General features: G+C 43.0%; 3 protein-coding genes across 6 annotated transcripts in view; all 3 read right to left on the reverse strand.

Moving 5' to 3' along the window:
- Positions 1-18,227, reverse strand: part of CAPN5 (calpain 5) — a 50,311-nt gene extending 32,084 nt beyond the window's left edge. The window contains exons 1-2 of the mRNA XM_041461938.1: positions 18,156-18,227; positions 2,056-2,232 (exon numbers count right to left, since the gene is read on the reverse strand). Coding sequence (XP_041317872.1) covers positions 2,056-2,217 — 162 coding nt within the window. The 5' untranslated portion in view covers positions 2,218-2,232; positions 18,156-18,227. The remainder of the gene's footprint in view (positions 1-2,055; positions 2,233-18,155) is intronic.
- A 14,024-nt stretch (positions 18,228-32,251) lies between these two features.
- On the reverse strand, positions 32,252-88,648 carry ACER3 (alkaline ceramidase 3). The gene is made up of 11 exons (XM_041461913.1): positions 88,448-88,648; positions 69,199-69,309; positions 62,022-62,074; positions 57,818-57,870; positions 55,597-55,678; positions 54,431-54,466; positions 46,431-46,489; positions 43,006-43,107; positions 40,507-40,611; positions 38,936-38,981; positions 32,252-38,437 (listed from the first exon to the last, which is right to left on the reverse strand). The coding sequence occupies exons 1-11, from the start codon at positions 88,548-88,550 to the stop codon at positions 38,384-38,386; spliced, it is 804 nt and encodes a 267-aa protein (XP_041317847.1). The 5' UTR covers positions 88,551-88,648; the 3' UTR covers positions 32,252-38,383.
- A 42,191-nt stretch (positions 88,649-130,839) lies between these two features.
- The window catches only part of TSKU (tsukushi, small leucine rich proteoglycan), a 17,057-nt gene continuing 3,717 nt past the window's right edge, over positions 130,840-144,179 (reverse strand). For all 4 annotated transcript variants that reach the window (XM_041461929.1, XM_041461931.1, XM_041461930.1 and 1 more), the window contains one exon: positions 130,840-133,137. In XM_041461929.1, coding sequence (XP_041317863.1) covers positions 132,072-133,130 — 1,059 coding nt within the window. In that variant the 5' untranslated portion in view covers positions 133,131-133,137 and the 3' untranslated portion in view covers positions 130,840-132,071. The remainder of the gene's footprint in view (positions 133,138-144,179) is intronic.

The following is a 144,179-nucleotide window of genomic DNA, read 5'->3' on the forward strand; positions in this document are numbered from 1 at the left end:
AGACAGGGGCATCATGAGTCTGCCACTGCTCAGCATGCATTCCTTCTGGCATCCAAGCTGCTGGCAAAATTCCCTTTATCTGGTGCAGAGGCAGCAAAACAAGGACCACCTCTGTGTCTTGCTAAGCCACAGGACCTTGCTGGCAAATGGGACCCACTTCCAGCCTCCATTCCCACTGACAGCCCATGCCAGAAAGAGCCCTGGTTCAACATTCTATGCTAATTGCTTTAAGGGTCTCCTCCTACCCAAACAGTTCTATGATCCTAAGAAACTGCAGAGCTGGGTGGCTGGGAAAAGTTTGAATTCACTCTGAGTTTCAGCAAGGATGGGTTTGAACTAGGTGAGCATGACACCTTGCAGATGAGGTTCAGAAAGCTTTCTTAGAAAGACCTCATGCTCTACAGAGCAAGGCAGCAAGAGGATAATACCTGCCTGAACACCAAGGGCTGCAAGTGAGATGAAAGGCAGAAAAGCAGATGGAGAAAAGCTCTGAGATGCTCAGCACAACACTTTGTCCCTCAGCAGTAGCAATCTTTGTCCCTCTACAAAGGGATCCAACCCTCTGTCCTTAGACATGGGGCTGAAGTAATGTGTGTGACCCGACTGCAAATCAGCAAGGGGGTCTCAAATACATCCCCACCTTTTAGTCCCAGAGAAAGCCGTTTAGAAAGCCTCAGCTATCACCTGTGTGCTGTATAAATGGGATGTGCACGGTGTGTTCATGTTGGCCCCCACTGTGAGACCAAACCATGGTCAGCCCTGTCTTCAGAAGGCAGCTGTGCACAAAGCTTCCTTCCCTTTCCACAGACAAGGGGAATAAACTAAAACACACACAGGGCTTTGCACAAATCCAGTGTCCAGGCAGAGCTGGAGTGGAAGACACAAAGGCAGAGCAGAGGGAAGTGAGGTCTCCTCCCACAAGGAGCCCAGTGGGATGCTGGGGGGCCCAGTCACACAACAAGAGTCAGTTCAGCTCCATCCCTCCCTTCACACAAAGCCTTTTGTGCACCCTCTCCAGACTGCCCTCACCCAGACAGACACAGCACTGTTTTGTGGAAGGCCAGCTGATTTCCTGGGCTGTCAGCAGGGGTGAAGACAATGCTGGCAGCTCAGGCAAGCCTACAACACTCAAATGCCACCAAGTCACGTGTGGAAAAGCACAGGCTGGGCAGAGAGGGCTGCTGCTCCCCACAAGGAAGGAAGGAAACCCAGGTGTGTGAGATGCTGGCATACTGCCACTCCCCAACCACAATGATCACTGCTACCTGAGACTCCCTGTGCTTCATGGCAGTCAGAGAGCTGCTCTCACGGGCAACTCCAAGCAGACAGCCATAACAAGACATACACATTCCCCACAGTGCCCTCAGGTCCTCATGTGTATCCTTTGAGCTGGCACTGAGGACAGCAGAAGAGGGACTGGCAATGCTGGGGACAGCCAATGTCATCTCCAGCCTCCTACAACCTGCCTTCATGACAGACACGGCAGCGTGGAGAAGAGGCAGAGGACATGGTTTTTGCACAGAAGAGGAAGGATGGGTATGACCACCCTCTTCCCCAAAGATGCCAAAACCACCTCACTGACCCAAAGCTTACCTTCTTGTCCCTTTCCAAATGGACCACCAAGAGTATTCCAGTGGAAGGTATCCCTGCCCCTGGCAGGAGGGCTGGAACTAGATCTTTAAGGTCCCTTCCAACTCAAACCATTCAGAGATAACACTGCCTTGCTGGACCCACCAGCTTTACAGAAGTACACAACACCAACCCAGCTGCAAACCATCTCCCTGGTTTATGCATGGGGAAACTGAGTCACAGAAAGAAGCTCCTTTGCTCCTGGACCTCACTGGATGCAGAAAAGCTTGGACCTCAGTGGAGCAGGTCTTTCTGGCACCCTAGATGCTCACAATATCAGGTCTGGGTAAATAAATGCTGTTGGGCAGAGGAAATGTCGACTGGGGCTTGGCAGCCTTGGTGAAGGGTGCACTGTGCGTTTTTAGCAACACCTGAGAGCAGATGGTGGAAAGCAGTGCTGAGGGGCAAGGGGATGGGTGCACTTACTTTGGGTCGCTTCCACTGGATGCCCTGAATCCTTGACTTGTAGAAGAGCGAGTCGTCGTTGGCGGGGAAAAGCGGGTCCTCGAAGAGCTGCTTCCGCCGCTGGCACTCCTTCTTCAGAGAGGCGTAGCGCTGGTTCTCGTACGGCTTCACCGAGGAAAACATCCTTCCCCACCGCCTCTGGAGGACAGGCAGAGCAGCAATGAGACGGGGCACAGTCTGCCCAGGGACACTCAATCCTCCTCTGCCACTCTTGGGTGGCAGCACCAAGACATCGTGGCTGAAAACAACCACCTCTGAGTCCAAGCGTACCTTGTTGATCCCCTGGGATTGGGACTCCCAGTTATCCCCCAAGCCAGTCAAAAGACACCAAACCAAGCACAGTAGTAAATAATAACTGGTGCCCAGCTTCTCAACAAATTTGTAACTCATCTGTGGAAAACACAGCCCTCAGAGGCAAAGGAGGAAAGTACACCACCTGTAAGATGGGTGTGCACAGCTGTGGGGGCTGAGCCCTACCCGGAGCACCGCCATCACGGAGCCTCAACTCACAAAACTGTGCATTTCATGATTTTGTCAGTGACACCAATTTCTCAGCAGACTTTATCAGACCGGGTTTTAATTAAAAAAAAAGGTCTCCTGGCAGAGCACTGCATGTTTCTGTATTAATTATTCTTTCCTGACAAGCGTCTTGCTTCCAGGGCAGAGATGTGAATTTAGCAATCCAGACAACAGCAGGAAACCACTGCTCAAATGCCCCCCAGAAAGAGATCAGCACCTCTCCATCACTGCTCCACCACCCCTGCCTTTTGGTCACTGGGTGCCAACCCCTTTGCTCAGGCACAAGGACAAGGGGTGCTCTGCATAGCTCCCCACTGCCTAATCACAGACTTCTTCCAGAACTCCTTCCATAACGTTTCTCTCTATTTATTTATAACAGCCATGTACAATCCTTATCTCTCCCCAAAATGGGATGTCCTTTTTCAAAAGCTGGCCATTAGTGACCTCAGTCTGGAAATATCTAGTGTGGTTTCCTAAAGAAATGGGAGTGCATGTGCTACATAACCATGGAAACATGGAATCATTCAGGTTGGAAAGGACCTCTAAGGTCACCTCTGCCAATTGTTAACCCAGCAGTGCCAAGCCCACCACTAAAGCATGCTCCTAAGTGACATAATCCCAGCTTTAGTCTCCAACATGGTAAAACTAAGGGTGCCCCATCCAGTGGTGGATGCATCCAGCAAGCTGACCTCTCATCCCTCCTAGTGAGACATACAGAAACCGTATGCTTGCTGTGGAATCACAACACATGGTGGGATAATGAAGTTGCGATAATGGCTAATCAGAAGCAGCTAATTTGTAAACACCCCAAATCCCAAGGATCATATGATCACTTATGGTTGACACCAATTTAAGCAGCAGTGTGACATCCCTTGTTAATGAACCACTAGGATTAGCAGAAGGAAAGTAGGTGTCTGAAAGCTGAACTAATGCCCATTCTGATGTTCCAGGAGCACTGCCCACCCAGCCAGCCTTCTCTCCTCTGGGAGAGACAAAAACACTTCACTTATGGAAAGCTGAAGAGCAAAGCACAGGTTTTAATTGACAACATTTATCAGCTTGATTAGCAGCACAAGTGCTCATCACTCAGAGCTCAAGTGAACCCAAAATAATCCCCTTGCTGGCTGCTCCACAGGTCTGTGCTACTGAGGAGGAATTGCAAAAGCAGCTTGTGGGGATTTTCTCCCTCCCATCAGTACCAGATGCTTTGTAGCATCCCAGATGATACAGAGGCCCAAGTGCATCACCTGCCCTCAGAAAAGCCTTAAAAATAAATGGCCTGATATAAACCCCCAAGTAATACACCAAATTTACTCCTTGTGGAAAGGCTGACAGCCTCACTGAGCAGTCAGGGAATACACCCAGTAGCCCAATCCACCCTGCTAAGAGGGCCAGGGAAGGCACTGGCCTTCAGATCTCCAGGAGAGGAAGAGGTGAAAAATAAGGGAGATTTACCCAGCGAGGTCATGGGGACATCCTGGAACTGAACAAGCTGATTTTGGGTGACAATGAGGCCAAGACTTTCACAGTGATAGCACTCATTGCTACAGAGAGATGGGGGAAAGCAGCAGTGCTGGGAAAGGACGGCTGGCAACTGCCTTCTGCAGGAATACAACAGGCTGAGAGAGGAGGAAGATGGTGTTAGCTGACATGCAAGATGAATTCTTGGACTGGTGCATGAACTGGACTGAGATGATATTTCCATGGGAGGTTGTGCAGAAAGAACCAGCGAGGTTAGGAAGGGAGCCTGGAAGGGAGGGGAGGAGGGAGGTCTGGTGCCTTTCTAAAAGCCATGCTCAAGTTAAAGGCAGGAGTTTTGGGTTTGATGTAGGAGATGCTGGATGCTTCTCTGCAGCCTGTACCATGGCCAAGGGCTGGCACTTGGCTGCTCATTCATAAAATTACTGCTACACACCCTGCAGCTTGGAGCTGTGCTTTCCAGTGATCCTTGCAACACTGACTTTCACAAGACACCCTGTGCAATGTCCATCCCTATGGGAACAGGATGGTAGTCATCTCAGCCAAGGAGTTCCAGCCTTTCTGATGCCCAGATTTGCCTGAAATTTGCCCTGCTATGCCACCCTACAGTGACTGTCACCTTGCCAGCCATCTGTCCTCGCTGCAGGGCTACTCTCACATGACAGCCTGTAGATGGATTTGAGTTGCAAAGAAAATGCCAAGCAGAAGGGGAAGGGACACTGTTCAGGTTCATTTAGAAAAACAAACAAATAATTAAAAAAACACCTTGCAAAATAATTAAAAGGAAGGGGCAGAGGGAATGTTCTTAGGGCAGTGTTAAAATTCATTACTCTTTCTAATTTGCAGCATTTCATGCTTACCAGGCTGAACTTCACCTCTGCCACATTAAAATGCCCAAAGGCTGTCTAATTACTCTTTGCCTTCTTGGACCAAGCTCAGATGCTCCAGGAGCATAAGAACTGGGTGTTTTCATGCCTGATTTGAATTAACAACTCTACACTTGCATATGCATGTGTTTGCCTGTGAGCAGGGAGGGGAATCTGTACTCACCCCTCTTAGCACGAATTTTTATAAACAGTGGTCTGATCCCAACCTCAGTCCTGCCATGAAGGAGTTAAACAAAAAAACACTTTGTTGGAAGACTGAGCCAGACTTATGACTCAGGGGTGTTGTGGATTCCCCTTTTCACCTCCAGCATCATCCAGGTGCTCCAGCTCCTGCCAGCTGGTAACAGTCATGGCTCTAAGAACTGCAACAGGGAGAAGGACTGAAAGCATTTTGCACTGGCCAGGACCAAATTCCTGCTGAAAGGCTCTTACCTCCTCCCCTCCAAACATCTCCCTCTCCTTGCCTTCCAGCTCAGAGGCTTCTCGGGTGGCTGGCATGGGCTCACCAAGCTTGTGTTATGCAAGGCTGCAGCCTGGCCAGGAGCAAAGCCTCCTTCTTGTAGATCCTACAGCTGCCTGCCTCCAGGTCAGACAAAACACTTTGTTCCAAAGGACAGGATTTGCTGCCCTTCAGCTCCATTCCCACTGAACAGGAGAGGGCTTCGATATCACATTGCAAAAGCACAGGATCAGCCAAGGAGAAGATGAAGCAGGAACCAGGCATGTGGCTGCACAACCCTCAACCAGGTACAATGTTATGGGGCTCAGTAGTGGGGTGTTCAGAGGAGCAGGCAGGCTTTTTATAAATACGTTATTTAAATAACTTTTTACAGCCTCCTTGGGTGTTTCTATTGACAGACATGTGGCAACACCAGGGTTATCCTGTCACCTACCAACACAAAAGTCCAGCTCAGCAGAGGAAACCCTGTTGATGCAAGGAGAGCTTTACACACTGTTTCTCCAGGGCCCAGGGAAGAAGAAGAAGCAGTTGAATTGCCACTCACTGTTTACACTGAACATAAGATAAGCACTCCACACCTCTTGGCCAACAACTCTATGCCAACCATGAACAAAAAAGCCTCAAGTCCTCTTAGAATCATAGAATGGTTTGGGCTGGAAGAGACCTTCAATATCCTCTAGTTCCAACCCTCCTCACATAGCTCCTCTGGGCAACCTGTGCCAGTGCCTGTGCCATTCCCAAAGCCCTTTCCCACTCCCAGCTGTGCATGCACCCTAGTTTTGCTTTGGACCCCAAATGGCACGGCCCAGAGCCAGCAGCACAGCGCAGCATCCTGCATTAGCAATGGCCACAAGCAGGGGAAGCTGAAACCGCACTGATGGAAATTAGAAAACAAGACATCATTTCTTCTCAAATTGACTGTGGTTAACCAGGGAAGCTAATTCCCATGGGAAGTTACAGGTAGCTCGTGTCCAGATGTTTTTGAGCACAGTTGGACATCTTTACAGAGCAGCTGTTTTAGCCAAAATGCAAATTACTGAACATTTACAGTGGTTACTTGCTGAAACAAAACTGTTGAAGAACAGAGCACTCAATGTCCCCTCCTGGCCTTTATATCTATTCTTCATCAGGTCATATCTCTGTTCTCATTTAAAGGCTAAAGGTGAAATTATAATTTTCACTCTTAATTAGGTTTATATCAAGCTCTGATTTTAATCAGTGATTTGCTACAGCACAGGTGGCATCCAAATCAGGACACCTTAGCACAGCACCTTTCAGCCTGAGGGTTAATTTTGCATGAGCAACCACAGGGACTAGCTGCTCCCCCTCAGAAATTCAGAGCAGTGGATTTAGACCTAAAAAACATCCTGATGGGGCCAAGGGCTGTTTCTTCTAAGTGAGTAAACCCTCTGGCTTTTTGCAAGCATATAAGTAGAGCAAATGCTCCCTGATGAATCCTCCTCCTCCCGGCAGCAGGAAAAAGCATCCCTCTGCAGAGATCCTGGTCCCTTCTGTAAAGTACTCCAAGACCTGCAAAGGAAGTTGCTGTCTAACAGCTGGCTATTACTGAAAATAAACTCAAAAAAAAACCATCCTTTTGACAAGGGCATGTAGTGATAGGACAATCTGGAATGGCTTTAAACTGAAAGGGAGTAGGTTTAGGTTTGATATCAGGAAGAAAGTCTTCCATGTGAAGATGGTGAGGCACTGGCTCACGTTGCCCAGAGAAGCTGTGGCTGCCCAATCCCTGGAAGTGTTCAAGGCCAGGCTGGGAGGGGCTCTGAGCACTCTGGTCTGGTGGAAGGTGTCCCTGCCCATGGCAGAGGGTTGGAACTGGAAGGTCTTTAAGGTACTTCCAACCCAAACCATTCTATGGTTGTATGAATCAAGAGCAAGCCTTCATTAAAAACTGCATTTGCACCCAGGCCAGGGAAAGGGCAGGGTCACACATCCTGGCAGAAAGCTGCTGCAAGTGACTCCATATCACCAAAATATGCCTGGCTGTCAGCATCTGCACAAAATCCACTTGAGATAAGATGTCACATGTGGAGGCTGTTTCCGGCAATGCACAGTGATCTTTAGCATACTTGCTTTATTTCCTCTGGATTTTTTTTCCACCAGAACAGCACTCCTCTATTGCTTAACAGCAAGATGACAGCACAGGGAGAGACATAGCCAGTCAGCAGGTCTGCATGCATGTGCAAGATTGGGATATTTTCTTCCTGGGAAGGCCAGGGTTAAGGGGGGGGTCTGGGCATCCTTGAATACCCATCTCCTTTAGGAGCCAGCGGGTGTGCTGACCAGGAGCTCCCTTTCTGCTTGGGTGACTCACACTGGGACTGAGGCCTTTGGCTGGGGAGTTCCTCATTCCTTGAAGCTGTGAGTCACCGTTTGCAAACAGTCAGATGTTGGATGCAGGAGAAAAGGCAGCCCCACACTGGGAACACTCTCATAACCCTGTGCTGGCTCCAGCTCTGCCTGGCCAGGGCTCTGCACACAAATGGGGCTTGTGGCACCAGCCAGACTGGCCCTTCCCTCAGCACGGGCTCTAAGATCAGACGGGACCAGGACACGTGTCTGAAAGCATCCTGACACAGGAATGAGTAACAAGCTCAAAGCAAAGCTGATGCCAGCCTCTCCTACTGGATCAGAAAATGCAGGAGGCTGGAGGGGTGCAGGAATAGCAGGGAGAAGAACGAAACAACAGCAAAAGGTGGTGGCAGAGAGACAGACCCAAAAGCAGCAGAAAGAGCAAGGCAGTAACATGTTTGGGGAGAATACAGAAGATAAGTTTTGGGTTCCTTGCACGTGCTGTTTGGTTCCTTACCCAGCATTACTGATTGTGTGGTGTCAGGCATGTTTCCCAGGCCACAGCAGGGTTAAAAACCCTTGGAGATCACCAGGAGTTGCAAGACAAGTAACAAAAGGTGAATTAATAGGCATTGCCAATGCCAAGTCCCTGGAGACAGCCATGACTCCACTGACCCCTCACGCCTCAGCACACCCTGACCCTGGTTAATAATTGTAAGGAGCAGCACCGGGCCAGCAACACCAAAGCACTCCCAAGCTCACTCAGCAGCCCATGCAGCTTCCAAAAAACCACCTTTGTGCGGGAGAAGGCAGGAACCTTCTCCAGTACATGACACTGCTCACGCAGAGCAGGTTTTCAGGCACTGGAAAAATACAACCTAGGAAGAGCAGACTCACACATACAGAATTGAGCCACCTGCACCGATGGTCATCCAGACACATGGTTCCTGCTCAGCCCAGGAGTGCTGTCACTCCACATGAGGATCATGTTGAACACAAACCACACACCCCACGAGGTTACAGAGATGCTGTGCCCTTCTCAGCATCCATTTTTATCACCAGAAGGGGAGGGGCGAGGATGCTATCTTTGCAGGTTTGGAGTGAGAACGTGTTTGTATTATTTATTCAGCATTTCTAATTGAACAGCTAGAGCTGCTCCTTTTAAATCCAGTCACACTGACTCCACTGGGAATCTTGCACCACATTAATACAATCACACTGGTTTTCTGGCCAGCTGGGCAAAAAATTGTGGTCTAAAGGCAGGCTGTACCTTTGTGAGGTGGAAAGAGGGAAGGACTAGGACGGAAGAGTAAGAGGGCATTGCTTGATGTAGCCATGTGAGCCTTTTTCTTGGGCATTATGGGTGACAGAGGTGTTTATTTAAGAGGCTGAGGAACTGGAAAATCCATTCAGAAAACTCATCATTAGTGCAGCTAAAATGCAGCATGTCCTCCATGCAAATGCTCTGCCTCCAATAGCTTCTGCAGCCTCTGGGATGATTAAAGCAATTGAACTTCAAACTGCGCATTTGGGAGGAGCAGAAGAGATAACGGGGCTGCAGCTACTCTGTAGGAGAGTGAGGAGAGGCAGCTGGATCCTTCAAGATCATCCTTCCCAGGCTAGCTGTGATGTTTGTCCTTCTGGCTGATCCAGGGCATCCTTCCTGCAGCTTCAGCCCCGACCATTCATGGCATGCCCTATCTCCCTCTGGGAGCGTTCAAGGAGAGGATGGATGAGGTGTGTGGGACGTGTCCTTGCTCATGGCAGAGTACTGGAATGAGATGGTCTTCAAGGACCCTTCCAACCCAAACCATTCTGTGACTCCATAATAACACCATCCCCAAGGCAATGGATTTCTTCCCTCCCCATCACCTTCACACCTTGCTGCAGGCAGAGCCCAAAATTCCATCCCCACAGAGGCCCAGAGGTACAACCAAGTCCTTTAGGTCTCCTCTTGAGAGCTCCTGGCCATTCCCAGAAATGTATCCCTTGACCTGCTCCACTTCAAGCAGGATTGGAACATCTCCTGCAATTCCAGATGATAGGGGCACCCCAAATGCTTCTGACAACAGGTTCCACACCACAGGTTTCACCCTAATCCTACAGCTGCTGGCCTCAAGTCAGGTCTCAAACCTCTGCCAAGACTCCCAGCTTTTACTAGTAAACCATTTTAGGATTGTCTCTTTGCCTGACCCAATCCTGAATAAAAGCACCAAGGCACTCTGTGAAAAAGTCCAAGAAGGCACAAAGTCACTTCAGACTTGGTCCTCCCTGCTCAGTTTTCCCTTTGATAGGCCCTCAAGCCCCTTGCCAGTCACTTCCCAAAACCCACATCCTATAAATTCCAAAGTCACAACATCATGGCAGAGTACTGGAATGAGATGGTCTTCAAGGACCCTTCCAACCCAAACCATTCTGTGACTCCATAATAACACCATCCCCAAGGCAATGGATTTCTTCTCTCCCCATCACCTTCACACCTTGCTACAGGCAGAGCCCAAAATTCCATCCCCACAGAGGCCCAGAGGTACAACCAAGTCCTTTAGGTCTCCTCTTGAGAGCTCCTAGCCATTCCCAGAAATGTATCCCTTGATCCGCTTCACTTCAAGCAGGATAGGAACATCTGCAATTCCAGATGATGGGGGCACCCCAAATGCTTCTGACAAGAGGCTCCACACCACAGGTTTCACCCCAATCCTACAGCTGCTGGCCTCAAGTCAGGTCTCAAACCTCTGCCTAGACTCCCAGCTTTTGCTAGTAAACCATTTTAGGATTTTCTCTTTGCCTGACCCAACCCTGAATAAAAGCACCAAGGCACTCTGTGAAAAAGTCCAAGAAGGCACAAAGTCACTTCAGACTTGGTCCTCCCTGCTCAGTTTTCCCTTTGATAGGCCCTCAAGCCCCTTGCCAGTCACTTCCCAAAACCCACATCCTATAAATTCCAAAGTCACAACAGCAAATATCAGACCCCACCTCGGTACTGACTGATAAGAACATTCTCCTTGTCTGTAAAATTTTCAGGATCGCCCAGCAAAATCTGCTGGTTTTAAATTTAATTTTGCCTCCTTTTCCTTCTCTGTCTTAACTGAATTTTTCTTTCTGTGACTATTCTAAAGCATCATGAGCACAAAAGTAATATTTAAAGTCTTGCAGCAGCTGAGAGTGCTACTGCTTTTGAACAGGTCTCTCTTAGGCAGATTGGACCACTTCAAATAAGTGAGATTTATTAGAAATCCTTGTTACTGGATCCACTCAGTTTTTACAAGCTGAAAGGTCTGAATGTAAGTTCCCCCTGTCTTAATTTGAGCTCTTCAAACTGTTTCTGCCTTGGATGCTGCAACCAACCTCCAGCCAGCTTTTCCCCCCATTATTCCTTCACTTCAGCAGTGCTGCCCTTCTCTAAACACAGAGGTAAGAGTTTGCCATACAACCCTTGGAGCGGAAAGGCTGCTGCTTTCTCCTGGCAAGGACTGGACATAAGTTTTCCCCCTCCTTCAGGGAAATGGATACAGGTCAGGATGCTGGGCACTGCATCCACTCTGTGTTCCAGATCACAGAGTAATGGAATGGTTTGGGTGGGAAGGGATCTTAAATGTCATGAAGTCCAACACCTTTTGCCACGGACAGGTACACCTCTCACTTTCCAGATGAGGATTCCTCCTCTTAGGAAGACCTATTGCTTTGCTGCAGGCCAGCAAGGCTGGTGCTTGCTCCTGCTACCATGGCTGGCAGCCAGATCCATCACCCTGCTCTCACCCAAACAAAGATGCCCACCAGTGCTCTGAGCTCTGTCTGGATTCTCTGCACGGCCTGCTTGTCTTCAGGAGGAGGCTCAGAGCATGTTCCTAACCCACGCTGAGCAGCAAGCAGGCAAGTGTGGGCTGAGCACAGTGCTCTGGGATCAGGACTAAGTGCCCTCCTCCTCTCCCAGACACTACCCTGCCACAAGCCCTTGCTCTGCATCTCTTTAGACACTCTGATGTTGCAGCAGCTCCAAGCTGGAGCAGTGAGTCTTGGGGAAAAGAGACTTCTAACACACCTCGGGATCATCCTGACCAGAGGAGATCCCAAGAGAGATGTACCCTGTGACAGAGGGAGGAGTTTCACTCCCCTGCATGGGACAGGACCCTGACACAGCCCCGTGTTAGATGCAATAAATCACCACTCTCCTGCTCCTGCATGAAGACCTGCCAGGATCCAAAAGCAACACTTGCTGGGCAGGCAGCCAGCAGCCACCATCCCCATCCTGCACTCATGCAGCAGTCTGGCTCTGAAAAGGTAGAGTTTGCAGCTGCAGCTTTTATCAAATCAAAGCTTCCCTTTGCTCAGCAGAGAAATCACCTCCCTTAATCACCCCTAAGCAATTCTCACAGTATTTACACATGCTCAGACAACTGGTAGGACCAGCTCTTCAAGGATTTGGGAGCAACAAGCCTGCAAACATTTCATAGGAAGCTTTTGATTACCAGGGTGTGCCTCAGTAAAAATAAAACAAATGAACCCCAAACCCAGAGAGACAAACAGACATGCATCCTTCGTCTCTGTATAGGATGGAAGAAATGGTGGAACAGCCCAGGAGGGGCTGTGAAGGGATGGAGTCAACCAAAGCCACCTGCATCCTGCACCCTGGAGTCAGGGGAGCTCAAACCATTGGAAATGTGATGAAAACTAGGATGGAGGGTGCTTGCTGCAAGGGAGGGATGCCTTTTGTCACCTAGAGAAATCACTCTATGGATTATTTGGAGATGTAACAAAAACACTCCAGCAACAAGCACAAAAACACAGTGCATCATGGTTTAAGGGAATGCAATGCAGGAGCAGAGCTGGAGCTTTGCCCTTTTCACCAGGAGCTCAGAGAGACCTGCTGCTGCCTGTCATGCTGAGCTACATAGGGAGCAATATTCTGGGTACCTTTCCTGATGGTAAAAGCATGGCCCTGCCCTGGTCTGCCACAGCCTTGTTTGATAGCTACGTCTAGGTCACAGGATAAACCTCGAAGGAATCAGCCAGGGCTGCAATCTCCCTCACGTAAGGATGAGCTGCAGCCAGGCAAGGAGAACATTTCATAGAATCATGGAACCACAGAATGGTTTGGGTTGGAAAAGACCTTACAGATGATCTAGTTCCACCCTCTCTGCCATGAGACATCTTTCACTAGACCAGGTTGCTCAAAGCCCCATCAAACCCAGCCTTGAACACTGCCAAGGATGGGGCATGTACAGCTTCACTGGGCGACCTGTGCCAGTGCCTCAACATTCCCACAGGAAAGAATTTCTTCCTACCATCTAATCTAAACCTGCCCTCTCTCAGTTTGAAGCCATTCCCCCTTGTCCTATCCCCCCATGCCCTTGTAAAAAGCCTCAGCTCTCTTGCAGCCCCTTTATGTTCCAGAATGTACTCTAAGGTCTCATTGAGCCCTTCTCTTCTCCAGGCTGAAGAATTCCAACTCCCTCAGCTTCTTTTCATAGTGGAGGTGCTCCAGCCCTCTGACTGTCCTCATGGCCTCTTCTGGTGTCTTTCCAACACATCTGTCTTCTGCTGGGGGCTGTGATAAGCTGGGAAAGTCCCTGCATGGTATGGAGAAGGAGCCCTCTCCCACAAATCGTTTCAGAGCTCCACATTAAGGTTTCCAGCCCCCCAGAACGGGGCAGACTTAAGGTGATTGGGATGCTTTATAGTCCCCTCTTCCTTTAACCTTCGTTCCCAATGGCTGGAAGTCACAGGACAGGAAGGAACATCTGATGTTCAGATGGATGGTGGAATGACTAAAACTGGTCATTTCTGCACAAGGGCAAACCAAGGGGCGGGGAGAGCTTTTCTCTGCCAGAAGAGTATTTTAAGGCAAATGCATCAAAGTGTTATTGAACTGGGACACAAAAGCTGCAGGCAGGGGCTTAGGAGCTCAGTCCAGCCCCTCTGAAGGGCTGGACCAGGCCCAAAGGAGCCAGGCTCTGACCTAGATGCTGCAAACCCCGCGGGCTCCCAGCACGGCTTTGCAGGGGTATCATCTGTCACATCTCCAGTTCAGAAAGATCCCCAAAGCATGAGAATCTGCAATATTGGCTGAAAAACCAATGCATCACGCAGAAAAGCAAAAATTGTGAAGTCTCCTTGGCCACAGAGTGGAGCAGAAAGGACTTTCTCCCAGAGAGGGTGAAAACTCAATGACAACCATTCCTATTTCCCTTCACGACCTCAAGAAGTCACCCCTATGTTGAAGAGGTGCTTCCTACACTGTAATCAAATTTAGTAGGAATAAGCTATGGATGAAAATTCTCCATGGCGTGAAAGGGAGAGCTCAGAGCAGGTAAAGGGTTAATGAGGCCAGACAAATGCTCGACTGGTGAAAAACGTAGCTTCCATGAAGCCACTGGATCTGTGTCCATTTTCTGCAGAGCCCAGAGCCTGGCCCTTTCTCCCTGGGTAATCAACTGGAAGCGAGCAGAGCGGAGCAATCACCGCCCCCATTCCCCACCCGTGACACTGCCCGCAGGGCTGGGAGATGCAGGAGCACCATCCGCCTGGAGCAGGTCAGCACAAGCCACTGCCACGGCTTTGTGCCCCACAGGCCCTCAGAAGAGCAGGTGAAGGTGAAGGCATGAAGACACAAGCAAGTAAACGGTGCCCAAGTGTGCCCTGCACCACCACGGCACGAGCAGAGGACAAAAAAACACCTCTGGGTGGGCTGAGGAGGCTTCTCTGTGGACAGGGTTTCACCTCTGGACATCTGCAGAGAAAGGACAACTCTGGAGATTAGTGAGGAGGAAGAGAGAGAGAGCGCCTGATCCCAGCCTTCAAGCACAGCTGCATCCTTCTCCTTCTCTCTGCATTAACCTGATGCTGCCCTGCTTGGAGAAAGCATTAGGAGAAGAATCTTGGCATCTCTGGACAGCCAAAAATATCCAATAATTAATGCACAAGCGTGAGCAGATTTAGAGGATGCACCCGTTCTTCGTATCGTCACACCCCAGCACGAATACTGTCTAAATTCCTCTTGGGATCAGAGCCAAAGCCTTTCTTAAAGCATGGATGCTTTGTTATTAATCCGCGCAGCAACCAGGAAAGGGAGAGATGGATTCATTTTTTTGAGGCATAATCGAAGACAAAAAATTATCTCAGCTGAGCGTCATCTGCTTCATAGCTGGTCTGGTCCCACATCAGGAAGATGGTGAGACCTGCTTGGCTAACACAGCCCTTCCCAAAGGAGACACCAGGACAGGGTGTCTGGACCACAGAGTCCTGGCCTCCCACACTGGCAGATGCTAAGACTTCCTTATATCGCAGCCAAGCACCTTGCAAGAGAGGCGATGTGCTCTAATTCACACTCTCCTACTCTCCTCTGATGTGACACAGTTGCAGAGCCTCTAGACAAACCTCTTAAGTGAAACTGAATGAATTCACACCCCAGCACCAACACTGCCCTCAGTTTAAATCGCTTTTCTGCCTGCCTGGAGTTCACCCCTTGGATATATTTGGAGTCAGCAAGCACATCCTCTCCCTGCCTTTGTTTCGCAGGGCTTGGCTTTTATAGCCTCGTATAATAGCTCTCCATCCCTCTGAGCAGCTTCAGAGCCCTTTTCCCTGCACCTGCTCCAGGCTGAGTTAATCCCTCTCAAGCACCAGATCGAAGAGCCTGGTCCTTCCACATTAACTCTTCCCTACCCATGTCCCACAAACACCCTTTGCCTATTTCCCTTCACCTTTTTGCAATGCTCCTGGGGGCATCCGGGACCAAAGCAGCCCTGAACCCCCAGTTTCAGCTATCCCAATATGATTCAATCTCTAAACATAGCACAAAGTCCAGACACAGCGCTCCCCACTGTCCAGGCTGGTATACAACTTAGGGGACAGCCCCATAGCCTGAAACCCCTCCTCGAGGTCAGCTGTTGCCCTCTGGCTGAGCACCTCATCCACCTCTCAGCTTGGTTTCACAGGCAAATCCCAGCATGAAAAATGAGAATGAGCTCAGATCCTCCCTTAAAGGCTTTAAGCAGATTTAAGCTCTGCTGCATGGGCTTAATCTGTCCAGCAGTGCCCTTTGTCACCTCCCCCAGCCCTCCCCGGCAGAAATCTTCTCCACTGACATACTCCCACGTGCACCATGTAAACTGCCAGCACACCCAGGTAAAGGAGCATCTCCTTCCCCTAAAAACGAGAGCACAACTACAAGTCAGTCCCCTTCAGTAATAGTTCTGGGTTTCCATCTCCCCCCACCTCAGAGGCTTGAGATTACCCACAGCAGTTGTCCATCACCAGCTGAAAGCTCCCTTGAACAGAAAATGCCATGGTGGACACAGCAGCTGGGCAGGGATTTTCCCGGGCTTGTGGCCATGCCAAAGCCACACCTAAGTAATTTCATACAGGGACTGGGGTGCTGATGACAGGGAGCAGGGTAGGCTTGAGTCTGCCACAAACCTGAGTGCCTTGGTCACATCACTTTGCCCCTATTTCATGTGCCACTGCTTTGCAGATGGCATTACGCCTTCTGCATGTCATCATGGTGTCCCTCACAACACGACAAAGGGACTTGATTTCTACTCTGAGCAGGGCCTGCTAGAGCAAGCCCTGCTGGCTTCCTCAAAACCTGCTTTTCCTTTCGCTCATGACTTGATCCTTAATTCTGGTGCCAACAAGAAAGTTATTCCCAACCAGTTCCAGCACATGGCTGCTGGCAAGCACCAGCCACCGAGCGAGCCAGCCCCCATGCACGCAGCAGCACCTGTACACATGCACCCATTGCAGGAGGGGTTCAGACCTCACATCCCACTCCTAAGGGTAGAGAAAGGGCTTCTGAAACAGCATCTCTCACCCCCTCTTGGGTTTTATAACCTCACTGCCTGGGTCATGGGTTGGAGCTGAGCCCCAGGTGATTCACATGAAAGAATTGCTTAAATAAGCAGGAGGCAGCTGATGTTCCTGGGAAGAGCAGGGGAAACAGAACCTACTGGGACAGATGTGCCTGTAGCAATATGTTGCACCAAGCAGGAGTAAGTGGTAAGCACTTGCATCAGGCTCTGCACCTCCATCCATTCCTGACTCTGCTGCTTTTCCCTGCCCTAGTTCTTGCTGCCCCAATGATGCTGCCAACAGGTGATACCTGCTCTCACCTGTATCCCGAAATTTGTTCCTCCTCAATTCACTGCTACCCTGAGCAGCAGGGCCAGCCAGGCTCCCTGCACCTTGGGCTACCCACTTTCCATGTGCAGAGCAAAGGGTGAGACACGCAGCTCCAGGGACCCTGTGTTGCCTTCCCTCCTGTATAACAGCATGCTTGGAACCCAGGCTGACCCTGGCAGGCAGATCCCCCGAAGATACGAGATGGGATGGAGATAAAAGGTGCCCTGGGGAAAGCCTGCAGCATGGTCCTTGATGGATGCAGAAGATAAGCAGCTGAGGATTTAAGAGCATTCTCCACCACACACTGAGCTCCCTGCTCTGCTTCCATTTGCCGTGGCTGCACTCCCCACCAGGCTCAGAGCTAACACGGCATCCAGGCAGAAATGGTAACTGGAGATAAATAACTGGTAATATAGCCAAGCATGACACAGGCTGGATCTGCAGAGCCAGGCGTGCAGCCCACGCTCACCTGCAGCTAGCACAGTGGGAGGTGAGGGATAGAAGACCGGAGCCACATCCAGTGGGACACCCTCTGCTAGAAAGCACCAAGCTGGTGTCTCAAGCTCAAAATAACATTTTTCAGGGAAGGGAGGAAAGATTGGGATTTGGGAAATCCAGACTCATATCACTGCTTGGAAACGCCAAAAGCCGTCAGTCTCCTGCACCCTAGCAGCAAGTTTGCTTTTCTTGAGAACAGGAGCTCGCTCTTGCCTTAACTTTCCAGGAGACTTTCTAAAAGCCCCTGCGTTCGTCCCAAAAAAATGGAACAAAGAACAATACCGAAACCTCAGGATTTTTTCTCAGCGCAGAAATCCTGCTGCTCTCCAGCCAGCGCCCAGGCCTCGGTGCTCAAAGTTTCAGTCCAGCCTGGCTCCACAAGCTGAAGTGGGGGGAAGCTGAACTGGGGGGAAGCTGTGGGCATGCAACTTTCCTATGCACCACGCCGAGTACCCCGACTTCAGCACCCCCAAAGGCCAGCGCTCACAGCAGCGCTTGTTGAAGGCAAGGGCTGCAGCGCGCTCCGCGCAGGGGAGGAGCAGGGTGCCTGCTTCGGGCTTGTTTTCCCCAAAAACCCTTTACGCACATACACGCTGACATACAAACACACAGTGCCCCCCAGCCCGGAATGCAGCTGCTACCCGGTTCCCAAAGCCACAGGTGCCCCCGAGCATCCCCCGAGGACGCGGCGGGACCCCCGGGCGGGGCGCGGAGCCGTCCCCCCGCGGAGAGAGCAGCGGCGGGGGCTGCAGGGACGAGCCACCCCCTCCCGGGCCCGGGGGTCGCCTTACCTGCCCGGGGCTGGCGCGGGTCCCGCTGCCGGTGCCGCCGCTCCGGGCGCGCCGCCGCCCGCAGCGCTTCGCCTCCCGCAAGCACCGCCCCGACGGGCGGGCCCCGACCGCGCCTGCGCCCGGCACCGCGCCGGGGAACCGGCACCGGGACAGCGGCACCGGGACACGCCACGGAACCGGCACCGGGACTGCGAATGGCACCCGGGATGAGGAGCGGCACCCGGAATGGGAACCGGCGCTGCGATCGGGAATGGGAACCGGGAACGGGATCGGGACAGCGAACCGGCACCGGGAACTCTCACTGGGAGTGGGAAGAGGCACCGGAAACCGGCACTTCCCACTGCTGGGAACTGTGGTCACTACTAGGAGTGGGGACTGGCACTACCCGTTAGTGGGAAATGGGAACGGCGCCAGCTGGCGCCGGTCCAGGAGTTGGGGACCAGTGTGGTGGACTGGGATCGGGGATCCAGGTCCAACATTGCCCGGGCACCAGGACCTGGGATCATCCAGGAAATGGGCCCATCATTGGGAACAGGAGCTGGCACCGTTCTGGGGAGGGAATAGGAATGGGGAGCTGGGGCTACCAGCAGCACCAGCTGGAAGCTGGAACTGGGACCAGCACCTGCATACCTGGACACTGGCACTAGCCACTGGGACCTTCCAGGCACTGGCACTTGGCCCAGCATTGCCCTGGCACTGGATAGCAGGACAAGGTCCCACTGGCACTGCCTGGGACCTTGCCCTGACACTGGGAACTGGACAAGCTGAAGCACCATGCACCACCACCAGCTGGGCACTGGGACACCAGGGAGCTGGGAGGCATTGGGACATAACCCATGGAGGGTGCAGGGGAGAGTCATCAGAGGGTGCAGGATTTGGGTGCAAAGGGCACATCCCCTGTAAGGCATGATTACAGAGATGTGTTTTCAGCCCAATATCAAAGTTAATCCCCTTTTCTCTTTTGTAAGAGGGAAGATGAGGCACTGGGAGGGGAGGAATCAAAGGCTGGGCATGCACTTGGCCCACCTGCACATCCATGGAGGTTGGTGTGCAACGGGCATCATGGGGCTGGTGATGGGCCAAGGTGTCCAGACTGGTGGAAAGCTTTCTCAGCTCACAAAAAGACATTCAAGAGGGGAAAACCAAACAAGAGCCACGCAAAAGCGCATCCCCCTGGGTGGGAAGGAGCCAGTGAGGTTTTACAGACCCTCTGTCAGGGGCAGCTCTGATCTGCTGCGCTGACTTGACACACAAGCCTTATTGGTAGTGTTCATGGTTGATCATAATTTAAGCCAAAATAGATGGCAAGGAAAGAGCAATTAAAGAAAACATTTGGAAGTGACAAGAATAAACTTCTCACGTTTAAAGTCATGGGTGGCCAGACTCTTCTAGACAACAAAAAAAACAGGGTTAGCTGCTGCCTGCCAGTGGCAGTGTGAATGCTTAAGGACATCTGCTTGCCATATTAGCGGTAATGCAGTGAAATTTTGGTGATAAAATCAGAAAGGAGGCCGTGCCCAGAGCAGCACTGGCTGGCACAGGCTTCTGTTCCCATCGAGGTGTCACCAGCAGCTGTATGTGATCACCACAAATCACATGAGTGATTCACCTCTAGGACCAGCCATTTCCTCCAATTTCGTATTATCTGAAACCCTCCTGAACTTTTTATATTAAAGTATTTTCCTGTTAGTTTTGTAATTTCATTACTTATTCAGTTCGTGCAATATTTGTACTACAATTATTTCAATTCATTTATTGGTTAAATGAATAGGAAAGCCAAAACTCTGTAGTTCCACAAAGGCTTTGTTTGGCAGCAAAAGCTGTTTTCTAACGTTTTCCTTCTCTTTGCTTATTTTCCCCTCTCCCCCACAGATCTCAGGGCTGCTCAAAACCAGGTGTTTCATACACCTCTGCTCTGTCCCCTCATTAAAATCACCCAAGAAAATAACCCTAACCCCTGCTGTATTTAGGTCTCAAGTCTGTCCATGTGCAGTGCTGAACCATTATCCTTCCATGGTGGGAACCTCCTGCAGCAAAAGGCAAAGACCAAAATAAAAGACAAACCCTCAGTTTACAAAGATTTTTAAGGGGTTAGAGTAGACCCTAAACAGGTCTCCAACCCCAGAATCCCCTTAATAGCCTTAAAACCAGCTGCGAGGCAGACTAGGGCACGGATGGAAGGTGCTGCTGCTGCCCGCTGGGAGGGCAAGGAGAGCATAGAGCCTCTTTTGATTTGTGTTTTAATCGAGAGACGCTCCATCAGGTGTAAATTAATTAATATGGTCATCCACCCTTCCTCTCACCAGTAGAGGTACTTCTTGCCCAGTTAGCGAGTGTGGGCTTGCTTTAATAGAAAGTAATTTCCTACTGAGCTGTTTCACCAATTTGACCCCAAAGCTGCTAAAGGGGAGGATCTCACTGCGGGGATCACGGGGATAGAGGGGCACAGGGTGGAGTTTGTCACCCACAGGGGTGATGCGTGTTGCTGTGCAGAGCTGGATGAAAGGATTAAAAAGAGGAAAAAGGAAAAGAGAAAAAGGACTCACCCTTGAGACAAATCAACAGCAGGAGCCTGGCTTTTATTTTGTTAGCAGGCTGGAAAGCACTAGGGAAAAGCTGGAAAACATTAGGGAGAAGCTCTTCCACTGCATTTAAGCAGCAAGTGGGTCCCCTGACATTCCTCTTGCCCCACAGGGAAGTGGAGCCCCAGCCTGCACTCGTGGCAAGCCCAGATCTTTCTGATTAACTTAGTTGCGTTTTCGATTTCAGCCTCAGCGGGGGAAGAAGAATTATGTAAATACAATTTATAACGACACTTCACGTGTCCTCAGGGTCACGCAAATGAAGCCACAGTGACAGGGCTGACATGGAGGCTGTGCAGGGGAAAGGAAGAAATAATGATGCTTTAAAACCAGACCCCAAAAATAAGTAGGAATAAAGTAAAAGGCAAAGTGGATGAGGAAAGCTGCAGTCAGTGATTCCTCCAACAAAAAGAATATCATAATTCACTCTGGGATTTCAAAGCAGATGACTTAGTGAGGTTTTCCTTCCTCCCAGGAATATTTGTTGTTCCTTCTCATTCAGGGAACCCCCAAGGTGAGATTTAATCCCAGGATGGTTCGAAGTGAGTGTCTGCCTGCCCAAAACAGTGGGACTTGAAGAGCTGCTCAGTCCTGCCATCCCTGCTCCTGCAAGGCCAGCTTTCCCCTCCCAGGGGCATGTTTGGGTGAGAAAAGTGAGAGAACTGCAGGTGGGTGGTTGGTGCCTGTATCCTGACTTTTATGCAATGGAGATACAGGGAGCAACCTCCAACAGCCCCATCCCCAAGGCAGGAGCTGCCTGGTGAGAGTTCTAAGCACTGGTGATCCCATCAGGTTGCAATCTGCTGCTCCTTTTTGAAGACATCACAAAGTGAGCCTCTGGTTGTCCATCTGCACTTGAATTAAACCTCATTGTTCCGAATTCTGCAAAGTTTTTCACCCCTGAATTGCAGCCTCTGGAATACCAGTAATGTATTCTCTCCTTTCCCTCTCCACATGATTGCAGCATAATCTCCTACTCACTTGATTTATTTAAGCAGGCCTTCAGATGCTCCAGTAATGGGAGTCATTTAGGTCCCTCTGCAGATATGTATTTATTTATTGCTGTTCATTTAAACTGCAGAGCCAGTTGGCAGGAGAGACACAAGACTGGGGTCACAAGGATGTTAAATTATTCGCTGTCAAAAATAGCTGGTTGAGAAAGTTAAATTAAGCAAGGTCACTCAAGGTCATAGTCAATCACCAGTAGGAGGAGATGGGCATTAATTAGCTCTTTTATTTATGGGGGTCATCGTGACCAAAGGACCAGCAGTTGTAACAAAAAGGCAAACTGTAGCAACTCCTCATATTTTTGGCAGAAGCAGCTTTTGGATGAGAAGCCGAATTGCTGCCCTTGACCACACTGGAGAAGCTGAGGCTATTGAAAGGCAAGGTTGTGATGTTCAGCAAGACCCTGTGGAGCCCTACAACGCATAAGTGGGGGACTTTCCCCTTTCAAAGCCTGTCTCAGGGCTGACCTCAGCAATGCTCCTTCCACAAAAAACCTCTGCCAGAGGCTGGGGAGGTGCTTAGCAGGGGCGAGGTCTCAGAAGGCACCTGAGATACTTGGGGATATCTTTGGTCACTCATGCAGACAGGCTCTTGCCTGAGATTTTGCCACCTCTCCTGGCAGACAGTTGTGCAGATATGCAGAAGCTGCATATCCATTCTGCTAATACTTGTATTTCATTTCCCATGTGAACTTCATCAGCACCTTCTTGCTGTTGTGGGACCTTGTAATACCCTTTTCCTCCTAGTTTAAAACTCCCTAGGGTCAGGCCTCTCCTCCCTTTCCATTCTCCTCTACCATGCACGCCAGGGACACGATTTAGTGGTGGAATGGCTGGGCTCAATGGCCTTAGAGCGCTTGCCCAACTCAAGTCTAACACCAGTTAAAGCAGGAAATTCAGCTCATAAACTAGGTAGGAATAACCTGGGGTCACTGGCAGCCAGAAGATCCTCACTATGTAGGATAGTGAGGACGACCATGCCGAGGAGAGCAGCACGAACACTACAGCCAAGTATTTAATGGCAGCAATGACATCTCTACCCAAAGATCCGTATTGTAACCATTCATCATGAAAAGACCCCCTTTTTCCCAGCTTCTGCACACAATGCAAGGTGGAAACCATAAGGCCTGATGAAAGCCACCCTCTGCCCCACTGAAGTCATCAGCCACGGTTCGGGGTGCGCACGCACTGTGATCTGCACCACGGCCAGCTGGCAAACAGCTCACACTAATTGAGAACTCTGCTGGGAAATCCATACCATTAATTAATTGTCTTTATCAGCACTCACTTCTGCACAGTCACAAATCAAGCAGCTCTCTAATGGGCTGCCTGCTAGTAAAGCAACGTGGAAGGCAAACAGAAAGGAGCTCCTTGATTAGAGGAATGAAATCATGGCATCGGGGTTTGTACTGCAGGAGAGAGTTGATGCTGCACCTGAGATCAGGGTGGGAGCTGTGGCCCTGAGAGATGCTGAGAGTGGGCTCTGAAAATCTAGTGAGGTAAATCAGCAGAGAAAATGTTATCTGGGATTGTATCTAAAGAAGGTAACTCAGGCATCACAAACCAAGCTCTAGCAGCACCCGGCTGCTTAAGCATTTAGTCTTCTCCTCTATCCTGAATCCTCCTTGAATTCTTCTTGTTAGAGGTGACATCAGGTGACACAAGCATGGGAAATGGGGCTGAGGTCCCCAGTCTCATGGCCATGTGAACAGCCCTTTGCTCAGCCGTGCATCATCAGAAGAAAGCTGGACTTACTCTAACACCTTTCCTACTCTGCACTGCTCTGGCCTCCTGCATTAGTGCTTCACAGAACCACAGACTGGTTTGGGTTGGAAGGGACCTTTAAGATCACCTAACAACTGCCCCCCTGCCATGGACAGGAGCATCTTTTGCTAGGCCAGATTGCTCCAAGCCCCATCCAACCTGCCCTTGAGCACACCCAGGGATGGGTAGGACTGCTATTACAGAGACAGGCTGAGAGTTAGTGTTGTTCAGCCTGGAGAAGAAAAGGCTCCAGGGAGACCTTAGAGCATATTCCAGTGCCTAAAGGGAGCTACAAGAGACCTGCAGAGGGACTTTTATCAAGGGCATGGAGTGATAGGACAAGGGTGAATGGCTTCAAAGTGACAGGGAAGGTTTAGATTATATATTAGCAAGAAATTCATTCATGTGAGGATGCTGAGGCATAGATAGTCCAGAGAAGCTGTGGCTGCTCCATCCCTGGAAGTGTTCAAGGCCAGGCTGGATGAGGGCCTGGAGCAACCTGGTCTAGTGAAAAGTGTTCTGTCCATGGCAGGGGGTTTGGAACTAAATGGCCATTTAGTTCCCTGCCAACACAAACCACTCTACAATTCCTGGCCACAAATCCTCCAGGACTTTGGTCATCATTCAGGCATGACCACTCTCCTGGAGGGGGCCAGGGCTCAGCTGTTTTGGCAGGAGTGCACCTCTGCCTGAGACCAGACAGTGTTATAGAAGTTCAGTCAACTACCTTGATTTTTACACAGGACTTTCCAGAGTGAGAAGCAAGAATGTTTGGAAAACAAGCAGGTTGCCAGCAATCCTACATTCCCTAGAGTGGAGAGGAATGAAAGGAGCAAATGGCACTGCTGTCCTCTCAACTGCTCTTTGTTTATGACAGGTCAGAAGCCACCCTAACAAATGCTGACTCCAAACAGTCCTGACAAGCATTTTTCAGGCAATTTGCCTGCCCTTCCTATTCTTCACCATAAAAAGGGAAGTTTGTTTCCCCTTCTGCCACATTCTCTGCCTTCACCTCCCAGAAGAGAGACATGCAAACTCCTGATTGCAGCAGCTCCTGAGCGGGGCAAGGCAGAGCTGCATGTCAAGGCTCTTCCACAAAACTCATCTTGCAGATAAGTAGCTTGTTTTGATAGAAGATCAAATCAGATATTGGATTGACAAGCCTAAATCATCCCTGGGATCACTTGAATTACTTTGGATTTACACTGGTACAACAGAGACCTAGTTTTGCTTGATAAAAGCTTCCCTCTCCTACCAGACATGCTCTCTGTGCAAAAGCAGTGGCTTGTTCCTGAAGGATTCACAGAAAGGCAGAATTTACTTTTCCTAAGGAAATTTTGGAAAACCCTGCTGGTCTTTTGAGTTTCTCCTTGTTTCCCAGTTGCCTAGCAATATTGCCCATTTATAAGGTGTAGATACATAAAAGTACTGCCTGGTTCCTGTGGCAGAAGACTTTGTCCTTCCAGGCAGTGATCCTCAGATGGTACTTTTGAACTGCCCTCCTTGGCTTTTGGAGTGGCCATACCTGGGCAGGAGGAGCAGGCAAATGTTGGACCTCATGGGAACACCTTGACCACGTCCTTGCTACCACTAATGTAGAGCAAAGCTCCCAGAAGAAGACAAATGTGACTCAGATGATTTCCTGCAAGACAAGACAGTAAGATGAGTCCAGCAGATCTGAAAGGACAAATTTCCCCTGGAATTTATTAATTTTGTGCAATACATTTCTTACTGAGCTACCTCCAACATACTCCAGGACCCATGGAGGATTGGCCACTCACATCCACTGCACTTCAAGGAAATGGATGTTTTGGAGTGGCTGAGGATACTTTGTCATGGTGGCCATGTGTTCCAACAGTCCCTTTTCCCCCTGCACCAGCAACCATGCTCTCTTTTCATCACTGTCACCCTATGGGAACTTGACCCCTGTGAATTTCCCCACCACTTCCAAGGCAGATATTTTCATTCTGCAACCTTCTCTTCTTCAGCAAGGAACATCTGTAGGACATGTCCTGGAGGCTTGTAGGGTGTTTCCTTCTATGTATTGTTTATCAGCCCAACCTTGACCTAACATCAGCGTGCAGCCAACTCCAGCACTTGTGCTGACTCCTGCAGTTGGTGAGGAAACCAACTCCAAAATCTGCTCCCAGGTGTCTCTGATTACAGAGCTCAGGGGAAATTGCTTGGGTATTAATTGGAGAGGTCACCTCCACACCTCAGTTTCATCTAGGCTGAGCTTCAAACACAAGGCAAGCATAAAACCCTCAGTTCAGTCAAGATTTATTTGCTGCAGTACAGACAGGCTGGAAAGATAGGCTGTGGGGGAAAAACAATAGTGATGTAATTCTTTGTGAAAACCCCAGGAGCAAGACACTTCTTAACATCCTCATCTAAGCTCTGAACCGTAACTGAGATGCTGTGCTTGGGAGTTCACAAGAGCCTTGACTTGGGTACTCAACGTTTGCTCAGAAATCATCCTTGCTTCTTGCAGTGTCTGGTGATTGACTTCTGCCATGTCCTCCCCTCCAAGCGCTATGTTTTAGGGGAAAAATACTGTACTGTAGCCAAAAAGACTATGTAGGAGAAGGAGATGTTCCCAAATGTACTTTTTTCAGAGATCTTTGACACCAATAGTCTTTCATTGCTGCCAGTCTGAGAAATGAACTCAAGCATAATTTTAAAAGCTCCGGATATGCTTTTTCAAAATGCACTGGGGAAAGCAGCAATTATCCAGCACAGCTGATGAGACTGGTGCTTACCAGCAGACAGTCCCCTCACACATAATAATCTGGATGCTAATTAAACCAATGACATCTTATATATCTCCATTTCCTTCTTTTACAAAGTTTTAGAGAACGGGAATGTTTCAGCCTTGAGGAGAATATGACAATAATATTTACCCAGAGAAGCTGTGGCTGCCCCATTCCTGGAAGTGTTCAAGGCCAGGTTGGATGTGGTTCTGAGCAACCTGCTCTAGTGGGAGGTGCCCCTACCCAGGGCAGCAGGGTTGGAACTAGATGATCCTGAAGGTTCCTTACACCCAAACCATTCTGTGATTCTAATTTTAGATGCTCTGTATCACCAGTGCAGCCTCAGGCATTGCAGACATGGTGACAAGGCCCCCTAAGTTTTCAGAGGGTTCCCAGAAATGCTTCTCCACAACCCCCAAAACTATGATGTGTCCAAGGCCTGCCTAAACTTCAGCAAACCCTGCTGGTTTAGCTATGGGGTTATTTTTCAAACTTTATTTACTTGGACCTCCAAATAGGTTTCTCCCACTTTTTTGCACAACGCAACTTCATTAGTCAAGTAAATGAATAACAATGCCGTTTCTGAGGAGAGCTGTGGTGCTGTCAAGAAGCAGTTGCGTCATTAAATCTGTGTTATATCTACTTTCACTCACACAAGGAGGCACATCTTGGCTGCTGGACAGTGGTCAGGAGGTGGGAATTCGGGCGTTTTTTTGTTTCGGACTCTCAGTGGTTTTTTAAAGGTGTTGGTGTTGCACAGTCTGTCGGATGCAATGGCAAAGAAATCAGGAATCCTCTGATCCTCCAAAAAAGTAAATATCAATCCATCTTCTGGAGAAAATTAGATGCAGCTCACAGTTAGCATTTTCCTTGCAATGTGGAAGAAGCGGAGTTACTCCATTTCTCTCCTGACTCTGCAACTGTACGGCTCGTGCTGCAATTACTGATCTCATTAACAAAGCTCTGCCAGACCTGGCTGGGATTTGGAGAGGAGATCTAGGGAAATGATAGGTATTGCAAGAAGAGGTAGGGCTGATTCACAGCTTGGCTATCTTCCTTCTGAATCAGCAGGAAAATAATTAGCTAGCAACTGGAGACAGCAGCCAGCAGTCCTCCTTATTTTTCAGTAACTCAGGTAATTTTACTTACTTTCAAGTTGTGTTAATTAGCAAACATTTGTGTGAACCATTTGGTGAGGAAAAGCAAAGACAAAATTTTTAGCTTTCCTTTTAGTTCTCAGTGGAGCCTCTTGTTTCACCTGTGCAAGTGTTTACAACCTAAATGCCCAGTGCTTATAGTGGACCTCAAGTAGTCTGGGCTGTGGAAGGAGATAATTTCTGCTGCATGGGGCTTGTGGAAGGGATTTGGGATGCCTGACCCAGGTATTGCGTCCTTTGAGAGCCCCGATCTCGCTTAAAGATTTCCCTGGGGGACGGCACTGTCTCACATGTACATCTCTGTATTTTGAAAGAGAAAAAGAGAGGAAAAGCAGACCCAGCAGTAGCCATATAGCACATAAAGACCAATCACCATGTATGAGGCTGGGAAATCTTACTGCCCAGGATATAAATCCATCTCAAAGTATCCAGATTACTTCATCTTTGCATATGGTGTTTTAATGCTGATGATACACACAGCCAGTGGAATGTCTTGTCATTGTTAGATGTCTTTGCCAAAAAGAAAGCATTAAAGCCAAAAAGAGACAGGAAAGAGTGTTTCAAAAGTTTCTATTTCAACTCTGAAGACTGGAAAAAAATTCTAAAAAAACCAACAAAACAACAAGTTTAGTGACATGAATAACTTAGAGAAAAAAGGAAGACAAAATTCCCCTTCACATTCAGCTTCTCACAAGGTAAAAAGCCCAAAGGAGGGACAAGGCTGGTATCTAATTGAGCTATTGGGGAATACTTTCCAAGTCTAGCTTCGGAGTGGCCAGGCAGGGGATACTGTAGGATCCCTGTCACCAGAGGGTTCAAAGAGGCTGAGCTGTGCTAGGGCATGGCAGCTGTAGGGATGGAGCATCCTGCCAGCCCTCACTGGCTCATCTCATTCCCCCAAGGTGAAACAGGGCAAGTCCCAGGCACAAACACCTTGGTGCTTTTGGTACAGCTCCCACTGCCATAGCATGGCTGTATGCCAGTTTTGATCTGGGAGTGAGTTAACCAGTGAGAAGTTTCAGCCAGGGACACAGGGCCCTTCCTCTGGGCGCCTCAATTGAAGAGGTATTGCTCCAGTCATACCCACAGATTAATGCTGTCAGCCTGAGGTCTCTGTCAGCAGAGGTCCCACAGCCTCACATCTGGATGAGTGCAAGTGATTGCAGGAATCACATCAGTCACTTCTCATTAACCAAGCCAAGGGAAAAAAAAATTACTTTAATGCAAGAGCAGTAGAGTTTTAGTCTTCATATTGACATGAACCATACCTTCACAGCTCATAGAGATATATGTTCTTTTCCAGGACCCATGTATGAGACTTAAAACTACTGTCACACCTTAATTAATAAAATGAGGCTCCTTCTGCCCTCTCTAATTTGCTGACTTCCAACTTCAAGCTTCAGGAGCTTGAAGCTTCAAGCTGCCATCTCTGGTATTATTAGACAGTATATATACACAATTAAACTATGACTGTCTAAGAAGAGACAGCCAAGCTGGGCATGGATTCAGGCTGAATAACACTAGGGTTTCATTTTAAACCAGGGGTTGTAAAGAGACGTTCTTTACCTCCAGCCTTCCAATGTGACGATGTTTCCACTCCAGATACAAATCATCACCCTTGCTGGCGGTAATTGCCTCCAGTACTGTGTTTAGCACTGTTGAACCTAATTAAGGGAAGAATGGCCAGGTTTTTATTTTGATTTAGGGTTCTGCCCTTCATATGTTTAAACAATGATTTCCCCTAAAGCCTGATCATCATGAGTTTGACCTGGGGTTGTTGCTCTCGTGGTTGTACAAACCTGACAAGGGGTTGCTGGTGTGCCGTGATGCTTATTGGAGAGGAAGGGATCTGCTGGGATGTAACACAGCTCATGGCATGGGAAAAAGGCTTTTTACTCCACCCTGAACATGAACACTACATGATGTGAGCATATGGACAAAGCCACTTAGTATCAGATGTCCTGGGCGTTACTGAAGAGCCACAGCCACTCTGGAGGGATGTGCATGAGTGCCTCAGTTGCAAAGCAAATTGATAGTGAACTGTCAAATCCAGGGGGATGTGGCAGAAAGATTTTCAGCAGAAACAAGTCCACAGCGTTAATCAGCCCTCCTGCTTTAATTAATGTCAGCAGTAAGAAAACAGCTGGAGTTTGTTTGCTTTTCAAATAACCTGTATAAAAATATCCCTTCAGTAGCAGCTCTGTTTTCATGCTGTGGCTTGCAGGCTCATTGTTGTTTTTCATTTTGTAACTAACACTTAATCTTGCTTTCATTTCAGCTGAGGTGGGATGTTAAAAATGAGATGATTAAAGAAAAAATCCCAAACAAATAGAAGAAAAAAACCCCAAAACAAATGAATGCTCAGAGGACTCTAAATGAACAAAACCCTATTAAGCAATAAAACCCTGTGAAGCAATGACTCACAAGTGCCTGGACAGGTTTGCCTGGCTGCAGAGGGGATCCGGTTGTTCTGTTCATCACTTCTCCTACCTGAGAAGTTGGATTTGTCCCCAGGCTTCTACAATACTGCAATATTTTAACAAATGTACTCCGTTCCACTGTTTGGCACTGAGTCAACACAGCAGCTATGAGGAAAAAGCAGTGCTAAGGTTAGACATCCACATAAATCACTGCAGCTCTGATACCTGGCCAGCCTATAAATATTAGGGGTTTGACATCAGTTTACATCAGCAGAGTAACTTGCTTAATTCCATTGCTGTGGGATCATGTGAGCTGCTGTTGATTAGCATTCACCTACCTGATCTCCAGGATGAGAGACCACAATCAGCACCCTTGAGGTTCCAAGGTCTTGCTGGGTGCTGTGCCGTGGGCATGAGGTCCACAGGACCTGCACACACTCCAGCTGGTCCCTGTGTTCGCTCTACGTGTGTGTCAGGGCAACTAATTACTGCTAATTTCATTAAGTTGGTGTGTGCCTCTTGCATGCATTATAAAGTCAGTCTGAGCAAAGGTGATTAATGAGGTTGGATGTTTTTAGTAGCTATTTGTATTGCTGTAGCAGCTGGAAGGTGTCATGCACTGAGAGCCTTGGGTGTTGCATGTGAGCAAGGTGAGATATCCAGCTTGGGGGTGACTCACCTTGGAAAAGAGTTTAGGAGCCAGGATGCTAAATTAACTATAGTGACTGCAAAATAGGTCTAAAGTAAATCCACAAAGTTTCTGCTTGTAGGTTGGATGTTTTATCCATCGCACACAGTGCTTCACGCAACATTAGTTCTGTCTTAGCAATGACAAATACAGAGTTGTATGTGTCCCTCACATACAAAAGGTGAATGAGGACATCATCTCAGCTCTGTTCCTGCTGAGGGTGCAAAGGACCTCTTCTTGAGCTCATCACATTATCTCCTCTTGCAGGAGCGAGTTTGAATCCAGGCATTTGTCCGTGTCCTCCTTCTGCTGATCTTCTCCCATGCCAGCACAACCATGCTCCATGTCCCCATGGGGACCCATCAGAGAACTCTTCAAAAATAACCCACAGAAGAGACAGACCCACCACACCTTCATCAGTGACTCCATTGTCTTGTCCATCTCCATGAACTCAGGAACAAATATTCAGGCCGGATAGTCAGCTCCTCTGCTAACTGGCAGCAACTCTCTCCATACAGCACCATGAACAGCCAAATCTATGACTAGAGCCACTGGGATTTAAGTGGTGCAAGTACAGACCTTCACTTTTAGCCTTTGAACAGGCTGAATTTAAAAAAAAACAAAAAAAACAAAAAAAACAAAAACAACCCAAAATGCCCAGTAACAACAATGAAAAAAAACCCCACCAAAAAACAAAAATCAAGGGGGGGGAGGAGAGAAATTAATAAAGCTGCAAGTAAATTGGCAGCCTTGAAAGGGAATTGTCAAGCTCAAAATTCAATTTTCTCTTTGGGAGGAGGGCTTTGACAGAACCACAAGGTTTTTATCCCCAGGGAAATTTCAAAGTATTACTCAGCTCTAGACCAGCCACAAGCTCAATATGCAAAGCTGGATTTCACCCAGCCTCAGAGTTCTGGCAATGCTTGTCTGCAGAGTCTGGATGTGCCTCTGTATGCAGCACCACTGAGGGGAGATGGCACAGCTTGCCCCAGCCATTTACACCACTGGCTCTGAGGTTTGCTGTCCTGTGTCTTTGCCCCTGAATAGTTAACTCCAGGTTGTCCCTGCAGACACACAGCTTCGACAGAGATAAGCGGGAGAAAATGGGGTCTCTGAGCACCTGGGAGAACAGCCAGAAGTGGGGAATTACTGGACTCTGGCTCTGGACTCTGACTCTTATGGTCATTACTGGACTCTGGCTGCTGGGGTGTGATGAGACTTGCTGGATTAGTGCTAGTTGTCCACAATTCCTGCCTGGAAAGGTTGTGCCCTGCAGTGATTATTCTGCTCTCTCACTGAAAGGAACAGGAAAAGGCTGAAGCAAAGGCTGTGCAAATTGCACACTCTGGGCTGCTCGGATGTTCACCGGACTCCTGCTTTCTCCTCTCCCACCCATGTCACCTACCTGCAGTCCCTTCCAACTGCTGCGTGCTGGGGAAGGCCTTTGAAGGGAAGATGGTCCTGCAGTGTTTACAGCCAACACTACACTCTGAGCAAGGCCCAGTGCTCAGAGGGCCCCAGCACAAGGCAGAAAGACTGGGGAACTCTACTGCCATGGAGGCTCTTGGCTGCAGGCAGGCAGCTTCCCCATCCATGCAGGACACACGAATCCTGCTGTCCCACTTGCACACCACCAGCCAAGATAGACAACCACCCATCTACTGAACAGCATCCAGGTGAACCAACCAGCCCTGTGCAACACAGACGCCAAGAACCACCTGGGAAATGTTGTATTTAAAAGAAAATTCTTTAATAGTTTGTACTATAAAGACACAATTTAGTGCTTGACTGCAGCATGAATAACAAATGAAACATATTAAATATTTCAAAGCTACTGTGCTTTGGAAAACAAGATATGCTGATACATATAAGCCTAATGTTGGTTACCAGCTGGTTTGGTAGGAAGAGTCAGTTCGGTGTATCAAAATTGTCAATAAGCATTTCTCAGTGTAGCTGTGTTCTACAAGCTACTCATCTGTCACAGTGTTATTACCTATCTGCAACAATGTACTGAATTTCAGGAAGAGAAACCCACCTGTTAGAACCCATAGTGTCAATGTTAGAAGTTTGGTCAGGTAATGAACAGGAGATTTCATGTCCACTCCAGGTGGACAGATGGTGTTTGATCAGACTGCAACGTCATCCATGCATTACGCTGAGATAAACAATCAACATGACACAGTCAACATCAATTTGGAAAATCAAGAGAAAAATTAGTTTTTGTTCAGTCTAAGGAGTAAATACTGCTTATGCTGCTTGAAACCCTCTCTTCCAAAATCCAGGGAACAATAGGATACACAAACAAAGTTCTCCCACACCTTTAATGTGGAAAACATTTTGGTACGTAACTTGCTATTTTATTCAGCACTGTCTTTGGAGAAACATATATATGTTCCAGAACTTTGGGAACAGAAGAAGGAATCTAAGATTGTGCTTATAGCTATTCCTGTGGACAAATAAGCAAAAGACCCTTTATCTTTGCATTTTTAAAAATCTTAACAATCTGCTCTTTTCAATTTGCGTGATATATGTGCAAAAAAACCAAAATTGCAGGCACTGTTTTAGGGTCTCACATGAACTCTGAACTTGGTTCTTCTTAAATCTACAATTAAATACTTAGTCAAACCTAAAAAATTTCAAGAAGTAAAGTGGGAGAGTTCTGCAGTAAAGTAAGAGGTTCAGGCATTAAACCTGCCTCTCAAACTGCACATACAAATCCCCCTGTCCCCAGTTCTGTTTAGAGCATCTGGCTGAGAGCTCCAATAAGAGGGCTCCACATAAAGTGCTTGCTTGACTGCCGTGCCCTCACACTGCCTGTCACTGAACTACACAACCTGAAATAAACACCTCCTGTACAGCTAAAAAACACCCCCCGCAGCTTTCAAAGCCTGGAAAGATGGAACAGCATCAGGAAGGTGGGTAGCCAGGCTCAAGTTTGAGTCAGAGGCAGACAGGTATTGGATAACTAACAGGAAAGCCAATAAAAATAGTGCTGGGATTTCTGCAGGAGGAGGATTTTAAAAAAATATTGACCTCCACCTACCAAAGACTTTGTCTTAGAAACCTCAGAAGGAAATACAGCCCCAGCTCTCATAAAAGCCTTGTAACAATAAGATCAGGCACTTGGCAGCTGTAGGCAGTTGTGCGTGAGAAATGAACAAAGAAACCCAAAACCAATTTTAACAGTTCCATAGAATGTTCTCTGTCTTTAGGTTACAGACTCTCAAACAAAGCTGGCAAAAGACATTCCAGATAGGTCAGAAATGCATTCATTCATGTACAAAACATTTCAAAACATGTGTCATGTTCCATCCTCATCAAACAGCCTCTAAGTCATCTACAATGAACTGAATGTAACAGAAACTACATCACTTCTGTGGTGAAGAGAGAAGTAGTCAACATGGAAAGTTAAATGTATAAATAGCAAAATATTCAACTATCTAAAGTGCAGATACCAGGAGGGTGGTTGATGTAATACTATGGGATTCTGTGCTTAATCTTTTGTTATTCTCTTTTCACGTAAGATTTCTTAATCTCCTTCTGGCTTTGCTCTGCCGATGTGTAATAAAGACTCCATCATTTATCCCTCTTCATGGTAAAGTCTCACAGTCAAACAGCATTTCGCAGTTAAAGCCTCCCACTGCCTACTTATAAAGTGCAGAGGGGGTTTAAAGTAAACTGAAAGTTTTACCTGAATATGTTAATCTAAATTACCAGGCACACATTCCCCCAAAATGGATGTGTGTTCCTGCATTCTGATGTCTACTAAAGAAAACAGTATTGCTGCTCTGTTACAGCTCCTCGGTACTGAACTGTTTCACTACTTGCTATGAAAATGCTGTAATATATCCACAGAGAGAAACAGGTTTTAAAAAATGGTGTTACTGAAATTCTTGAATGCAGATTAAACAAGGTGATAGTGACTGCAAGAAATGCTGGCAGTATTGGGAGGATTTTCTGTTGCTGAGATTCACGTGGAAGTGTTTGATGAAAAAGACATTCAGCTGCTTGAAATGAGGTGTTAGAAGCAAATCCACGATTGGCCAAAAGAATCAATTGCATTTCAAATCACACAATTCAGCTTTAGCCAAGCAAGACAGCACAGAACAGGATTAAAAGAGAATTAAAACTAATTATAGAGCAATATTTTCCACTATATCCCTCCCAAAAGATTTCACTACACCTGAATTGAAGTCCTCCTACTTGAATCTCCCTCTAAAGCAGCCAGACTTACACAAAGATGAGTGGCAGACTGAGCACAGGCTGTAAGTGACAGACACCAAACAAGTGAGGATATTTACAGGCAGTGAGGAGAGTCAGCCAGCAATCAATACAACACTGCTGCCACTCCCAGGGGCTGCAGGGTCTAAGGCTGCTCTGATGTGCACACATTCAGGCAAATGGAATTAAGGGCACAGGTATGGTACAATGCATGACAGAGGTAGGCTGGCAAGTGGTAACACTGCATATTCCAACTCTGACTGGGGGGAGTTTTTAAACACTCATGGGCAGCACAGCAGCCCTATGCTAACAGAAAAATCATTAAGATGAAGTCTGGAGATGACTAAAACTGCTAGCCAACAGCACTGCCTTCGAAACATGGATGAGATTCCTCCTCTCTAGAGAATGCATATCTTGAGCTGTATCTAAAAAATCTAAATTCCTAGAATAAGGTATCGGTTTGCTCTGTACTGTGAGAGTAATTTTGAAGTTTTTCCTCTTATTTCCAAGAAAGAAACTTTCAGCTCACAGACTGCAGAGCTACTTACTGCTCATTTGTGTCAAATTGATGGTCGTATGGTGGCAGATTTCCTGGTTCTTCATAGGTGTTAAGGAATAGAAGAATTCATTGTTATCAAGTCTGTCCAACACCACTTGTAGAATTCATATCAAATGACACCTGCTACTTCCATAATTCTCTTTAAAGCAGTTGCTGTCTGAATCCTACTCAAAAAATAGGACCACACATGACTTGTTAAGATGTAGTGCAGGAAAAGTTTGTGATATACTGCTCTAAGGTCTGTAGAAAAAAAAAATCAACATTGTCATACAAGTGATATAAATAAAAAGCAATTAACAGACTCATTTAACAATTACCAGAGTAAGAATGTATAGCTTTCCAGGCACTAAAAAAGGCAGTCTGAATTTCAGTGACATGTAGTTAAAACTGGCTTGTCATTTTCAATATCACTCACAAGATCAGTAAGGCAGTCAAACTAAAGCACCCATGATTTTAGATTATTTATGATAAGGAGGATACACAGGTAAATTACATTCCTCAGGGTCTAATATAACCTGTTGAAAGAAAGGCTGCTGGCAGGGTGGTAGAGGTGTGCATGTTTTTGCTCATTTAGAATGCAGGAAGAAGCCAATTTACTTTTTTTTAAGGAAAAAACATCAACAACAAACAATACATAAATGAAAAACTAACAGCACTATAAAATTAAAATATGAGATTTTCAATTTTTTTTAAAATCTTGACAATTCAATTCAAGATCTGAAACCCCCATCACAGATTTCCTAGTTGCAAATGTGTAAAAGAATCAACAAATATCTTTAAAATATACCATTGTAGAGATGCCTGATCAATAAGAAAGTGGCTTTTCAAGACACTCTGGTTCTTGCAATTAATTAACTAAACAAAGCCCCCATATCCTTCAGTAACAAAATTAAGGCCACTAAATAAAGATTTTTTTCAATTTCCATAAAAATAGTATCACATCTAGCAGATTTCACAAGTGACTGTTGATGTGTCTTGCTGCTGCACTGCTTCTCTTATGAGTCTCCTTCCCTAACTTATGAACACATGTAAACATACTAAATAAGAAAATGGGATACAGTGTGCGGAAAAATGCTCGAGAAAGCCTGGAGGTCAACAGGCAGGCACTTATTTTCAAGCTACATTTTTGAAACAATTCTCAAATCTCTTTTAAAAAAATATGCCTTCTGGATAATTAAAGACACCTGATGCATAACAGCTTTTTCCTACCTCTGTGCTAGTTCTGCTAACTTCTTTCAGTCTGAAGAGCACTCAAATTTCCCAGCACAAATGCTGACCTTGTCTATGGAACTGGAGCCTACTGATATCAAAGCTGTTCTAAAATTACCCTTCAGGTGTCTTTATAGCGTGTACAGGCTGAAATACACTGCTATCAGCATGTGCTTAAACCTCACTGAACTCACTCAAGGTTAGGGATCTTTTTCCAATGCAGTTTGGGATTATTTGATCTCAAGGGTCCAGGGCTGTCACATAACAGAAGCTACATTTTAATTTGGTTCGTTCACATCAGTAGAAGAGTTACTGACGGATGTGAAAGATGCAGAGAAAAGGGAGGAGACCATTTTAGCCAGCACTGATTGTTCAATAGTCAGGACTCTGAGACTTGGGAGACAGCTTTACAGCTGTATAACCATGCTTTGCTGCTGTGAGCACGTTGTAAATCAATACAAAATGGGATTTTGGATCAGTCTGAGTGTTTCCCTTTTTTTCTTCATGGCAAGGATAAATCCCTCAATGCATCAAAAGCAGACAAAAGTTGCATAGAATGGCAGCAAGTAGGCACAGAGATAGACTCTGTTTGTTGCCCCAAAATTAAGAGCATCAAAATCACAGCCTTCATATGAGGTATATTTTGAAAAACTGTGTTAGTTTAATGTTTTCTTTAAATTTACTTATTAACTTGCATCAGCTGGGTAAATAAAAATTGCAGAAAACAGGGTTTATATCCCTCATTAATCCCCTAAGTCTGGTTTCAAAAGGTCGTCAGCTTTCTCACAGACTAAGCATGTGATAGATTAAAAGCAAGCAAAGCAATGCCCCTTGTATTTGGGAATATCCTCAGCCTCAGTCTTGTTCTTTACTCCTCCTTCAAAGTTTCAGAGTAAGAAGATACTTCTGAAAGTCACACCAATATTTAAGACTTGTAAAGTAAGAGGAAGATGAATTCAAAGCTGAACTAGAGCACATCTAAGGTGTTTGTCAATCTGTTGTATGAATGGGAAATGGGAAGTTAAAGAAAAGGATAGAAAAGTTAGGTATGTAAATAAAAGTACAAACATATAAAAAGGAGTGTTTCTTATGTTTCTACAGTGACTCCACAGTTTTGCAATGAATCACTGGTCAAAAAAATTAGGAATTGAGCTCCCAGACACAAACAGGAACACCTATAAAGCTTCACTATTTCAGTGTCTTCCGCTGGTCACACTTTGGAACATCCTCCACGATGAACCTCTCAGCTGGACTAAAGAGAAGACGGAAGCTTGGTACAAAATGAACTAAATGGCACAGGTATCCCAATCATTTTGCTTAAAATATCAGTTGCAAAGGAGGCTGTGGAAAAGCAAGGTAGAATAAAGGCCTAAATCAACCATTACGTACTTCATTAATTGTATAAAAGTGCAAGGTTAAAGTAGTTTGGGTTAAGCATTCAGTTCACTATAGGCCACACAGATGCTTAGCTTGGCCATCAATGGCCTAGTTTTGTCATTCAATTACTAATATTAGTTTAGACCACAGAAAGAACAAAATCCGAATGAAAAACCGTATGCAGTCCACTTCAAAAATGGTTAGTTTTCTGTGACCAGCACGAAATATTACCTCAATATCATCAGCTGTACAATATATACATAAAACCCTTGTGTCTTAATCTTTGTTTTAACAACTTAGAATAAAGCTGTACTAAGTACTACTTCCCTAGTGTGCCAGCTCTGTTCCAGCTGCCTGGCCTCATAGCACAGAGAAGTCCTTTAACAGCAATGGTACTTGGATTGATCCATAATTTTGACACTTCAGCCAGAGTAGCTGTTGAAATGCTTTATTCAGCCAGGCCAGGTGATCGTGTGCGGCTGCCCAGGGCTCAGTCAAAGGTTCTTGGGTGGCTCCACAAGAAGAACAGGCCATATTCCAAAAACAAACTGTCAAAAGAAAAATAGGAATAGGGGAAAGATTCCTTGGAACATTGTGCTTCTTGGAACAGAAACCAAACACTATTAAACATAATCTAATGATAGGATGAAAGGGGAATGGCTTTAAAATGAAAGAGTGTAAGCTCAGATTAGATATTAAGAATTTGAGGGTGGTGAAACACTGGCACAGGTTGCCCAGAGAAGCTGTGGATGTTCCAGCCCTGGAAATGTTCAAGGCCAGGTTGAGGGAACATGGGGGTTCTGAGTAACCGGGTCTAGTGCAAGGTGTCCCTTCCCATGGCAGGGGGACTGAAACTAGATAATCATTGAGGTCCCTTCCAACCCAAACCATTCTGTGATTCTACAAAAATTTCAACTGCATTTCTTGGGATGTAAGTAGAAGTCAAAGACAGTACCCTAACAGGCATAATTATTGAGCCCCACCAACAGTTCAAAGTACAAGATACCCAAATGTACATTAATAAATACAAAATACTGCTTGCTTACCTTCACCTTTGGCCTGTGTTTCAGGAAAAGTGTCCTTGTATATAAACTGAGGAGAAGGAAAAAAGCATGCTTAGAATTTCAAGTATAAGACAGCATATAAAATAAAGATATCCTGATCCCAGTTTTATTTTCCAACTAGAAAAGAACTGTTTCTGTGATTGCAGAGCTACCCATTCTACGTAGATTAGTCAATACAGAAGACATTAACCTCCAGTAAATCCCCTTGTAGCAGACTAATCAGCAAAATAATTTATCCTATCACCTATGTGGGGAGAAAGAAAGAAACCCTGAGAGGTAAAAAAGAAAATCCAAAAAAAACCCCAGGGACTGGAGTCTGTCATTTTAGAAGGATGAAATTAAATCAGTGTACCACAAAATATAGCAGATGTTAAAGGGGGGAAAAAAAGCAGCATAGCTTGATTCTTTATCTTATTTTTGTTCTTAGATGCTTTCTCCTCTCAGTAGATCTTTTCCTGGGAATGACCTCACATTTTTTTAAGTGGCAATGCCACTTTGTGGCATGTTGGAAAAACCTTGCCTATGCTTGATTGCTGGAAGGAATTTTCTTTAAAATACTACCTCAAGCTCTTTAGGGTAGCAGACAACCTGTAAACCAAAATGGAGCAACTGTTTTCCATACACCTTGACATATTTCTATGTATAAATACATTTACATATATGTAGGCCAATATGTTTGCATATATATACACATAAATGTAATGATGAGCTATCAGATCATCTAATGGAAATGTACTTATTTTCCTTGCATTTTCCTTTTATTATGTATTTTAACATCTGACAAAAAAGGTGAATACCATGTTAGATGTAGAAAAATTGATATATAATCAAGTTCTCAACTACATAGGATGTAAACATAAGACAGACATTCTCTTTGTTATAGGTTAAGTGGTAAAATTTTATTTCATTAGATGACAAACAAACTGCAGAAATTCTTCAGATTTCAATTTACATTCTATCCTTGCCCCTGGTTCCACTAGATGGTGGTATGGAGCAAAAATGAGACAAAAATCTGCTGGCTCCAGACTTGCTAACTTACATTCTTGTTTAAGTCTCTTCCTCAAACTAATACCCTGCCCTTTTGGGAACAGCTCCTCTACAACTACTTCAGCCATCACCCTTCTGCACTACAGCAGGATGCCTGCTGGTTTTCAGGAGTGACAGTGCCTATCAAAAGATTTGTTAAGCTCCTAAATTTAAACATGTTTAAGTACTTCAGGATTGCTGCTCAAGAACAGACAAGTATTAATGGCTTACATTCTGAAATTAATATACTCTCAAATGGTTTTGGTTTAACTGCCACAGGGTTCCCATTTCTGAATTAAATTTTCCAGAAGAACCACGACTATTTAAAGACTAGTGATTACATTTTGAAAAATATAGATTAATTTTAGAGAGTTTTTAGATCAGTTACAAAGAGGAAAGAAAATCACACGCCCGTTTAATAAGTAATTTTCCTGCTCTTCTGGATGGTACAACATTCCGAAGTACACCTGAACCTGAGAGAACTCATAAAATCTCTGTGAACAGCCAGTTTAGAAAACATTTCCTACCTTAGCAGGATATGAAGGTAAGAACCCAGGCCTGTGAGAATATGCCACCATGCATGAAACTGTGTCACAGCTCCCACCACTGGAGGCATCTTCTCTCGTAATGCTCTGAAAGAAAGAAATACCATGCAATGGAATATTTTTTCCAAGCTAAGCAATCTCAAATCACAATGCTGGATTATCAGATCACACATTATTGTTTCCATATCTCAGGCATGTGCTGGACAGGTGAGGCTTCATGGAGTCAGGCTTTCAGCAGGTGAGGAGCAGCAGTTATAGTTTACACTGCCAGTACAAAGAAAGATCAGCGAACTGACTTTCTTATACATTTAAAGGAAACAGACATTTCTTCATATGATGAGTGACCAATTACTTCTGGACTCAAATTTCAGGGAATATATTTATGGCATCCCACAGTCCCAAATGAATTCTACCATTCTCCTCCACAAAACCCTTTGAACTACTGTTGACAGGATGAAATGCTGAGTTTAAGGTCGAAGAGAGGAAATGATATTTATCAGACATCATCACTTTAAATTTGGCAATCACACCACCTATTGTGCAGGTCCATGGAAGCTTAACTTTCCTTTCTTGTTGGACTCTAAAACAGGGACAAAATGGATGTTTATTGAGGAAGCAATTAAAGTAGAGGGTCTGAAACACTCCACCAACATGCTTTGTATTTTGTAGTTATGGGGTGTGAGCAACTTGGGAAGGGGCTAAGGGATGGAGATAAAGAAATAAAGAGAAGGAACTCCATTGCTCTTATTTCTCCTGCTCATTAGGCTTCTACAGATAATGCCTATTTTGGTTGACGGTGGAGGAATTGTTTGCATCTGCTGGGGTTTTTTTCCACTTTAATTTCACTTATCAAAGTAAAAAATAAAAAACAACGATTGCACGTGTTAAGGAAGAAAAATCTGCAGCTCATGGAATACATCCTTACTGTTTGATATTACAGTGCTTGGTCCAAAGCTGCTCAGTCACAAATATTAGCACAAAGCTTCAGTTGTGTGAGTCCAGCAATGACACAGTGGAACATGCAGCCCAGCATAACCTTTGAGCCTTTGGATGGTAGGAAATTTCAAAGCTCAAATTCAGAAGTGTGTTGTTCCAACCAGAAAAAGTGAGTACTACAGATTTTTTGTTATTTTGATTTCTTTTTTTTTAATAAGCTGCAGATTTACTGAAATATGGAACAAAAAACCCTGAATCAAACTGCAGTTTTGAACTTTAAAACCAAACAGAGCAGGTAGGTGGATGATTCACAAGCTAGACATTCAGAAAATAAAGAATTTCAAGGGATTTAAATGTATTTTCTCTAAAGGTTCAAATTATAACACCTCCTGGAGAAATCCAAGGCTCTGTAGATGTCTGATTAAAGCTAGTAAACAAGCATATTTTTTTTTTCTAGCACCATAACCACACAAGTATTACAGGAAAGACACTAACATTTTTCCCCTTATGAAATGAGGATGGGAAAAAAGTGCCTCAGCAGCTGGTGTCATTTTTGGGCCTAGGAACCAGTTCAAAAGCCCCATGGACCCACAGCAGCTCAGCAGGTTTGGTGAATTGGGGGTTATGATCTCACCAGTGATGTGAGGCAGCTGCAAAAATCAACCCTGATGCCAATATTGGCAAAGTAACTGTAAACCCAGGCCACTTGTGCTGCCAAATAACTACTCTATCCTATCTGTATCAAGTGCTCCTAGGGCTGAGGATCATGTATTATATTCATGTATTATATTTAAAAAGTTTCAAGAATACTCTCTTGGAATTAACTTTCAGTTGGCTTAACCTAGCACAGGGATTGAAGAGCCAGAAGGGATAGAAAACTTTAGACTTCTTTACAACACACGGTTATTTGGATCTGACAAACCAGCCTACTAGGACAATTCTGTACAACACAGACTCTGTGGCATAACAGTGTTTCAGATTGTCAAAAATGGATGGGTATGGATGCTGGAATTAACCTTTCCATCTCCTCCAGCTTGCTGAACAACACATGAATTGCAACTAAGAGCTGTTTATTAATAGCACGCATATTGAAATACATATTTCTTGAACAGTAGTAGCAGTAGTAGTAGCAGTAGTTCTGCATTTAACAGAATGTCTTCTTTAACACACAGAATTAATGGAAGAGCAGAAAAAAAACCCCAAATGAGCAGAATAAAAACACATTCAAATGAAATCAAGTCTGAATAGCAGGCTTTAGTCAGTCATAGATCTTCAAAATTACTTCAGTGACATTATTTCTCTCAATTTAATTTGAAGTTAAAGAGAAATAACAAAAAATAAATCTATAAATGGTTAAAAATTTTTTAAAAACCCCTGTTGAGTGCTGACTCTAGTCATGAGCAATCTGCATAAAATCCTCATGGATGTTTTGTAGGCAGCATACCATACATACAATGAGATGGACTTGAATATACACCTCAGAAATAATCCAATCTTTATAATTAAAGGCTATTAAGAGCTATCCAGACAAGTGAAAAGACTCACCTCAATTTATCACAGAAAATGTTGTCCACATTCCAGAGAAAAAATCCCATTAAAAATACAGTTAAAGATGTATAGCCTAAACCTCTAAGCCATGGGTATACCCTAGAGAGAGAAATAATACAAAGTTTAGTACAGAATGCTTTAAGATAAAGAAATATACGAATCTATACTACACTAAATATCTGTAAATACAGAAATGCTGTTATATGTAAATAAAATTCTTTATCAGTTTGGTTTTTCTCTCAAAAGAAAAAAATACCAAATTCACATTTCATTTGTTTAAATATTGTATTTTACTTCTCCTCTCTCCTGATCTCATATTCTCTGAGTCTGTTCATTTGCTTCTATAATTATAATTGTTTTCCTAAATACTGAACTGAGTAAAACCAAAAAGTGGGAAAATTAAAGTTGGCTAAAAGGTACTAATTCTTCAGTCCCATGTATATTCTTTCATTAAAAAAGAAAAAAGAAAAAAAAAGCCCTATTACCAAGTTGGACTCTCCCAAAAGAAGAGAGTCTTTATCAAGAAATGATATCTCTATACTAGGGAATTTGTATAAATATGTCTTTCAAAATTACTCTTTTGTGAGCATAGACTACCATGACCAACAACTAGCCAAATGAATGGTATTAAACCCCAGTACTTTTATGTTCATCTTTGAGTTGAATGCTACTGGGAATACAAAAATGTCAATTTAATTCTGGCAGAAAAAAAAATCTTCTTAAGATATTGAAAACACACTGAAGAATCAGATGCAAGAAAGTGCATCATTAATAAATGTACTTTCCCTATCTACATTCGGGTTGGACCATGAAATTGTAAACTTCCTACATGGAAGGCTCCTTTCCCACTAATAAGACAAGTCCAAAAGCAAAATCAAATCCAACCCTGAAAGGCTGCCATGAAATACTATTCAAGTTGTTTTTAAGCATTGTGAATGCACAGTTGAGATTCTGGGTTAAAACATTCTTGAGCTGCCTTTCCTCCACTGTGTGTATTACAGCACATTTCAGAGCTGAGAGCACTGGAAACCAAAATGTGCTCTGTTTGCAAAACAAACAGGTAGCTTGCTCTGTGGAGGAAGCTCTTGTCTAACAGAGACAAGCTGTACATATTCACAAATTGACGGCCAATATAAAATAGCAAAATTATTGTTTAGTCTAATAAATGTGTGGTGCACCATGCAGTACCTGGCAAAGACTACACTGTAATATTACCCCCTCAGTGCTCCAGAGACGTAAGTAACATGACATGGCATGACCGAGCACTAAATGATACATTAAACATGCTGGTAATTAGGTAATCATAGCTGGAATTATTGAGGAATAAACAGTGGTGTTTTGTGAAGGAATCAACTGGCATCACTTGTTAACAGGGAACATGCTTTGTGAACAGAGAATAACATTTGCCCAGTTGTAATCTTGGGAGGAAACAGAGCTATGAAAGAGATGAAAAGTGTGGGGGGAAGAGGCAGGAAGAGGAACAACTGGTGAGGATAGGATGAGGTAGTAGCCTGGAAGGAATAACATGCTGTTCTTTGGGATTTTCACTCTAATCTCAGAGTGACTTCAAGGCTCACACTAAGAAATATGAGTGATAGGAAGTGAAGCAACAAAAAAACAAGCAGAAATCAGGGTCAGTATGTAAGCTGGAAAAGGCTTGGCCAAGTGCTAGCACTACTGATGGAATACAGGAATATATTCTAGCCGTGCAGAGAAAGTAAACCCAAAAGTGTGCTTGGGGACAAATTTTAGAGAAAAGAAAGGGTACCTTCAGGTTGGCAGAGCTTCTCTAGCAGAACTAATTTAAAATTAGTAGTAGTTTAGTTAAAATTTAGAAGTAGTTTAAACCTACTTCTCTTCCCATCCCAACTTTCTACTCAGTTTGCATAATAACACCAACGGGGGAAATAAGTCTTTGTAGGGTGCTGATGCAATGAAGTGATCAAGCTAATTAAGAATATACACTCCAAGCCCATAAAACTGAAGTGAAAAGTAGGTGGAACTTCAGAGAGAGACTTTGCTGGAGCAAAACAATTAATGATTGCAATTGGCAAAACAATTAACTCTGGGAGGGAAGGGGGTGATGTCATTGATAAAGACAGAAGACTATGAAATGCTCCAGAAATAATGAGAATGCATAACTGTGTGGAATTTGCAGAAAAATAGCAGGCCCAAGAGTTTGTCTACACAGATAGAAAGAAATTTAATCTAAAAGACTAGAACTGTGTTAAATCCTTGAATAGGAACAAAATTAAAATGACTTCAATTTGATTCAATTTAGTTCCCCTTGGAGGTGAATTAACGTGGTATCACTTAAGATCTCCAGGCAAGGATTAAAATTTCCAGTCCATAGGTTTAAAAAGTGCCATTAAATTGATGATTGTTTCTGAAGCTGCAACACACTATCAGTTTTAAGTTCTTCTTGCTTAATAAAAAAGTCTGTGAACATTTGCACTTGGTCTGTGTGAATTTCTTGGGGAAAGCCAAACCACGTGAACTGAAATGGCAATTGGAAAGTGAGTCAATGAATGTACTTGATTCTTGTGGGTCTCTTCCAACTCGGAATATTTGAGGATTCAATAATAATTCAAATTCACATTTTGTTAAATTCCTCCTTGTGTTCCTGAACAGACACATGTGGAACTTGAAACAAAGTTTAACACAAAGCATTTAAAATGATGACAGAAATAAGTAATTTTCACAAGCCATCCCCAAATGCATGAGAACACCAAATATTCGCAGGAGATAGACAGAAATGGGCAATCAACTGAGCCTCTGAGAGCTAAAGGTATATGTTTACTCCAATACTGATTAAATTCCATTTTTCTCCCTTTTACCTACCAAGTCTGTGCTCTAATGATTCTAATGCTTCTCAATGTCTCCTAGCACTTTTAATACCTTTTGTTTGTTACAATTTTAATTTCCATTTCCATAGCATTATGCCTAACTTTATCCAATCAAAACTGTAAGAAAAACAATGATTTGTTATTATTTTTTAAATACTTGAGCAGGGAAGAGGAAAGGAAATTACTAAGTGATGGTTCCACTCTGCAATCTTGCTCTTAGCACTCTCCCAGAGTTTGGACACTAGCAACAGATTTCACACTACCAAGCAATAAGAAGACCAACCCAATTTCTGTGTAAATCCCAGTCTAACAGCTGAAGCCACCAGCAGAACACCTGACAGTAAACACTGCTCATAAGTGTAGAAATCTCAGTTTAGTTTAATGTTATCCCAGTGGCTTCAAAAAAGTGCAAGGTGATGAGTCAATCCCTTTCAACCCAGGGGAGCCCAGGAGCTAACATTATGTACCTAGTTAAAGAAATTCTCCCATTGCCAATTTCTCACGTTAATCTGACCAAAAAAAAAAGCTGCAAATGCTATGTTGTAACTTACAATGCTGAATTAAATGGTTACTTACCATAATACTATATAAACAGATCTTAGAACTATGATGGATACTAGTGTTCCATACATGATCTGAAAAAAATAAAAAAGAGATAAAATTCAGCAGTTGGGTCCAGGAGACCTTATAAAATACTACAGGAGTAAAAATCTTTTGAAGTCTCTGTTTTTGGTTTTTTTTTTAAATTTTTATGTCTCAGAAAAATAGCATTCCTTCTAACTTCATCTCCAGAAAGCCTTCTGTTAAAGTTTCAAATAAAAGTATGATTATAAAGCATGCCCTTTATACAATTACAGGAAAAGTCAGTTGTGTAAAACCAATGTTCCACTGTTCTGAATAGGAAAGCAAACACTAGATGGCACTCGGAAAGCACCCTGAAATCAAAAATGGTAACTAACCCCTATTATCTCTTCTCTCTCTCTGCATTTTAGCCCAGGACTGTACAAGCATCAGCTAAAGCTGTTTTATAAAGCTGTACTTCATTGATACTTGATTAATATGTTTTCCTGAAAGCTAACACCTGAATAGACTATGTGCTATTCCCACACTGAGCATCATTATGGGGAAAAACTTTCCAGGAAGCATTTCAAACAATTATTACAGATTGTTTGGATTCCATCTAATTATATAGTGGGAAGGCTGCACAGTCTGAAAAGATCCATGAGCAAAATCTGACTCACTGTAGGCTTGATGAATTTGAATGCAATCACCTGACTTATAAAAAGTCAAAGTAATCATTTATTTTTTGCCTCGTGATCTTTAAATCACTCCCTTTTTTTTTTTATTCACAAACTTGAAATCCATGTAACACCACCTCCAAGACATACAGATTGTAGAAGAGAAAAAATGTGGCCAGTCATGCCTGAAAGTGATGCAGAAGTCACTGCAGCATGGAGGATTTTTAGACACTGGTGACATTCAATAACTTTCTATATCTTTTATTCTGAACACTGGCTTCCTCCTGCCAAAAGGCAGTTTGTTCCAAGCAGCTGTGCCTTACTCTTTTTGCCTCTCTCCAGTGGCCCACAGGCCTCCCAGTATTTTTTTCTTCCTTGTTCACTGACTTAACTTTCTCATCTTGCTTCTAGTTAGCTACTATCTAATTATGCCTGTAACGTAAAACAGAAAAATTATAAACCTTTGCTGTCTTTTTTTAAAAGCCACTAAACCTCACAGAAAGAAGTGTGCATACAAACTGGTGTCCTTACCATGTTCTAGTGACCTCCTCATACCCCTCCTTCTTTTCCACCGTCTTTGAGACAGGGACTGCCTCTCACTCTGCTGTAACTGGGGCATTCAGACCCTACTATCCTGAAAGCATGTCTAGTCATCTCACATAAAACAGGTTACTGTAACAATGCAAAGTGAAACCTTCCTTCCAAAAGTGTATAAAGGCAAATTTGCAAACTCCCTTTAGATTTAAGGATAAGGTTAGTAGTGCACTGTATTATCAGTGCACGTATACAGAGCAAGAGAGACAACAGAGCCCTTATGTTTGACAACAGGTAAAGTAAGCCCCAATGCTGACTATTCAAAGTCAGTCAGCACAGCAGCTCTTCATTTGCATTCAGCACAAGATTAAAGAATTTCAGTAAATAAACTACTACTACTATGTGTTCTGCTCTGTAGAGCTAAACAAAGCAAAACTATTTGAAAGGCTAATTGGTTCTGGCTTGTAATTTATACAAAGCTGTTAGTTAATTCCAGTCCCCTTGTTGGGGTACAGCACGTAAACCAGGAAAAAAAGAAAACCAACACAACCTGCTAGACACAGCCTGAGTATCAAGTGCTCATCAGTCCCAAGCTAAGGGTAGGAAGGAGAGTGCTCAGGTGTGCTAGGTGCTGCCTGCTGGTACAATTCTTCACTGCTGACATTTTACCTAAAAAGATCCCACCACATAAATACATTATCAGGCTCATTTAAAACAGTCGTCTTCATTTTACCTAATCAAATCCAGAAATTTATTCTAAGAGAGGGATGGCACAGAGGAAGATACCCTTAAAAAGGCTCCTCCAAGATCCAAATTACAGTTTGATTTGCTGATCTTCTCCTTCTTAAAATTTCCATCACAAAAATACTCCTTTGCAGTAGAGATATGGGAAAAACTTATCCATTAAGAGCAATTTCTGTCATACACATTAGGGGTTGTGACCACCCTTATGCTTGTACCCAAATTGCTTTTGAATTCTTTGTACAGGGAGTTCAATAGTGTCAGACTACGCCTAGAGAAACAGATCTTACAGGCAGCCCAAAGCCCAGGTAAAATGTTACCTTCTTCAGCAGTTGCTAAAAGCAGGAAGGAGCAGAAGCTAAGAAAAGCTTTCTTTGCAGGGTTTCTGGCTTGATATTTCCTAGTGAGTTAATGGTTTGCAGAAGAAGACAGTATTAATGGAGGAAGGAAGGGGGAAAAAAGAACCTTGCAGCGACTGAAGAAATATATGCCCATCGTTGACACTGCAATTTCTTGCCTTTTCCGCTTCCCCACCCAAACAGGTTGTTAGCAGTAAAACACATTTGTGTTCAAAAGCCTGTGAAAGACTGGAACAACAAACTGTTCTGCTCTGCATGCTCCCATCCTGCTCGATGAAGGTGAGCACCCAGGAGGTGCTGCTGTGATATACAGGGACTGTAGCTGCTCGCCTTCCCCAGCTGTTTCTTACTAGAGGGCTGCACACCAAACTGCACAACTTAGTTCAGATGTCAGGCAGAAGTGCTTACTTTATCTCTTTTACCATCCCTGGCTTTACTGTTTTTATCATGGTAAAACTTTGTTAGGTATTACCCATCCACCCAGAGAAGGACAAAGTACTGTATTATAAAAAAGAAAAATCTGCCTTATTCAAGTTAGCTCAAATTTTTCCATTCCTTTAGCTTCTTTTGTCCTTCTTTTCTTAAACTAACGTATCATTTAAGTGACAGATGACAAGCCAAGCAAGTTTTCTGCTATTTTGTCTCCCACTGCCAAAGAACATCATTTTACTGCAATTGAAACAAAAGGAAAGATCAGAATCTCAATCTTCTGTTACCACTAGACAGTTCCCCCTTTGCTGTTTCAGATGCAAATAAAGCTCTGCATATTTCAGCTTTGAAGGTATCTTTGCAATTTAGGGAAAAACCCAAAGTCTGATGAAGACACAGTGGATTACCTCATAAGAAGGTGAAACACAAAGAAGTTCCTAATTCACAAATGGGAAGTAAGCACTTCAGGGCCCAATGTCTGGCAGCATTTTTAATGTGGAGGCAATTAAGGAAATCATATATAAATTCACTTATGTAAGTCAGAATCAACGTTGATACTCCACACTGAGAGGGGGAGCATACAAAATTGGTTCTTCCTCTACTCTTCTAGTACAGAATACAGTAATAGCCTGCTATTTCTACTTCTTTGTTTCCCCTGCTCCTGGCTTTCTATCCATCTTTGGTTAATAAAGTCAATTTATCATCCTCAAATACTAGTATATATATTGGGCACTGTACTGAGAGATTTTGGGTTCTTGGCAACCAGCTTATCTAATACTCCAACCAGGTAACGAAAGACAGTTACTTAAATACTTGAATGTGGAAGCTCTATTTGCAATTTGCAACAAAGAAAACTGAGTTCTACATAGGTTTGGATTTCTGGAGAAGAAATCTGAGCTGAGAGAAAAAGGAAGGACAACCCCAAGATGACACTGAAACACCAAGTGACTCAACACAGTTACAGCTCTGTAGTACCACAGGCTGCCTTGACAGCTCCCGAATGAACTAACACAGATTCACTGGGTTTGGTCCTGTTTAGGTGCAGGTATGTGATAGCAAAATGACACACAAGTCACTGCTGCTGTAGAGCTTCTGGGACACTGTCTGCCACAGAAAGTCAAGCTTCCCCTCTGATGACTTGTAGAGTTGAACCTTTGAAGAGCTGGAACATCCTTCCTTATTCCCTAAGCTACTGTGCAGGTAGAAGCACCATCCGGAATGAAAGCTGTACTTGCTTGGGAAGACATCCCCAAATGAGCTGTGTAAGAGTGAAATGTCACTCAAGTTAGTTTTATACGTGCTCATCAGCAGGACAATGACAGAACAGAAAAAGCTCTGTGGTGAAGACATGCCTGAAAAGGTAATTTTGGACAGAATACTGGGGAACCTGAATGTACAGAAAGTAAGAACACATTCAACCAAAAGGCACAACATATTCACCACAAGCCTACAATTAACTATTGTCTTTGCAGCAGGAAGGACTCTGGAGAGCTGTAAGACATCCAGTGGGTCCACACAGATTCCCCAAAATGGTGAATCCTGCAAGTCTGAACACGTTGTGCCCAGACACAATATATTCTTCATGCAGTTTCAGACTCCCTTACATACTTCCATACTTCTACATGTTTCACCTTGATTTCACCTTCTTCTTTGCACTTGTATATTTAAAACACCCCTAAAGAAAAAAATCTATTAATTTTTTTAATTAAGGCAAATGAAATGCCTTTTCCTGCCATGCTTACTTTATTCCTCTTACTCAAAGTCACCTGAAGAAGTAAATCCAATACTTGTATTTTATGTCTATCACAAGTGAAAAAAAATAAATCCCTGGTCAGGCTGTTATGCTGTAAACAGTGAACACATCCAGGCACTCCCTCCCCTCCTTTGGTGATCTGTAAGCAGTTTAGAACAAGAATAGTTTGTATTTGTCCATCAGCACATCTCTTCCTTTTTTTTTTTTTTGAATCAGTCCTCATCCTCCAGGTATCCCAGTTATCTCTTCATTTCCCCGAGTACTCAGTGGTAACTCTGAACTTTGTATCATCACAAATACCAGCAGTATACTCTTCTTTTTTCAGCTAGGTTGTTAAAAAAGAAACCAACCAAACAAGTCAGTCCCTATATTGACTCCAAGAAAATTCAGGCTTTCTCATAATCTCCTTTAGTCATTTTTCACTAGTCACTACCTTACCTATTTGCAACTTTCCCACTGATCTGTTCCTCCAGCTGGCTTGGTTTCCCATGGGATGCCACAAGAACATTCTAGAATGCCTATTTTTTACATCACATTTCCTAATGTAGAAGAAACAGCTATTTAATCTAATTTTCCATTAACCTTTTAATTATTTGTTTGCTAAAATTTGCCTCAAACTGTCACAGCAGATGACTAAACAAATAAAACAGGTTTTTAGAACTATTTCCCTGTTCACATAACTTGGCCCACTAACTGAACGAGGTTGTTGATCACTCCAAGTGATCAGATATGGTATGCAGCAAGCAGGCAAATCAGGATGGAACACGTTGCTTTGTATGTGACAGCTTCCCAGGCCTCATCATATTAGGAAGAAGGCTACCTGTAAGACTTGAGTTGAGAGTTTAACTTCCAGAGTAACTACTTCTACTTCCAGGGCTGTCTCTGTATGCCTACGGATCACTTCACACGAGCAGCCACTCTTCCCCTGCCCCTTTCCTTGTATACATGTGGTAAACACAGATGAAAAACTAATCTGATTTAAAATTAATTCCGAGGAGAGTTTCAGCCTGTTGAGTTCCCCAATCAAATTCACATCAGAAAATAAATTTGTGTGCCAGATGGAGAAGAGGGGAGAGGCACAGCTGTTTTCTGTGACAATGATACTGGCTTAAAAACAACCAGGCAGCTGGGATGTAGGGTTTAGCACCTTGAAAATTAGGACTAATAGTGCTCTAGCCTGAGAGATTTGAACATAAACAAGACAATATATGCCTCTAAAGGCCATTAATATATTTCATTTAATTGATGAGGTGGCAAAAAAATACTAGATCAGCTGTCAAACAGGAATTGTGTTTTCCTTTCTAATGATGTGCTGCCTCCACCTGCCCAAAACATGCATCTCATTCCTCCTACAGTTGAAGCACTAAAATCCTTAAAGATCTCCCTTAATATGTGGATGCAGAAAAAGAAGTTGGTCTGTATTGCTACTGTGCTGTGGATAACTAACTGAAATCACCTTTGTGCCCTGCTGGCAGCTGGCAATTTATGAGCCTAAATTGGAAAGACAAGTAAAAAGTAATCTGGGGAAAAATGAGGCTTGGATACTGGTTGCTAAGTATAATAGGATCCTTTTTCCATTCTTACTGGCCTCCTTCCAGAGGGAAAAAAAAAAACAAAAAAACACAATCCATACTAAAACAATGAACAATAAAAAGTTATCCTTGCAGTCCTTCCTCTTTTTGCAAGGCTGACAACTTAAAATGATCACAAACACCTAGAGGAACCAAATGCTGCTTTATCTCCTGATGCTACTTTCTAGCCAGTTAGAAAGATTGTGATTTAAACTATGACTGCATGAACATATTTAATTTTACTTCAAGCCTAAGTGACTTGAAAAGCAGTTTGAAAATGCTTCCAGAAATTATTTCACTTTTTTTTTAAATGCACTCTAAAATAATGTACAAGTATTAAGAAAATAACCTTGTTTAGCTGTGCAGTCAGGGAAATATTTCCTCAGGATTTACTACATATTTGGCAAAGACTGTGAAAAAATAAGTACAGTACTTGAACATTTGGAATTTGGCCATAAATATATGTTCTCCATAAAAATCAATCTGCAAAGAATTGTTGTAAAAAGTCCAACACTTTTATGGGATCCAAGTATTTTCTACATTGATTCCTCATGTATAAATTATAACAGGGAATTCATATTCTGAGCCTAAGAGAAACCAAATGCAGAAAATTAAAGGTCTGGGACAACAGTTTAAACTTTCTCTATTTCCCTCTTTCCCAAAAAGTTGTTAATATCTATTGTTTTAATTTTTGTGACATGGGACAACAGCTATGTCAATGTATCAAACTGGACTATAGTGAAGCTGTGATGTATTTATTCCAAAAAATGCAGCTTGGGCAAATAATTGATTAAAGAGATAAAAGTTTCATTATAAATAGTAAATTTTGCCACTGTTATTTAACAAAACTACTCTAAGTCACTTCATTCAAAACCGGTTATGACCAGATCAGTAAAAGCACGAATAATTGTCACCTTCATCCCAGCCAGTATCTTTCTGCTGGAATTGTAAATAGGGGGAAAAAAAAGAAAAAGATTTAATTAATATCATAAAAAAAAAGCCACACTGCAATTTTCTGTTTTATCTACAGGTAGGGTAACAATTCATGTTTCTAGGGGAGATTGTTTGGAGAAGCTGAAAATTTATTCTCTTGATCAGCACTTCACTAATCCACCAACAGGAGCCAGTTATCATTTTTACAACTGCTGATGCAGCAGGCATATTTTGACAAGCAGTGGCACTACCAATTTCAAAAATTAAGGCTTTAAAGCTCTGTCCTGCAAAGAGCTCTGTGCTTTTTGCTTGGCAATTTTTCAGCTGTTATCCCTAATCAAAAAAATCATAAATGAGGGAAAACTACCCATGGCATACAGAAATGAGCATCATTTCTAACCTCTGTGAAGAGGTAAGCGATGCAAGTCCTACCCCCACAGGCAGGGGATGCATATTAATACTCCTGGGCTGCTACAAAAGGAGCCTGTACCAAATATTCCATTAAGCCTGTACAAAGCGTCTGCTACATAACCCTAGAAGGCATTCTGTGCTTAAACTCACCTTGAATTTCCACAAACTAAAACTGAGTAGTTAAAAAACCCAGTTAACTAATGCGTTAAAGCAGAGAGAAGAATGTGGTGCTAAGTCAATCAAGAGATCTTATGATGTAAGGTCATAGTTTCAAAGCAGCTGCTAATGGAAGGCAGTACAAAGACTCATTTAGCTGTTCCTCTCTCACACACCTTAGGGTCACCTCATTACACTTGGCTCTGATGAAAACCGTGGGAAATATTGGGTCACAAGCTAAAACACAACACACATTGAAGCATTCTAGTTTTTCAGGTCACTATGTAAGAGGATGGTGACACAACAGGCAGCAATTCTGGTTAAAGAAAAAGAAAACGTCAAATTGTGCTTCCCTTCCACCTTTCTTCTAGCAGTAGAACACTGTAACATATTCCACTAAAACAGCATAGTTGAAAACCAAAATTAGCTGCTCCAACAAAACAAGATTTACCTGATGGAATACAGGTTCTTTCAAATCTAGGTAAACCTGGAAAGATTAAAAAAGAGAAATAATTTGTAACAGAACCATCGTAATATTATTCACCTAAATATTGCCAAGGCATCTCCTGTTAGAATCAAGCCATGAGTGCCTATCCATGCACCATTAAAGTTAATCAAATATTCAAAGTTTCCTCTGGCAGAACCTGAGGTTTTAACTGTGGAATTATTTCAAACTAAGAAGCACAAATATCAATATTAACAACTAACATAAGCCTTCTAATTTAGTAGAGTTGACTACATACAAAGCCAATTAAGATGCTGAAGTTACCAGATGTTCTTGATATGCACTGCAAGAAAAACACATACTCAACTCTAATTGCTTTTCTTGTTTTTGACAATAATTTAATGTTTCAATTAATTTTACAAAAAGCTAGTACCTCTTCCGATTTGTAATACAGTTAATTTAATTTATCTTCCTGAAGAGGGAAAGGCACTAGACCTCAGGCATAATGTGCCACAAGTGTAAAAAATTTTAGGAGAAGTAGAAGAGGCAAGTATTTTGGCAGCTGAAGATGACTTATAATAACACTTTAATTTTAAAAGAAATGTTTATCAATAAGAATTACATAGGAATTTCCATATTTGGTTGACAGTCAGCATGAAACTGAATTTATTCATAAAGGAAGAACACTCCACTGACAAAGGGAGTCAAGTTAGCTGTGACACAAAAAAATTAGAAGCATTTTAACTAACAGCTAAGTTCTTCTCTTATTCTGCCTGTTTTAGAACACCAGTCTGCATCCTGGACTGGATATACAAGTTCAGTTTTCTGCAGTCAAACAGAACGATTCTTTATTTCTACAGATGAATTAAAGTGAGAGAAGCAGGAACACAGCTTATCCAAGGTCTCATACCAAGCCAATAGCAACTGTTTTTCTCACATTCCTGTTCTAGCACAGGATTATTGCTTTGCTTCCTTATTTATTCTATATAGTGGTTCAGACAGAAAGGTTTTAGGTTTCTCTGGCCAGCAACATAATTTTCCCAACAAAAGAATAATTTGTCTTTCTTGACTGGAAGTGACAGAGATTTAGTATTGCCTCTATAACATTTCTCCACTGTCAGAAAAACTGCCAACCTAAGGGTGAAAATGCCGTATTAGAAAAAGTTACTTACTATGCTGACTACGACGCTGTATGTTATTAACAAGAAAAGCAGTGCATAATTGACTGTATTCTTGTACTTGAAACATTCATACCTGGAAGACAGGATAAAGGAGAGAGAACACATTCATCACTTACCATATAATGGATGCAATTTCCAAGGTATAATATTAAAAATTTTCCGAGAAAATTGATCCAAATTAGTCTTAGGCCTCTCAAGAAATCCTAACTTCTTAAATAAAGACACATTATTTTAAGAAAAAAATTCATGCTCTTAGCAGTAAATGTTTTTTTAAAAATCTAAGGCAAAAAAACCCTAACGACAATAAGCTCAAGCACATGCCAAGAAGTAACCCACTCTAAGAAAAGAGTTTGTGAAGCAGAAGTGTTTTCAGAAGGTGCTTACAGGGCGATAATGGATGGCAAATTAGAAATTAGTTTAAAATGCAACACAGCTGTCAAAAACATTACTGAGCAAGCAGCAGTGTAGGAAAAGGACTGCCTTACAAAACACTGAACTCAGACTTGTTAAAATGTGGATTGTTTATGGCTTCAGTACAGTTGCAGTGCAGTACATTTGCTAGATTGGGTACTGGTAAAAGTGGAAGGTAAAAGCACCTGGCTGCTCCCAGTATGTAAAACAAACAATTAAAATTAACTTCACAATCTCTACACTACACCTCAGTCTCAGCTGTGATGGGAATACACACACATCCCAGACTGTACCTACACCAGAAAAAAGGTCTAAAAAACCCCAACAAAAATGAATTTTGAGAAGCCCACTATCATCAGGGCTGGAGGAAGCTGTCTATATAATTTCAAATTACATCTGTCTAGCTCCTTTGTTTATAAACTTGGAGAAATCAACACCATCATAAATTGTTATAAGGAAATAAAAACACATCTGGGAAACAAATAGTCTAAAGGCAGCATGATGTGCTACACTGCAAAATGGCTTGCTGAAGTAATTACACAGTTTGAGAATCAGCAGAACTGAATGACATATAAGGGAAAGTCCTGTGCACAACTCCTGCAACCTACCTTCAAGCAAACCAAAACAATTATTGAAGGCCTCTTAAACTATACATTAGCTCATTTTTTGGAGCATTTTAATTGCTACCAGACATAAATACACATAATCTTATTTGAGTTATAAATGCAGTAACAGACTTCAGTGCTTTTGAAGATAACAAAGTAACCACTGCACTAAAAAAAAAATAAATTCAGATATATTTTTATAGCCACTTCTTATCCTTTTTTTCAATCACATTCAAATCAGAAGAATGCAAAGGCAATTTCAAGGAGATAGGGAGCTAGAAATGGAAATATTTCCACTAAAAGAGGCATTATGATTCTGGTCCTCAGTTTGTACAAATCACACTAATGTATGAGTCACAAACTGAGGGCAATTTACATAGATAGGGGTTTAGTCCTAAAGCATCCCATCTCCATTGCAAGCTACCAGTAATCTTTACCAAGACATCACAATTTTCAACAGCTGAATATTTGATGTGTTCAAAAGCAAAAAGACGGGTTTTTTTCTCTTTTAGTCTGCAACAAGTTAATCTATCATTTGGATTTGCCAAGTGACAGAACAAATTATATTAAATCCAGAACTTGCAGCAACAGGCAAGAAAAAGCCAACTTAGGGTATCCTTACAGCTGTCAAATGCTACATTGCTCCCAAAATTAAATGGCAGAACATATCCTGGCATTGCATTAAGCTGTCATGCATGTTCCAAGACACTCTCCCCAAAATATGCATTCAACTCCTCATAAAATCTTGTCCCTTTAATTTTCCAGATGAGTGAAAAGCAGGTTTAGCCAGAAACCTGAAATTTGCATTTCAAGCCAGACTACATCATAGAAATCCAGCTCAAATAAACTATAATGTTACTAATTTTGTAGGCATTACTGAAGTTGACTTTATTATGTCTGCTGTTTTTATACATGTAGCACTGAGCTCTGATTGTATACTACACTAAGTCTTTAATGAGTGGGTTTTTTCCCCTACTTAAAAAAAAAAAAAACACCGGTAAAATATATCTAAATTAGCAAAAACTAGGACTAAAGCCAGCCTGGTACTCTAATATCATAATGCTGTACAAAAACAGATCTCACTGAAAGCAGTAGAAGCTTTCTCTCTATATATGCTAAATTTGGCTTCAGAGACTCTACATTTCAAAAGTTAACATTTCATAAATATTCAAGGAAAAAAATTAACAAATACTTACAGGCAGTAGACAAACACACAACAACTGTATATCATTGGCAGTTCATCCAACAGCTATAAAAAGCAAAGACATCAAAACATGAAAGCTACTTCTAACTCACAAGCTTGTCTAAGTTAATTAAGGAAAGGGTAAGTCTTATATAAACAGGAGTTTTTAAGTCATTTGGATATCCATCTTCTTGACTGTACTCTAACACATAGCACTGTCAAACCCAGTTCAGCTACCGAAGCTGCTGCATTAAAAGTTTATTACTCTGAATCTTTTGAATATTACGCTTCATTAGTGCCCACGCCTTCAAAGAATCTTGACATTTTTGCTGCTCAATTAATTCTTAAAATATTTGTAAGAATTAATTCTGTAAAGCCAGGCTGAAGAAGACCATCCCATCTATGGCCTTACAGTCAGTAGCATCTTCTCACTTGACAGAGAAATTGAAATTTAATTTTTCCATAGCATAAAATACAATTCTAGCCTGTTAGGATGGGCAATATGCTCGCATGTTTACTTCCTAATTTTAGAAATTTCTTACATTGTTTTAATTCAGAGACAGGGCTTTTCGTTTGTTTGATGTGGGGTTCTTGCGGGCTGTTTTGTTGGGTTTCCCCCAGAAATTATGGTGACATATGTTTTATTATCTTAAATAATTTTTACACTTTGGGAGAAGATTGGTTTGTTACAGCTAAAACAGTTATTTCTCCAGGAACCTGTCACCTTAATGAATGGAATTAAAATGGTAATCACAAGAGAGTTGATTTCTCAATAGCAGGTAAACTCAAAATTGCCATTTATCATTAGAAGCAAAAAGAATCATAGCATCATTTTCTTGTAAAACTTCTCACCAGAGAACTTTCATGAATTTCTGCTCATAAATATACAGTTAAACTTACCTCCTCTTAAGAAAGACTAAAGAAAGAAAATCATGGAAATGAAAAAGGATAGAAACAGATCAATGAATATCCACAGCCTCTGATTTCTAATATGTTAAGCAAACATTAATAGTTAGGGCTTTTAGAACTTTTAGAGCTTGACTTTTAAGAAAAACAAGAAATAGATGCAAAAAAGATTTTGACCTTTTTCCATTATCACTCAAAGTTCTTGGTGGCTGTGTCTGTAAATAAATTGCTTTCCTACCACTGCTATAGGCTACTTAACAAGTTAACAATCATGTTATTCTGAACAATGAAACTTGTTAAGAGCAGTAAGCAGTTTACTCAAACTCTTTTATAAAGCCAGCCTGATTCTGCTTGGTTTGGGATAATTTTCTAACTTCACAGTCAAAAACTTCATTTTATCTTTGAAAAAAAAGTGGATCTTTACAGAAGGAGAGACATGAATGATGATGATCTTGAGTGGCAAGATGATGATCTTGAGTGTGAAGTATTAGCTTGTTGTGATTTTGGTCATATAAAGCTCAGGAAATGTTTCACAAGAGCGCTAAACATCTCTGCTGCCCAGCAGCCACTGATAAGGCAGCTGTTGCTTCTTCCCGCACACTGCCACTGCTTCTCTCCAGTGGGGAGACCAGACTGGTCTGACTTACAGGGAGCCAGGTCCAGGTGCTGAGCCAGCACACAACTACCTTGCAGAGCAAGGTTACAATCCCAGGACCTGTGCATTACAGGGTCAAGGCCACAACAGGCAGCACAAAGACAGTATCAGGAGCGTTGGTAGCAGCTGTAGCTAGCAGGCATGTTCGGTGGCACCTTGCCATCACAGTAGTTTCTCTTTGCTGTGATGCCTTACAGGGGACAAAAGCAATAGCTGAATTCAGCTTTATAGCAATATATTTTACAAATTCAGAGATATGCTTTTCCAAGTCTGATAGGAATTAACTACAGGATTAATTCATATGGCTGTTAAAGAGTGTGAGTCATTTAACACCTCATTAAAGAAAAAGGCGGGGGAAGAACAAGAAATACAATACAGGAAAATTTTTCAAATTTGGACAGGCGCTTACACTCTTAGGTTCACATGCTGGCAGCATCTCAGGGACATTGCAGTAGCAACAAAGAGCCTCTCAAAAGATCTTAACTAGAATTTGCATGCAGAAGACAATGACTTCTGTATGCTTCTAGGAGTACTGTCAAAGGCATGCCTGGACAATGAAGAACCATGGAAAGAAGGGAACTCAGGGAACTGATTTCACTGGCTAAATAAGAATTTTGTGCATTCCTCAAGAGTCCAATCAAGCAGATTCCCATAAAAATAACAGAAAAGGGATGATCTCCTTGGAAATATTCTAAACAACTGCTTTCAAGAACAGAAGTGTTCACATTTTTCTTAATTAAGAAAATTGAATTGATAATTTTCAGTATTGAGACTGCAAAACAAATATAAAAAAAAAAGTCTCCTTGAATAGCTATGCTGATTTGTAACCATAATAAGAGATAAAGTGAATGAGGAAAGTTTATTTATTGGTTGAACTGTTTCCTCCATGGTGATCAGTAAGCAAACAATTGGAATAATTATGGACCACTTGTGGATTTCACTTGGCTGCCAAAATAAATGTACTTTCCCTGCCTCACACGAAGCCTTTTACATCAGTTGACAAGATGATGCAAGACATTCCTGCTTTCTCCTCATCTGCTTCTGCCCCACTTTATTACCACAGTTCATAGGTCCCTTAGTTGTTCTGATGCAACACCAGAAGTATTGAGCAAGTAGCAGCAAAGTGACTTGGATTGAAATAAATCCTCTACACACACACAAAACCTCCAACAACAACTGAAAAATAACCCAAACCAAAACAAAAAAAAAAACCACCCCAAAAAACCCCCACCTGAAACAAAACAAACAAAAACTTACAATCTCCCCCTTCATAAAAGGTTTTAAATCTGGATCATTTTAGTGAGTGTGATTTCAGGGTGCCTTTGCTCACCTCTGCATCAGTGTGAGAAAGAGGATTTGAAATAGTGGCCATGACAGGAACAAGCAGCTGAGGAGAGTAATATGAAAAAGGTAGAAATTCAAGGCAGTTTCACCACCAAATACAGGGAAATGGCACCCTAATTTGGGAGAGAGTGGTGAAATGGCCCTACAAACCACCTTTTTCATGCCAAGAAAAGCACCAAATATTCTTGCATGGTGACAACAGTATGCTCTGTGGAAGCTGACAGTCTACACTACATGCCAGAGATACAAACCAGAGCCTTATGGAGGCAAGCATCAAACAATCAGCAATATGTAGGTCCCACTGTGATCAGCAGAAATGCAGGACTCAATTCAGCTGCCACAGCATAGTTGCCTAATGCCACCTGAGATGCTCTGTCACTCCCAATACACCCATCCAGGACTGGCAGATGTGACGGGAGTATAAGAAACCTGCACCTCTGTGGGATGGAAGTTGGAGGCTTGAGAGAACACTCACAGAGTCTAAAATAACACTAAACATCTCTGTTTAGACAAATGAATCTGTTTTGAGCAAAGATTGCCAGTGGAGTCTGGAGAATGACTCAGCCCAGCCAGCCGCCTCTCTCCACTCGACTGATTAAACTGTATTTCCATTGACCGTAGTGGGAACACAGACTTCCAGCACAGACTTTTAAATGTAGGTTTCTTAATCTTGAACAACATCCCGCTTCACCCTGACTTTAATTCAAAGATGCATTTCCTTATTCTTTGCAGACCTAAAAGAGGACAACTAGACAAGACTTCCTGTATCCCTTTAGAAAACAGGAAATACCAGGACAATCCCTACGTCCTGTGACTTGTTACAGAACGATGTCTACTTGAAAACAGAGAGAAAATTACTCAATTACTACTACTCAGAAGATACTGATTTCAGTATTAATGCTACAGATATATCTAGATAAATAGAAACAAAGATGAGAAAAGTTAAAATAAATAGCAATAACTCCAGTTTAGACTGCTTGCTATTATGCCAAAGCTGTGAGAATTTCAAAATAACATCTTGTGTAAAAAGATAACATTATTTCCCAAAGGATAAAGTGTCCTCTACCACCATAAGCAATTGATGATAGCTCTTATTTTAGATGCAAGTATATATTTCTGTACATAATCAGTGGAAAATACCTACTGAAACAAAACCTGCATTACTGCCTTGTTGAGAGGAGGAGTGATGTACAATGATACTTCAGATAGATTAACTCATTTTATACAAGTTTCATCTAGACAAGAAATGGCAAAATGACTGTACAGCATGATACACACAGAAAATGATTCACAGCTACTTATCAGTACTCACCTGCATTTCATACTTCAGGGTCATGTGGAAGCACCAAGATCCCAATCCCACAGCTGAAAACAAACCACAGCTATCATCAGCATAATAGTATCCATGTAAAATTTTCAGATACAATAACTTAAATGCATGACATGCATGCTTAACAGTGAGAAAGAAATTATAACAACAGCATTCTACTGCAGGGACAAACCCCCATTTTTCCACAGCCTTCTACTTTACATATTAGTCACCAACAAAATCCCTAAATTTACAGGGCTTTGGGTGTGAGTGTCCTCTTAACTCTTCTCAATACTGTGTCCTATGAATTGGGCATAATCTCAAAGAGGAGAGGAGCACAGGGAACCCAGAATGAATGGAATATTATATATCAATTTATCTTTTTCCTTTTTTAAAAATTTTAAGTGAATTAAGATTTCTCTGTTCGAACCCTTCTATAAGGCAAAGCACATTCAATAACTAGTACTCCTGGAAGCCTCTCAACATTTCTGCTTACTGTTCAGTTTTAAAACACGTATTTTATGAAAAGCTTTTTGTTGTCTCTATAAAACATGGTGCTAATAACACCAAGGTCTGGGGTTTGATACCCACAGGGGCTGTTCATGAAAGAGCTAGTTGTGGCTCCCTTTCAACTCAAGACTATTCTGTGATTCAAAAGCAGAAGTGAATTACTAGTAGAACTCAGAACTAGAAATTCAAGGTCAATAAACCAACCCCACACAGGATGGATTCATTTTGTGAAATGAGATCACCATTTCCCAGCCTTCTCTACAGAAAGATGAGCTTCTAAGAAATTATTTCTATTTATTCGAAATACTTTCTTTACACATTTTGAATTTACTTCTGAAATTACTTTATGAGACATATGCTTTGCCTATACAGTTTTTTCAGTCAAGCATGAATAATGCTTCTTGGAAGTTAGATTTCTCTGTTTAGAGCAAAGCTGGTACAGTATTTAATGCATCATTCATTACTTTAAAATATTATCAGTAAAACACTCACATCAAACACTATCTCAGTTCTATATTGCAAGAACAAGTACAGTAATGTGGTATCTTGTCTTCCTTCAAGAAATTATGTTTTACCTCAGACCGTAGTTTCAGAGAAAGCCAAGTAATTGGCACTTAAGCCTTGATCACTGAGTAGTGCTGCCATATTTTGTGGCTAGAGTATCACCTTGTCTACACACACGAGTCAAGTTTCACTGATGCATAAACAAGAATTCTATCTCTGTGCACTCTGTAAAGGATTGGCAAGACAGTCAAGAGACATGTCGGGAGATGCTTCCTTAGATGTTATTAACTAGAACTGTGATTATTACACTTACTCAAGGAAATTAAATACCTAAGCATGTAGCTTTACTGAAATACAAAACTGTAATACAGCAACATTTCAAAATGTATTACCAAACACTTCAATGCCATTAATTCTTGGAGAAAAGTAAGCAGAGTTCCTACCAGAAAATAAACAACCACACGCAAGTCTGTAAACTTTGATTACATTGGTTTGCTTCTGAAAAATCTTTCCAAACAGCAAGCTACAACGGCTTTCACCTTCACCGAGATTCTAATGAGAAATTCTTATAGCCATTTTTCTATGTATACAGAATATATGACAACAACTGTTCTTTCGGGAAGAAAAAACCCATTAAGATCATCATTAAAATAGTGCCATCCATTATCCTGGCTGTCACAGAATACAAACTCTTACATTGTGTAACAAATGTCATTTTCCAGTATGGACAAAATCATTGCATAAGAAATTTCAACAGATTTTAAATTAATAAAATATGTAGTTGGGATTTTCTTCTTTGTTTTTGTTATTTGGGTTAATAAATCTCAATAATCAAGGAATTCCTTTCCTTCCTCCTATACAGTAAGAAGCAATTATTTCTAGACTATTTCTTTTTCAGTCTTTGAAAAAACCTAGAATGCTGCAGATATTAGTATTTCAAGCCATTAATCCCATGACTGTAGTTAGTTTTTAGTTAAAATTGATAGAATCCCTCTTTCTTCTGCACAATAATCATACCTGGAGTTTCTCTGCTTATGAAATTTTACTATGCATTGTAGAACATTGTTTTATTTATAGTATCTATATAAAATAGATATCTGGAAGAAGAAAAGCTTACAGGGACAGACCTTATGGTTCCAGGCTTGAGACATTTTGAAGAAATATTTACTTCACAAAAACCATCTGCAATGAGACCTTATGCCATCTTTTACTTTTCAAAATATGAGTGATCACGATCACTGCAATGACACAAGTTTTCAAGAGAAGCAACTCTCCCATACAGCCACTGACACACTGAACAATAAATTTGCTCCTTGCTTACTTGCTTGTAAGCAGTTTTCATATTTTAGGTGTTTCCTTTGGCAAAGGAGCTTAACTCACTAAAAGCTGCATATTGGTTGGGCAGCTTTAACACCATCTGAAGCAGTAAGTACCATTTCCTCTCTAACTACTGTAACTCGTTTTTCACAAATACTATAACTCACTTGGCATTTTTACATCAATGAACCTCCCAAGTTACAGGGGATATATATAAATTATGTACTAAGCACGGAATACACAATAAATCATAATATTATGAGATCAAAATTGCATTTCAGAAGACTAGAAATGCAAAGTCAGGGCTGCTGCTCTGCAGACTAACAGGATCTTTTTCTGTCCTGCAGCAAACACTCTGTGTGGTTATTGCCAGTGTATAAACTAGTGGTGCTATGATAATGATAAAATCAATGCACCTACAAACTTTACTTCATACACTGTAAAAAAACTTATGGGCAATACCTATGGCTAGAAATAACTGAATATTATACAAAAGATCCAGCACTATATATGAACCCTATAAACCTCCAGGATTTGAATCCTACAGGGATTTTTTCCAATAGTTTTAGGAAGCATTAGAAGCATCATATAATCAGTGATAATTCAGTTTTATGTAAGTATTCCATCAGCACTCAAAATTCTTGTTATGAGCCTAAATTCTTTACAGAAAAAGCAGTTTATTAGGATTTCACAGAAATGGTAACTATACAGGCACTGTATGAAAATATTCTGAAGGAAGTATGCTCCAGATGCAAACACCTTTGTTTAGGTACCTACACATGAACTAGGTATCAAAGCTTCCACTAAGAGAATGTCATTATTAAGAGTAATGCAGTTGGCCAAACGGATATTTTAGAACAAGTCAAATGATTCTCCTGGCTTTACTGACTGCACTGGCAGACAGAACCCTCAGCACAGGTAGACACGTATGTTTAGGTGTTTAAATTTGGAGCTGAATTCCATTTTATTTTTTTTCCAATGATGGCATTAATTAAACAACAACCCACTGCATCATTAAAAGTTAAAGAATGAAACAAGATGAAAAAGTAGAATTAAATTAGCTATTTTAACGGATTATTTTGTGTTGTAATGGTTTCCCTCCACAGCATAAGAGGCAGGAGATACACTGGTTACTCCAGAGCTCTGCAATTAACCTCCAGCTTGGCTGGTACTATTCCCAGACATTGTGGTACAAGTGTCTGCACTAGTGAGTCGTTGGAACAGTCTGTGGTATGAATCTGGCCTGTTCCAATGAGCACTTTCCCCAGGCAGCTTCCAGGCGGTCACCTTGTTTTGGAGGCTAAGATGAACAGACACTGGCTGTTCCACGCCGCTTGGCTTCAGCACTCAGGAATGTTCCCAACCACAGCTGATTTAACAACACTGACATGGCCTGGGAGCTTCTCTACAGGTGTTAGGTAAGAGGAAGGGAATTAACTCTGACTGAAGAGGTTCTAACAACTGTTTTCACAGACACAGAGTCTCACTGGAAATTAGATTTACTAAGTTGCTTAAGAGTTCCTATGGCTATTCCTAATATAGAAAAATTTTTGCACCTTTTTTCTTTCCTCCACTTTGGCACTGCTTGAATAACTGAGCCCTTATTAAACAGGTCAAAGAAATACAAATCAGAACAATCCTTCCAAATTTCAAGTGAAGTATCTAACAAACATTACTTTACTGAGTGGTTTCTTATTTCATTAGGTCCAGAAGTTATACTTCTTTTTATATATATATATATGTATATATATATATATCTTTATATACACACACACAGTTTTTTAAAAATCAAGACCCTTCCAGAATATGAACCATTTCAGAATCACAGTTCCCCAGGACATATGAGGAACTGTCATGTGTAGAACCTGATACAACACTCCAGAATCATAAGAAACTACTCAAAACCAACTGCTTATTCCTTGAGGTAGGAATGGTTCCACCTACTTCAGGTGATGCAACACACTGAAATAATGGCTCAAGATTATTCTTCATAATTTATATGTTGATTAAATGGTTCTCTACAGCTTAAAAGTCATATCCAGCTCCTACTGAGTTAATTTGAGAACATGCACTTTATGCTGAAAGGCAGCAGAAAAAAGGGCTGAGAACAGTGTGCTGTATCTCAAAGGCCTTGCTGAAAAGTGTAACTCAGTATTGGCACCAGTATGAATAAGTAATTTATTTGAACAATTATTTAGAAATACCCCTTGTTGTGCTGCCAAGATCTTACCATGTATGTGAAACAAACAGAGCTTCCATAGTGCAAAATGCACTAACTTTAAAAAGGAAATAAATGTCAACCAAAGAGATTGTGGGTATAAAAGGCAAGCACTGAACATGGCGTGGTAAAACACAAAGAAACTGACAATCAGCTAAATGTCTGGAAGCATGCAAAAGAAGCAGCTGATTTGGATCAAAATAATGTCTAGAAACAACACCTCATGTTCTCAAATGCTAACAGATTTAATTTTAACGTTGGCTTTGACAGCTGTCTTTTACTATCTTGTAAAATCTCAGTAACTATTCAAAATTGTTAAAACCGAACTAAAGTACCCTCCCTTCCACCCCCATCTTCACAGCAGAACTGTTAAAGAATTTCTACTTTGACAAAACAACCCTCACTTAGAAGCTCTGCTGCATGATCTTTAATGAAGCATGCTGCCTCAAGTGAAATCACAAGTTTGTGTTAAATTCACTATCTTTTCACAGATTAAGCCTACATTTATTTGTTACAAATTAAATAAATAGAGTGAAACCTGTTAATAAATAAAATTCATACGATGGAAAGAATTCTGTCTGGTACTTCTTCCAAAAAGAATTTTCTGTACACTTACTCTATCTCCACTTCAGTATGTCTCTTGTTCAGTCACATGCACAGACAGAAAGGCAACGTTCCTGACATATTTCAACCATATTTAAAATTCTTTTTATGCTTTCATTCACTGCTTTTATTCTGTAGTAGAGCAAATGTTAAGTGGTTTGTGATTCCAAATAATCTTGTTCCTGTTTTTCACTGCAAACTATAAAGTCTTCTACATTTCTTTGCATCTTTCAACTGCTGTAAAACAGGGTAACAAATATTGAAGCAGACACAAAGCAGAAGGGAAACACTTTTGGGAAAGACCTTGAATGTTAGTTTCCAATATAGGAGTTAAAAATCAAGCCATTTATCACTTCAGACAGGAATCAAAGCCAACTCAGACACAGATGAGCCTAGATGGAACTCAGGACTGCCTTCCAGCACTGCTGTCTAAATACAGGCTGAGGTTCTCTTCAGCAACACCAGAGAGAGGAAAAATTGAAATCCAACGTATTTACTGTGATCAAAGGCAGTTGGGTTTGGTGGGTTTTCTTGTTGTGGTTTTTTTTGTTGTTTTTAGGAGGTCTTTTGTGTATGTTTTCTGGTTTGTTTTTATTTTTTTTTTTGTTGTTTTTGTTTTGTTTTTGTTTTTATTTTTGTGGGTTTTTTTGGTTTGTTTTGGTTTTTTAAAAAATTATTTTAAACATTAAAAGGAATATGAGAAATGCCCATCTGGTGCAACAGCTTGACATTCAGGTCGGATAGTGACCGCACACTCTGTCCATCATAAACTGTCACTGACATAGGTAAGCACAAATCATGGTGATAACAGTTTCAAACTGAATTTTAATTTAAGGGCTTCCTCGTTTTCATAGTTTAAAAAGAATGGCAGTATGGGACACTTTGATTCAAGAACACCCAAAGTCAACTTCAGCAAACGTTTACACACCATTTCTTACCACCTCTTTTTAAAAAAAGTAAGCTCTGAACTTTAAGAATTCTGTTTCATACTGAGACAAAAATTAATAATTACATGAAACCACAGAAAGCCTACAAATGGCTTATTAGAAAGTGCTCAGACAATATGAAAAGCAGTGCATTGTTGCTGCCTATCTTTCACATAGATCAGAAAGCTAATACAACTGAAAACCGGTGAATTTGCACCTTGCTTATGTTACAGTTTAACTGGTATCAAGGATACATTTAGCATATGGATATGTGTTTTTCAACAATGTCCGCCTAAACACATAACATGCCAATCTTAAAAGTAACATCTATCAATCCCTTACCACTCCACAGACTGGGAAAAATCTCCATAAAGACAAGAGGTATAGCAAACACAGAAATCCTGTGAAGCACAGAAATTCTATGAAATCTAGTTTTGAGACCCAACTGCCAAATCTGAACCATCTTCAAATGTCTTTTCTCATAAGAAACAAGACTTCTAGTCACACAATTAACATTTAAAAGGAAGTTGGCTATTTTCTGAATTTTGTTATTTTAGAACGGACAGACTTCCCTCGAGTTGATCTAAACATGAATATCAGGTTGTTCTTCCATTCTTGCAAAACCTTCCAGACATGATGGCTGGGTGATATATGCCAAAGAGGAACTGGAAACAAATTTGAAGTAATGAAAGAATGACTTTCTAGTTCCCTCTACATCTTGGCCACTTCTTATACTACTTCTCCCACACAAATGTCACAAAAATATTAATATAGTGTGAAACTGTTTATACGTAGAATACACAAAACACATTCTGTAAATCATCAGAAAAGTACAGGGAGCAAACTAAGATGCACTGAGCAGGACCCAAAGCCAGAAAAAGATCACTTTAAAATCTAATAGAATTATATAGTGAATTCTAATTTCATGTTACTCCAACAGATACAAATTTCTGTAAACATTAGCAAGTGTAGCAAACAGGTCTACTTTTCACACACATAGTATTTGGATTTAACAACAGGGTTTATTAATATCTAGATATATTTTCCATTGCATATCTGAGCTCTCTTTATAATGAAAGAGCAAGCTAAGTTTTACACATACCTGTAAGACACAAATATGCAGCTAAATACCGTTTTTCCAGGCCATCTTTATAGGTCTGAATCGCACCATAGATTGGAGGTAGAATGAAAATCAGGTTACTCACTGTGTTCCCTGTAGGAGAGAAACACAAAGCAGAGATTTAGAATTGGGTACTATGCACTTTAACTAAATCTAACAAAATTACATTCACTCATTAGAGACAGGTTCAACAGTTTTCATCCAGAAAGTGACCCAGCGAGACACCACTGTTCTCCATCCCTGGTGTAGCAGAACGTGTCCCTGCCCACAGCAAGGGGCTTGGAACTTGAAGGTTCCTTCCAACCCAAACCTTTCTAGGACTCTATCCTACATTCTACACAATGCAAAGAAATTAAATGTCCTGCAGAGACCAGAGAAAGCAATAAAAGCCAGGAGCCCAGCTCTTGTACACTGATTTAGATTTGGCTTGTTTTTCTGTTCCCAACTGTGCTGACCTAAGCAAAAGTGCAATGAAATTCTGCAAAGTTAAAGTGAAACAAAAGGAAATGGTCCATCTCCCAGCAGAAGGGATGCAGATTCAGCTTTTTCACTTAACCACAAATCATAATTTTGAGAATAGAGGTTATGTTATGGGAATTCAATGCCACACAATTTGGAAAACGAGCAAATCTGTTAAAAAAAAGGCTTATACAAAATAAACTGCACATTTTCACACACCATCAGTTAACTTTATATAAAACTGAAATCTAATTTGCAAATATCCTAATGAAATATACAATTTATGAGGCTATGAAGACACGAAAAACCCTCTATTTCTGTATTTTTTATTCAGCAGAAAATGCCAAAAGCATTTCACATTCGAGAACAAGGAACAAGAGTGAGCAGATCCTTTCTGAATCACACCCCTAATTCAAGCAGCTATTTTTCAGGAGTCCTACTTGCCAAGATCCATCCAAAAGAAAAGCAAAACATACCAAAATATGTTAATATAATCCTAAGGTATTGCAGCACCTCTAAAAACAAAAATCCATACTTCACAATTTTAAAGAAAATTCATACTCAAATGGAAAAAAGGTTATTTCAGAACACATGTAGCAGAAGTGTATCTAGTTCCCTTGAACAAGGTAGCTCTTCTATATTCTCACAAAGTACATACAAATCTCACTTGGAGACAGCCTTCTCAACCAGTTAAAAATCTCATCTGATTTTTATCAGAACTTCTTTAAATCACTTCCTTACTGATTTAACATCATATCCCGCCCAACCACGAATTTCACCAAGTTAAAACAAGTCAAATCAGATGTGTCAGAGATCTCACTCTTCTAGTCAGCTCTGAAGTATGTTCCTCCATGAAAAAGAAGCCCAGCTGAAAACAAAAATCTTCTGTAAGGATATACAAGTTTATACCAATATAAAAGGCCTTTTTTTGTGTTTAAATTGTTCGTGGAATCATTACTCTTTTACCATATTCCCACAGTGTTGCAATGGGTAGTGATTCACTTTCAGCAGAGACCACGTTTGGAAGAAATTCACTCAAAAAATGCTGTTGTGTGACACACTGACCATTGCCATGTCCTCCTGTAAACCAGGCAAACATGTCATTGAGCCTTGAAAACTAGAATAAAGGTTACATAGTCTGGATAGCGAAACTTCTGCTTTCTGAAGTAGTGCTCAACTATGCCCATTTTCAAGAGAAGTAAGTAGACATTATATAAATGTCACTGTTCAAGGTCACTTAGTTATGAAACTGTCAAAAGCCTGGCAAAAATTCAAATATGAAAATGCCAAACAAAAGAAATACCATGAGATGTTTATCCACAATTGGGAAGGCACATGACTGTGGAAGAGAGTTGCAGTAGGATAACAAACTTCAGATGGGTACAAGAATGCAGAAAACAGATTCTACTCTAGGAAAGGGAAGGGAAGGTTTCAACACTTCCTGTAAAGCTATAATTACATTAAATTATTGAAAATTTATGAGCATTTAATCTGAGAACATCTTGCTGAGAGAGGAAATACCATAGACCTAATCTAGCTGTACATTCCTGCCACTCCTCTGCACTTTTTGGCCCATTTTATTCAGAACATTTGCAGCATGGATTAGGCAAGCCTATCTGCAAACATACTTATTGAAAGTTGTGTGCATTTTTTTAAAAGGGGAAATGGGGGCAGGGGAACAATAAAGTCCTCTGGCATGCTGCTAGCAAAATTACTTTTTTCAAGAACAAAAACTTCCAAGGCCTCTTGCAAACCCAGGTCCCCAGGAATGCATATTTCATAAAAGTCTAGCTAGTCTTTACAGGAATTATCCTCACACAGAATAGCTTATAAATTCATTAAAAGGGATTTTTACTAATTCCACCAAAAAATGGCTGTGGGATATACACAGAGATTAGCAAAGAATACCAAGAAAGAAGAAAAAGGTGACACACTGCAGACCCATAACTCTACAGTTATTTAACAAACAAGGAAATGAAACAGTTATTTAACAAACAAGGCGGTTGAAAATGGGAAAATAGTTCAAACTGTAAAAAAAAAAATTCATCTTTTTTCACTAAATTTCCTTTTTTTAAAACAGGGGAAACATAATGCAGCAGAGCTCCATGGGAAAACCAGTGAATGAAGAAATTGCAACTAAAGCACGAGGCAAAAGATATGTGAAATAATTAAAGAAGAAATTATTGGTTGTGCCTATAAGAAATAGGGTACATCAGAAATTTGACAAATGCACATGGATAGACCTGAGCTTAACTCTGTACAGCATTCTTATATTTCACTACTGGATTCCTTGAATGCTGGTCCAGGGAGTGACCTAAGTTTTCTTTAGTGACCAAAGACTGCTTCTCAACATTTTATCTTCAATATGTCCATCAAAAGAAAGGCAAGCCACATTATCTAGGGGAAAAATGAATGAACTTGCAGACCGAAATGACAAGAACAGGATTAAATATGATTCACACCTTCCAATGTGAATATGAATCCTTATTCCATATGTAGAATTAATCTATTTGAAGAGGTAGAAAAGTGAATTTAGACTGCATGGTAACTGACCATAAACCATCACTGTATGCACCAAACCCCTTAAATTTATTTCCAATAGAGGCAGTGAAAATAGTTATGTCTTCATGCAAGTCAACAGAGGAGCACACTGTTCTCTAGTTATTGATAAAAGAAAAGAGAAAGCTCATCAGGTGCAAAGAAGCTCCACTCAGATGGGAGTGATGAATGGGAGCTTATAATTTCAGAAGGGACAAAAATTGCTCAGCTCACTGAACAAAACAACGGCCGGATGGAACAAGACTGTGCTCTGTAAAGACATTGTTTGTCAACGCCAGAGACAAAAGGGAGCTGTTTGAACTGAAGGGTAATACTGACAATGACTAAGTAGATATAAACTAACCCTAAATAAATTCAGGCTAGAATAAAGAGGAAAGCTTCCCTTTAGAGAGGAAATATTTATAACTGCTTCCCAACAGAAATGAGCAGCACGAGGAAACAGCTTTCAGAGCGGAGCTCAGGAAGCTCCACAATCAGATTACATGCTGCAGTAGCCTACCAGAGTACTAAACCAGACCATGTCCACGAAGATTATACATGGTACTAGTACAGGGCTAAATTAAGGTCTAATCATGATAATGTGACTAACTGCACAAATTTCCATACAAGTCTTTCAAGACTGTTTTAATGCAAATCATTGTTTCCAAGTAATGTTTTATTCATTGAGAGAATGCCATAAGGTACCAGAACAAAATCAAATTTATGCAAAACATCTTTTCAACAAGCTTCTGTCTGTAGGAAGAACAGTATGAGTGTTAAACCACACCTGCTTCCCATTCCACAAATACAGCAGCAAAACCTGAGAAGTCTTTTTCTTATGTACATTCACAGTCATCTTCAGGCCCTAAGAAATATGTGCACTATCATTAACACACAAAGATCTGTACAAAGACTGACCACAAATACAAACAAAAATAACTTAAAGAGGGAAATAGTTTCTACAGGCAGACCCAGGTACAATACACAGCTTACTGTTGCACAGCCATTGCAAGCACAGTTAGGAAGGACCTTTCATAAAATTTCCATTTTTCAAAGTATGTAGTTAGTTCCACACTAGAAAGTAAGTGCTACAATAAATTTGGATGAAGAGTCAAAAGAGGAAAAAAAACCCGAGAGGTTGCAAATAAGTTGTAAAAGATCATGGTCATAAAGGAATAATAAACAGGATGCAAAAACATAAGGAAAAATGCTGGGAGTTAGAATAAAGATGCTGGTTTTGGTGAGGGAGGAAAAGTGCTATCATAAAAAAGAAGCAAAAATTATCATGTTCAACTTTTGACAAGGTGATCAGTGTGATTTAGCCTGTGTTGAGATGTTTTCTCCTATGTTTGTATACAGAATGACAGCAAGATTCACTAAGCACAAGGATCTTTTCAAATTTTAAAATGTTCTTTCTCTGTCAAACAGATTAGGACTTTTCACTTTCTTATGGTTTTTAAAAGACTCAAACCAATAGAAATAAATGTTTCAGAGACAAAAGAAGAAAACATTTGCTGTTTAAAAAGTTGACTATACATAAAGAGCTCATTTAATATCAGAACTAACAAACACAACATTCACCACAGTAAGATTTTTCATTATAGCACAATTTTTGCATCCCACTGTGAAACAGGAGAAAGGTATGTATTTTAGAAAATAGCAGCCACTTTCCTAAGTTGTAATAGAATCAAAGTATCCCTTTAAGTAAACACATAAGCAAACAAACAAAGTTTTGGGGCTGAAAACATCAATTTCATTGTCTGGATATCATGGTGCTCTGCACAGTCAATTCCTGAATCATGTAGCTTTATCTTTTTACATCACTGCAGGAAGAAATTAAAAATAATTATAAAAAACAAGCCTGTCAGATGGCATCATGTAGAACTTGATTCATCCTTCTATCTGCTTTCAGATATAAGGAATTCTATTTCATAGTTTTGTTTCTGGAATCACCTCACGCAGTTCTGTCGCAAACTACAGCTCATTATTAGAGGGTTTAGCAAGTTTCAAGAAATTGCAAAGCAATGCAATTCAGGCACATTTGAGAGCATAACCATCTACCATGAGGTATGCTCTCTGCTCAGAAGAACCAACTACACAGAACCACCTGGTTTGGCCACTAACTTCAACCTCGCGCTGTTTTCGCTTACGGCTTATCACCAGGAGGGCAGAGCAGCAATTAGATTTTCACTTCCACCAGCCAGTTTTAATATATTCCACTTCAAAGTCTACAATAACTGCACTTCAGAGTGTCAGGAAATGAAAACTGCTGTTTCCATTTGATATTTCAGAAGGACCTCAAGGGGAGAAAACCAAGTCATCCCAACAGGAATTTTGCCAATTTGTAATTACTGGACTGCCTACTTGCTAATGTGCATGAAGGATCAATATAAACTTCCTGTCACTTACTGAAATACAACACAGTGTTACTGCAGGCTGGAACATAGCACCAATGCTGACTTAGAAATAAAAATTATAAAATAAATTTTAAAAAATGGGAGCATGGGGTATTTTTTTAAGCTACAAGATCCATTTCTTATGTTGTATAATTCTCATTTCCAAATACTAAACTAGCCTTAATTTTGTTTACTGGGACATGAACTGAAGTTACAACTTCAGCAATTCAGCTGCAACTTGTACTGGCTACCACATTTCTAATAACCAAATGGGAAAAATACTAAAGGAAACAAATACTGAAGGAACTAGTGAACTGTATAAGCTGTGTATGAAAGCTTCCTGAAGAACTATAAAAATGAGTACACATAAATAACAACACAAATCAATGGATCTTTACTGAAACTACTAGATCTTCCTCGGTATTTAAAATAATATCAGAAATCTATGGAGCAAGTTCACGTAGATCATAGGAATAATAAAATTGAAAGACAGATAAAACAGCACACAAAAATGTAATGAAGTACATTACAAAAGAATGCTGCATTAATTTATCTCTGTATAGAAACTGTCATACTATTATGAGAAAAACTGTAAAGCATAAATAAGAGGGAGGGAGTAGATACAACAACTAGGAGTACTACACAGGAAAAGGAAGACCTGAAAAGGGAAAGAACGGCTACCTAAATCTCAGTCAGACAGAAGCTACAAGAAAGCAACACGGAATCCAAAGGATTTATACGGGGAAAGTTTTGAAAAGAAATATTATTTGCATTACTAAAGAAGAGCATTCTGATGAGCACTAACAGGCTGGAATCCAAAGGATTTACATGTTTTGAAAAGAATATTTTCAAAGTTTTGAAGTTTTGAAAAGAAATATTATTTGCATTACTAAAGAAGAGCATTCTGATGAGCACTAACAGGCTGAACCAAGGAAAAGAGAAGTTTCAGTAGGACATCTAGAAATCTAGCATCTGGCAGCAGCAACATCTCCCAAAAGAAACTATGAATCCTGGAAGAGTTTCAAACAGAATGCTCTGAAAGACACATGAAGGAAACAATGCACCGTGGGTGAAGGGAGGTGGCAAACAAGGTAGGAACACAGGCTCCTTCCCAAGGCCAGCACCAACTCAGATGCATACCACTGCTGTGAGCACACCGCGTTCCAGTCGCACGTGTCTCAGCCCAGCAGCAGAGCTGCTTCCAGTAAGTCCAAGTGCTGGGACAAGGCCAAAAAAACTGAAGGCAACATTGCTGATGGCCAGCTGGAAGGTTTAAGTGTTTAAAGTCAGAATGCAGGGCAGCGCTTCTAGACCTTCTAGGCTGCTTCTCCCTTGCTGAGCCTCCATTTCTCCAGGATAGCATAGCACAGATATGTAAGTTGATATCCTTCTGAAGGTAAACCATTGCAGTGATATATTGGATTGGGGAGGGGCAAAGAGGCAATTTCAGGAAAAAAAATTAATTATTAACAATACAATTTGATTTTTATTTCCAGTGCACATGTATAAGTGGTTCCAACATGCTGTGTCAAGTGATACATTCCAATTTATGGTTTTACACACTTTATAGTACAGCTGCAGAATTCATTCCCTTGGTATTCATCATAATAGTCCAGCTAATATTTTTAGATGGTTTTAGTCTGATTACACTATTTCATGTTACACTTGTGTTCTTCAAAACAATCAAAAGGTATTTAGAAGAGAAAGCTCTCAACACTGCTGACTAACAAAACACACACAAGTAAGCTCAGTTCAAACCTGTGAAGTGTGGGTGTATTTTCTTATGCACAAGCCTCTTTGGAATGCACATCCTACAAAAGCCCTTATTATAAACTAAATTGCCCTAGGTTACAATTAAGATATCCTTTTCCTTACCCTCATCTCTGCAAACTACTACTGTATAGTAAAGGCATTAGAAAACTACAACCTAACAGAAGACTATACTAACACTGGCTCTGCTTCTTATGTAAATTATACTAAAAAAAAAAGAGAGAAAGCTAATACTTAAATTCATTTTTTAAAGCTCCACTTGTTTCTTCGTAAGAAAACAATACCCTTGAAGATACCCTTGCAATACCAGAAATAGAACAGTTGTGTTTATAGAGCAAATTTAAATTTAGACAGTGAAACATTTATTGCAGGGGTAAATAAATTTTTGCTCTTTCCCCTCAAATCTAAAACACACTGGTCACCTATTTAGTCTCCTTTACTTCAGGGTCTAAGCAACCCCAGTCTTCTGTCTCAATATCCTTGCAAGACAGGCTGGATAAAGCTGCCTGAATCACCAAGAAACCTGTACAAAAATGAAGTCAGGACCTTCAAGCACCAAAGTGTTCCTCTAGCCACTTGACCATCCTCAGCCACCACAATAAAACTGAACGAGTTCACCACACCACTTCTCGTAAGTAAAGCTGCAAAGTCACAGTAAGAGCTGGGTACTTTCCAGAAACAATGTTTTTGTTGCCAATTCTCATGGTTAGCACAATGAACTTCTCCTCCTGGAATTCTTAAAGGCTATCACAAGTGAAGAAAAAGTGCCTAAAGCCCCAGAACTTACACTGATTTTTTTTTTTTTTTTTGAGGAAGGGTGACTTCTGATTTTTTCTGAGGGATCTGTCTCAAAACTTTTCATGAGTGAAGTCTGAGATCAGCATAAACTGCTCTTCCCCAGAAGAGCATTAGAAGGGCAGATTAAAATGTGGAGGACCAGCTGTGAAGTTTAACAGATAGTTATGAAAGCAATTGCAATGAAAATATTCTGAGGTGATAGGCCAGAATAAGGATAGCTACAACACCTAAACTAAAAAGACAAGTACTGTCTTCTCTTTTGAAGCCTATTATCTTACTGTAGTTGTACGTTTATCACACCAATGCCTGTCACAAGTGCAGGGCATGGTGGAACATTAATAAATGGTTTTTGCATTTTGAATATACCATTACCTGAAAATAACAGTATTTAGAAACATAATAATAAAGATGAAAGAATCTATTCATGATCATTTTTTTTGAGACTGCAGGAAGTAGCTTGGACAAATATGATAGTACACACCTTCTTTACAGGACATTTTATTCTTAATCCAAGAAATTCACAATTAACCAGACTGCAAGAAATAAACTGGCATTACAGCCAGATGCTATGCCATCCTGTCATATTTTAATATTGCTTTCCTAGGTATGGGAAATCACATGCAAAAGAAAGCATAATTTCTCTAATAAGCATGAATCTAAGATGATGGCAAGCACACCAATTACTTTGAAGTACACCTGGAAGGATTTTGAAAGCCAATTTAAAGTAAAAACAGTTGACATAGGCAGATCATTTGAAATACCAATCTAGAAAGCTTGCTAAAAGCAAGTGCTTACATCTGGAAAATGCAATCAAAGTCTAAAGAGATTAGGCTGAGATGATGTAAAGTTAGAATATTACATGCAATAAGCTTGTTGCTGAAGGGCAGATTTGCTTCTTTTATATCCTTTACTGGAAAACCAAATAAAACCTATTTTAAATGTTATTTTAAGGCAGGTTGATGATGTCAGACTGGAAGGAAATAACAGACATGGAGATTACTGTTCAGCCCCTGCTAAAACTAAGCAGTGACCAATATATTACACTGATCATCCATGTAATTTTCATCATTCTTAACTCCTTCCAGCCATTCTTCTCCTATGGTGGCATCAGCATCCTGGCTTCCTGTTCAGTGTCTGCACCAAATCCTTTAAGTCTAAGGGTCTGTCCAGAGGAGCAAGCACAGATTTTAGCAGCTGATAGCTTCGAGCTACCAAGTACATCCAACCCAGCATCTGTCAGTCCTCACTACAACAGAAAAACCAACTTGAGGCATGGAAGCTGTGGGTATCAGCCCAGAGGCTCTGGTAGGACTGTCCCAGGCACTATGCAGTGACAGAGGAGAGCTGAGCCTTAGGGGAGCCCAGCATGCTCACGGGATGGTGAGCAGCAGGGAGAAGCCAGTGCTTCTCTCCAGGTATTTGTAGCTTTAGCTTGGGTAGTCCATCTTCAACATCAAATCCTCTCACTCTCTTCCTTTTCTTACTATCAATACGGATTTCCCCTGGGTGTCCAGAACAATTAAAGCCTTTTTTACTAATGACTCATGCCATTCTTTTGCCCTACTTGGATGGCAGGAAATTAAAGGTGAAATACTACGTGACAAGTTTAGGAGAACACATGAGGATAATGAAACTGGTCAGCAACCACAGCCTGATTCAGACACGCCACAGCCACTCAAATACTGATTGGTGACATTCACCCTCTTATCATCAGTAGTAATAAAAAATTCCTTCTGCAAATAACCATCTTTTTTCTTTTTTTTTTTTTTCAGGGCTGCCTTAAATGAAAAACCCTAAGGCTACCTGGAGCACGTGATGGCAACTGGTCACAGAAATGACCGAGACTCATCATCTTCACTCCTAAATATCTAACTTTATCGCTTTTATGTAGGTACTTCATTTCTACAAAGCCTTCATAACCTTTTCCAGTTCACATAACAACTTCCAGCAAAAACTTTCAAAAGTACCCAATTAATTCAATAATGCAAGAATCGAAGGTTGTCACTCCTAGTCTACAACTAACTCCAAGTGTATTCTTCAGTCACTGTCTAATTATCATTTCAAGACAACCTTCTTGTTCATGCTTGAAAAATGAAAAAAAAAATATTAGCAATCATTTATCATCCACAAATCTTGGCAAAAGCTATTTATCTGGAGGGGAAACGAAGCTTCTCCACAGAGACAGTAAGATCAAATCCCATATCTTAAGTATTTCACAGTCTAAACTAAATAAAGGAAGAGGTATAAAATACATTGAAGGTTCCAACTTTAAACACTATCTTTTTGTTAAAAACATAAATTAATATAAGTACCTACACAATAATAGTTCATAAGGTGGGGGGCAGGAATTTGGGCAGAAATCTGTTTTACTGAATAAGATACAAAATAGTTGAAAACCATATACAAATTAACCATGTTCCCAACAGAAATGTGGCCCAAAGGCTGGCAGAGGAAATCTTCCAGAGGAAACGCCTGAGACAATTGTAGAAAAAAAAATAATACAGAAGTCAAGTGGAAATCAGCATGGAAGAGCTTGGAAGGAAATGCGCTTAAGAAACGGAAATTGCTTCACAGTATTTCTCTGCAGCCCAGAATGAAGGGGAAAAAAAGGACATGAAACATTAAATTGGGATAGACTCAAAAGAGTTTCAGCATTTCAGTACTGTACTGATGTTAAGCATTGTGCAGAAGGAGGAGCATTCTGAGGAGCCTTGCAGGATTGTAAAACTTGGGCCTTGAAAGATTTAACAGCCACCAAAACTCTGAGTGAAAAGCAACTGTGGTATCACAGATCACAAAGGCATAGCAGTTTGTTTAAGTGAATGAAAACAACATCTGCTGTATGATTTCACTACCACAGTGCATTTCTCTGCTGCTTTCCAAGGCATTGACACAACTCAATTGAACTGATTCTTAGAGACACTCTACTCACCAGTAGTACAAACCAGCAAAGATTCTCTGGATCTTTTCTAAAGAAAGCCCTGAACCTCCACACTGCTACTATAGCAGCAGCTTATGGAGACAGCATTAAACTGGTATGAATAGAAGCACATTGTTAACGTTTTTTCTACATTTTTGCTACTAAACTGAAAAAATAAAGCAAAAAGTTTTGTTTCTCTGATTTTCCAGGCAGTTTACTCATACACTGGGATCAGCACATTGTGTATAGTTTATTCTTTCTGCTTATACAGCTCATTTTCAGAACTGTGAAAAAGACTTGGAAAAAAAAGAAAAGAAAAAAAAAAGACAACACATCTACTTTCATTCATGAACAAAATATTACCTGGAGCAACTCTGAGTTTATATATTTGTGGGTTTTTTCTTAATTCTGTAAGATTTAAAATCTAAAAAAAAAAAAAAAAAAAAAAGGTCTGTATACTGTAGAAAGAATGCAGGAATATCAGCAGAAATACACCCTGAACCACCATGCAACAGACCCCAAAGCAGCTTGGCTGCTGCAATCTGGGGTCAGCACCAGACCTGGAAGTCTCTGGCAGGAGAGCAGCACTACAAACTCCCTCCAAGAACAACCAAATTTGTAATAAGATTCACACAAACATGAAAAGGCTTGCTGTGCAAGAAAGGGTAAGTACTTGTAGAAGAAAAATACATCCATTTTACCTAGAAGTAATGTAAACTCTCTGTGACAACAAAATCAGTTCATCAGTTCTGCTGGTCATTTTAGCTTCCTGTTGCAGATGACCCATTTGATTTCAGAGCAAGCCAGATCTGCAAAGTGTCTTCCTCAAAGACATACAAGTAATTTTTCAGTTATCCCGGGGTTTCCTCAATGATATTTAAAATACCCATTTGAAGGGATCACAATAGCATGCTTTCCAGTCAGGAAGCAGGTCTTTGCTTGAACAAACAAATGGTGTTGACGAGACAGGATGAAGAAAGAGATGTCATTTGTTCTATCCCAAGACTGAAAGTGTCCAGACTAATTTTAATGCTCAGAGCTCTAAAGGACTTCTTGGACCTAATACTGTATCTGTTTCCCAGATGCTGATTCTTGTTCAAATGAAAATCCTTATCCAACTGGAATCAGCAATTACTAAAAATCCAGCCTACAGAGCATTGGCATCATGAGCTTACTGCAAATAATGAGCTCATTAAAGCACTGTATAAATCAAGAGCTTCTAGGGTCATGTCTTATGACTATTAAGTTGATACCTTGAAATCCTACTAGTTGGAATACATACAAAATTCGTATCAAATTCATACAAAACATACAGATGTTCAGCTCACCCCTAACACCATGTCTTTTCCGAATTCTGCTTGTCTGCTTTCTTGTCCAAATGTCTAAATCTTGCCCTCTCAAATATATAAGTTAAGCCTCAAACTAACATCCTGAACCTCGCCCAGCTTAATCAGGCCACACTTGTCCCCTTCTCCAGTTCCTCTGTTTAGAGAGAATTGCAGTATTACCTGGACTTGGCTAAGGGAAAATACCTTCCTGTTCACAAAGCCAGCCAGAGATTCTTGAAGAGACACACACTCTGCACATACCATTTCAGGGTCACACCAAGGACACTGCATTCAGAAAACACATCCAAAGCAATCAAGGAACAATGTAAAACCAAATATAAGAAACTAAAGCCCCAGGACACAGCTGGGAAATAGACACACTGCCGGACACTAATCTCAAATCTGAAATAAAGTTTGGAATTTCCTTCAGGAAAGTGCTGCAATGTGCAGGGCAGGCTGAGTCACCAGCTGGTGGAGAAGCAAAGAACTGAAGAGGAATCTTGTAAGGCTGAGGAAGGGGCACAAAGGGTGCAATCTCACCACTGAGACTGACAGAGAGAACAACTTCTGCCTCCCAAACTCCAGACACACTGAAGTAGGTACTCTGCCAGAGGATGATGGACCTGACTGTAAAGGAGATAATGATCGTGGAGATGCTGACTGCAGTGATCATTTAGAAACATCAGTTTTTCAGTCACTAGTCACAGTGCACATGCAGCATATTTCTTCAAGGAAATTAATTTTTTAGAAACAGAAAAAAATATCATGGTTAGACTCTTCATTTTTTTGAGCTAGCACAAAAACTCTGCAAATTTATAATTGCATTTTCAAGTACAAAGAAGGGTCTGTGCCTGAAATCTTAAATCTCAACAGTACCCAGCAAAATCACTGAGCCTCTACACAGAGCCTGCCTATATGGGCATATTCATATCAATTAATGGTAAATGATTGACACTAAAGCAGTGTTGCTCTGGGGTTTTTTTTATTGCAATGTTCTCTAGAATTTCTCTCTTCCTGACACATTCTTTTGCTCTTTGTAGTACTTCCACAAAGACAGAAAAACCAAGCACCTTTAATTCATGCAGCAGCTCAGCTTCTCTGCTAATGGATGGAAGAATGAGTGTAATTAATGAGGCAGGTACAAAGAGCCTCCCAGCTAGAAGGCAATCTAAGGTAGGTAGCTTTGCCCTGATAACCACTTGCAAATGGGTTCTCTTCTAGCATTATAATGTCATGTTTAGACACAAATTTTGAATTAAAAGAACTCTTTGCATTTTATAAACGTTCATGAGCCACAAACCTTTCCATGATCCTCTAGAAGCAGTCAGAGAAACAGCCAAGTGTGTGATCACTTGCACATGTTGCAAGACAAAACAACCATACACTGCTGAGATGTTGGGACTGGAGACAATTCCCAGACTTCCTTTGAACATTTTGCATCGATAATTAAATCTTTGTTCTTTAAAGGAAAAAAAAAAAAAAACTCTTTCCCACTTATCTGTGAAAGGCACCAGCAAATATAGAAAATGCATTACATAAATAGCAGTTTCACACACACAAGGCACAGCAAACCCCAGACTGAAGACTTTTTGTCTTTCAATTATGACAAAAGTTTTTAATCTGTGAGTAAAAGCTCATTAAAAGTAACTTAAAAGTCAGCAGTGTTCCTTTATAATCATTTATTTTACATTAATCTTCCTATTTCTAGCTACAAATATATATTCTGCAAATTCATATCATGCAGTTCGTAAACCTGTCTACCTCAATTTGCACATAAGAAAAAATAAATTGTACAAATGTCACTGCTCTGTTACCATTTGGAGTGGCAGATGTCCAACTGCCAGATGTACAAGTACTGAATATGAAGCACTAATTATAGAGTAATAAAATGCTTTGTTAAACCATATTTAAGAATTTTATTGTTGCTTAATAACTACACATATATTAGTAGATAAACACACGTGGTCCATTAGCACAGTATCTGCCAGGTTTTAAGCATATCCATAACATGATGGATAAATAAGAACTGGTGACTGGAGAAATCAACTTTCCAAGAGCCTTTGACTCCATCTTTCAATGAAGGCTGGTGGGAAAACTGAAAATTAAGCTGTCATGAGATCAAAGGAGAATTGCATCATGGATGAAAGATAAAAAGCAAGGAAGAATTAAAAATAATATAGAAATCATCAGTGGTGTCAAAATGCATCAAAACTGTGTGACAAGACTATCTTTAGGCTTAAGCCAAGAATACACATTTACAGCCTAGGAAAGAAAATAAGTTAATGTAACAGTATTTGCTACTGATTCAGTAGCAAAAACCAAATAGAAAGAAATAAAAAAAAGTGACAGCAGAGACCATCTGGCTTATGATTTTGCTTCTGCTATATTATTTTTTGGAGAAAGGAACCCCTCTTTCAACTTCTTTTTGTCCGCAGCACAAAAAGCAAGCTAGAAGCATTCATCCTAAAATGCACCGCACAGCTGAGCGCTGTTCTGCACACTCCACTTCACTTTACACTCACCATCAATTAGTTTAATGTTTCCTTTACCTTTCTGCTTGCAGTATCTCCTCAGTTCAGAGGGCTCCCTCAAGAAGCCAAATAAATTTCCAGAGGAAAGTTGTGATGTGGTTTCCTCCAATGAGGTCATTAAATTTACACACTCAAATCCCTTTCAGTCTTAAAGTCTACAGGTCTGTGACACTGTCTTCTGTTAAAGCACTCTTTAGAACTCATCTGTGTCATGTCATCTTTAAATCGCTCCATCTCAGCCAGGCAATTGGGCTGATCACACCCAATTAAACTTGATGATGTTTCCTTCATCTGCCACTTTATCACTGAAAGAACAGGAAGAGTTCTTGAAGGCAGACAGTTGGCTTTATTTTAGTTTGCTTACTTTCTCTTAGAGAGTACCTAGCCCAACAGTCTGGCTGCTTTCCAAAGCCTCTGGCAAAAAAGGCAAAATGCAACAAGACACCCACGAGGAACAGGTGACAACACATACGTGGCAGTACAAATTCAACATTAATGAACATTATTCTAAGTTTATGTAAATTTTGCAAGTTTTTTACGTTTTAAAGTAATGAACCCCATAGAAAATAGAGATCTGTGCATCTCTGGTAGCTGTATTCTCTGAGCAATGACTAAAAGGGAATACCAATATTTTTGCGTCATTGTTCACAATGTCAAGAATGCTTGGACAGCACTCTATGTCATCCAATATGTGAGATAAAGAGATATCTCACACTGAAGAACACAAGTCACCATAATCTTACCTCAATCTCTTGTCAGAGGCAAAAATCAGAAGCTTGAAGGAAGCAGAACAAAAATAGCTAGAAACATGGGCAGATTCTCATGACATGGGTGCGTTTTTTTCCTAAATAAGAGTCCCATAAGGAAATCCCAGTTACAAGAAGTCACTTACCAGATTTCTAATGAAAACAAAAACTAACGGATTGAACTCTGGTAATGATAATAATAATAATAATAAAAAAAATTTCTTATACGAAGATATGAGAACATGCTTAGACAAGACCAGAAGCCAAGAAAGAAACAAATTTCACCAATTCCTTGAGAAGCCTGAAGCAATGTTCTAGATGCTTGTTGCTGTAAATGCCAGCATAAGGATATATCTCTAAACCTGTCATGTTGTAGATGATGTATATTACTCACGGACAATGATAGCTCAAAGCAACATAACTGGAAACATGACTCAAGTTTGATCCAAACTGGAACACAGCATTCTGTTGATAACAGCAACAAATTCGCCCCCATGATTCTCCTGACTGAGGAATTATAAGCCCTCGTGTACCACACAGGGCTCCTTTGAATCTAAAATATTTGTTTGAATTTGTACTACTCTACATGCTTTCAGCAAAGGAAGTATGTGAAGATTACTTATATTCTCTCATCATACTACAAGAGAAACTCTTCTTACAGGGATGACTGAATGCAAGAAGGGTAAGGCTCCTGTGATAGACATTCACGTCAAAACAGACCCCCAAAACTCAATGCTACGTGGGCTACACTGGCCTGAAACATAAACCCTGCTAAAATAAGGAGTAAGCTGTAGCATTTGAGTGATAAGTGCTACAGCCCAGAACTTACATTTGCCCCTTTTTCTATTTGCTTATGTGGGAGGATGGTGGGTTTATGCTTTACTATTTTTTCTTAATCAAGTGTACAAAAGTTTGGATAATTCAGCTTTCAAGAACTGGGACCTGGAAAGGTTTAGATTTAAAGAAGGAAAAAAATCCCCATGTCTACCACTTGCCCTCCAGCACACAGGAGTGAATCAGTGAGAATCCCTGAAAAAGGAATTACTACACCGTATAATAGGTTCAATCAGTGGGGGATATAAGACTCATTTTAAGGCTTAACAGAGTTAAACTTGCAAAACAATTCTTTTTAACTGGTTTTCCATTTCAATTGGTTTAATATTCTACAGACGGATGTAGAGCAGTTAGTCATCCACCTCCACAGGGGAGAAAAACTGACTAGGTGCAGACTCAGAAAGGCAAGAAAAAAGCATTTTTCATTATTAAAAAAATGAACTTTTGAATAAATGCCACTGTGTTTGGGATTCATCAAGGGAATTCAAGTATTAAGTGCTACACCACCACCTTACCTCACTTCCACATCTCTCACTACATACAATTGATAAGCTGCTATCATTTACACTAGTTCTTTAAGGAGTAAAGAGCAAGGAACTGCATGTGGGCTTTTGGAACACAACGTAGCAATTTTGTACTAAAAGTAGCATGTCAAAACCAAATTGCTAAATGGCACAAAAATGTAATTTGCACCAGCTTTCTGTTTGGTTCTTTAGCCTGCAACCTATTTGGTTTGGACCTGCCAGTATTCTTCAATCTTTGGGCCTCCAAGGTTTCTTAAAAATCATTCGTAACATTAGTAACATTTCATGCAAAAAATTTTACATACAATCAGCTGTACCTGAGTGTTACCAAGTCAGAAATGGATTTTCACTCTTCTGTAAGGTAAAACTTCAAATAATATCCCCAGAACACGTACTGCCTCAGACCCCGAAAGCACTGTTAGAGAAACACTGCTGAGGAAAATCTAACCCATCTTGGCATCTGGACTGAAATTAGCTGCTGTTAACCCTACACCACAGCAGGCTTACTTACTGTTTTGCATTTTGAACTTAGACCATTTAAATGCTTTATATTACAACACAGCCCTTATATCCATGTTTTTTTCAGTGCAACTGACAGACCAACAAACTGTGGTCCCAAACACCAAAACCGTAAGGAGGGACCAGACCTTGTATAGCTACTCCCTTTTTCTTCAGAACACAAGCCTTTCTGCCTCCCATTACTCTCATCCTCATCTTTCTTCTCCTGAATAATCCAAAAGTAGACAAAAAGTATCATTTAACAAGGCCAACAGTGCAGGAATTACTTTAAAAATTTACATGCTAGTCAAATTCATTTTTACATTAGTGAAGAAACAGAACTTCCTCTTCCCTATGAGAATTATCTCGCAAATTATGCTTGACAAAAACGAAAACACATATATACATACTGTGCAAAAGTCTATTCAGTTTAGACTTCTAAGTTTGTCCCTTTTTAAGAGTATTTAATTTTGTTTCCTTTTCAGTCAGCCTGCCTCTTCTCAGCCATAAATCTACACACTAACTTCCTTTTTCCTCTGAGCTTCTAAGCTGCTTATGCTGCCGCTGTTCATTTCAGATCCTGTTCTTCCAATTCCTACACTCTGAACCCTCTTTCACAATTATTCACTTTGGATCCTCACCCATGTCAGCGTTTGCAACCAGGAGTCACAGCTTGGCATGGAAACCCAGAACCTTCCATCTTCTGCATGCCAAGCTCTTCCAAACCATGGCTGAAGCATCCCAGCTGTGTGAAAGGCCTCTTCAGATTGCCCACTTCAAGCACTTCAGGGTAGGTGAGCCTGGTCACTTCAGCACCCAGGGCCCTAACACTTCAAAGGCAATTACCTACCTTATGCGTGTGAAAGTTTTTTGTAGTACAGGGCGTATGCCAGGCAGCGGCACATAATTATAACTACTACACCCTTCAAAGCCGCTGCCCAGGACACAAAAATATTTAGTTTTTCAACAAAATCTCAGTGACATAGGGCTTGATATTTTATTATCTGCAAGACACTCCTTTCTCAAGCACCTGATGGATGACCCTGTAGCTGAAGCCCCGTCTTTCCTTCCTTAAAACATGCCAAATCCTGACTGTTTCTCAATAACAGAGTTTCGAGGTTAAACCAATGGCCTGCTCTCTTGCCAGTGCTCTAAGCTGTCCTAAAAGACACTGACATGAAACAGAGAGACCCTTCAAGCCTCACTGAACTCCCACCACCTGCAGCAGAGCCACCTGATTGATGATGGTCCTCACGAGGCACCAAAGACCAGCTGGGTGAAGGTGTCATCCCTGGATGAAACGTATCTTGCATATGAAGATACCTTTTCTCTCCCTGAGTAGTTTCACCTGGTTTGACAGTCCAGGCTGGGCAGACGGTTCCACCTCAAGGGGAGCAGAGCAGCAGACCCGTGTGGCTTCACAGCGTGACACGCCAAGCACGGCTCCAGCGAGAGTTCCTCTCTTCACTCCTGCCTGTGTGCCAGCCCAGCTCCCAGGATAACCCCCAGGACACACCTCACGGGCCACCCCATCCCAGCCACCGCCGCAGGCCCCCGGCACCCCCACCCTGCCATCCCTATGGACACAGGCCGAAAGGACACGCTCGGGATGGGGGCCCGAACACACGCTGGGGAGAGAGGGGCTACACCATCCCGTGCTTCCGACACGGATTTGTGAGGAAAGCGGTAAAAAACACCCATTTCCACCCACCGGGGCTGGCTGAGGGGCAGCGGCACCGTCACCCCGCAGGAAAGAGGGGCCAAGGAGGAGGAGGGATTCCCCCGCCGCGGGGAGAGAGCACGAAGAGCTGCGGAGAGGGAGAAGGAGGCGGCGGCGGGACGCGGCCCCCGGGGCCGGGGCAGGACCCGGGGCCGGAGCGGCCACTCACAGAACTCGGCGATGTAGTAGGAGACGGCGTAGTTCTCCTCGCACCACTCCAGGGTGGAGGTCGGCGGACCCCAGTAACCCTCCCGGTCGGCGGCCGGAGCCATCGCGGCGCCCGCTCCAGGCTAGAGCGGAGCCAGGGCACGGGGCAGCGGAGGGAGAAGGGCGCCGGGCCCGAGCGCGGCGGCGGCGGCGGCAGCGGGAGAGCGGGCGGGGCCGGCGCTGGGCCCGCCCGGCGGGGCGGAGCCGCGGTCGCCATGGGGACGGGCTGCGGCCTGTCGGACGGAGCGAACGGGGGCGGAGAAACACATTGCGGTGAAAAACGTGGATGTGGGGAGTGTGTGGGGAAACACCGGTGCGCGGCGTGTTTGGCTCTCGGGGAACCCGCGCGATGCCCTTGTGGGGATGAGGCGGGACGTGCAACATCACGGCGCTCTTCTCAGCCGCTTTTCAAGCCGGTCTGGGGGCAGTGAGGAGGTTTTCTCCCTCGGCTTTCCACTCCGTTTTTCCTTATAGACTTCGTGGAGGGTTTGTGAGGTGAGCGGGGCAGCGTGCTGCCTTCATGTTGTTGAAATACAGCTTCACAGCATCGTAAAATGATCTGGCTTGAAGGGGACCTCAAGGACCATCCAGTTCCAATCCCCTGCCATGGGCAGGGACACCTTCCACTAGACCAGGCTGCTCAAAGCCCCATCCAACCTGGCCTTGAACACTTCCAGGGATAGGGCATCCACAGCTTCTCTGGGGAACCTGTGCCAGAGAAGTGTCTCACCACCTTCGCATTGAAGAATTTTTCCTCCTAAAAGCACAGAAGAGGCAAGTGTTTCTCATACTCGTGGGCTGGGAGAAGGAAGGAGGTTTTTTTATAGCACTGCCTACTAAATGGGGGTTTTCCTTTCCTCTGATGCCTTATTTAGTTTCCTCAGTGCTTACTACGCGTACTATACTTACACCCATAATATGCAAACTGCTTCTCAAGCAGAGTTGGTATCCAGAGGCAAGTACAATCTAAAAATGGAAAGACTTGAGACAAAGGGGAAAAGAATAAAGTGTACCAGTAAAGGCCTGATAATGCTGTGTGTGTGTTTTGTGTTTCAGAAGGTGATGCAAAGACTAGAGCAGAAGCTTTGGGCAGACCTTGGGGGCTGTACACAGTGCTTACACTTTGCTGGCCAGCACAATTTATTACACCTGCATGCAAACACACAGACTTCTTTTTCCACATCTTATTTCTTCTCACCTTTCTTCCTGTAAGCTAAGAAATGCCAGTCTAGACACAGACCTTTCCTACTGTAAATACATGGCAAAATGTATACATCTGTCTTGAAGACCATCTTGCCTTCTGAAGTTCAGTTTGTATATAATTGCTTCCAGCATCAGGTAGAGATGCATTTAACATATATCACTACTTTTCATCATGCTATAAAGCACTAAAATAAAATTTATTTTAGTGATGGCAATACACCTAAATTGTCAAAACACCATCAAAATACTTGTGGATTTTTATATGCAGACCTGTCTTCCTATATTTTTCAGATATGCAGTACTTCCACAGATTTATACTTTCAGGATTGGGGTCTGGATGAGTACCAGCCTGATCAAGATGCATAAAACTGACTGTAAACAATGAGGAGGATTCTGGCCTGCTTGATGCACTTTAGCTTTTCAGACTTTTGAAGGTTCAGTTTATGTAACAAGGAAGTTTGTACAGCTCTGATTTTTGTTCTCATGATAAATTTTAAGATTAGAAGTTCTTGGTAGAAAAATAACTAAAAATTTTAAAATTGCAGTGGTTCAGAAACTATGGAGAGACCTATTAAATATTTTAAATATTAACTTATAGTTAAATATTTAAAAGTAAATATTTACTCACCAGGAGCAATAATGGCAAAAACATGGAAAAATGTAGGCAATTTTTATAATTTTGAATTACAGTTGGCTTTAAATAAATAATTTAAAATTTTGGTGTTTGTTTCTTTTCTCATCATGTGCATGCTGGCCATGAGAAGATTTGCCACCACATTAGAAAAAGAAGTCAGACATGAAACTAGCTTGAAAACTGGGCAAGGTAAATTAATTAAGCGTTTTATGTGGTAGATACCAATAATGTATGTTGTCATCCATTCTGATTTCCGCAGAAATACAAGAAAAATTCATAGCTAGGCCCTGATTTCAATCACTAGGGAATTTTTATTTATTTGTCACTTTTGTGGAGTATTCTCCATCACAAAATGCATTTACTTCTGACTTGTCCTGTGGCTTGGCTCTCTGCTTTTGAACTCTGATAAACCTTTCAGTCACTGCACTCAGAAGGATAGTATTGAAGAGGCAGCCCCAAACTATTATAATAGGTTATTTTTTTCCCCCTGAAAACATTTTGTAGAGGTAAACTTGACTTCCACAAAACCAACTTTGCCTGCTTCAGCTGTTACAAGAATACATATTAAAATCAGTACTTTTCCTCTGTAACCTTGAGCTATGCCATGTTCTGTCCATTACTGCACTGGATATAATGTGACAGCCTAAAGTTCTTTGCATCTAAATGTGGTCTGTCTGATTAAAGGATGAAACCTACCCTGTCCAGGCATTGGATTTTCTTTGTCTGATCTGTACAACCTATGGAGGGAATGTCTTGTTTCTGAAATGGCAAAAACCAAACAGAGCTACTGAAATGCTTATTTTCAGTATTACTAAAAATGTGTTTGTCGTGCTGATGGAGTAGTTTCATGTGGCCTCAGGTTACCTGTGGCAAAGGATGCTCTTTCCGTACAGTTTAATGTTGCCCTGAAACCTTATGGCTTAACTGATCCGTGGGTGGTTGAATCATGTCAGTTTACACCACTAGAGGGATACGTCCTGTCACTTTGGTGTATGGATGCAGTAGTATTTTGCTTGGCAATGGGAAAGGACTGCTGCTCAAGAGTGGCACGTGTTCAGCTCCTTGTAATCAAGAAAATTCAGGGAATGACACCTGAGGAACACTTTTATCTCTCTCTGCTCTGTGCAAACACTTTATCATGGCTTGTGCTGCTGGTTGTTTTATTTCTGCGTGAGACCTAATAAGCAGATTGTTTAGAACTCATGATGGAGACATATGTTGGGGAAGATTGTACTTATTCCCTCTCATCAGTGTGTGTGTGCAAAGGGGAAGATAAAATTGATGTACAATCTTGAAGATGTTTTCACTGCTTGGTTCTCATGATGTTAAAATAAAGATATCAGTCACAAAAATAAAACTGAATTTTGTCCAACATATTGCCTTCTCAAATTTTACAGAGAATTATCCCAGAATGGTTTGGGCTGGAAGGGATCTTAAGTATCCTCTACTTCCAACCCCCCACCCCCACCATATGTAGGGACGCCTTCTAAAAGACCAAGTTGCTCAAAGCCTCAGACAATTACAGGGATGGACATCCATACCACCCACACATAAAATAATTTCTTCCTGGTATCTAATTTGAGTCTGCCTTCTGCCAGTTCAAAACCATTTCGCCTTGTCCTAAGACTTCATGCCTTTGTCAAAAGTCCCTTTCCTGCTCTCTTGGAGCCCCTCTAGGTACTGGAAGGAGCAATAAAGTCTCTCTGGAGCCTTCACCAAGCTGAACAATCCCAACTCTCTCACCCTGTGTCCACAGAAGCCCTCTAAGCATCTTTGTCCCTCTTTTGTCCCTCTTCTAAGGCCTGTGAACAATCCCAGCTCTCTCACCCTGTGTCCACAGAAGAGGTGCTCCAGCCCTCTAAGCATCTTTGTCCCTCTTCTAAGGCCTTTTTTTAATTGGGTTGTAGCATTTACACCACCTTAGGTGTGGAATCCTGAGTCGTGACTCTCAGCTCTAAAATCTTACTTTCCAGGATAAGGTTGGTTTCTAAATACTGCATTATTGGCAGCTTTCTTAATTGCCTAGTCTATACTAGTTACAGGAAAAGGGCATCAACACCTCTAGATTCTGCAAGCCCAATCCTGTGTAACATGGAATTTATCCCATTGATTTACATGCAAATATCATGAGTAAGGTCCTAAAAATAGGATTATAAGAGGTTGAATCAGACTCTTCATAATGTGCCCTGAAGTTTGAGGGCTCTTTATGAGCACTGGTGCTGAGATGATGATAATTACACCTGGAATAATATCATGGTAAGTTATTGGCACCTGAATGAGTGAAAAAGAGAAGTTGTTTCCTGACGATCTAAGAAACTCTAATGGACTTTAACAGATCTGATTGCCTGTGCACTGCTCGGTAAAGCAGAAATGCCTGTGCTGGAGTTAAATGGAGTCAGGCATTTGTAAATTACCATCAAGGGGACTCACGTCCTGGAGTCACATAAATATTCATAATTTCCCTGGTGTCATACGGCTGTTCTTAGTCATATTCTCAAGGCTATTGTTGCATTTTGGCAACTGATTGCAGTGGTGAATGACAGGATCACGAATTGCAGCTCTGTGGATGCTGTGAGCACCCAGCACTGATGGGCTCAGATATTAATACAACCATCTGAAGAGTGTTATAAAGGATTGTTGGAAACAGGGGCTCTGGAGTGCAGATATTTAGGGAAGGAGGCGTGACTTGCCAGTGACAGAATATCCCCTCATGAAGAGGATGGTTCAGTCCTAGAACTGATCTCAAAGCAGATTTTAGGGAGGTATTTTCTCCTCTCCACCCTTTTTCAGCAAAAGCCTTTCTGCTCAGGTCTGTCAAGATGTACTGCAAACCCAAAAGCTGAGGCAGGTGATACCATGCACAGCAGACCCTATTTTACCAAAATGAGGATGTTTGCTTTCTTGTTGCAGTGGATTAAGCTGAAGCTTTTCTGCACCTGGTGGTTACTGCTCTGCAAGCACACAGCCTGCGTAGGTGTCTCCAAACACCTGCAGCTTTCAACCCATTGTACTATTATGAAGTAAAATTCATGTCACTTTGCACTAATTTTCAGGGTTGAAATTGGTAAGGGATTAGAGAAACCTGCTGTTAATCCATTCCCAAGGGAGAAGCAGTTGACACAGGGAGAATTGTGAAAGGAGAGCTCTTCTCTACTTATCAGAGCTTAATTCACTCTTATATGTGAATCAGAGCCCTTACTAGCTGTAAAATGTCTGTGGTAAATGTACACTGGTTTAAACAGAAACAACAAATGAAAATCTGTCAAGGGAAGGAGACTTTTCAAAAGAACAAATGGCATGTGCCTCAATCTCATTGACTCTCAAAGGAGTCTGGGAATTGGTTTGCCTTTGTACTTTGGAATTCTTCTAGTGCTTTAAAATAGCAAAAGCAAATTCCATAACAGTTCATTGTTTACACTTGTAAACAGCTTTCTCTGTAGGAAAAAGCATAGCAAGCTGCCTTTTTCTGCCTGCTAATTTACATACACAGATCTCAAAATGAAGGGACTCACACCAAGTTTGTAACAGTATTTAAGTGTGTTTATTTCAGTTTGAATTCTGCTTTACAGGCTCAGTTCACTTTCATAAATGCTGGCATCTTGTGTCATTGGAGATTCTTTCAGAGCAACAGCTGAAAGCCAGGCAGGATGCCCTGGGATCACTGGAACTTCTCTACATCTAGTGTCATATCCCGTACGGTGCTCAGGTGCTTTGTCTCCAAGGGCACTAAATGTCTATGATTTTATGAACTGAATTAAGCTTAGATGTCTGGCTTTTTTGGCTGGATGAGGTTAGGTAAGGTCATGAATCCCAGGTCTTTACTCTCTTCTGAAAAAGGACTGCTTTGGTCTGAGATCAATGAAGCTCCTGTTAGGTTTTCTGTACTCACAGCATCTATGTAAGGTGCATACCTAATTGCCTCTTGGACTTGCTTTGACCTGAGCTGGCTGGAATTGAGGCATTTAAGAGAAGAAATCTCACTTAGAATCACAGAATCATGGAATCATTAAGGTTGGGAAAAAATCTCTAAGATCTCTGAGTCCAACTGTTCATCTCCACCACCATGCTCACCACTAAGCAGTGTCCTGCAGTGCCACATCCACAGGTTTTTTGAACACTTCCAGAGATGGTGATTCCACCACTTCCCTGGGCAGCCTGTTGCTTTTGTATATTATACCATTCATTTGAGCCGCCCATCCTTAGGACAAATTATAAATTCCCTATTTGAAATCTGGGAGGAGAGATATCCTGGAGCACGAGAGCCATGGAACACAGGCTCTCTGCAGTGCTTGAACAGGCAGCACTGAGTCCATTTGGGATGAAAAATGACAATAGCACTGTTTGGATGGTGAGAACAGGAGCAGCATTCCTCTCTTTTTGTTCCTATCCTAGCTCCCTTGCCGTGAATGGAGACAAGGAGTGTGGAGGAGAACACATCACTAGTTCCCTCCTGCAATCAGCTCCTCTTGGAGAAGAGAAGGGAGGGCACCAGCAGCTTGCAGTTAAGGTAGGAATCTATACATAGTATTGTGATATTGCTGTGGCACAGAGGTAAGAGAGTTGTTTTCCAACAAATGTGTTTTCAACCCTGCAGGAAATATTTTGGAATGTTCATGTTTCATGTGATTTGACAGTGTTCAAAACCATTGGGTGGATTAGGCAGGAATTTCCTGGTGATAGTGGCTACCTTGTGCAGGTGGCCATCAGCAGCAAGCTTTGGGGTGTCAGCATCAGTTTGCTAACCTGTCCTGCCAAGACTCTTCAAGCTGAGGCCTTCTGCCATCTACATTCATACTGCTAAAGTTTCTGGTATCACTGATTTCAAGTGTGAATTCCTGGTGTGTATCTGTTCTTCCCAGTGAAATTGAGTGTACAATCACAGAATCATAGAATGGTTGTCGTTGGAAGGACCTTAAAGTTACCATCTCATTCTAACATCCCTGCCATGGGAGGCAGGGTCACCTTCCACTAGACCAGGTTTCTCAAAGCCCCCTCCATACTGGCCTTGAACACTTCCAGGAATGGGGCATCCACAGCTTGGCTGGGGAAGCCGTTCCAGTGCCTCGCCACCCTCACATTAAACAGTTTTTTCCTACTATGCACTTAAGCCTACCCTCTTCCAGTTTAAAACCATCCCCCATTGTCTTATCACTGCATGCCCCTGTAAAAAGTCCCTGCCTAGCTTTCTTGTGACCAACTGGAGATTGGTCCAGGACAGCTCAGTGACCACCTACTGCAGGAATGGAAGCCCCAATGATATGAGGGTTACTTAAGGCAAATTTTGAAGGAAAAACATTGTCAAGAAGCAAGAAACTGGCTGGAAGACAGGCTAATCTGTGAGGGAGAAGGGCTGAAACTTTTTTTTATCTGAAAACAGCAGCAGGAACAGATTTGGAATAATTAGCTGTTTCCAGTATTTCTGCTTTTCTTATAACTTTCAGTTTAAGGAAGAAAGTACCCATAAACCATTCATCACCTGTATTTTGTGTAATGAATTAGTTAGTGTCTGAACATGGAAGGTGATTTATCATACTCTATAAACCCTGTCTACCCAATTGTGTACTGCTTGTCACTTGGTCTCATGGACAGCAAAAGCAATTTCCTTATATTGCTACGCTCAAAAAAATCTCTAGAACAAAAGGAGAAAACCTCTAGGAACAAGCGAAGTCTCGGTGGTAAGCAGATGCACATATATTAAAATGTCAGATGTTAAAAAAAAATTAAAATTTGAAATATCTTCAGTTGTACTGCACCAGCAGTGGGGAAGGCAGCTGCTATTCTTTCCCTTGATCTCTAGAAAAATGGCATATTTACCCCAAGCATATGCAAATTTTTCTATTTAGCCTGGAAATGAAGTGCATTCTGCTCATGTAACATTATATTTCTTTCATTACTGCAGGAAGGAGGAGGAAAGGAAAGATCAAGTTATTATTTACTTGACAAAATCCTTTGTTACTTTTCTGGATATCAGTTAATTACCAGTGAGCTAATCAACTTACACCTCAGCCAAGCTCTTTTCTTTAACAAGTCATTAATAAAAGAGGCTGCTCAGAAAATTCAAATTGACTTTATTAGCATAGCTTGGATATTTCAGACCTATGAACTAAGGGGGGATACAAGGAGACACAAAGAAATACAATAATACATTTCCACTTCCCACTTTCTTCCGGGGTGACTTGTGTTCCTCCATTTCCACAGTAAATTGTTGATGAGCTGCCTCAGTAGGACAGCTCATCACTAGACAGAGAAAGAAGGACATTTTCTGGAACTTTTCCACCAAGGACCCTACTTTATTGTGATATTAGCTATCAAGAAGTGGAACTGATGTCACAGAAGTGAGTCACAGAATTACAGAATGATTTAGGAAAGAAAAGACCTGTTAAGATCACCAAGCCCAACCACTAACCCAGTACTTCCAAGACCACCAATAAACCGTGTCCCTAAGTGCCACACCTATATGTCTTTTAAATCCTTCCAGGGATGGTTACTCCATCACTTCCCTGTGACGGAACAGGGTAGCCTGTTCCAAAACTTGACAATCATTGCGGTGAAGAAATTTTCCCTGATATCTAATCTAAACTGGGGAAGAAGACCAGCCTGACTGAACAGGCAGCTTTCACTGAAACTCCAGGGAAAAATCAGAGTTTATGACCTTTGGAAGAAGGAGCAGGCTACTCAGGAAGATTACCAGAATGCCATTAGGTCATGTAGAAAGAAAATTAGAAAAGCAAAAGCTCAGCTAGAATTCAATCTGGTTGCTGCTGTGAAAGATAATAAAAAGTGTTTTTATAAACACATTGACAACAAAAGGAGGGCCAAGGAAAATGTCCACTCTTTGTTGGATGCAGGGAGGGACGTTGTCACCAAGAATGTGGGTAAGACTGCGGTACCTAATACCTTCTTCACCTCAGTCTTTAACAGTAAGGCAAATTATCTTTAGGACAACTGGCCCCCTAACCTGGTAGATAGGGACAGGGAGCAGAAGAGACCCAGGAGAAAGGGCTGGGGAGAGTCCTGTTTAATACCTTTATTGATGTTCGGGATGAGGGGATCAAGGACATACATCTTCAGTAAGTTCAGAGATGAAACCAACCTGGGTGGGAGTGTTAATCTGCTGGAGGGCAGGAGGGTTCTGAAGACGGATCGGGACTGGCTGGATCCATGGGTCCAGGCCAAGTGCTGAGTCCTGCCCTTGGACCGCAACAACCCCTGGCAGGGCTACAGGCTGGGGGCAGAGTGGCTGAAAAACTGCCCAGTGAAAGAGGACTTGCAGCTGCTGTTTGACAACCAGCTGGCTGAACATGAACCAGCGTGTGCCCAGGTGGCCAAGAAGACCAATGGCATCTTGGACTGTATCCGAAATAGTGCAGCTAGCAGGACCAGGGCAGTGATTGCCCCCATGGACTTGTGCGCACCTCAGATCCTGTGGTCAGTCCTGAAGCCCTCAGGACAAGACATTGAACATGCTGGAATGTGTCCAGGGAAGGGCAATGAACCTTTGGTCTGGAGAGTGAGTCATGTGAGGCGTGGCTAAGGGAGCTGGGAGTTTGGAGAAAAGGAGGTTCAGGGAAGACCTTATGCTCTCTACAACTACCTGAAAGAGGTTGTAGCCAGGTGGGGGTCAGCCCCTTCTCCCAGGCAACTAGTGGCAGGACAAGAGGGCATAGCCTTAAGCTCTGCCAGAGGAGGTTAATTTTGGACATCAGGAATAATTTCTTCACTGAAAGGGTGGTCAAGCATTGGAATAGGCTGCCCAGGGTATGTGGTTGAGTCACCACCCATGGAAGTGTTGAAGAAACATAGGATGGAGCACATAGTGCTATGGTTTAGTGGATATGGTGATGTTTGGTCAAAGGCTGAACTCGATGATCTTGGAGGTCTTTTCCAACCTAAATGATTTTTTGATTCTATGACACACCAAAATTTATAGGTGTGTCACATCAAAACTTCAGGTGAGAGTGGGTCCATCATGACACATTTTTCTGGGAAGTTTCATCCCCAAGTGTGACATAATTACTTCATTGCGATGTGATTGCGAAGTTATATCATGGGCATAAATCTGAATACTGCCTGTGTTAAAGCATTACGACCACAATGGAAAGTCAATATGTATAATACTGAATTGAATTCCTGTCTTGGGGCACTTCTCCTTGCACTGACTGCTGAGCATGGCAGCTGTGGACAGTCTGAATCACTCAGTGGTTGAGTTCAAATGCCACCATAGGTGTGACCTAAATGTTAGGCAATGCTTATGTATAGTTTAAACTTGACCCAATATTGCTTAACACAAACCGTAGGACACCCTCCATAAACACTGTGATTTCTGTGATCTATATTAATATAGCTTTGTGGTAGAACCTTGAGTGTGACTGTCTCAGGGAAATGGATGCAGTGACTTTTTTGCAGGCTAGTCTTCAAAAGCCAAGTCTAGTCTCATCACCTGTAAAGCAAGAAAAGCACCCCCAGAATAAGCCCTGCTGGTTCTAGGACTGGCTTTTCTCTGGGACCATTGCTGAACAAGGGTGGGGACTGAATTGTCTGCATCAGTTTTGCTACCCAAACCGGGTGCCCTGCTCACAAAGAGGTGCAACTGTTATAGGTTAGAGTAGTGCTGATGCTTGAATGAAAGAGGAATTAAATTAAGTGAGATTCCAGCGCAGATTTGCTGGTCTCTCATGCCAGTCTTCCCCAAGAAAGCTGCAGTGCATTCAGAGGTCACTCTCGTGCATCAGCCCATTTGGTCAAAGGCTAAGCAGTGCTTCTGGAAGAATTTGGTGATGTTTTTTTTTTTTTAATGCTGTCAAATCAAAGATGCTCTCTACTACCCAGAACTCCTTATGTACCAGAGCCAACTAGAAACAGCTGAACACCTTCCTCCTTGTACTCCTTACTCCTGTACTTTAAAGAAGCATTTCTACCCACTGCTTCCATTGTCAGGGACTGTGCTATTCACATGACCGTCTCCAGTTTTGAAGGCAATGCTCTCTGAAGCTTTTGGAGGCCAGACTGCTAATCCCTTGACAGGCAAGTGCATTTCTTGACAGTGTGATTGGTGTTGGCCCATGGCCCTTAATGGCTTGGCCCTCTGACAGCTGGCAGTGATTTTCTGACGGCTGGAGCCCCATCACATGCCCCCTGACAGCAGCAGAATAATATTCTCATGCCTGCGATAATGGCAAATGTGTTTGGAAAGCTCATGAATAAAATTCCCTTCTCTGTCTCTTTTTATAACCCTGATGTGCTTTTCTCTTGCCCAGTTTCTCCTTGTATTTTTTTTTAACCCTCACTCCACACTTATTTCTCCCACTTTATTATTATTCCTCATGTTATTGGAGTGGCCAGGACAGACACTTCTAATTTCTTCACAAGACTCTATGCTCATTCTTGGTCATTGAGCAATATTCCCCAGATACTGTTGGCAGGAGGCTGAGTCCTGTGTGAAACTGCCATGCAGAGCCCCTCTTAGTTTACTCCTACCAGCTTCTAACAATGCCGGTTCCATCTTCCATCACCCTTGCCTGCCAGCTTTGCTATTTATTTTCAAAACATGCCTTTGACTCTGGTGTGTTTTCTCAGGAAAGTTTGGGCTTGGTTCCACAAGCCTGACATACCTTCTGATTTGAAAGTGCATAGTACTTACTCCTTGGGTAGAGGGAGGCAGGGGAAAGATGAAACTGTGGTGTAAAACCTGATTTTGATTTTTGCCTCAGCTCATGGACAATAGGGTTTGCCCTCAACTGAGCAGGTGGAGGTTGGGACTTAGAGCTCATCTACCTGTCCAAGTAGGACTCAAGGAAGCAGAGTCTGGGGATTTTCTTAGTGGGACTGACTTATTATCCCAGAGAGACTGGTCATGAGAGGGAGGGAGGAAGGAGATGGCTGCCAGCAGGCAGGAAACCTCCTATTTCAGCAATCTGGGATGCAAGATTTATTCTCTAGGGGCTCTGGGAACATAAGAAAATAGATTGTCTTGCAGTTTGCAATGGCCCCTTCAAAAAGAATATGTGCTCCTTCATCATAGATTGGCAGAATGGTTTGAGTTGAAATTGACCTTAAAGATCATATTCCAACCCTACAGCCATGGACAGGAACCTTCCATTAGACGAGGTTGCTAATAGCCCCAAATGAAGAGACCTACTTCTTTTTCAAAGGTGGGACAGCACTATACAAACCAAAGAGGTACCATTGTGCATCACACCCCAACCTGGCCCCCCTCTATTTCACATCTGTCTTATGATTGCATTCATTTTAGCAGCACTGAGTGGTGCTCTACAAGTCTGGCTCCAAGGCTGAAGCAGTTTCTTAGCTGTGCTTGCTGTCAGAAAAGGGGTCTCAAATCACAGAATCATAGAAACATTTAGGTCTTGTGAAAGATCTTTAAGGTCATCAATTCCAGCTGCTAATCCAGCACTGCCAGTTCCATCTGCTCACCTGTGTCTTTGTGCTTCTTTGCAGGGGCACTAGTTGCTACATAAAGTTCTTAAAAATGTAGTTAGGACAAGCTTCTGTTCTGTGCCAAGTGGGTGTCTAAAATTAAGAACAATGCACTGCAATTTCCTCCTTTTGCTGCACATGCTGTTGCTAACAAGGAGCTGCCACAGGGGATCTTTATTTCCATAGAATCATTAAGGTTGGGAAATACCCCTAAGAGATCAGCTAAGAGTCCAACTGTTAACCCAGCACTAAACAATGTGTCCAAGTGCCACATCCACACATCTTTTAAATCCTCCAGGGATGCTAACTCCACCACATCCTGGGGCAGCCTCTTCTAATGTCTGACAACCCTTTCACTGAAGAAATTGTTCCTGATATCTAAAAATATCCTGAAATCTAAACCTCTCCTGGCACAATTTGAGACCATTTACTCATGTCCTACTGCTTGGTACCTGGGACAATTGGTTCCTGCTGCATGGGGCTTTTGTTTCAATGGAGCTCCAACTGTCTTATCCATATTGCAGGAGGATCCTGTAGCATGTATATGTTAGAGTAGGGCTGGTTCATCCCAGACATCAGGTTTTGAATCCTGGCATCTTCTGCATCTCAGGGAATCTTCAACATCCTAAGGTGTCTTCTGCATCTCTAGAGCTTTCTTTTCTTGGGTGCTTCAGCAGCAAGGCTGGACTTCAAACATCCCTTCCAACCTCAGCCACTTTTTGTGATTTTGTGATTCTCTGATGAGGCTGTGGTTTCCACCCTGCATTTCTCCCCCTGTTCATTATCCCTTTCTGGTTTAGGGCCAATAAACTATTTGGGACTTTCCCTCCTTTTTCTTTTCCCTGAAAGAGATATTTCAGGTTTGGTTTTTTTTGGTTTTTTTTTCTTTTTTTACCAAGCTAGGACAGTTAGAAATGTGTTAAAACTTTACACTAAGAATCAATCCCCTGTATTGAACAATCCCAAGAGATGGGACTCACCCAATTCCAGCACTGCTTCCCAACCTTGCCATACATTTGATATATGCCTCACAGCCAGCTTTCCATGGGACTGCAAACATTTAACTGCTTCAGCCTGCTTTGTATCTAAGTCTGAGACACAATGGTCCCATCTTCTTTGTGGCAACAACACTTCCAGTGCCAAATGCTGCCCTTTGTTAATCCAAGTATATCAAGAGGCGGCTGCCTTTTGCTATTTGCAGCACATAAAAATTAATATGCCACTTACATATCTCTGACTGTCATCTCAGTCACTTCTGCTCTGCTATTATATGTAGATAGTTTACCTCCTTCCAGCAAAACACTATTTTCTGCATAAATATGAGAAATGCTCCAACATTGTGTCCCCATCTAAATTATAGGTGAAAGGAAAGGATTTATGAAAAAAAAGATAGTACTGGTCCCCATGGACAAAGACATCCTTTCTGGTTCCACAGACCTCTTCCCCCTAGTGACCAATGATGGGACCAGAGGGAATGGCATCAAGCTGTGCCAGGGGAAGTTTAGGTTGGATGTTAGGAAAAGGTTCTTTATCCTGAGGGTGTTTGGGCACTGGAACAGGCTCCTCAGGGAGGTGGTCACAGCATCAAGCCTGACAGAGTTTGAGAAACACTTGGTTAATGCTCTCAGGCACATGCTGTGATCTTGGGGGTGTCCTGTATAGGGCCAAGAGTTTGACTTGATGATCCCTGTGGTTTCCTTCCAGCTCAGGGAATTCCATGATACTATGATTCTGTGATTTTACAGAGAACCAAATTTTGACTGTACAGCTCAGCTGTAAGGTGTTGCTGGACCTCTGTCCTGGAGGTGTGGTAGAACAGGTGAGATACACAACTGGGGACAAGATGGCATCCAGCAGCCAAGAATCCCCTATACAGTTCTCTCCTATCTGATCTGCCCCAAAGGAGACTATTTCAGGACTTAAGAGCCAAGCTGCTGTTCAAGGCCACAATGGCCTGTGGGGTTGTGAATTTAAAAATAGGATACAGGTGAAAGATGCATGGAAAGGCAACAAAGGAGTGAAAAGATGGTTGAGGTACTGAGAATGCCCTGTGGAGAATGAGCTGCTATGAACCACCCAAAGGCCAATGCAGCACATGTAGACACCTAATTTAGATATCTAAATCCTGGAATTCCTTGTTCCATTCCCCCATGGAGGCTCAAAGGAGACCCTAGGGTTTGTTCAGCAGCCTTTTTCTGCTCCCAGACCTGGCCATGGTGAAATCTCCGATCCCGCCCCAGCTCCTTCTTGGGGAATATGCCAGCAGATGGTGCTCAAAGACCCCAAATTTAGCTTTTCTGCCCTGTATCCCAGGGCAGGGGCACCTTGGCTCAAGCATCTCGTTAGTCAGGGCTTTCCCACTCTAGGCACTCCACCTTGAATCTTCTGTAGAGCCAAATGCTCAAGACAAAGTTTCAAAGTTAGATGTTCACTTTGACATCTTTCAGCTCCATGCACTCATTCCTCCATCCTCCAGGGCCTTTTGTATCAGCAGAATTTTTCCTTGGCAGGGGGATGTCCAAGCTAAGACAAACATATTAACTTCTTTCATCAGAGATGATCTGTTCTGGAGAAGGTCAATTAGTCCTTTCCTTTAACTTACTCATAAAAAACTGTGGCTCACATCATATTGGAATAAAAATTCTTGTACTGCCTTGACCTGAGCACAGTGCTTTGATGAGATTCTGTTCCAGCTCAGAGATGTACCCAGCAATCCTCAGGATGGGCAGAGCCACTTTCTTTGACTCAAAAAGATGAATTTCAAGGCAAAAAATTGAAAGCATTTTGGCTGATTACAATATATCCTGGACTCAGGCAAAAATCAGCAGTGCTGGGGAAAGTGAGTTATAGCCGTGCTCTGTAGTTTATGTGAGAAGTAAGGTCTGTGTTTACAAAGCAAGGAAAAGTGTAAGATGGTGCTTTTAAGCTGTCAGCTATTTATGTCTCTTGCTTGTTTAATTATGAACTAAATATAAAGGTGGTAGAAACCAGAGCATGCAAGTACTTGATAACTTGGCACAAAAGCAGTATAGAACCTTTAAATCTGTGCTGCACTACTATTTGCCTCATGGTGGTGGTTTGTGAGGAAATGACAGCAAGAGATGAAGGTTTGTCTGCAGTGCCTGGGGCATGTTGCTTTGGTCAGAAAGTAATAGTTGTGACCTTGAGACTTAGAATCATAGATTCATAGAGTGGTTTGGTCTGGAAGGGACTTTAATATTGTCTAGTTTCAACCCCCCTGCCATCAGCAGGGACAACTGCCAACTGGACCTCAGGGTCCCATCCAACCTGACCTTGAGCACTCCCAGGGATGGAGCATCCACAAATGTCTCTGGACAACCTGAGCCAGTGCCTCACCACTCTCACAGTAAAGAATTTTTTCTAATATCCAATCCAAATCTACCCACTTTCAGCTTCCTCTTCAGTAGTTACTATGAATACCTGAATTATTTGTTGCTCCAAGCTCCAAGTTCTGTTACAATTTTAGTAACAACTCTTCCTTGCTGGAAACTTCAGGTGATGCTCACCTGAGAAAAACAGGCATTATGGTGTTTGTTCTAAAACTCACAACTGGTTTTGATGGCCAGATCTACAGAAATCACCTTCCCCACCAAAATGCATCTGTCTCTGAGACAAACCACAACAGAGTATTAGCAAGGAAACCCATGTCCTGCTGAAACTATAAGAGGGACTTTGGGTTAGCAGGATATAATTACCCAAGCTGGAGTTTGGCTTTGTGACTAGACCTAGACCTGATATCCTTTCACTTCAGAAAATTGCTGTGAAAGATTTCAGGTTAATATGAATCTCATTCTTGAGTCCCATCCTGGAGATGACAGCTCCTGCGACAGCTGTTGTGTCCATTGTGGGAGGAAGAAGATGCTGAAAATGGTGTTTAGGAAGCCCTGCAATCCTGCACCTTTGCTTTTGGGAAGAGACTGGGGGAAGAAACAAGCAATTTGATTGAAAAGGGAGAAATACACTAGTAATGAGAGAGTTGTCAATGCTCCCTGTGGATAACCTCACAGCAACAGAATTATTTATAGACAGAAGTGTCTGAGAACTTATTTTCTCTGACACTGTGGTCATTGCAGAGAATTATAGCTCTACAGGGTGGGTTTTCAAAACCACTCAATTAGGAGCAATGAGGTGCAAAATTACTTGTGCAAAGAGATGGAAACGTAGATGTTTGAGATGAAAAGGGCCTTGCAGGCCTGCTAGCACCACGTGACTCCTAACAGGTCAGAAAAAGAGCTCTTTTCTAAGGTGGAAAATTGTTCTTTTTAATGGATATCTTTGAACAGATGACTGTGATGTGTGGCGCCTGAAAACTAGAGATGCTTGGGTTATTGTTTGTTGCTTTGGATGTCTCTGTGTATATAAATCACTGCCTACACAAAGAATTTGCTTTCCTTCTCTCCAGAGTAAGGAAGTTAGAAAGAACTTGATTTAAAGTGGAGTTTCTGTTCTGATTTATTCCATGGAGTAAGTGAAAAAGTATTTTTTTCCAAAAGGGCATATCCATCTGTACAGGTCATCAGAGAGAGCTGATCAGAAACTTCTCACTCTAAGTCCAGCCACCAAGCTCTCCCTATTTTTACTCTTCTTTGCCATTACATATAACAAAAACAAAAACAAACAAAAAAAAAAAAAACAAAAAAAAAAAAAAACAAAAAAAAAAAAAAAAAAAAAAAAGAAAAAAAACACCAAACCACCACTAAAAGATGTACCACTAGACTGAAAATGAGTGGTTCTTTCTGATAGGGAACATTTTCTCAGGGAAGATTTTATTTTACTACTAAAGATTTCTTTGTAAGAATGGACTGGCATTTACTGAATCTTGGGTTTGTGAAGGATTCAGTCTTTCAGATCACACTCAGTCCCTGGGAAAAAATGACCTTCCAGTTTTGTTTTTTCTGAATATGATGAACTTTAGTACTGAGAGGAGAGTACAATTCACTGCTTATTTCAGTTGTCCTCAAGGATTTTGCAGGTCTTTATTAAATTCAGGAGAAAGAAGGGAGGAAAACTTGTACCCAGTAAACCAGTTTGCAATAGATGTTTCCTTCTGTGCTGCAGCAGAAGGTGACACTCTTTCATAGAATACAGGAGCAACCACTGATTAAGAGTCATAAAGATGCCCTGGTTGTTATTAAGACTGAACTTCAGATGCAATGATTTGAATGGCAAAGGGCTCCAAAAATGATCCATTGGCTCATTGGGTCACCTAGGCCATGGGGCTTTGCTCCTTTCTTCTTTCCTGGTTCTTCCTCCACTTTCTTGACACAATCTCCATCTTTTTCTGTGACGTATACATAAAATGCAAGAGTCTCCTTTTCCTGCATCCTTGTGCAAATATATGCAAGCTACATCCGTCACTGGATGGGATTAACTTCATTTTCCTTCACACATCTAAATGCAAACATCTCCCCTCCATTTGATTGAGCCATCCTCAGCTCCCATTTTTAGTCACAGAAAAGAAAAGGCCACTGCTAATGTAATTTCCCTACCCATTTTAGGTGCCTGCCTTAGGATAAGTCAGATGATGTATCGTGGCTCTAAATAAAATGAGACAGCCCCTCGCTGACTTGGATTGCCTATGCCAGTTATAAAGGATTGAGATACAGCCCCTCTAACACTTCATCAAGCCTCATGTGCCGAAGCAGCAAGAGGATTTTCTCCCAAGTATTTAAGAATGTAGACATTTTAAAAATCAGTTTAGCACAGCAATGAACCCCAGAGGTGTAGGGCAGTGTTTTGGTTCTCTGCAGGTCACACCCCTCTGTGGTATACAAGAATAATAATTTACTCATCTGGTCTACTGATGTTTGTGAGTCCATGGCACCTCCACAAAGGGCTGGTGGAGAGCAGAAACAACAGGCTTAGCCATCTCAACTGTTGCACATGAGTCTGTAGCTCTGAAGGAATTTGTCTGGTACAGGTTGAGCACCTCTTTCAGAGGTGTCCTATTCTGGGCTATGCTGACTTAGCATCAAAGTCAGTTGATGACAACAAATCCTATCCTCCTTAGGATTCAGATTCCATGATGTCGGTTCTCCCTATCATTGCAGGTGTGTACCCAGGACACGCTGATTTGTCCATTTGGGAGAAGCATGTGTGGGGTGGGGTTGTGTCCTCCCCTGTGTGCCCTGTGTCTGCTGCTGAAAGGTGCTGTGGATCATGTGCCATCCCTGAAACAGGGGCCCAGACTCACGGCGTGATGGGAGACACCTGATCTAGGAAAAAGCTCTATCTGAGACCAATGGCAATAAAAGGGCAGCCAAGACCTCACTGAAGACAATTCCCAATTTTAATCTCAAATCTTTCTCTTCCCTTAGTTTGCCATTCTTGCCTGATTCCCAGAGCAGAAACCAGGAAGGGCTTGGGGGCAGTGAGTAGGAAGTGCCATCCCCTCAGAGATGCCCCAAGCTCCAGCCTCTGGGGTTGCACAGGTGTTGGTCCATGTACAGGTTGTGTGCCCATAGTCCTGCCTCCTCTCCACACCACTGCTCCCATAAAATGAGCCTTGTTCAGCCATTATGGATGCAGAATATATTGGCGTGAAGGGAATGCCATTCATCGGGGGGCTCGAGTCTCTACTCACTCTGTGCTGGCTACAGTGAATCAACATTAATGAGGCAAGTTTTGGTCATTTCTACTTTGTATGCAGAATAATTATTTTCCAACCTCCAACCTTGCAAAATATTACCTAATTAAACTGATGTATTTCAGCCAAGTCTTGCGAGACCAAATCCTGTTCCTCTTTAATAGGGGCAGCGTGGCCTGTGAAATCCATTGTGACTGAGCTCTGCAAGGCACAACAGCATTTTCAAATGTCTCCCTTTGGTGGCATTAATAGGCTGAAAAAATGGAGACCTTTGGTGAAATCTAAGATAAAGAAATGTAAAGAAAATATTGTGGAATGCAGAAAACCAAGCACCCAACCTAGTTCTTTTAAATGCCCTAGGACAGTGGAATATCAAGTATGCAGGAGAACTATATGAAACTCATTAATTCACTTCAGTCAAGAATGCCTGCTCAGGAAAATGCAAGCAGGAATCTGCTGGTTTTATGGTCTGAATTGAACTAGAGGTGACATTTCCACGTGTTACCCCCTGCTTTGTAAACATCCCTGCTACAGAGTCCTATTTCTTCTCAGCGATAGCTGTTGAACCAAATGGAGGTCAAGAGCCTATTGCTTCCAGCCTCAAAGGCAGTGATGCTCTTCAAGGGGCCTTTGCTTTAAAGCTAAATGGTCTTGCTGCCAAGCTGTAACTGCTGTCCTTGCAGCAAGCTGTTACAGCAGCCTCGGAAATGGTTGGGGCTTGTTGCATGAGCAGATTACAACAAATGAGCTGAGCCACAGCAATTTCTTGGATGTAAACTCATCGCCAGGCAAAAGCACTATTATTGGTCTCAGTTTAGCTCACGAGTGGAGAGGATGAGCCTAAACTAGATTACCTCTCATTATCTGCAGGCTGCTGATGAGCAGTATCTCAAGACAGTGTAATGTGACCTTGTGCTTGTGTCTTCAGGCATTAGGAGCATGACATCTGTGCTGCTTGTTTATTTGGGCGTTGAAAGCTATAGCAAAGAAGGAGTCTAAGTCCTCATGTAGAGGGTCCTAGCTTATGTGCTCTGAGACCAATAACTGCTTTGTGGGAACCTTCATGGTGGACAGATACAGAAGCAAACTGGGGTGATCTCCTCACACCATGTAGGAGCTCATCCCTTTATGCCTGGACATTTTTTCTGCTCCTAGGGGAAGTGTTATTCATGCAAGCACTGATAAGACAGCGGAACTCAGAGCTGAAATGTGCAGGGCTCAATCAATAGCATCAATAATGATATAAAATGCCTCTTCACCCCAAGGGCAGAGTCATGGCAGGTTGAGACCTTAAAACTGGGACAGGACTGGGATAGGAAGTAAATGCTGTGACTGTGAAATTCTTACAGTCAAACCAATGCCAATTGCAGAGCACTGCTGCCTCTCCCTCAGCCTATCTACAGGGACCATACCATGTATCTTTCCTTCTTTACATCTTCACAACTGACATCCCACCTTTCAGCCTGATTTTCTTTTTTATCCTTTTTATTTTATGTGCAACCACCAAAGGAAGTAAAAAACAGAGGGAGAAGTTGAGTGAGACCTTAAGAGATAAGCTAGCAAAATTGTGCTCAGAGCAGAAATACATCAGTTTGGATATGGAGCATTGCTTTCTTTTTATCACTCTGCTTATTAACTATACAGAATTTGGTCTTAAGAAGAAAAATAAATCAAAACAAGCCTAAAGGAACTGTGAGAGATAGGGGAAGGATGTTTGATTAAGTTATTTCTCATCATGAAATACTTTTAGCTCCAGTTCTAACATAGGGAGCCGCTCCCCATCTTACTTTCCAGCAATTAAAAGGAAAAAAAAAGCCAACCCAAAAAACTCCCGGCAGTTTCCCAGACATTCTTTACACATAGAATTATTATCTTTCTATCTTCCAGAGATAATACATTGAGCTGAAGGAGTCAGATCTGAACATCTTTATAGTAATTCCAACTCAAAGAAATATTTTTTTTTTCTGTAATAAAACCTGACAGTATTAAGTGGCCTTGATTTTCCATTGCTGTATTGAGGCTTGCTGCCTCATGTAGCATTGTATGGCTGAATCTGCATATGGGGTAAGTTGGTTGATTTACCACTAAGGTAAAAGCTGCAGCTGTTGGTTTGACTGGAGCTCTGGCTCTCATTAAACAAAGAATCTAGCCCATTGTTTTCGGTAGAGTTATCTTGAGGTGATGCAGCACATCATCAGCGTTAGAGTCAAATTGCCTGACACAGGAGACAATTAGTGCAATAAACATTGCAGAGGTGCTGGGGGGAAAAAAAAAAAAAAAGTAGCCCAATGAAAAACAACCAGATTCCTCAGATTCAAGGAGACAAACAGAAATTCAGTGGTGCTCCTAGAAAAGGTGGTATTGAACAGTCTCTTTACATAAAAATGTGGCAACCCTGAATCTCCTGCCTGAGACCAACTCCTAGTCAGCAGCCTGAAAGAGACAAAAAAACCCTCTGCCTCCCTCACAAATTCTTTCCCTTGATTATTGTTTGCTTGTTTTCATATCAAACACTCTACTTGGGTGTCTTCTGTCTTGGTTATCACCATCACCAAGGAATGAGCTTCAAGTCTACCTTCTTGGAAGCTGGCTTCTCAGGAAACCTTCTTCAATAACAGGTTTTTCATGTCTTCTTAAAACACCTTTCAGAAGCATCAAAGCACCCACTAATTGTTGTTCTCTGCCTCACAAATACCTGGATTTGTATAAGGATCATCTCAGATTTGTTGACTCTAAAATATTTCATTATTTCACTCTCAGATAGACTATCAGGAGTCAGAAAAACTTGCTATAATCAAGTGACTTTGACTGAATTGAGCAACTGAACATTGTCTCCCATCTTGTGGTTTTTGTGGTTTTCCAAGTTCTTGTTCATGTAATTTCCAAGTTCTTGTAATTCCAGTCTTCAGGTAATTCCTGAGAGATTCCCACAGCTCTCCTCTTCCTGTACCATCATAGATGAGCTCAAGGAATCACCTACTCCTATCCTGGATGGGCAAGACCCCACAGTTTGATGCCTTTGTCATGATGAGATCAGTTGCTGCTTCACCAGCTGAAAGCTGGATTCTGATACCAAATTGCTCTGAGTGTTTGCTCAAAAGGAAAGGAAAAGCCCCCACAGTTTCTCCACAGATTCTGGATTCCAAGACTAGGTATCTGTAATGACCCCATATGCCCTAGCATCAAACTGTTTCCCTCAGCGATGAGAGCAGAGATGGACACAGAGAAGAAGTAAGCAAATTTAATCAAGCTTCAGCTGCAGTTTCTCATACTTAAAGCTGTGCTGTAAATCCCCAGGCCAAGGATGTCACACAAATCATCTGAGTGCCCACCTGGCAGGATGGCTTGGAGATGAAGCCTGTGAGCCAGGAGAGCAGCTCATGGCCCTTGGGCCGAGCCCCTCCACAAACAGGACCTTGCAAGCAGAGAGGAATCAGAGCAGGTGGAATATTTGCTGTACAACAGACACTTGTTAAATTAATCACAGAGATATAAGTGCTGATTAACTGCTCATGCTAATGAGAATGTTGGATTTTGGCAATGCATACTCTTTTTTTGATTAGAGATAGTTGGGGATTCTGATGTGGAGGATGTTCAGCCCCTGAGAGAGTTACAGGGGCTTCACATTGTGAGTACAAAACATTATTTTAAAAGCTTTTATATTAAAAAGAGAATTAGATTCTAACAAGAGAATAACAAGCTCAGATCTCATGTTGTCAGGTGTCTTGCTGCCACACAGACCAATGTGTGTGGTTGTGTGTGTGTGTGTTCCTGGTTATTTATCTGTGAATTTACAGCATTTTTAAGCAAATTACACTGATTCAACCTTAGATGCACTATGGAACTATCAAATTCCCAGTGGTCACCCAGGCCCTTGTTCACCACCTGAAGATGCACAGCAGTTTCCCAGTTCTTTGATTTTCCTAAGGGGTGTATGTGTCTTCAGAGGGATTATGTAAACGCTACTAATAAACGACATTGGTTAATGAGATTCCTCTCTCATTCTCACAAGCCTCATTCATTCAGAGATCTTCTGAAGGACAAGTTGATCAAATATCTGCTCCCATTTTTCAATCTTAACCAATTAACCAGTGCCAGAGCTTTCCCTGGGGCCTGGGCCACCATTAAATTATCTGTTGCTGCATTGCCAGATTGGGCTGTGGTTTGGCTCACATCTCTACTTGGTTTCTGAGTAGGTTTTGAGAGAAAACAGGGGGCAGGAACCATTCCCAATAGGCAGATGAGGGCAGTGATATTCAACCTTCCATTTGCTGACCATCAGGGAGCACCAGCAGACATGCAGGGGCAGTAGCACAGTGTCTCTTTATCTGTCTGTCATGCTGGACAGCTCTTCCTAGGCCAGCCTTTTCCTATTTTCCTGGTGCTGCAAGCTGTCACCAGGACATGGTTAGCACAGCACTGGGCCCTGACACAATTCTGTGCAAGGGATAGGTACAGGAACACAGCTATCCTCCTTGAGGCCCTGGAGCATGGATGGAGAAGATCTGCCTCAAAATCTTTTCCCAAAGCTGGTAGGGAGATAGAAACATCTTCCCAGTGATTATTAACAAAGTGTAGGTAATACCTTTAGACTTTTTTCCACATCTAAGTAGATTTATCATTTAATAATAACCACCTACTCTCTGAAAGACTGTTCTGGTGGAGGTGAGTGACCGTGTGAGCTGGTCTCATGTTCCTAGAAGAGGGCTGATGATGCTTTTTTGTAGAGGAGACACAGTTTTCCAGACATTTCTGCCTGTTCTTCTGCCTGCTGTCTCACCAATGTGGCATCAGGGAGTCCTCAGCCCATTGGGACAGGAGACAGCCAGACCCAACCAGTGCATAACTGGAGTTTCCATGTCCCTCTTCCCTCCTGCACCTCCAGAGCTCTGGCTGTTTTGTTCAGCTCTTGGCAGGTGTCAAGTCCCATGTAGGGATTTGGCGCTGATGCAGTGATCATTGTCAAATAAAATTAATGGAGGTCATCTCATTCACACAGAGGTTGGTCAGCAGAGCAGAGCAGCGTGACAAGCTTTAATTAGATCCACAATGATTGTCCTCCCTGAGGGAGTTGTTTGGTGGCTTGCTGAACAAATTCAGTGTAAGTGGCTGGTTGCCACCATGTCCCTTCTAACTAACAAGCGTGGGGAGGAATTTGTGTGAAACAAATTAGGATGGGGTTTTGGGATTGATTTCCTTCAAACACATGCTTCTGTGTTGTTCCTTCCCACAGCCATGTGTTTGCTCTCACTCTTCCACATACACCTTTCATCACACACCTATTTCTGCTTTGCACACCCTATTTCTGCTCCTCTCTTACAACTCTTGAGCCTTGCTCTGTTCTCTTGCTCACAGCCTGCCCCCTCCCCCCCACAAAACCAGTTTGACTCTATCACATATTTGGGCTCTTTTCCTGTTAGGACAAAGTCTGATCATTGAAATGCTTGCAGACAAGGAGGTTTATGGAAAAATGTCCCTTGTTCCAAGCTCTGCTGCAAGAGACCTCTGGAGGGGGGCTGCAGGTTGGTATGACCACCCAGATGCAACAGCAGGTAGGGGAAGATGGGTGAGAGCCATAGGACCTTCAGGGGAGACCAAAAAATGCCTTCTGCTATCAGTTGCAATCATGTTAACAGTCAGTTAAATTACCTTGGACTATGGCCAGGTTCATCAAAGCCATTCTTTAGAGCATGTCTGACCCAGAAGGCAGGAAGCTGTACAGTATGAATGAGCTGGTTGTGTGCTTACAGTTCTCTCTGCTTCAGGCTCCTACGCTTTAGCTAATCACAGTTTTTCTGCCCCCTCTTTCTTCTGTAGATCTCTCAGAGATCATATTTTGGACAAAGACCTGAGCACAGCCTTACTGCATCTTCAGTGTTCAATATTTTGACAGCTGGCAGCGGGGATCTTCCCACTGCAAGATCTCTGAGCTTTGGTTGGTGTGAATGAAAAAGAGAAAAGTGGGAAGCTCACATTCCCACAGATCCAAGTCTTCTCTTCCACCTACACTGCAGAACAGCATCTCCTTATCCTATCAAACCCACAATCTCCTTCACAAGCTTCAAATGGCATAGTTTTGTTTAACCTTCCCTTTCCAGATCTAAACAATTTCCTTTTGGCTTTACTTATACCAAGCAGTGGTTCCCACTAGGATGTTTCCAGGCAAGGATTTAATTTGTTTGGATGGAGCTATGAGGGGTCAGCAGGCAAATTTAGACAAAACTCAAATGTTGAGTGGACCATCATAGCATCTGTCTGTACCAGACCGAACTGGATTTTTCTCTAGGAAGTTTCTGGCATAAATGGGGCAACCTGGGAGAAAATAAATGGCAGAAGAGCAAAAATCTACTTCTCACATACCTTTAACAGCAGGCTTTCTTATAGCTCAAGTATATCTGGCATTCAAGCTTGTGTGTGACCCTGCTCTACTGTCTTGTAGCAGATACTGTTTCCATCAGAGCCGCAGCCTTTTACCAAGTGACCTTACTGCTACCCAACTATTCCAACTCATTTGGATGCTATTTTAATGAGCAGGGGTGACAGATGATGCTGATGTGTGTCTCCTTTTCCAGGTGATAGGGGAAAGAGCAGAACTCAATGTGACAAGTTGCAAATCAGCTCTTCTGGAGGAGAATTTCTGTCCTAGCCTTTAAGACATGCCTGACAGCACCTGCCCAGAGCATCAGTCTCCGAAACAGTCAATCATACAGAGATTCTGAATAGTTTCCCTTCAATTCTCAAATTGTTCTTTCTCCAGTCTGCCACCTTTGGCAGCTGTTGGCAAAGAGACCAATTAGGGACAGAACAGATTGGCTTTGTTGATAGCTTTATTCCCATTACCATCTTTTCCTGTCCCTCTTCTCCACAGGGAAAACCAGGCAGAACAGTGAAAAGTCTGGAAACTTGTGGAATCAGAAGGACCATGGGAGTAATTTCTTGTTGCACTTGCTCTGAAAGAAATTGTTTCTCTGAACAGCCCTGTGATGGGACTTGATTCATCTCTCTGGATCATCCTGCAGCTGGTCACCATAGCTTTCCTTATAGTTAGTGGATGGAAAAAAATACTTCTCTGGTATGATCCTCCCCCTTCAGATCTTCAACCCTGGATGAACTAATTCACACACAGCAGTCCCCTCCCTTGAGTCTGGGCTGCCAGTTTGAATGGGGATACCTACACAGGATAAAACAAATCCTTGCCTTCTGCCATTGCTTCTTGTCCCAGCTCCTGAGCTCTCTCTATTTTTGGACCAACATGCTGAGCTCTCTCATGATATAGAGACCCTGCACAGTTATAGCAGGACATCTTCTCAAATTACTGAGAATGGCTTTAAATCAGAAACACTTCTGCTCAGTGTAACTCAGCTTTGGGATTACATGAGGCATTGGATCAGGCTCAGAGGTGAACCTTGGAGGACTCTCTACTTTGCTCTATTGGGAAAATACAGAAGGCTGCTTTCTAGGACCATCTTGGTTTGAGGGCACAACTGCTGTGGCTCTGTGTTGTGAAGTTCTCACCAAGGCCCACTCAGTGCTTCTGCATAAAATTCTGGGTGCAAAGACAGCCAGATCCCTACCTCCAATCCAATGCATTTGCCTTCACAAAAATGAATGGTAATCAAACCCAAGGGCCCTAACGTATCCATAAAACAAAAAGACAAGCAAAGCCAGGCACAACAACAAACACTTTCCTGCCAGAGTTCAGGAAGCATTTGGACAATGCTCTTGGGCCCAGGGTGTGATTCTTGGGATGTCCTGCGCAGGGCCAGGAGTTGGACTTGATGATCTTTGTGGGTCCCTTCCAACTCAGCATATTCTATGACTCTATGTTTCACTTAGGTGGTAGCAAATGAGTCAGAGAACACAGCAAATGCCTCATTTAGATATTACCTATTATTTTAAATACCTATTTAGCTATTGACTGTGTCAATCTTCAGTAACTTCATCCCTTGCTTAGCAAGAACTGAGGCAGTCCTTCATATCTTCTTTCCTCTGGCTGAAGGAGAATAATGTGATCTTCAAGGTCAATGTAATTACCTCCTCGTTCTCATTAAAGGAATTGACAAAGTATACATTTAAAATTGTTAGCCTCCCCACCCCTTTCATTGCAAATGATTTATGAGGCAGTTAGTGCCTTCTCTTTTCTCTTGAACACATTTCTGAATAGGAGTGGCATATTGAGATCCATCCTGGATAAGGGTGGATTCTTACTTATTCTAAAAGGTAGTATGGCAAGCTGTAAAATAAGGCAGACAGCTGTTTGTTTTAAAGGAATAAAATCCTTCTCTTGGCTGAAAGAGGAGAAACAGCTCCAGCTCCAAGTCCTCTGCTTACAGACCATAGGACAGAGCAAAAATAATCTGTATATAGAAGAGTTTAATAGAGACTGGCTCTTCCCTCTGGTAAGGCTGCATGTCTTCCTTGGCAACATCTCTTGGACATGCAGGTGAGAGGACAATGGAGTGAGTTCCTTAATCTGTTAGTTCCCCATCCACCAAAAAGTCAGTAATTTTTGCTCATTTAATCTCTCTGGAGCTGAGTGTGGCTGTCTTTCCTCTGGTAAGGCTGCATGTCTTCCTTGGCAACAAAAACCAAGAAATCACACTTGGCCCCTGCCTATTTCAAGCCAGCAGAAGAGTCATGCTTGGCCAGGCTATGAAAAAACACTCCATAGAGCCCCATTAAATGGGAAAATTTGGAAATTTCAGTCTTGTCTGATGATGCTGGATGCTGCCAGAAGTGACAATAGCCTTTAGTTTTATGTGTTTGGAAACTACAGCGCTGATGTTGTGACAATGCAATTAGCTGTAAGTTTTTTTCCACTTTTTTAATGGTGTTTCTTAAGACTACAGCTACACACCATTTGAAATTAGGTGCCAGTACTCAGCAGACCCCTTAGCCAACAATGTTATTCATTTAAACCTAATAGTGTGTGTCTTGTTACTATAAGCCTCCTGGTAACTAGCTGTGGGAACCACGTAATTCCTTTTCTGTCTGTCCTAGGAAAATCCTTGTAGTAAGAGGGATGAAGAAGTAGCTTCAGGGTCCTATGGATTTTGTCTGCTGTTGTGATCATGGTGTGAGGATCTCAGGGACTGTGCATATAGCTAAGCAGCATAATTTATATTGTACTGACCTTGCCAAGCTGTTAGCAAATATGTCCAGGTGATGGAAGGATGAGCAGGGAAGTTTTGGGTTTAGGGGATGGTGCTTGTATGCTGCTGCCCAAATAATCACAAATACCTGCAGGATTAAAGTCAAACACATGCAGGGTAAATGTAAGTGTAATAAAGAGGAAGAGGAAGGTGCCCAGAGAAGCTGTGGAAGCCCCATCCCTGGAAGTGTTCAAGGCCAGCCTAAACGAGGTCCTGAGTGACCTGGTCTAGTGGAAGGACTCCCTGCACATGGCAGAGGTGTTGGAACAAGATGATCTTTAAGGTCCCTTCCAACCCAAACCATTCTATGATTCCGTGATTCTGTGGTACAGGGTCTGGATAGAAAATCAGGATAGAAGTGGTCAAGTGCTGCTCACACATCACTGCTGGGTTCCTGTTCCACAGGTATGAAAAGAGCAATTTCTAAAATCTCCCTGGCTGTGGCTGAGCAGAAGCTCTTGGTGTAAGTATAGCTATTAGCATGAAATCTTTTAAAATTAAAAGAGTTAATTAAAATTAAAAGAGCTGTGTTTCTCTTCTTGGTCTCAGAAACCTTGCTGAGAAACCCAAGACCTGCCATTCCCTCTGAGTGTTTGTATTCTGTCTGCAAGTGAATCAAATCTGCCTTAATTTACTCACCTCCAACATCTTCCCATTACTGGCCCTTATAATTACAGGATTGGTCTTTCAAGGTGTCCATTCTGAATGAACAGGCAGGATCTATTCCTGCTGCTGTTTGGTGTAATGGGAAGCGGTCCTAGCTCTGTGCTTTCTGCCTTTGTTTCCCCAGTGGGGAAAGGAAGATACTGGCTTTGGAAAACATGGGATATAAAGCACCTGGGGACAAGAGCTTTAGTGAACTCCCTGGTCATGCTGGATTTTCTCAGCCTCCCTGAGTGCTCTTCACTTGAGCTCTTGTCCTGCACCAGAAACAAAGCCTGTGGCCAAAAGAAGAGGGAAATCAGATTTCTAGTAGTGCTTTTCTTGGAATCAAATCGTAGAAGGATGCTCAGACAGAAGGTGAGTTTGTAATCATCTCCTGAGCCTCCATTACAGCCCTGTTCCATTTCTGAGGCTTTCTCCCAGCCCTCCCAGTCCCTCTGTCCTTTCCCCATCTGGTTGCTGGAGATGTTTGGGTGTCTCAGAGATGCTTCTCCCGTATCTCAGGCATGGAAATGCTTCTGTACTTACTAATTCCCTGTGAAGTGTCAATAACAGGTGGATTTTTGGCATGGGGCAGGAAGGGGAATTTATCTCTTTGTGGGAGCGGTACCTTGAAGGATAGGGGACAAGAAGCCCCATCATGAGGTGGTCTTCCCTTCAGCACCACCCAGTCTTTTGGGAGTGGAGATGGCACCCTTGATGAGTTTGTGCAGGGCACAGCACGATGCTGGAGGATCAGCCATGGTCCTGCAGCCCCAGCCCCCTCTGGAGGCTGAAGGGCCACCCCTGACCCCATGGCCTTGGCGAGGCGTGTGCCTGGCCTGGCTTGGCACCACGGGCAGGGAGCAAACAGCCAGGTCTCTGCCCTCCATTCCTGGTCTGAGCCTGGCAGGCATGAGTGGTTTGGTCTGAGCTCCCGGCACCACGAGGAATGTTTTGATGAACAGACGTGCTTGTTCAACACTGCCTCAGCTCTGTGCTAATTAAATCCAAAGGGTAATCATTATTTCATTGAGTTTCCTCCAGCACTGTAATTCCATCTCTGCTGTGGCAGAAAGCCCTGGACAGAGAGAGAGTGACAGGGGCTCTTTCTTTCTTCTCTTTCTTTTCTCTCTTTCCTCTCTCCCTCCCTCTCCCCCTCCTCCCTGTCCCATCCCTTCATTACTTCTCTCTCTCTCATACACAGGTGGTTCTTCATGAAATGAGTAATTCCTTGCTGAAGAACCATAGAAATGTGACAAAGTCACATAAATTCTGTGGGAAAATGGTCAGAGTCCAGGAGTGTATCTGGAGCCAAGGAGATCACTCTGGGAAACAGCACTTATCCTCTTCTGGGGCATTTCTGGGTGCGCAGAAGGGACTTTTGATCTGGCCAATACATGTTCTTATTTGTGCTTTGCTCCTGCTTGGCCCACCCCTCATCTGTCATGGTCAGCCCTTGACATTTGCAGGGTCCCTTTTGTCCTGTCACTGCAGAGCTGGATCAGGCCCCACTGGCAGCAGGGTCACCTTGCAGTCCATTCAGCCCATGGGAGAAAGATCTGTGTGGAATCATGCAGGAGAGGGTTAAAAGAATCCTCTTCCCATTGGGAGCAGGGACCTGAGATGGCAGAAGAGGAGGGAAAGGTTGAAGCCCTGCCTGATTTGCCCCTTGCAAACCCACTCCTGCGGTGTGTAGGAGTGTGTGTGCCCACTGGGATGCTCCGTCCCCTCTCTGCTCCTGCTTGCACAGGGCTGTGCAGGGAAGAGAGGCCTCTGCAGCACCAGTGCCCAGGGCGGTCTGGGAGACCTGAACTGAAATTGGATTTCGTGCTTCACTGACTGATATCAGAAAGATTTAAAAAAATTCCCTTCTGTTTGAAGCAAGAGGGGTCTTCTAAGGGGGTTTTGGTGATATGATTAAAAACATCTACCAAATAATAGAAACCACTGAAAGTGACTTCATTGTGGCTTAATGCTTGGTATTCACTTTCCGTACATAATGAAACATTTTTGCTTTAATTTGCATTGTTCAGCCTGTTTTATCTTTACCTTTTCCCCAGTGTTTTTGTTTTCCTCTCTGAGATATATCATTAAAAGAAACAACAAAAAGAGAAAAACACCAGTCTGAACTTCTGGCTACCAGACTTCATCTGTGACTGCTGAATTGGGATTTTTTAGCATCCTTTCCAGTCAGACAGTGTAGAAGACCACATAGCAACCTGCTTTTGCAGGCAGTTTCAGCCTCTCTGAAGTTTCCTTTGCCTTAGAAAAACATCTGTGTCCTGTGACTGCTTCAGTCTGAGCCTCCTCTGGCTCTTTAGAGTTAATCTCACCTGACCTCCAAGGTCTCACATGTTAATGTCACCCTCTGTGGCAACCACCCCTGACTCCCTGTGGTCTGTGTTTTAATGCTGTCCTACCAAGAGGCAGGTGAGTCCTTTTTTGCTCATATCCTCAGCAAGATTTTAAATTTTTTTGAGGTAGAGGACCCTTTCCAGCCTTTATCAATTCAGTACAGTCAGACTGCATCTCTTTGTTGCTGTTACAATATAGGTACCAGGCAAAACCAACCCCTGCTAAGAAGTTCTGCAATTCGTATGAGTTTGAAGAAATGTGGAGGCTTATCTGTCTTCCAGTAGGCTAATGGGAAAAGAGCCAGGAATTTCTGAGCTCTCTTCCCAGCCCTGGCTGTATGCTCTTGGCTTTATGAGCTGGGATCTCAGCCTGTGTTATGTATTTCCCCTTGATTGGCCTGACACGTCACGTACCAGATGAAGATGGCTCCTTACACAGGGGAATTTATGCTTCCTGAATTCACAGACTGCACTTTCAAAAGGCACCACAAGGATCATCTTATCTGACCTTATGTATACAGAAAATAGACTTTTCTCAGAAATTGGAATAGAGCATCTCCTTTTGTAGATATCTAATCCTTATTTCAACATAGGAAACCCTGGTGACTTGGCAGCCTCCCTGATAAGCTTTTCCAATATTTAATTACCTTCATAGCAGTGAGTCGGTGTCCACTTCAAAGACTGAATTAATCTTGTTCTATCTTCCACCTATCATGTCTTGTTCCCATTATCAGCATAGCTGAAGAACCTCCCCTTCTCTGCCTCACTATCAGACAGCTTTTCCCTGAGTAAATACCCATAGGTAGTGATCCCTTTCAGCCTTCCCTTTGATGAATAAGGTTGTGTTCCTAAACCTCTATGTTGACATGTGTGCAGCTAATCTCTAGCCTCCTGTAAGTTCCCCAGCCCCTGGTGTGTGGCCAGCAGAATTGACCCATCACCTCCCAGCAGCCCTTTCCTGCTGTCTACTAAGGCAAGAAGGAGTTCTTTCTGTGAGACCTTTCTTTGTTTTAGATGCTCCGAGATCTTTGTCAGCCTCTTCTGGCACATCAGCTTGGCTGGCACTCACACATCCCCAACTCTCTGCAGTTCAAGGCAGCCTCTCACACTTTAGGGGTGAAGTAGCCTCTGTCAGGGTATTTGTCTCCTAGACTGATATCCTATTGACTCTCTCTCCTCCCCTGGATCTACATATGTGTCAGCCCAGTACATTTCCCATCCCACAGACCTTTGAACTGCTCCTGCAAACCCCATCTGCTTCTCAGTCCCCTTAAAGTCCTTCTGCACTTCCTTTCAGTGCCTCCTTCCCAGCCCATCTTCCTGAGCCTGCCTCAGGGCTTTGAACCCTCTAATCCTCCATGCCTGGACTTGCTTCTGTCTGCCTCTCCATGGCTGTCCACACTCAGCCTTCTCTGTTACGAAAAAAAGGTTTACAACCCCATCCCTTTGCCGACACATTTAAAGATCTGTCAAGAGGCCAGTTCTGACACCATTTAATGGATGTTTGGTTAATCTCATCTAATGCAGTTTAGAAGGGAAAAGCAGAATACCTTGGAGGAACAGCAAGGTATGACATTGCCACAGCTGCCTTTATCAGCAGAGGCTCAGGGGCTGAAGTGTGATGAATGCTGATGAAGGTTTCCTGCTCTGCCATCTGACTGTTTATAGACATGTCCAGATTGCAAGCTCGCTGATGAAATCCCAAATTACCCGCTCTGTTGTTTTGCTAAGAACTGATGGTGCTCACTCTTCTGGTTGTCCCCTTCTACTCTGCCAATATTGCCATGACCTAAGCCCTGTGCCAGCCCATTCCTTTTCCCTGTGGTTCCTCAAGGCTTGTTAGACTTCATGTTGATGGCTCTTTGGGTCACCTCTTGATGGCTCCTGGCTGTGAGTTATCCAGTCCTACTGATCTGACAGATGCCATTACAGCAGAAAATTCCTCTTGCTGCAGATTGTTAGCTCTCAGCTCCATCCACCTTCTCATGCTGCCTTCTTCCAAACAGGTCCTAGAGAGGTCTGTCAGGGATTTCCAAGTGATTGCCTGTGATCCTGCTGGGCACATCCAGTGATCAGCCTAATCCTGACCTTATGCTGTCTTTGTATGTATGAAATGTTTAAAAAGATGCCTCTGAACCTCAGGCCTGGAGCTTTCAGAGCCTGAGCCAGACTGCCTTGCCCCATCAAGCCTCTACTGAATGAGCTTGGTTTTAAAGCAATTTACACCCATGCTCACCTAAACTTTTCTGCCAGAAAGAAGTTAACCTGAGGCAAAGGTTGAATCTTAATTACAACTCACTCCCCATCCCCAGCAAAATCAGTCCTCCTAGGACAAGAATGATCAGAAGGAAAGGGCTTTTTCCTGTTGTTGGGGTGGAAAGAATGTGGGTGATCCCTTCATTTCCCAGTGCCATTGCCTTTAGCTCTGATAGATATGTTTCTCTCCGGCGCAGTGCCGTATCTTTGCATGGATGAATTTGGTGGCTGTGCTACTTGTCTGGAGGTGTGACTGACTCATGTCAATACAGATATTACAGGAAATTGACAGGCACTGCCTGACCAAGTGATATGCAGATGCTCATATGAGATCTCCAGGCTTTTGCTTTGGGAATTCCCAGAGACTTGCCATGCTCTGTAATTTGCAATGACTTGCATCCCTGGTGGTGCTAACTTTGCACCCTCCTCCTGGCAGCAAAGTGGCACCCACCACCATGAGGAGGTGCAGTGTCATGGTTCCCTAACAAAGTCATCTCAAGGACAGAAGAAGTCTCACTATTTATGAAAAGAAGTGATATCTAATAATTTCTTTCCCCCCCTGCCCTGAATGCATGCAACTTCTGAACAAGCAGTGGCAACCTGTTTCACCCTGACATCCCTCTTAGCAGTTCAGCGTGTGGCAGCACCACTTCTGCTGCCGTGGCTGTGACAGGGATAGATCCAGAGGCTGCCACCCTAACCACACCCTCATTCCCTCCAGAATCTCACTTCTGCCTGTCCCAGTATAGGGAGATCAGCAGAAGCTCTGTCTCTGGCCAGCACTATTTACCTCATGATGGGGCAACTTGTGACCAAGATCACCATCATGGTGATTTCTGTTATCTTTTCCCAACAAAGCATCCGTTTTTTTTTCTGTGCATGCGTATATGTCTCTAGGCCAGCACTATTTACCTCATGATGGGGCAACTTGTGACCAAGATCACCATCATGGTGATTTCTGTTATCTTTTCCCAACAAAGCATCCCTTTTTTTTTTCTGTGCATGCTGTCTGCTCCCTGTTTTACCTGCAGCATGTGGCAGGTTCATGGGAGAAGAGCAGATCCCCCATTTAATTTCTGCAAAGCTGATAAAAACACTATCTGCTGCATCCCAGGCTGTGCCTGGGGCTGGAAGGTGCTTAATGAGGGAACCAGCCTTCATCAGGGGCTCAGCAGTTCACACATAGCTGAAGCTCAGCATTGTTCCTTGTCAGTCATTAATTTCATGGCCTCGTTACCACATCTGCGGGGTTAAAGACTAGGAGTTGCCTGCTCAGGCTGAGGCTACATTCAGATTAGAGGCTGGGGAGTAGATTTAGATTAGGCACAAGGAAATATTTTTTTTTGTTATAAGGCTGCTGAGGCAGTAGCACAAGGTGTCCAGAGAAGCTGTGGATGCCCCATTCCTGGAAATGTTCAGGGTCAGGCTGGATGGGGCTCTGAGCAACCTGGTCTAGTGGGAGGTGTCCCTGCCATGGTAGGGGGCTTGGAACTAGATGATCTCCAAAGTCCACTCCAAACCATTCTATCATTCTGTGATTGAATTTTGAGTGTGGAGTTTCACAATCATCAGGGAAGATCTATATGTAGTGGATCTCCAGAGCCTGTCAGCTTCAGAAATTTTGTCCTTTCTTCCAACTGCTTCTGAGATTAGCTCAATCCCTGGGAAGAGACATGCAGCTTTTATTTAGGCTTTCAAACATATCTTGAGAGTTTGAAGGAGGGAAGACAAGTGAAAACAACAAATATAACAAATTCATCCCTGATTATGCCCAGCCCCACCTTTGTAAGATGGAAGGAAAATCTCTGTTCTTGGAAAAGCAAGTATTTTGCTTGGAAGTGTTTGAACTTCAGGGATCCTTGGATATAAGAGAGGTTTGGAGTCTGAACAACCCCTCTAATCCCAAGGCTGTAGCCATCCCCATTGCTCAGGTGGTCAGGCACAAAATCTTGCACTTTCCAAACTGAAGCAAGAGCGTAGGGAGGTGTGATGAGGAGAGACCCAAGCTTGTGGGAGAGAAGCCAGGCGGGTCCAGCTGCAGCCAGAATGCTTTGGCTGGGTGTCAGAGGAGCTCAGTGCCAAAGCTAATAAGCCTGCCAGGAGCCAGGACTTCCTTGCTTGACTGAAAAACTAGGCTAATGGTGCTTGGCTGGCTCCAGAGCTCTGCTGGAAACTGCATAGCTGCTCTGCCATGTGAAACTGCTGCTTCAGACTGGGCTACTAACTTCTTTTCTGCAGCAGATAATACAGGGATCTGTGGCACTGAAATGGACACAAGGACACAAGGATTGTCCTGGGAGCTTTCTCCTCTGCTGTGGCTTGCAGAGAGAAAAGAAAGGAATTGCCATCTCATTTCCGTTCTGCTGCTGGAGCTGTTACTGTCATTTCAATATCCCTTTGGTGACACTAGAATGGGATCCCTGCCAGCTGTGGGGCTTCCACTCTGCTTTGGGATACTGGAAAAATGCATACTTTATACTCCTGACTTTTAGCTTCAGGGTGGAGGAAGATGTAAGGGTGTGAGGCACTGGCACAGGTTGCCTTGAGAAGTTTTGGACGTCTCATCCTTGGAAATGTTCAAGGCCAGGCTGGATGGGGCTCTGAGTACCCTGGTCTAATGGAAGTTGTCCGTGCCCATAGCAGGGGAGTTGCAATTAGTTGATTTTTAAGGCCCCTTCCAACTCCAACCATTCTATGATTTTATGACGCTACCACTGCTTTTCTGGAGTGCCGAAACCCTGCAAACTGTATTTGCAGAGTCACCTCAGAAAAGCACTATTTTTTCTCCACAAAACAATGATCCCCAAATCCATTGAGAGCCTGGTAGTGTTCTTTCCCAGAACGGCACCTCTGTCCCTGGCATCACCAAGCATCTTCACTTTTTCTGTGGAGCAGGGATTTGAGTGTAAATGTGGATTTCTGCATGCTGAGGAGCAGAAGTAGAGACAAAAATATTCTTACAGGGAATGTTTTAGGCTGAAAAGATTCAGCCTAATGAAAAAGTGTCTCACTGGGGAATTCAAACCCAGCTGGGAAATAAATTCCAAAGGCAGAAGCCCACTGGACTTGCCAAAAGGCTTGGCACACCATTAGGGCAGTCTGGGGGCAAGTAGATATAGACTTGATGGAGTCATTGTGGGTTCCTAAAATGACCAAGGAAAAATTACAACACTGTGATGAGTTTTGGGAAAAACTAACTGAAACACAGTATTAATCATCTCATATTTCTGTGACAATATCTTTTTTGGATATTATTTGCAAGACCCCTGGGACAGGATCATTTCCAATTTAGACATGGTGTAGTGTTTGCCTTGGGAGGTTGAGGATGCTGCCACAGGACATTTAACAAACCCTGGTAAAAATAGTATTGTGACATGATTGCCACCATGGATTATCTAGGCATTTCTCATGGGATATCATAGGTATATGTTCCATGCCCTGCCCCTTTCCTGTTTATTCAAGAGGATTTTCACCTCTGCAGTCTCTGGCATGCAGGTCCCAGATGGCACTCTGACAAACAGACAGCTGTTGGGTGGGGGGGTTTTCAAAGGCAAACAATCACTTCATTAAAAATTTAAATGAGAAAAATTCCATGAATTAGTATTTCTGGGGGAAATGAAGAATTTTTACACTAGTGGTTAGGATCAGGAGCAAAATAGGGGAAAGCCTTGCCTCTTGTGTTCCTTCAAAGGAGCCTGCAGGTAGGGACCAAACCAGAAGCTGTTTCCCACAGTGAATTTCACAGGAAAAGCTACTCCCTCTTCAAAAGTTTCTTACCTTTACAGCAGATTAACAGGTCTGAGAATTACCACAGGCCTCAGGATGACCTCCATGGTCAGTGGGGAGCTACCAATGCAGGTGACAGGTCTGGTGATGCAGAACTTGTCTTTCAGGATAATTTATAACCTAATAGTCCAACAGCTCACAGCCCTGCATACATTTATATTCACAGCAGAACTGCCAGGGCCAAGTTTTAAGTAGGCAAGATGCTGAGAGGTACTTGGGAGCCCTCAGAACATCTGTTTTGAACCCAAGGTGGATGCAGCCATCACTCCTAGAGTTACTATTGGGAAGAGGGATTTGGAGTGCTCATTTTGTAGACAACCCTCCTCTTCTAGCTGTGCATTCTTTTTAGTGGCTGCATGGGATGGTTTAGCTCATTGACCTGCCTGAAAACTGGTGATCTTTGATCTTTTTTTTGATACTTTGAAGGGCTACACAAATTCCAGCTTTCATGTAATGTAGAGGAAGTTCAGGAAAACATCTCTCTACTACCCTGCAGTCGCAGGGTAACTTCAACTGCCCATTCAAACACATCTCATAGACATTGTCATTTGTGTATCCAAGCCCATCCAGAAAGTCCAGCATGGCAGAGGGGCTTGAACCTAGTTTCTGGGTGAGCAACCCATATCTGTGGCCCTTTCTAGGTTCTCCGTTGCTGAAACTCCGTCATATCATGTCAGGACAGTGATGTCACCTACTTCTGCCAGTCCCTTGCTTACCTCTGGACCATTTCTTTGTGTTTAATCACCTCTAAATTTAAGGGGCAGCTTGATTACCCCAAAATGCTTCATCAGATGCCACTTAGTAGCACCATGCTACCAACATCATGGCTGGTAAAAACCCACCAGCTCTGATGTGTCATGCTCCCATCAAAAGAGGCTCTGGGAGGAAGAAGGCGTGTGTTTCCTTTAACCTACAACAAAGCAAAGCAGTTCAAAGAGCTGGAAAAGGAGGTTAACAATCTCTTTGAAATGTAGGTTCAAATTCCCAGCACAGCCCCATTCAATTATCAGCAAGTGCTGTGAAACTTCTGCTACTAACGAGGAAGAGGAGGGAAGGGAGATGTGGCACAGAGGTCCATACAGGCATCAGCAAGGGTTAAAGGACATCACCAGGGTGGTAGTGGGAAAGTCACCAGGATTTTTTCAGGCTGATTAACCCATCTGCGGTGCCCCCAGAGTAGAGGCCAGACCACTGGAATGAGTGGGGCTGGGCAGGGTGGCAGCACATTCCGCTGCCCAAACCCCTTGGCTCTGGCAGGGCTTTTCCGAGGGATGCCCAGCACCTGGCACAGCGGGCTGCTGATTTCTCCAGGGTGTTCCCCTGTGGCAGCAGGAACCGCTTTTATTTTAATCCCGTTAATGAAAGGCGGTGAGTGCAGGGGTGGGGATGGGGCAGGAGGGGGGTGGGTTTGTTTTGGCGGTGAGGATGGGTGCACACAGGCATACAAATGCTGAGAGACAAAGGCTGTGATTAAGGGCTGGTACTCCAACTCCCTGCTTATTACAGGAAAGGATTTATCTGATGGCCTAGTTTCAGCTCCAATTTTCCACCTTTTAATCAGCTTCCCAGGTCTCCTTGTCCACTCAAAGAGGAAAGGAAGAGGAAATCTCATGTTGGTGAAACAGGAATAATACTCCATAAACGTGCATGGGTCAGAGGGTTTTGCTGCCCCAAAACTTTCCTAGGAGGCAGATCCCAGGACAGGCAGAAGAATTATGCCCAGCCATGCAGCATTTTTTTTCTGGCATGGCAAGAGTGCATCTGTGCTTTCCTGCCTGACCAAACCAGGGTTGTGTGAAACAAACGTGCTGGAAATAAAAACCTTCTGCAAAATGGAAAATGTACAGAGGAGCAGCTATTTTTAAAATGGACAGCACCTACTGCTGTTATGAAGTCAGCCACATAATCAGTCAGCAAGGGACTTCTGTGGGCTGACAGCTGACTGCCAGGAGAAATGGTTCCAGCAGACTGATGAGAAGAAAATGAGAGTTTTTGGGTACTGAGAGGTGCATGTTCTCTAATAAAGAGAAGAATGTCTGTCCTGTGCTGCCCTGGGCATAAGGCAGATGGGGGAAGTGACCCTCACTGTCTTTCCCCTCGTGCTGGAAAGGAGGGATGAGATGCTGATAACTCTCCAGCAGACAGAACACCGCAAACAAATGCAAGCTCACTCACTTCTTCCTCCCTTACCCAGCCTAGCCTTAAGGCCGAGCCTCTGCTGAGGTTTTCCTGCTTCTAAAAATGTTGAGCCTGTAATTAAAACGCCCATCTTGCTTGCCAGGGCAAACATATCCGGCCACAGAGCTGAGCTGGTTGTGGAGACAGCCAAAGCTTGCAGCTAACCAACCTAGCCGGCCTTCCTGGCATGGATGACCTTCCTGGCATGGATGGCTTTCCTGGCATGGATGACCTTCCTGGCACGGGTGGCTTTCCTGGCATGGGTGGCTGTTGATGCCTGATGCCAGGTCCATCACACTGTGTTATCAAGCTGACAGGAAGCTTGAATGAGGGCCTCCTCAACTCATCCAAGCCTCGATGTGCCCTTCCTCCTCTGTGGGGACATCAGTGCTGTTTCAGTGCTGTTTCAGTACACTGCTGTGTACTGGTGCACAGGGGACGTACATGGGTGATGTGTGGGCTCGTGTTTCTGGTAGAGCCTTGCCTGTTTCTTCCCATTCAGAGGATTTTGGGAAGGCTATTTAAATAAGTAATAATCAAAACAATATTTTAATTAACAATAATCGAAATAATAAATTCAGTCTAATTAAATATTGAATAAAAAGTAGTTGCAAAATAAGATGTTAAGGCGAGGGGGCAAAGGAATATTGGGAGGGACAAGATCTAACACAGTGCTGGAGCAAAACGTATGTGGGGCATTCACAAGTAGGTGGGAGAATACAGCTTCTGACCCTTGGGTCCCCGGATATTGTCCTTCCCCAGGAGAAGAAGACATTCTCCACCTCTTTGACTGAGCCCACACCCCTGGGCAAAAGTGATTCCACCCCAAAGGGGTGTGGTGGTGTAGCCTCATGGTCATAACCTTGTGGTGGGTACCAGAGGAGCACTCATCTCTAATGACTGGTCGTGGTGGCTTTTCCCCTACAGTCCATGATAGTCCTATGAGCAAGATTTGGCCTTCCCTGGTGATCTCACACCCTAGGCTATCATCTGACTACCTTGTATGCCATCTGGGAGGATGGGGCATTTTGGGGAAACAGGTGAAGACCCAACAGCCTCTTCCAGGCTGCCTGCAAGTCTGTCTGCCTGGGTGGAAGATGCAGTTGTTCCTTCAGGCTTGGGAGGAACAGGAACATTGCAACTTCCTACAGGCAGTTTCCTCGGTGAGTCTCTGATTGCACCACTTCTACACAGAGCAACAAGAAGCCTTTAAAATTAAATTTTCTATTTAAGAGCAGGAAAACCACTCTGGAGAGGTTTCTGTTTATTCTTTAGGTGCAATGGCTCTGCATGGGCTTAGCCCTCTGTGCAGCAGCCCCAGCTCTGCAGAGGAGGGTGCTGAGACTGGATTACGTGTGTCTCACTGCCAGAAGCTCTGTGGTGTGGCAGTGTTCAGCTTTCTGTGCTGTGGCATCATTTCTCCATCCCTTTACTCCCTTCCACCCCCACAGAATCACAGAATCTTTAGGGATGGAAAAGACCTCTAAGATCATCAAGTCCAACGCTTAAACCAGCATTGCCAAGTCCAATAAAACCGTCTCCCTAAGAACCACACCTATATGTTCTTGAGCACTTCCATGGTCTTGTGGTGTGTCCCCACATCACCCTGCCTGCTGCAAATCCAGCCTTTCAACACTAGCAGACCATGTCCCAGATTGGCCAAATCCACAAAGAAATCTCCACCTGCTCCACGAGCTTTGGAGCAGGTCCTGGAGCAGGGAATTTGCACCACATGCTCTCTGCTGCTTCACGGCCATGTGTTCCTAATTTCCTTCAAGTCAACCAGAGAAGCACTCAAGTCTTTCCATCACTGAAAAGCACAGTAAGCCAAGCACCATGGGACAAATCCTACCCCCACTTTGGAGATGCAACACCCCTGAGGGCAGGGGGGATCAGCGGAGGAGGAGAGAAGCTGTGGTGCACTTCAGACCCGGTGACAGCTGCCACCCGCTCAGCATTAAAGCAATAAATCTGTGGGATCTGGGTTTATTCTCCTCCAAATCACTTTATTATATTGTGAGTAATCACAAAGCCTTACAATGCTGAAGAGGTTCTTTAAAAAAACAGACTAACACAGCGACAGTATTTGCCAGCTTTTGCTAAGACTAGTTTAGCCAGCAGCTAGCGTGAGATTACACAAGGAAATCTTGCAGTCTTCAATTGGATTGTCACATTGGGTTTTAAATTTACCACAGTGGTGCAAAGACAGTAACTTTGACAGTAGGTGATAACCATAATGTTTCATCTATGTACAGGCTTAAAAAAGTAAACAGCTTTCTTTAAAAAATAATACATTTTCTGCCAGCAGAAAATAATTCTCTTAAAAAGGCAAAATCCAGTAAAACCCCCACAACTTTCCTCACAAACTACTCCTGTCCTGCACTGCAGTTTGTTTCTGTTCCCCTCCAGGTCTCTGCCCACAGGCAGCCCCATTGCCTTTTTAAGAAAATCAGTGTTTCCTGTGATTGTGAAGGCTGGTCAAACATTGCAAAGGCTCAGTAGAGGGGAAAAATCCCCAAAACTGAAGGAAGGGGTGATAATCCCACCCTAAGCTACCCAAACAAATCACTGAAATTGAGATAGATGGAAATGTGGGAGTATTTCAGTACCAAATTTCAGTATCCAAAGTTAGGTGTTGACTCTGACTTTTATGGAGTCAGTGGGTTTGGGCAACGGTGTCCATTTTTCAAGACTTTTGGGGGTATGAGGACAAAACCTGAGCTTCTTCCAACACTCCCAAGGACAGTTTTGAGATGAGTTTATATCTGCATCACCTTTACATGGATCTCCCTAAATCAAACATTGAAAGTGGCCCTGATGCAGGGCTGGGTTTAGAGACCAAACTGCAGATCAGCTTGAGCATGACCCCCCTCCACAACATCCCATCCCCCTGGACAGAGCATGCCAGATGTGCACCAGACCTCAGCAGTCACCTCCACTGCTCCTAGAAGCAAATTGGAGGCTTCACACATGGCATTGAGTCATGTTGTGCTGCCTTCTCCCACTTCCTCCTAGACTGGAGAAAAAGAGGGGCCAGAGGGGTTCCCCTTTGCCAGCATTTCAGCAATGGAGGGGAAAAAATCAGCAAAACTTTGAGGACCAGGCTTTTTATCAGATTTCAGTTTATCAGATTCACAAGGCAACCAAGGAGCTGTGTGAGAGAAAGAAAAGCCACAACTCTAGAAAAAAACCCAAAGATCTTTTCTCCGATAAGCAAAGTGCTCCAGGGCCACAGGCACCAGTGTTAATTCTTCCTCTGGCACGTTCTCAGAAGTGTTTTGGCACTGCAAGTTGCCTCACATATGCCCAGATGAGCTGCAGATGTTGTGTTCAGATGGGGAATGTCAGCCTGGAAACAACTTACTCTCATATCCTCTGGGACTGCATCTTGGTTTGATAAGGTCATCAAGAAAGAATCCCTGTCAAAGTTTCCTTCCAAGCTTCCCCAGGAAGGGAAGAGGGATTCTTTTCAATTTTTATTTTTTTTTAATTTAGCTAAGCTACATGATGTCTTCCCTTTGCAACCTCCATCATCAAAGGCTGGTTCCTGGGTGAGATGTGGCTGTTAGCAGACCCCTCTGCTTCCCTTCCTCTGCTGCACGTCATCTCTGACCAATGGCTCATTGAGGTTAAAAAGACAAGAGGTTGCCAAAGCTGTACCTAAGTTAATTAGACATGAAAAGGATCAAGGTGGGAAAACAAGGAGAGATTGGTGGGAAAAAGTCTCGACTTACTCAATGTTCGTTGCACACCTATGCAAATAACATGTAAAATCCAGCACATTAGGTACACCCTGTATTCAGGTTTGTCTGGAAATATTTCTTCAAGACTGAAAGTGCATGACAGAAAACAGGGTGCTGCTAATGGAGGCAACATCCAGAAGGCACATTTTGGGGAGTAATAATTAAAAGAAGGATGATGCATGGGTTTGTAAGCCAGCAGCTACAGAGCTGGTACGTTTTGGTGTGTGCTCTGCAGAGGTGTAGCTTTGCTCCTACAAACGTGTCTGAGGCATGAAGGGTTTGCTCCAGACTGAGTGTTCTGCCCTGGGACCTGCAGAGCAACTTGTCCCCGCATCATCCAGCATCACCGCTCCTGAGCCAACGGCACGAGTGAGGACCTCAACGCGCCGGGTAAAATCCGGAGCCTGCAGGTATCGCGGACTGAGATCTGAGAGTTTATAAAATCCACAAACAATCAACTATTGGCAAATACAAATATATAAATTATTGACAGTTTTACAAAAGGCACACTGCAAGCCATCTCAGTCCGACACCTGTACAAGTCCCACGGCCCCCCACCCTCCCTGCCCCACCCCTTCTTCTCCCCAGCTTTCATCACAAAACATAAGGTGCTGCTGCTACGGATCCATGGCTGTCATGGCAACTGAGGATTTCTTTTTTGGTCAGCCCAATTTGTCGGTGGTACTGTCCTTCTTTGATGGTCTTAAGACACTGTATGTCCTTCCCTAAGGTGATGCTTTTGATGGAAGGCAGGTATTTCAGCAAAGTCTTTGGCAAGGATGATATACCTGTCCCAGAGAGGTTGAGCTCTTGTAGGGAGTTCAGACCAAAGATAACTTCAGCAGACAGTGACTTCAAGTTGGGATTGTTGGATAAATCCAGAACCTGGAGGGCTTGGAGTTCCTTGAAGCTCTGAGGAGATAACTCCCTAAAGCCATGCAGGCCACTGAGGGATAAATGGATCAAGTCTTTCAGCCCTGTGAAGTCTCCTTTCTCAAGCTTAACCAGAGGGTTTCCATCAAGATTTAAATATCGGAGAGGAATGCCTTGAAGGTTTGGTATAAATGTTAGCCTGTTTCCAGAGAGATTTAAATTCTGGATGTTGGGAATGCTCTTTTCATGGTGTCTTGTAATTGTGCTGAGCATATTATTGGACAGATCCACATTCAGGGATTTGCCTTGACCTTTTGAAGCAAAAATGTCCATAGCTATATCCAAAAGGTTGTTATTGCTTAGATCTATGTCACTTAGAGGAGAACTGGAGAAACAGTCCTCCGGAAGGACTTCCAGAGAGTTATGACTCAGATCCAAGGACTCCAGGTACCGAAGCCTGGAGAATGTGGTGGAGGAAATCTTGGCAATTTTGTTGTAGCTCAGGTCGAGACTCACCAGGGTGGTGTATCCAGGGCCAGTAAGCATCGATTCATTTATTGTTTCCAGATTGTTTGATGATAGATCCAAGTAGGAGGTGTCCAGAGGGATTGGTACAGGAACAATGTGTGAGCCTATTCCACTGCAGTCCACTTTGGTCAGGCTAAAGCTGTCAAAGAGACCAAAGGTTTCCACTTCACAGTGGCAGCCAGGGAAGCAGGTTTTTGTGGTACCAAAGCACGGAAGGAGAAGCAGCAAACTGAACCAGGCTAGGAAATGCATTGTTCTCCTGGAAAACAAGACAATAGAAAAGCAGATTTAATTGCTGTAGAAATTACTTTATGAAGGATGTGTAACTGTTTGACTTATGCAGTCTTGTCCTTTCTCTTTACAAAGGGAAAGATTAAGCATACCCTTAAACAGCATGGATCTTCCAAAAACTTTTTCTCTCATGTTATGAACCCCAGTGGGAACTCAATGGAGAAAAAAAAATTGGGTCAGCAGTCTTTACACACATAACCAAATTGAGGCAAAATTGGAAATGAGCTGTAAGAACAGTAGGCTGCCTTAAAGCATGATCTATCAAACATATATGCTTTTGACTGGACCATGGAAGAAAAGGCCAGCTCCTTACTGCACAAATAGACATCCCATCTCCCTTCCTTGGACTTCAGATGCAAATTTTAGAAGACTGGATTTGTATCAGGTGGCTAAAAACAACGCTCCTTGGCCTGGTGGCAGCTCCTCAGAGCAGAGGAACCGAGGCTTGTTCAGTCTAACCCAGCCTTTGCTGTGGTGGGCCCAGCCCCCTGCACAGTCGAGAGAGGAAATTTGCTTCATATAGAGTCTTTGGGGAGCCTCTGCTAATTGCATTAAGTATTCTTGCTGATTAGCAGGGCCAATTAGCAAGGAGTTCTCTCCACTGCTTTGGATTTGACCCATCTCCCTCCAAGACATTTCTGTCTTTCCATCATCTCACACAAGAGAGGCAGAGAGCTGATCTGCACGCTCCAGCTTTGCTGAACCTCTTCAGATGGCATCCTAACAACTCGCCCACACAACAGTGGGCAACAACAGCTGCATGATTTCAAGAGACAGCCAAAACAATCTTTAGCTCTGCATCTCTGGAGAGGGGGCATAGGAGCATGTCAGCATCCTGCAGGTTAGCACAGAGGCAACAAGGACTGTCCTTACTGGTTCCTATTGCAGTCATGGGTGATTACTCCCCATGCCTTACAAAGGAGGTCTCCAGAGGGCTGGAAACAAAAAAATCTCACCCAACCAGACAAGCAGATCCATCAGCACTAGTCCTTGGCTGTGCTGCTGGCCATAAACAGACACTCACATGCCAACTGCTCATTTAACAAGAAAAATGTAAAAGAAATCCCTTTAAATGAATGTTCCCATCCCCTCTTCAGCCTCCCTGGTCTCTTACGTTTCCCAACCCTGGCTTAAAAGCTTTTCATTAACTTTCTTGCAGTATCATGTTTCCCACACACCCTTTGATCTGGCTGAGATTCCTTCCTCACAGCCCTTGCACCTTTCCAAGACCATTTCCTAGAAATTCACACTTCATCTCCCCTCACCCACCTCTGGTATTCAATTTCTCTCCCTTTTCAGCATGGTCTTCTTGGCCCTGCTCTCATTTCCAGGAGATTGACTGGGGACTACTTGTCAAGGTGCAAAAAAAGCACAAAGGGGGAAAAATGTTGTAAAAATACTGTCCTGATCACTGATGTGACTTGTATGGCAGCGTCTCCCAGACCTCCTGCAAACAGAGAGCAGAGATTGGGGCTCTGGCCAAGTGGCCTGCAACTAAACTATTGCTAAAGGCCCCTCTGGGGTCCATTATTCTATAGAAACAACAGAAAATTGGTAAGATGAGCCCTAGCCTCAGTCCATCTCAACTGTTTCTTGAGAAAACACATATGTGTGCAGAGAGGACATAGGGGGTATGGCTCTTCTCTGCAGACACTTTTCCAGATATCCCTTTCCTAATGACATCAAGGCTGGCCCCCTCTGATTCTGTGCAGACAGACATAGCTTGCTGGCTTCTGCAGTCCCTCCTAAAATAAATATTACTATTTTTATTTTTTCATGAAGCTGCATTTGGATTGCACTGAAATGTTTTATTACCAGGGGGAGTTACAGTAATGGGGAGTTCCTTGTAAACGAAAACTGCAAAACCTCAACTGTTAAATATCTCACATACAGGGAAACACCTATATTGGTATCAGCCCAGTCTACTGGTATTTCTTCTCCCAAATTCTACCCAGTGGCTATTCCCACTTGATGTCTCTATATGGAAAGGACCTTCCAACTTCTCCTTCAAAAGTGCAGCTCAATTCCTCATAGAATTGTTTTAGCTCTGGTGGGAGCTGAATCATACAGCAGGAAGTCCAAAGACACATCAGTGTGAAATTTTACTTTCTGAGCACTGGTAAAACTTTCATTGGCTCCTTATGGAGCACCTGAACAAAAGTAGGAAGACAAGACCCAAAGCCCTAATTTAACTGGGAACAGACTTTTAATAGGGCCTGTAGTGGTAATGGACAAGGGGTAATGGTTTTAAACTAAAACAGGGGTGATTCAGACTAGATCTAAGGAAGAAGTTTTCTATGATGAAGGTGGTAAAACACTAGCATATGTTGCCCAGAGAGGTGGTAGATGCCCCATCCCTGGAAATATTCAAGTCCAGGTTGGATGGGGCTCTGAGCAATCTGGACTAGTTGAAGATATTCCTGATTTTTGTGGGGAGTTGGACTGAGTGGTCTTTAAAGGGTCTATTCCAATATAAGCTATGCTATGATTCTGTGAATGGAGAGAAGATTAAAAACCTATGCTGGGCTTTGATATGCACCTGCTCAAACCCTTTTGACATGGGAATTCCCCTCCTGATCAACCTCAAAAATGATTGCCAGATACAGTGACTCTCACTGCAACATCCATCACTTCAGCCAGCAGTAAAGACAAAACATGACACAGCTGAAATGCAGTCCCCAAAGCTCAGCTGAAGTATTTGCACAGCATCCATTGCCTCTTCCCTCCTCACAGCACTGCCACAAATTCTCTCTTACTGGCTCTGCAATTGCTTTGCAGATGGGATACAATCCATTAGTACCAGTTGGAAACTCCCTTATGGAGCAGCATGGAGCATCATAGGCAAACATGCCACTTGGTTAATAGCTCTGATAAAAGATAGGAGAAATAAGGTTACTGGTCATCTTCCAGTCCAAGAAAGAGACTCCTGCCTTGCCAAATAATTGGCAAAGAGCTTAGTCAGGTACAGGCATGTTTGATTATTGTGTGGAACAACCAATAGCTCTCTTTGAAATGGGGAAAGAAACAGACCGCAGGCACTTACATTTCTGTGTACAGTGTGCATTTGAAACTGCACCAAAACGCCTTTGGATTGCTGCCCACGAGCTGCTTTGTTAATAAAGGCAGGAAGCCAAGGTAAAAGGAAGAGGAGTTATCCTCTTGCAGTACTGGGGAGTTTCACCTAGGTAAACACCATGGACAAGAAACCACTGGCACCATCACCTAGGACAGTGAGGGAAAAGTCACTGGGAGAAAGCAGCCCACCCTGGGGCTGGTTTAGCCATGTCCACTCCATTTCTTTGGCTATTAAGGTACGGAGAGATCCCAGTGATACATTTTGGCCATCTGGAAGCTCTAGGGGTTTTTTATACCCACTGATTGCAATAGGAGCTGCTGGGGTGCAATATCTTCCCCCACGTTTCAGGTACCTGTAGTGACTGCAGGGCTCTGGTCTTTATATCTTGCTCATCTTTTCTGCAGGGCAAATATTCTGAGACAATCCTAAGGAGAGCCTGTGGTGGTTAATGGAGCCAGTGTTGGACCAAGCTCCTAGCAGGATGCCAGCCTTTTCCTCAGATCCCACATCTCTCGTTTAGCCTGCGGATGCCGTTATGCCTTCTCCCTGCTACGCTCATCCATTGCCATGCCCTGTGGCGGGACTCACACAGAAAACTCACACTGAGATTTCCCAGCCAAAAAGCCCCCAACATTAGAAGCAGATTGCAGAGGAATGCCAGGCCTCAGAAGATGGTCAGGGAGTGAGGTGGGAGAGAGGAAAGCTTTGTTACTGTGTTGTTGCAAATTCACACTGCATTTGATTTCTTCCTTCTCCTCTCCCTTAAAGACTTTTCTCATTAGGGAGATCAGCTGGCACATCCCTCCCTGGATGAAAGCCCATTGCCTGGGGACTGGTCCCCCTCTTTGGGAATGTGGATATTAAGAGGATGCTACCTAGGCTACCTCCAGTTGCCCTGGCAACCACCAAGCTGGAATTCCCCATAGCAAAAAATCAATGACTAATTAAAGAAATAATACAAGGGGAGGTGTTTTAAAGTTTGCTGTTTGATGGAGTCAGGGAACATCTGCCCCATTCTTCATTCTTCATTCCCTCAGCCTCTTTCAACATGCTTCCCACCCCATTCTTGGCTGCACCTTCCAGACCCTAGTCCCTCCCATTAACCAGGTGCACTTGGATAAACCAGTTTGGATCACTGATCCAACAAAAAACCCTCTGATCTTTCTCTTTCCCTTTGCTGGGTCAGTTTTCCAACAAATTCTGGTGACCATCCATAGGGTTACCAACTGTCACACAGGAGTGGAGAAAACAGAATCTGTCTTTTCCATAGCCCACAACTAGACCAGATCAGATACGACATGATTCTGTAAGGCATGGTGGACAGATCCTGATAATTTCTATATTTCTTGCCAATATTAATTCTGGATTAGCAGCACATAGACAAAATTTCAAGGAAAAAAGGCAAAAAGGAAGAGCTGAAGTCCACCTGTCCCAAACAGAGTTGTAGTCCTAGCAAAGGACAAAAGAGTTATATTAGCAACAACGTTTCAGGAGGAAAATTTTGGGATTGTCTTCTGCCTCTTGTATCAGTCAAGTAAAGAAATAAACAAAGTCTTCGTAGCAAAGCTCACCAGGCCCACTTGGCTGCCAGCACTAATTGGGGTCAGGGGAAAAGGAACGTTATTGGAAAGTGAAACAAGTGCATAGGTTATGACAGAGGCCATAAATCCTCCAGACTGAAGGAAAAAAAAAAAAAAAACAGTTGGCTCTGGCTCTTTCTCTTTTTAAATATCTTAGAGGCTGATATCAGTGGCAGCTGGGACTGCAGCTCCAGAGAGCCAGAATGCTCCAGAGTTGCTTCTCGACAACAAAATTGCATAAGAGACCTTTCCCCCCCTTCTCCACCCATTAATTATTCTGTAAAATTAGAATAATTACGGACTAAAGTGCAGCACTAGCAGCAGCTACACTTTTCCAGTGTGGACTCTCCCGGCTGAGCCCAAATGACGCCACAGATGCAATCGCGGTCGGGTCTCCAGATCCCATATGCCAATTTGAGCAGGCAGCAAAACCAGCTCAAACCAGCCTACAGCCAGAGACCATTAAACCCTTGCTGCAGACACACACCCCTCCCATAATAAAGAGACTGCTGCTGACAAGGTTACTCTTTTTTTGTTGTTGTTGTTTTTTTTCGTGTGAATCTATTGAAAGTAAAGGTCATTCAGGCTTTTGCTTCGCCTGCTTCAGACCAGCTCTTCCTGCAGAAGGCTTCCTCACATAAATGCTGCAAAGAGCTCTTGATAAATATTATTAAATCTCACAAAAAATGTTGGTGTAAATGGGAACAGTGTTTTCTGACCTGCTTGCTATGTTTTGCTGTTTGCTGGTTTGAGAGACACTTTGCAAACTGTCCTGGTTTTATACTCAGTGTACGAGACTTCTGGGGTTTAGGGAGAGGAGAGCTAACAGGAATCCAAGAAGTATCTGGTTTTTATGTTTGATCCTGCATTTGTTAGATGGGTTTGAGAGAGTTCAGTGGAGTTACTCTTGGTGTAACTCTCTCAGCAGGATGAGAATCAGTCCCTTGGCTCTTCCAAATTGCACTTGATTTCATGGAGGCCTCCATCAGGAGACATTGCACAAGTCACTTTTAGGGGATAAGTTATCACCCTTCACTTCACTCTGATGGCTTTATCTGTGGGACTTGCAAAGCTGCTTAGAACAGCAGAGCTATCCCAAATTTTCCAATAGGATATAGAGACAGAGATTTTCAACCCTATTTCCCTCACCAGTGCATGCAAGTGTTAGGATAAGGGGAAGCTCTGCCACTGGGGTGGTAACTTTAGCCCTTATGGTTTAATGTAAAGAGACACCAAGGGCTTAAGCGGGAGTGAAAAAGCATCCTGCAGGTACCTGAATCCTGCTTTTTGCTCCATGTTCCTGCTTCCTGGGAAAAATCAGAATGAAATGCAAGGAATGCAAAAAGAAAAAAAGAAGAGATTTTGCTATGAATTCCTTTGTGCTTTAATTATTTTGCCTGGCAAGATCATGGAGCAGATCCTCATGGAAACTTTGCTAAGGCACATGGAAAATAAGGAGGTGGTCAGTGATAGCCAACATGACTTCACTAAGGACACATCCTGCTGGACAAATTTCACAGCTTTCTATGACACAGTTACAATGCTGGTGGATGAGGGAAGAGCGACTGATGTAACCCACCTGGACTTGTGCAAAGCATTTGACACAAATCCACGTAACATCTTATTCTCTGTGGAGAAAACGTGGATTGGATGGTTGGATGACTCAGTGGATAAGGAATTGGCTGGACAGTCACACTTAAAGAGTTAAAGTCAACAGCTTGATGTTCAAGTGGAAACCAGTGAGGAGTAGAGAAGCTGCATAAACAGAGGCAAGATGCTGCTTCCTGATCTGGACAAGAACCCCACTGCTCTGCATGAAGTCTGTGTTTGCAAGACTTGAATCTCACCAAACCCCATGGAATAAAGGTTGTGGACAGCTAGAAGGGGGCAAAGAACAAAAAACAAGATACCATTTCACATTATTTTGTCTTGGTTATTTCCATTTGCCTTTCTCCTCTCTGGACAGAAATTGCTGAGCCAAAACTGCAATGACTTTCCAGCATCCAAACATGTCCTCCATCCTTTAGGGAGATTTTTGTAGATGTTACAGGGGATGGGATAGATAACATTAGCAAAGGCAAAGCTAAATTAAGCATCAAAAACATCAAAAGCATTTCACAGCCCCAAAGGTAAAGCCAAGCCGCCCCTCAAACCACCACATGGGCTGCAGAGAAGATATGAGGGATTGACCTAGAGGGAACCCAGTGCCTCCAAACCCTACAGCTCCACACTATGGATCTCTGTTCAAATATAGAATCATTTAGGTTGGGAAAGACCTTGAATATCATTGAATCCAGCTGTTAACCCAGCACTGCCAAACCCACTACTAAACCATGTCCTTAAGTGCCACATCTGCACATCTTTTAAATACCTCCAGGGCTGGTGACTCAAACACTTCCCTGAGCAGCCTGTTCCAATGCTTGACAACCCTTTCGGTGAAGAAATTTTCTCTAATTTGCAATATAAACATCCCCTAGTGCAACTTGAAGCTGTTTCCTCTTGTCCCATTGCTTGTTACTTGGGAAAAGACACTGAAATTCTTGCTTGGCTGAAAGTCTCTGCTCAATTTTTTAATGTAAAAAGAGAATCCTTTATTTAATAAAGAAATGGAAAGACTTATTAAAATAAACTTTGTTACAACTGTTAATGTCACAGTTCCCATCTGCTTTGCAAGAGGCCACAGATAATTTATCATCCTCATGCTTAAACAGCTAGTAGTTTATTCCACTTGTGCTATCTTCCCCCTCAGGCATCCCTCATTCCTCCTGGAGGAGGAAACCAAGGTGCAGGGTGGTGTATTTTGGGATCTGACAAAAGGAAAACATGTGCAGGCAGGTCTGCCAGCCCATACAGTAACTTCCAGCTCATTTACATCCGTGGCTGAAATACAATTTCTGCCACACTAAAAGCTTTGTGCCTTGAAAAAATGCATTTTGTGAGGGAAGATCAGCCCAGGGAATTTTTCCTCAAGTGGGAAAATGTTTGTGCCACATCCAGCACAGGAAAATTAGGAATTAAATCACCGTGGCATCAGGATTTGCACAAAATTCCCACTTCTCTGCTCAGTCCAGAAAGCTGTCAGCTTAATAGCAGTTTATTTCCAGGTGGAGGAATTAGTCTCCTGTGGATTTTGAAAGCAGTTTTGCTCTCCAGCCTCAAGTCAAGCTGTGCTTGTGCCCAGAGGGGGCATTCCCAAAAGGAAATTGTTTGCCAGGCCTCCTGAGTGGCTGGGGGCAGAGGAAGGCAGGTGTTGGAGTGGTGCAGCACAAGGAGGGATTCACAGGGTTTTACGGGATGTGAGCAGACAGGATGTGAGCATCCCAGCCCCACCATTGCCTCCTGACTATTCCAGCTGCAGAACCACTCCAACTGGGAGCTTTGGCAGACACAAGTGCTTCCCAGCAGCCCGGGATGCATGGAATCAGTCAAACAGGTGCCAGCAAGGGATGTGAGAGCTCAGAACTTTCTCCTGCTCTAGAAGCATTTCCAGCATGGCCACCCTAAACTCTTTTACCCCTAACAACTCCTATTTCTTGTCCTCCCTGCTCTGCTTGTTAACTGTGAGCACTTCCAAGAGCAGGAGGCCTCACTATCCTGGCACTCGCTGAGTACAAGAGAGACTTCATCTCTGCCAGGAACACAAATATTTTCTTAACCATCTCAAACTCAGCCTGAATAGAATTTTTATCATAGCGACATGTCCCAGAATGGGAGGTCTCTGTTATTTTGGCACAAACTCGGGAACAGACCAGCCCTTCAACATGGTGCTTCATAGCCAAAGGAGAGGTTTACACAGAGTTTTATGCCAGTTCTAGAGCATTTTGCTGTAGAATGACCTGGTGAAGCTACCTGCCCCATCACCTCCAGTCCCCAAGGACGCACTGTGAGGCATGAAGGGAGCCTGCGAGTGCCCAGGCTTTACCCAAATCACAGCAGTAACCTTGAGAGGACTCAACCCTCCTCCTTTCTTAACTAGTCAATTATTGAAAGCGAAAATCATGCCAGCAAGCTTCTCCTGGAGGCTCAGCCCTTGGCGACACACACCTGACAGCCAGCCCCAGACAGCTCCTGTGCTGGCTCCTGCTATGATGATACTTTTTCACTGCACTCCAGCTCCCAGAGACATGATATAATTCCAGAGAAATGCACTCCAGGATGAACACCATATGCCAGCGAGGAACGTTAAGAGGTGCAGCACAGGGAGAGGAAACCTCCTACCCACACCGGATACTTCTTGGTTTTAGCTGTTAGAAGAGCTGATCAGCCATGCCACTGTGCCCAGCTGGGAAATGCCACATGCCATGCACGTCCCTGGGATGGCAGGTACCGTGTTTCCTGCCAGGGAAGTGCAGGTTGCAAGGACCCACCAGCAGCTCTCTGGTCAGTGAGGAAAAGGCGTGATGCCTATGGATGTACTCCACATCCCTGATCTGGATTGCTTCAAATCACCCCATGAGGGCTGGCCTGAGCTGCAGAGAGACCATGCTGCATGGGTAGACATGGATGGGTTCCCCCAGAGGAGATGAGCTAGGCAGGGGGAAGGAAACAAGAGAGAGGAGGGAGGACAAGGTGATACATAGCAGGGTGATGCCTCAGCTCTTTCTGGTGAGACACGTCCCACCAAAAGCAAGCAACTCATCACAGCCTCATCATCCTGTATTTCTAATGGCTTTCCAGCTCTTTCTCCTTGAATCATAGAATCATTAAGGTTGGAAAAGACCTCAAAGAGAATTGAATCCATTACAACAGAGGTGGCTGCAGATCAGGTTTAAGCGCTGCCTCCAACAGCATGCCTTTGTCATGGTGCAGCCAGCACTGGAAAAAATCATTAGAAAGCAGAGGAAAAAGAAATTCAGCCTGGCTGGGCGACACCTTCAGCCCTGGCAGAAGGATTTTAAGAGGACCCCATGCAGCTTTAGCTCTCTGAAAGGCAGAAGCTGCCAATCTCCCTTCTAATAGCCCTGAGGGGTTGCTGACTTCAGTGAGGAAGGGCAAAACCAGGAGACTGGGAGTTAAGCTGGGTGCCCAATGGCACTGCTCCAGCTGGCCCAGGGATTCTTTGTGGGCTTTTTATTTATTTTTGCGGTTGGATTTTTTTCCATACACAATAATCTCTGGGCCCCTTTGCTGTCTGTGGCTCTCAGCGTGCAGCTGCAGGCCCTCCACGGAGGAGATAATAAACACAATCCTGGCCATTATTGTTGCAAACAGCACAGCTGGAGGTTCCCATCTCATTCCCCTCATGGCCTTTCTTTGCCCCTCCTCTCCAATAATTCTTGCATCATGATGCTGCAAGCAATGAATGTCAGTGATGCTTGGTGGAGCATCAGCTGGGGCTTCAGAAGCTGCCCCCACCCCAGTGAAGCACGTGAGACATTTACTAGACCCAGTGGGTTTCCTACAAGGTTTGTGAAGGGGGGATTTGGGGAGGAGAAGGGTTGTAGGTAGAGCAGATAAGGGGTTTTACCAGTAGTGTGCCATTCCCACCATGATTCCCACTGCAGATGATGTTTCATTGCCCCCATGATGTTCAGCATCTCCTCAGCTCTTTTCCTCCCCTCCTTGGCCCAGGATTCTCCAATCCCTCTTGGCTGGTGGAGGATTTTGGAGAAAGATCATCTGAAGTGGGTTGGGAGGGCCATTTCCCCAGCAGAACCAATTTCTCACCACTGATGCTGCCCTGAGTCCCCATTTAAGTGCCTCAGTTTCCCTCCTGACACTTTAACAAGGACTAGTACTAGGTCTGAGAGGTATTCACTCACCCCCCATCCCCAGGTTTAATTCCCACCAGTTTAAATGGGAAGGGAGCACAAGGCCTGTGGGTCTCACCCCCCATGGAAGTCCCCGGCCAACAGTCTCACTGCTGTAACTGGTCCAGACAAATGTTACCACAGTCCCTGGGCACCAGTCCAGCTCCCGCATTCCTGGACACTCTAGGGACAGCAACCCTGCTTTGCCCTCTGCAAAATGGGCAGTCAGGCCAGAGGAGAGGGAAGGGGATGGATGACACTGGCCAGGTTCAGTTACCCTATGATCCCATAATTCTTTGAATTCTCCAATTCACTTGCAAGAAGTTGCAGTGCTCTGGTCCTGGACAGATACAAACGGAACTTTTGCAGTAGGATTAAAGTGCTTTGGAGAAAGGATCTCCCCCATCCTGCTCTGTGAAGTTTGGCCTCACCATGCCAAGTGCTACAGACATATCGTTCTCAAGGATGGGAGGAAAACAGGCTCTTTTGGGGTCAGGGACATCTCCTGCCCCACTTGGAGACAGGTGACACAAGCCCCATGCATATGTGTCACCTCAGACACAATGGGGTTGAGGAATCATGTCTGGTTTGACCCATGAGCCAC

The sequence above is a fragment of the Pyrgilauda ruficollis genome, unplaced genomic scaffold, assembly GCF_017590135.1.
Source record: "Pyrgilauda ruficollis isolate IOZ18807 unplaced genomic scaffold, ASM1759013v1 scaffold158, whole genome shotgun sequence".
NCBI lineage: Eukaryota > Metazoa > Chordata > Aves > Passeriformes > Passeridae > Pyrgilauda > Pyrgilauda ruficollis.

Bases quoted from the DNA above. Each gene is read 5' to 3' on its own strand.
- ACER3 (XM_041461913.1), bottom strand. From the start codon at position 88,550: ATGGCTCCGGCCGCCGACCGGGAGGGTTACTGGGGTCCGCCGACCTCC. The intron at 43,108-46,430 runs GTAAGTAACCAT...TTCTCTCTCTAG, and splicing joins TCTGTTTATATAGTATTATG to GGTATACCCATGGCTTAGAG. The intron at 40,612-43,005 runs GTGAGTCTTTTC...TCTTTCTTTCAG, and splicing joins ATTTTCTGTGATAAATTGAG to AGCATTACGAGAGAAGATGC.